Source organism: Saccoglossus kowalevskii, chromosome 17 (assembly GCF_978046115.1).
Source record: "Saccoglossus kowalevskii chromosome 17, keSacKowa6.1, whole genome shotgun sequence".
NCBI classification, from domain to species: domain Eukaryota; kingdom Metazoa; phylum Hemichordata; class Enteropneusta; family Harrimaniidae; genus Saccoglossus; species Saccoglossus kowalevskii.
This window is the reverse complement of record NC_140657.1, coordinates 20,159,338-20,274,479: the sequence shown is the minus strand read 5'-3', so window position 1 is coordinate 20,274,479 and position 115,142 is coordinate 20,159,338. Positions and strand designations below refer to the sequence as shown.

The 115,142-nt window shown below is 35.0% G+C and overlaps 4 protein-coding genes across 5 annotated transcripts; 2 read left to right on the top strand and 2 right to left on the bottom strand.

Moving 5' to 3' along the window:
* Nucleotides 1-6,407: 6,407 nt before the first annotated feature.
* Sardh (sarcosine dehydrogenase, mitochondrial) lies at nucleotides 6,408-39,722 on the top strand. The gene is given in 16 exon segments (NM_001184931.1): nucleotides 6,408-6,966; nucleotides 15,828-16,006; nucleotides 17,784-17,963; nucleotides 19,552-19,675; nucleotides 19,969-20,174; nucleotides 20,733-20,862; nucleotides 25,473-25,650; nucleotides 30,705-30,846; nucleotides 30,962-31,042; nucleotides 31,503-31,616; nucleotides 32,275-32,413; nucleotides 34,239-34,352; nucleotides 35,869-36,016; nucleotides 36,830-37,086; nucleotides 37,699-37,867; nucleotides 38,215-39,722. Coding segments are annotated over 16 exon segments (2,811 nt in total). The 5' UTR covers nucleotides 6,408-6,635; the 3' UTR covers nucleotides 38,534-39,722.
* Nucleotides 39,723-41,091: 1,369 nt separating this feature from the next.
* LOC100374462 (mitochondrial adenyl nucleotide antiporter SLC25A25-like) lies at nucleotides 41,092-82,968 on the bottom strand. Of its 2 annotated transcripts, XM_006814308.3 has the most exons (10): nucleotides 82,610-82,968; nucleotides 72,432-72,646; nucleotides 67,954-68,065; nucleotides 66,706-66,864; nucleotides 66,111-66,263; nucleotides 65,071-65,178; nucleotides 63,865-64,032; nucleotides 62,834-62,981; nucleotides 61,099-61,122; nucleotides 41,092-45,486 (listed from the first exon to the last, which is right to left on the bottom strand). In XM_006814308.3, the coding sequence occupies exons 1-10, from the start codon at nucleotides 82,784-82,786 to the stop codon at nucleotides 45,311-45,313; spliced, it is 1,440 nt and encodes a 479-aa protein (XP_006814371.1). In that variant the 5' UTR covers nucleotides 82,787-82,968; the 3' UTR covers nucleotides 41,092-45,310. The 2 variants fall into 2 exon arrangements, with proteins under 2 accessions (XP_006814371.1, XP_002733070.1); XM_002733024.4 differs by lacking the exon at nucleotides 61,099-61,122.
* A 4,617-nt stretch (nucleotides 82,969-87,585) lies between these two features.
* Nucleotides 87,586-93,930, top strand: LOC100374309 (mediator of RNA polymerase II transcription subunit 27-like). The gene is made up of 8 exons (XM_002733023.4): nucleotides 87,586-87,789; nucleotides 89,260-89,404; nucleotides 89,709-89,839; nucleotides 90,015-90,108; nucleotides 91,079-91,186; nucleotides 91,455-91,496; nucleotides 92,070-92,147; nucleotides 93,652-93,930. Exons 1-8 carry the CDS (start codon nucleotides 87,605-87,607, stop codon nucleotides 93,784-93,786), a joined length of 918 nt encoding a protein of 305 aa, XP_002733069.1. The 5' UTR covers nucleotides 87,586-87,604; the 3' UTR covers nucleotides 93,787-93,930.
* A 566-nt stretch (nucleotides 93,931-94,496) lies between these two features.
* LOC100378316 (procollagen galactosyltransferase 2-like) lies at nucleotides 94,497-112,457 on the bottom strand. The gene is made up of 10 exons (XM_085492439.1): nucleotides 112,195-112,457; nucleotides 110,687-110,915; nucleotides 109,717-109,851; nucleotides 108,737-108,938; nucleotides 104,349-104,468; nucleotides 102,881-103,064; nucleotides 102,092-102,224; nucleotides 100,788-100,915; nucleotides 96,714-96,917; nucleotides 94,497-95,217 (listed from the first exon to the last, which is right to left on the bottom strand). Exons 1-10 carry the CDS (start codon nucleotides 112,443-112,445, stop codon nucleotides 95,049-95,051), a joined length of 1,755 nt encoding a protein of 584 aa, XP_085348565.1. The 5' UTR covers nucleotides 112,446-112,457; the 3' UTR covers nucleotides 94,497-95,048.
* Between the last annotated feature and the right edge of the window lie 2,685 nt (nucleotides 112,458-115,142).

Here is a 115,142-nt window from a genome sequence, read left to right as displayed (position 1 = left end):
TAGGAAATAAAACTGTATTCTTAAACAAATGAGATAAATTGTGGAATATATTGAATAAATTTCATAAAATGTAAAAATTGGAAAATATTGATCTGGCTCATATGCCCTCTAGCAGTAGTGAAGAAGACTTTCACCCCTGTACATCTAATTTCTGGGATAAGTCACTAAATTTATGGTCCATGTACAGTTGTGTGACTAAATTTATGGTTGGGCTTTTATTAGGATTGTTATAGAAGCTATCATTTGGAAATTAGTCGTATTTGCTTCAGAGTGTAGTTTCTTGATTTGTATCTTTTTCCCCTGGGATTGGCCTGTTCATTTAATTGTTCAAAACTCTGAATAAATTGTGGCACCTTATTTTACTATTTTGCTTTTGTACATAAACTTGTTTTTTATTGCTTTCCTGGCAAGTAAGTACATGTATATAGTATTTCTTTATACTCTGGTCACTTGGGGGCCATACAATCGCCCACTACCAACTGAGGAAAAGTGACTTGTAGGTACCCCTAATGAAATTCTTTAGTCGTCTTTTTGCCAGGAGCCAAGCATCTATCTGTTTGCCACTTCACTGAACACCAAGAGTGTGGTGTATGTGACACCCATTCCATGTTGAACAGCTTGCGCATGTACCCCTGTGAGACTCAGCTACTCCATTTTGTGATGCAGCGCCCTTAGAAGGTCCACAAGTAGTGACACCAATATTGGGGTATAACCCTAACTCAGCCAGAACTGTCATTGTCATCATGCTGTTGGATGACAGTTCTCTGAGTGTGAGAATGTGTAAGTGTTGATGATGCTCCAAATGTTCAGGCTTTTCATCTCCATGCATTCATGCATATTCCCAAGTTAGGATTGTCACATGGGTTTTCCATCTGAGCTACAGAGACTTTATGCTCAAAAACTTTCTACCAAGCTCAGTTCAATTATATCAGAGCTCCTCCACTATGTGATTGGTATATGCAGAACCAAACATATTTTTCTATTCGTCTTTGCCACAGTTAGTAAATTATACAAAGAGAACGATGCCTTCAAGAGTCTCAAAACATCAAGGAAGCAATTAAGTTTTGTAGACCATTTGAGGTCAAACCTTTTCCAACAAAACAATGTGGACTTTCATGAAGGGGGTGGTACGATCGTTGGAGTCCTCAGAGCTGTTACATTGGATTTCAGGCACATATAATTTCATATGTCAAGATATTCATAACAATACAATACAATACAGCTGTAAATTCAGGAGTGTTTCAGAGATAACCCTACACTTAATAACAATTTTATTCACGGACTGGGATTCCCAATGCAAGTATAACTTCTAATTTTTAAAATTATTGAGCCTAAGTTGTAACAGGGATGCTGCAAATAAATATCACAGGGTCAAATAAAAACAAACAAAATTGTTTTAATCATAATGGGGTTCACTAACATCTGTACCCTTCCCCATCCTTGGGTTTTTAATTAAATATACCCCAGGTAGTTGACAATGCTTCGCTCTTTGTTCCCTTTTCTGAAACAACTTTAAATTTTAGTTATAAACCTCATGTCTACTTTATGACTAAAACAGAATTTTTCAGAAAATTGGCGCAGATACATCGCAAGCGCGATTTCAAATATGTTAAAGAAAAACAAATGTAGGAATATAACAGCCACTAGAGGGCAGTGCACGAAAAGCCAAATTTGTTTACTGCAGCGAAGAAAGACTTTCAGTGACTGATTAAAAAATACATATATGCCTGTTTTAATGACCTCCGAAAGTCAAGTTTGGCATGCTGGTGTACATCGAAAATTACTTGAGTTTGGTATTACCATGAAAAATGTGTAACATTATCAAAAATATGTCTAGTAAAGTCACGATATAAAAGTTAAATTAGGTTTAACAGAGCAGATTAATTTTATGTTATCCCGACTTTTTCTAAACAACTCGTAACTTTAGCTCAAGATTTGTGATTCTCCAGTTTTGAATAACTCGCCTGCCTACACTGACGGCATAGTGATACTTTCCAGAATTAAACAAGGTTTACAGAAATGACTAGAAATCATGTCAGTGTTTGTGAAAGCTTAAAAAAACTGTGGCCAGTGTTTTCAATAAATCTAATAGATGCTTAAATAATAACTGTTGAATACACGGTGCCCATTAGAAACTCTGGGAAGGCGATGGAGGAAAACGCGCAAAATATGTGTTTTCCTTCATTAAGTTTTGGGTTATTTTTTTGTTCCCATGATGAATTTGCTTTAATTTTTTTGTTACATTATGTGGAATAATTTTCTTCTAAGATTTATGTGAACAGATTCTTTTCTGTTATTGATCCCTGCAGAATTTTTTTCTGTCCTGTGCAAATATTTTTTTACAAATCTGTCATCTCCCCCTAATGGTCAACCCATAGACGTTTATTGTCAGTCCTACGTTCGGACTATCTAGTTTGTTGGCTTCCGGTCGTGCGTGTCTGCCCATCTCTCCAACATGCCAATGTGATTCAAAGTTGGTATGAGGTCATAAGCCCGTAAATTTGTTCGACTGTTGACCGACGAGTGCCCGTTGTTTCGTTATTACATTAAACCTTATCTTTGACCTACTAGCATTTGTTGATCTTGACATTTATGTACGTACAACAAATTACTTATGCGAAACATTAACAAAATATACTTTACTGGTAAAATATTGTTAAACTATGTAATGTCGTTATTTGAAGCAGATATTTATTTCTGGCTGCTTGTTAGGAAAGAACTGAATATAAACAGTGGCTATAATGTTTACCACTATTGTCAACTGTTAAGCCATATCTAGTTGATCCACATGATTTCAAATACAAGCCTGAATTATTGACGGGGATTATGTCATCTATGAATGACTTGAGCATATTTTCTTTAAAATGAACTTTTTTTTTCACTGGGGGGCTGGCGATCCCTCTATCAAGTGACTGTGCTGAATCACCGTCCCTCAACGGTGGCTGAAGCATAGACCCTCTGGAAGAGAGGTATGAAACTGCCGGCAAACATCAAAGGAATCCCGAGGAGGGGATGTACGATGTATCTTGGAATGGATAACTGTTTATTTACTTTTACATAGTTACTTATCGACTGTAGCACATCCGCGTGACGTCACACTGTCAACAAAGAAGCGCCACCACAGTGACGCTATCGACACTTTCACTTGGCAGCGTTATTCATGTTACCTCGAAACTCCGCTTGTACTAGTATTCAACAATTTTGCGTGAAATGCGTGAACCGTTAGATAAACAGGATTAAAATGATTACAACTCACATAGATCACAGGAAATACCGCAGTTTTCCATCCCTCTTTTAGGGACTGGTCATTTACTTTGGCCTGGGGTGCCGGGGAATCTGATTTCGGAAAAGTATGAAAAGACCCCCCCCCCCCCTCCTCAAACAAACAAAAACAAAACAGGGTGTCCCCCCTCACATCATCCGAAAATACAATGACACCCCAAGAACTTTTGACTTCTATATACAAAAAAAATTGGAATGATAATTGAGTATCGGCACATTTCTTACCAGTTGAATCTATGAGACATTCGGGGATTAAAAGTGAGGAAAGACGATGTAAAATCCATGATTGTAACAAGATCGGAGATGAAAACATTATCTACTTCATTGTCAATATAACATTATCAAAGAATGTAGACGGAAATCTCTCTCAGCTCTCTTTATTCATCAGCCACTTTTTAAAAAAAAATTAAGTATTGATGATCTATTCATTGAAATTGTTGTGACAAGTTTATCCTTTCCGATTTTGCATTGTTTGTTTTCTGTATTTTAGATCTGTTTTAGTCTTGTAGTAATGTATGTTGCTATTTTGGACATTACCTTACTTTTGTTTGTGTACATTCCAAATAAAATATCATATCATATCATATCATATCATATCATATCATATCATATCATATCATATCATATCATATCATATCATGTCATGTCATGTCATGTTATATCATATCATATCATATCATATCATATCATATCATATCGTATATCATATCATATATCATATCATATATCATATCATATATCATATCATATCATATATCATATCCTATCCTATCCTATCCTATCCTATCCTATCCTATCATATCATATCATATCATATCATATCATATCATATCATATCATATCATATCATATCATATCATATCATATCATAGATCATATCATATATCATATCATATCATATCATATCATATCATATCATATCATATCATATCATATCATATCATATCATATCATATCATATCATATCATATCATATCATATCATATCATATCATACCATATCATATCATATCGCTTTCGCAGTGATAGGACATTGTCACAGTAACTGGTCCTTTCATCGGAGTTGAGAATTAATGTCATTTATAGAATGGGCGTTACATCATGCATTCTTGTTATAGTGCTTTAATGACATACTGTATATATATATATATATATATATATATATATATATATATATATATATATATATATATATATATATATATATATATATTAATTATTACTAATGTATTGCAATACCACGAAATAAAATGACGACAAAGGTGAAAAACATTTTTATGCTAATTGCTATTTTACCATAGCATTATTGTGTGTGTTACAGTTAAGTTTCTTGAGAAACGTGTCCTAATATTTTTAGAACATGTACAATTCTATAAAACACAATGTTAAAAAAAATTGCATTTCTTGACACTTTTTAAAACCCAGATTTTTTTAAATAATTCAGAGCAACAAAAAGTACTTCTTCATTAACAATATATGATTTTTATCAGATTTTGTCACCAGGCTAGATTTTGAGATATTGCATAATTGAGATATTGCCATAGGAACCAATGGTAAAAGCATTATAATAGTGCCAAAATGGTGACTTTCCACTAAAATAAAACCAGCAATATCTCGAAAATAAGGCTGGTGACCCCCAAATTTTTTTAAGTGAATATCCTTATATTGCCTTGGAGTACAGTTTGTTGCAAAATGAATAAATTCTGTTTTTTTTCTTTTATGAGTAGACCCGGTGAGTAGGCTTCTGCTTTAAGGCAAATGAACACGTGAAACACACGAAACTGTTTCAACTCATAGTAGAAAACACGAATTAACCATTGTTTACCCTTACTCGCTTTTAAGGGTGTCATAATAAGCGAATGGTTATGTTATCAGAAATTGAAGACCTCAAATATACATTTGCACTAAGTAACTGTTTGATTGCTCAGCGCATTTGGGTCTATGTGCTGCAGGTTAGAGTGCATATACCTTTAAAGCGACCATCCGCCAGCAAATGACTTAGCCCAGGCATTTTCTGTGTTAAAATCACGAACTATCCATTTTTGCACAATCTGGGAAGTCCGAATTACTAAACGAAGTACAGCACCAACACATATAAACAATTATATCTCTAAAGTAAATATTCATAACTGGATCGGAAGTGAAAATTTGTTACTACTCTAAATATCCAGACATATTTTAGTATAAGGTGGTGATGCCGTCCATGACAGTTTTGGTGTTGTATATAATAGCGGTTATGATGCTGTCCATGACAGTGTTGTCAGTCATGGCAGAGGTGATTATGTGATCCATGTTGGTGTTGTCCATGACAGTGGTGATGATGGCATCCATGAAAGTGTTGTTGGTCACGGCAGCAGTGATGCTATTAAATAGCACATGTGATTTTGAAATAGTGATGGTGATATTGACATTTGAGAGTTACAAAAAGTTCATATACCAGGTTATGTTATATACTGTTTTGATATTTTGTATTAATGATAAATTGTATTTCAAATATATCATACTAATTTGTTGCTACCTTCTTTGGTATTCTGATGAGTTATTCAAAGAAGAAAACTATTTGAGTGTTTGCATTAGTTGTCTATTAACAATTAAAAAATACAATAAACTTTATATTACAAAAATAAAAGTTTGAATTTTGAAAGCGTTAAATGAAAGTTCATGAACTTGAATATTTTTGTGCAATAAATAATTTACAATAACATGTAAATATTGTGTCTGTTTAAACTATGTATTTTTTTCTGCACATGGCAAAATTGATAGGCCCACCTCCCAGGCAATGGGAAAAACGCATGCCCCCTTATCTGATTTTAAAATTGCTTGGCCCCCCTGTTTTTCCCCGGCACCCCATGCTGGAGAAAATGACCAGTCCCTTAGAGGGTATGGCTGAAGTCAATACATGGACGCCTATGGGGCGGAAATACGTCCCGGTACAGCCTCATCGTTGTTCAAAATGATAGATTTCAGCAACCAACCAGATCGCCAGGCCTTTTTTATTCTATTTATTTCAGTATTTACTTTGTTTACATTGTGTGGCTATTTATGATTGACGTGCCCCAGCTGCCTCAAGGTCACGTGTCACGTGGTTTACTGTTTTGATGTGTCTGCGTATAGGATGACCTCTAGGTTCTTGACAGTTCCTCGTCACATTTTCTGTCGGCGTGGTCGTCTAACGTATACTGCCTTATAGTCTGGGCGTATAATTCATATTTTCAGTAAAAACGCGATTACCGGGTTAACTGATGTGTTCGAGCTTGGAAATGGTGAGTGGTGCGGTTTAGTTTGCTGTTAGCTTATAACGTTTTTTCAGACGTCAATCAGGGTAAAACAATACAAGAGTGACAGCAAGACGACATGTCCTCATTACTAAAGTTACATACACGTTCATTTATTCCCCGACATTCACCAAGACTGTTTCGGAAACGCACAGTGCCTGTAACGTCCCGTCGGTACTCAACAACAGAGCAGGGCGACTCCACGTCGAGTGGTGTCCCATACGCACAGACATTGCAGAGCGAAGATAATGCCGCCCCTACCAACATCCCGGAGACTGCCGATGTTGTTGTCATCGGAGGCGGGAGTGTTGGATGTAACACGCTCTACCATCTAACTAAGCTTGGGGTGAAGAACGCAGTCTTGATTGAGAGAAATCAACTTACAGCTGGAACAACGTGGCACACCGCTGGTGAGTGTTTCGATTTCATTACTGGTATATAATAATAATTTATTGACACAACACCGATATAGTACAATACGGCAGTATGGCCACTGAATACAACTATTAACTACATTTAAAATAGAATTAACATATTTGGCGAAAGGTATCTTAATTAAGATGAGTATACAAAGCACTTAACAAATAAATGAATTTACATTCTTGATTTAGTTTTTCAAATTCTGGAAAGCTAATATCTCTATTTGATTTCATATATCCATGTTCTATAGTGCTTCCAATCACATAGAGATACCGTATATGCTTTATTAGATTTGCAGCGAAGCTAAAGCGTATGCGCTTATGTACTGATATGTCGCAGGTGTGTTTATGTGAGAAATATGATTTATTATTGAAAGGGTATTTGACTTAGAAAAAGATGTTTTCATATGCAGGATCTGCATGAGCCCTCAAACCTCTAGTATTTTCAGTTGGAAGGATACTAATCTCTAGCAACTTTTAGAAAAGGATGTCACAAAATATGCAAAATTTGGCTCTATCATTCTTACAGGTGCCATTTATAATAACATAGATCACCATTCATCAGAGCCAAATTATACATTCAAAAAAACAAAACTCAAGATCTAGCAGTAAAAAAAAATATGGTGATTTACTGCTAGACCTATGTATCTTTTCAGACATAGTAATTCTTAATGGTCGTTGTATGGGATACATTATAGGAAGGTATACATGCCATCAGAGTAGAGGCAGCAGCACAGTGGACTAGCAGGGGTTTTTCTAGAAAAAAACTGCAAGAGGGAGCACTGCTCTAATTCTAAGTTAAAATGGAGCATTCTATGTCTTCCTTGGGACCAAAATTACTATCAGACAGGTCACAGTTGAAGACTGTGGCCACATGTGATCCCCGGTCAATCAGAATTTTATCATGATGGTTGCCAGAGGATCTGCTCCCCAGGTTAAGAGGGCGCATGGCCATTTTTTTGTTTAAAAAAATCCCTGACTAGTACATTATTATTAGTTATGCTATTTTTAACAAAAAAAGCCAGTTTTGTATCCATTCTTTAAATCTGACCCTATCTGATCACTGTCAGATCTCTTTTAGACTGGATACTAATGCAATATCCAACATTATATTATACCAGTATATTGATGGTGTTAATCCATTGATTTGATTGGTCCAAACACAAAATTTGCATATGCAGTCCATGGTATATTGGCTGATAATGCACGGCTTAACCAAGTGGCCCTGGAACATGAATTGACTACAGGTTTAATACGGAAATACATAAAACCGGTATTATTTGATTTTTAGGGAAATATAGTGGTTGCATTTTGGAAGAATATTGAAAAAAATACTGAATTAAAAACATCTGAAAAGTTATTTAACTATAATATTGCTTTTTGTTATTGGTGGGATCCAAGTTGTGAGCGTCGGTCGTTGGGTGATTGTCGTTCGCCACACAAACCTAAACCACCGTTTCTCAACACCGTGAGGTGCCTACACGAACGTCAGAACGCTATGTTCTTAGAGATGGATTGCGAACTTCCAACAAAGAAAACATGATCTTTAAGTACAAGATATAATTGAGGGATTTAATGACATAAAAATGCAAAAAACTATGAGTCACACGCAAAAATGTATGCCACCAATAACAACCGGTGTCCGGTAGCGGCAGAGCACCCAGGCAATTGCCATCTGTTTCAAAAAATACGGGACAACGCAGGATTCGACGACGATATATGGTATTGTAATTCTCCACTATGGGTAAATAAATTACAGGAGATGATGAAGGTAATTTCGAAAGCTACAGATTTGTGCCGAGTGTACACCAACCACTGTATTAGAGCGACGGCGTGCAAAGTCTTTCGGCCGGAGTTGAGACAAGGCATATCATGTACGTGTCACAAAAACGATGCGAAAATCCGATCTTACACCATCAAACTTACCCCAGAACAACGACAAAACTTGTCAGTCATACTGTCACAAAACTTTGGTTATACTAAAGGTATCCAGGTCAGATGTTGGAACTGAGGTCGCTGTGCCGGTCGCCGTACATGATACACCGCGTCCCGCCGCGTCTCAAATTTCAGTCGAACCAAGTACCGCTGAACATCAAATATCCACAGTTACAAGTAGTATGATGAGTCACAAAACCGGTTTATTTCACAACTGTACTTTCAATGGGCAAATTACAGTCCAAATTGTACAAAAACCGGAATTAAAACGTGGAAAATCCGTTGTTTAAATGATCCAAACTGTACACGACCCTGTATTTCAAATCGTGTTGAGCGTCAGTAAAAGGTCAGAAAGGTCATCCTTTGTTATGCTAATTTGTGTGTTTACGCTGCTCTATTCAACGTGGATATGTTTCTTTTTCATGTGGAATAAAAATTAGTTTGTATTCAATTTGAACTGTGTTGCGCATGTAATTTTTGTATGCATTCAGCGTACAACTACATACTATTCTTATAAATATTCATGTTCAAGGGCCATAATCATGATCTTTTAGTAGATGAAAGTAAACTCTTTTTTTACTAGTTTTATCGAATTGTCAATATACTGGTATAATATAATAGCAATAACCCCCGCCGAAGTTGGGTATACCACTTGATATTGCACAATTCACTCCATATATGCACTCACCTGCGGCTCGTGCATATATGGCGTGAATTGTGCAATATCTCGTGGTATACCCGCCTTCGGCGGGGGTTATTGCTTAAACATAGTATCGCATTCTAATGACAAAATTTTTACTGACAACAGTCAGCAATGAAATATTTCTTATTTATGGGATGGGGACTCACACTATAACTTTTATAATGCTTTACAAAGTAAAGATTCATTATCACTGAGAAACAAATTTAAAAAAAAAATATTTAATCTTTCGTAGCAGTCAATTGACATTGCGGGTGCTATGTTGTCAAATATATATTTAGAGGCAGTCGGTAAAAGTCTAAAAAAGAAATGGAAAAATACAAAACAGAAACAAAAAAAATAAAAATTCCAAATGGTACACACGAGATCGTTTCACCATGAAAAATGATGTAAACAAAATGTCAAACAAAGTACCTAAGCCAAGAGCCATACAATAAACTACTGAGACTCGGATGCTATAGCCTGGAAAAAAGAATCAAAGAGTAATATATTAAGTAAACTTGAGAACTTGAACCCAAATGAGTATTGACGTCTCATGAAAGAACTAAAAAAATAACCAAGCCGACGACAAGTGTGAAAATGTTGAAAGTGCAAAAAATGTTCCAGCACTTTAAAAATCTGAATGAAATAGACCCAAATATCAAAAAAGACTTAGAAACATTTACAAATATTCTCAAATCAACTAATCTTGACCAACCAATATCACAGTTAGAAATACAAAAGGCAATAAGCAACCTAAAAAATGGAAAATCACCCGAAATAGATAAAATCACCAACGAAATGATAGAAGCATGTTTAACATACTGATAAATGAAATCCAGGGCGGTAGGTAGTCGTCGCGCCAAGCATGCACGAGATATATGGGTCTCATATAAACAAGATGGCGATGTTGACTGTTGCGCAAATCAATGAGTACAAACTGAGATGTTACAAAGCTTTAATTAGGTATTTTTAGGTGTTTGCAAGGTATCAAAGTCACCGACAGTAATTAGTGCAAGTCACGCCAAGGTAAAACCTCATACTCATAAATTATACCCAGTGAATATGTAAAATTGAGCATAGAACACATTATCTAAATGATAAAACCGTGAATTTAAAACCCACTGAATATGCCTGAAATGCTAAATCAGCAAAATTTAAACCCAGTGAAAATTAGTCTTTTTACAGTACTTGTGATTGCCATTAGAACTCATTGGATTGTGGGAAAATCAATGTTTATCAACACAAATGTTGCACATGTGTAGTGTGACAACTGCCACGCTTTAAAATGACAACAAATATTCACTGAAAATAGATACAGGTAGTTTTATTCCTACTACATATTATCGGCAGAAAACCTTAGATTGATCCCTGTATTAAAGCACAAGGGATTTAGGTTTTGTACAGTTGTTGTGAAATTGTATTCAACAGGAACCTTAAATCAAATTTAGAAGTGCCTCCTTAAATAAAGTACCGGGTAAGTCATAAAAAGTGGCCATTTCTCCAGCTGTTGGAATATGGGGATAATAACCCCAATCCATAAAAAAAATGGACAAAACAGACCACAACAACTACAGAGGCATAACCCTGTAGTACCATGAGTAAATTATTTACACTTGTTCTAAAACAGAGACTCCTTGATCGCATTGACAAGGACAAAATTACCTAAATTTAGTACAAGTATATATATTTGTTCTTAACCAGTTACTTACAAAATATTTATGCAAACAAAAATATATTTTTGCTTGTTTTGTTGACCAAGAGAAAGCTTTCGACTTCATATGGCATGAGGGTCTTAAGTTTAAACTTGTCCAAAATAGCATTACTGGGAAATTCTACAAAATCATTAGATCAATGTATTCAAACTCCACAGGATGTGTAAAAGTAAAAGAAGGCCTAACCAAACTATTTCCAATCCAGAAAGGTATTAGACAAGGTGATGGATTAAGTCTTTTGCTATTCAATATATACTTTATAACGACATTAAAAGACACATTGATCTATCACAAAATGACCCACCAACTCTACTGGACAGTCAGTTGTCATGTCTTTTATACGCAGATAATTTTCTTTTGCTGTCAAAGTCACACACTGGATTACAAAATGCATTAAACTCACTTGAGATTTATAGCAAAAAATGGCAACTAGAGTTAAACATCTCAAAATCAAAAACAATCATTTTCAATAAATCAGGGAAACGTCTAATGCACAATTCTCTCTTCGGGTCAACAAATCTGCCGGGGTCAATATTTTTATGGTCTACAACACATGTAATTTTGGATTTATATGCATTTCCATTGCAGATACACTTCTAATAAAACAAATACAGTAATAGTGGTAATCTAACCTATAATGGCATGAACACTATAAGATTAAGAATTTACTAAGGGACAACATCAAAAGTTCAATGTAGGATAAAAAACTTAATTCCTTTAGTTTTTTCCCAAACCCCCACCCCCACTGAAACTTAATTGATAAATATTGATCATGGCATCAGACTACATTCACCATTAAATACAAATTGATAATCGAACAGTAGCATTGCATAGCAGTCCGTTGTCGGGTGGGTGTAAAAATACTTTACAAATGCACCAATAACAAAGAAAAACAAGCCATGCATGGCACAATCCCCGTTAGTTATCAAATTTAAGATATATAGTTTTGTTTATAGTAATATAGCTGGAATATAATTTTTTAACATTAAAATGATTGACATTTGTATCTGATTGTCAAACAAGTACTTGTCCATATTGAGAGATATTGCTCTGGAACAGCATTCAAAATCAGCCATTTTGAATACATGTATATATATAACATGATGTATAACGAATATATAAAATTTGAATATAATCAGTCAAAGCATTTATGAGATATGGCTCTAGAACCCCAATCATTAAAGCAAAATTGCCGTCAGTCAGCCATTTTGAATCCAATCTGAAAAATAAAATGATGTGCATCAGGAACCCGTCTAATGTATGTACCAAGTTTGAACGAAATCCATCCATAAATACCAGAAATGCTTGATATATGATGACTTTTTAGCACAAAAATGACCATCAGTCGGGCAAGTTGAATAGGATCGTCAAACCAATATATCTGTCTATCTATGACATCATGTATAATGAATATTTCAAATTTGAATATAATTAGTCAAAACAAGTCGGAGATATGGATCTAGAAGCCCATTCATTAAAACAAAATGGCCGCCAGACAGCCATTTTGAATCCGATCTGAAAAATAAATGATGTGCATCAGGAACCTGTAATGTCTAATATATGTACCAAGTTTGAACAAAATCCATCCAGAAATGCTTGATATTTGATGATTTTTTTAGCACAAAAATGGCCACCATTTGGCCATTTTGAATAGGATCGTCAAACCAATATATCTGTCTATCTATGACATCATGTATAATGAATATTTCAAATTTGAATATAATCAGTGAAAGCAAGTCAGAGATATGACACAAGAGCCACATTCATTAAAACAAAATGGCCGCCAGTCGGCCATTTTGAATCTTAGCTGAAAAACAAAATGAAGTGCATCAAGGTCCTATAATGTCTAATGTATATACCAAGTTTAAACAAAATCCATCTGTAAATAGCCGAGAAATGCTTGATTTCGATGATTTTTAGCACAAAAATGGCCACCATTCGGCCATCATGAATCAGATCGTGAAACAAATTGATGTGCATATGTATAATATCATGTATGATGTATGTGTGAAGTTTGATTGTGATTGGTCCAGGCATTTCTAAGATACAGGTCCGGACGCACGCACAGACGCACGCACGGAGGTCAAAACATAAGTCCCCGTTTTCGGACTGCGTCCGAACGGGGACTAACAAGCTTTATTTGTACCTTGCTTTTAAGAAGTACATTTAATTTACAAAGGTACATAGGTAGTACAATGAAATTGTTTTTTTTCATGATTGGATAGAAAAAAGCGAACTACAAATACCGGTACTCCAAGATTTTTTTGACATCATTAAAAAATAAAATCGTTTTTGTAGGATGGAAACTTTTTTTAGGTCAACCCCACCCCCACCCCCAAACTAAAGCAAATAAGTTTGTTATCCGACATAAATCTTTTGACGTCTTCCCTAAACAATAAGAAATTATTGAAAAATACCGAATATAGTACAGTGGCCCCTCGCTAAGTCGTGGGTGTCGGGATCCAAGCAAAAACCGCGACTTATCGAGGGCCGCGACTTACCGAGGAACATCATGAAACCGTTCTTGAAGAAACGTAAACAGCTTTATGAATGTCACCATTGTCGGACAATTTCGCACGTTTTTCTATTCAGTACTTAATTCTCGCATATATCTCATTTTTAATTACATTGAATAAGAATATTATATCACAAAAGTATAATAATTATAATCTTCCAAAATGTTGGATGTACTGGATAATTTATCAGTTTTTAACTATTTTAAGACGAACTATTCCTTGAACTAAAAAAAGACAAATTAAAATAAAAAATTTACAAGATACATAATAATATTCTGATAGGAATGTGTCCTTTAACCATTTCTCAGACTTGTTTTGACCAGGTCTGTTGAAAGTAGTTACAAAGACAATACATGATGTATAATAAATCTAATTAAGTGTCTGGCCATCTCTTTTACCACCAAGAGAATTATTACCAGTCATGGGTATTTTATTGACGGGACCTTGCTTGCCATTTTAGAAAAAGGTTATTGATTTGGGTATCTTATTGACTTGTAATTTAAATGTCAATAAGGCATTTAGAATGCCTGGTTTTATAAAACGTGTTCTGCATATTAAAGGTGGTGGTCGTCGCACCGTGCATGTGCAACATTGTGTTGATAAACATTGATTTTTTCCACAATCAAATGCGCTCTTCTAACGAAATCACGATTATGAGTTTTGACCTGGGTGCGATTTGCACTAATTATTGTGAATGAATCCTTCAATACCTTCCAATCACAAAAAAAAAATACCTAATTAAAGCTTGGTAACTTCTCAGTTTGTACTCGTTTGTCTGTCCAACATTCAAACACGCCATCTTTGTTTATACATGGAGATGAGACCCATATCTTGTGTATGCCTGGCTTGACGGTCACCGCTCTTTAAGTTATTCGTCACACTTTACAATTCCTATGTCAAGACACTTCTAGAATACTGTTCAGTGGTTGTAGTTTCCTTGGCAGAAATCACGAATTGATTATTTTGAGCATGTGCCAATTTATAAATAGATTCTTCTATAAGTAGAAAAAGTATTCAGGGATTTTTTCAGTTCCTTTAATGTCGCGAGCATGTCTTTTTAGCGAATTTAGCGAGAGAACTGATTCGCTAATTCAAGATGTCGCTAATGACTTTATTATAAATTCAAAATGGGGCTTGGGGATCTGTATACAGCAATCCGGAACATAAAATTCTGGGGCGCTTCCTAATTACACTTGACAGTTTTTCTTTGTTTTTATCGAGGTGATAACTTCGCATTTGTTTTGGCACGAGACAGACAAGTATTGTGAAAACAGGAAATCAACACAATGACAAGAGAGATTCACTAAATCAACATTTCGCAATTACGTCATTTTACCACATTTCGCTTTTTCAACATGTTTTACAGTACTTTGATATTATACATATAGGTACTATAGGTGGATCTCCCTCGGTTTTGTTCATTCTATGATGATATCTTTAATTTTGATGAATATTTCTGTGGGATATGTCTTGTACATTGTCCTTGTATAAATTTTATTAATTATTCTTGTATTGTTTCAGAGTATTTATTGTATTTTAATTGGAGTCTGTAAAGCTATCATCGGCACATTACGTCTTTAAAATAAATAAATAATATATAATGGTATTTGATTTGTTTTATGTTTGAGGATTTTTGAATGGTGGCTATTTTTGTCCTCAAAATATTCATCAAAAATGTCATAAACCATTTCTCTGGCATGCCTTGGTCAATTTCATTCAAACATCACACATGATGAGTTACTAATGCGCATAATTTTATTTTAAATGTATTTTTAATTTGTTTTATTTGATTTCATTTTGTCGACAGAGGAGAGCTACTCACTCATATTACTGATTGTCTGTCGTTGTCAACGTTACATTCTTCAATTTTATAGAACTTTTATAGAAAGTGGCTTGCCTGTCATATTTTGAATTTGCTCTCCATATGATATTCGTGAAAATTTCCAATTATCGATGAAATAAACATTTTTTAAAAGTATTACCATATTTTGGTATACTTACTTGCAGGGTTGGTATGGCGACTGCGTCCCAATGACATTGATAATGAGATTCTCAACTACAGTCGAGTACTGTTCCGAGAAACGTTGGAGAAGGAAACTGGTATCAGTACGGGATGGATTGACAATGGTGGTTTATTTATCGCTTCAAATAAAGTTCGACTAGACGAGTACAAGCGACTACAAACAGTAAGTTTACAGAATAACACACATTTCCTCTTTGTATTATATGTAGAAGACTTTATAATACCATGAATTACTGTAATCATAATGAGAAATGATGAAATCAGTTGCTATGGCAACAAATATTGAAGCACTGAAAGCTAATGTGTACTTTTGGAAACAAAATCGTGTTCATGTCTAATCATGAACAAACCAAAAAAGCTTTTGGTTTTTTTTGTATATATACATTTCGATATTTGCAGGACTAACTTTATTTAAGGAGGCACTCCTAAATTTGATTTAAGCATCCTGTTGAATTTAATTTCACAGAAACTGTACAAAATCTAAATCCCTTGTGCTTTAATACAGGGGTCAATCTAAGGTTTTCTGTCGATAATATGTAGTAGGAATAAAACTACCTGTATCTATTTTCAGTGAATATTTTTGTTATTTTAATGACTATAATTTTGAGTAATGTAAAATAACAATATATCTCATTGTTTCTCTGACAAATTTGTGAATTTTAAAACCAGTAAAATTGCTCGAAGCATCAAAATGGGTAAATAAAATGCCAGTGAAAATAAATGGTTTTTACAGTACTGTAAAATGACTAATTTTTATTGGGTTTAAATTTCCCTGATTTACCATTAAAGGTTTCATTTACCATTCAGCTTTAAATTCATGGTTTTATCATTTAGATAATGTGTTCTATGCTAAATTTTACATATTCACTGGGTTTTAATTTAGCACATTTTCCAGTCATCGAAATAAGCAAAATTAAAACCCAGTGAATAATTAATCCTTTTACAGTATGTTATTTTTCACCTAAAAATCCTCAAGCATGTGTTTTTGACCACCTTCATATAAATACCACCCGGCCATATTGATTACTTTTTATGTTAAACTCCATAAAAGGAATATGAATGGGAAAATACATTTATATTGCCCTGAACATCCATAATTATTTAGAGTGGCATTAATTAATTTTTCCCATCTTTATCAATTATAAAATAATCAAATTTAGGTAGTCCCAATGCAATTTATATGTAATTTGACCTGTATTTGAAGACCATTTATACAATGTGACCAGTGACAGTTTTGGCAATGGTTTGGTCAAATAAACCTGTGCACAAAAACTAAAATGATGGAAGATGATCTCATACATAAACTTTTACACAAGTCTATTCACTGACGTTTTCAATTTACTTGAGACAAACAAACTTGTATATTTATTTGTTTTAAATCGGAAGGGTCGTCACCTGCGCACACAAGAGAATTGAGTCCCAAGCGACGATAACAACACACGCTAAAAACACAAAGGCTCATCATGGGTAGACGCTTGTTTGTAAACAATGACACGCTATGGCCATCTGACACATGCGCAGGTGACGACTCCCTCGCTTTAATCTTCAAATATTCGTTGACAAATTACCTCTTAACCTGAGAAATTATTGTTATATTTTAATTTTCAAAATAATTAATTAACCCCAATTTAAATTTAAAAACCACCTGTTCATAAACATTCTTTGAGTACCTTGTGTGCTAGCTTGGTTATTTCCTATTATTTTGTGGGTAGATGCCTTTAATTTTCTCATTGTAGCTTTGTGTTTGCCTTTCAAGTAGGTATACATGATAGATATTATGGCTAGCAATGGACTGACTAAATGGTGGACTTGATGACTTACCCAGACCCTGAAATCCACAAATAGTCTGTCTGTCATCAAAACGTTTGGTGTTCTGTTGAAGCATAATGATGTAAACCATCACAGTTTGTTTTCACTAGATGTGTATGTTCTTGTTTTAGCTAGGGAAACCATTTGGGATAGAATCACATGTGCTGACACCACAAGAGAGTCTGAAGGTGTATCCACTACTGAATATTGATGATCTCTATGGAACTCTGTACAGTCCAGGGGATGGCACGGTGGACCCGGCTGGATTGTGTACAGCACTCACTAAGGCGGCTACAACTGCTGGTGCCACGGTAAGTTTAATTTTCTCAATATATGCGTTTTTGGTTTTGATCTATTCTAGTGGATTGTTACAGTAATGTGTTGGATGGTTACAGTGCTGTAACAGATTGTTACATTGCTGTAATAGATTGTTACAGTGCTGTATTGGACTGTTACATTGTTGTAATGGATTGTTACAGTCTGTGCTGTAATGGATTGTTACATTGATGCACTGGACTGTTACATTGTTGTAATTCATTGTTACCATGCTGTAATACATTGTTACATTGATGTACTGGACTGTTACATTGTTGTAATGGATTGTTACAGTGCTGTAATGAATTGTTACATTGATGTAATGGTTTGTTACATTGTTGTAATGGATTGTTACAGTGCTGTAATGAATTGTTATATTGATGTAATGGTTTGTTACATTGTTGTAATGGATTGTTACAGTGCTGTAATGAATTGTTATATTGATGTAATGGTTTGTTACATTGTTGTAATGGATTGTTACAGTGCTGTAATGAATTGTTATGTTGATGTAATGGTTTGTTACATTGTTGTAATGGATTGTTACAGTGCTGTAATGAATTGTTACATTGATGTAATGGTTTGTTACATTGTTGTAATGGATTGTTACAGTGCTGTAATGAATTGTTACATTGATGTAATGGTTTGTTACATTGTTGTAATGGATTGTTACAGTGCTGTAATGAATTGTTATATTGATGTAATGGATTGTTACAGTGCTGTAATGAATTGTTATATTGATGTAATGGTTTGTTACATTGTTGTAATGGATTGTTACAGTGCTGTAATGAATTGTTACATTGATGTAATGGTTTGTTACATTGTTGTAATGGATTGTTACAGTGCTGTAATGAATTGTTACATTGATGTAATGGTTTGTTACATTGTTGTAATGAATTGTTATATTGATGTAATGGATTGTTACAGTGCTGTAATGAATTGTTATATTGATGTAATGGTTTGTTACATTGTTGTAATGGATTGTTACAGTGCTGTAATGAATTGTTACATTGATGTACTGGACTGTTACATTGTTGTAATGGATTGTTACAGTGCTGTAATGAATTGTTACATTGATGTAATGGTTTGTTACATTGTTGTAATGGATTGTTACAGTGCTGTAATGAATTGTTATATTGATGTAATGGTTTGTTACATTGTTGTAATGGATTGTTACAGTGCTGTAATGAATTGTTATATTGATGTAATGGTTTGTTACATTGTTGTAATGGATTGTTACAGTGCTGTAATGAATTGTTATATTGATGTAATTAATGGTTTGTTACATTGTTGTAATGGATTGTTACAGTGCTGTAATGAATTGTTATATTGATGTAATGGTTTGTTACATTGTTGTAATGGATTGTTACAGTGCTGTAATGAATTGTTACATTGATGTAATGGTTTGTTACACTACTGTAATGGATTACTTTCCATTCATGATTTACAAGAATACTAACTTGAATTTGAGTTCTGTAGGGAGTTGGAAATACATGTATACAAATTGATACAAATTTTCACGTCTTCATTTTACTTCTGCATATTACTGACATGTGAATTAACCAATCAAGAGTTGTTTGATTTCAGGTGTTAACAAACTGTCCTGTCACCGGTATTGATGTTAAGGAAGATGACCTTGGTGTGAAGCGAGTGAAGGGTGTTCATACTGTATCTGGTACTATACGAACACCCCTCGTGGTCAACTGTACAGGTACTATAACAAATTTCAATTGTTAGTCATCTTGTAATAAATAATTTTATAGCGTTATTTTTCTATTCCCCAGTATTTTGGTACAAGTTTTTCCATATTTTTTTCTGTGTGATACGTCTTTCTTGAACCTTACATACTGATGTTTTTTTTAGCTAAAATGTGAATAAAGAAATTGATTTACTTGTGAAACGATATAAAACAATGATGGTGGTTGTCTTTAAATGATGTATGCAAAAAACATTTAATTTAAAGAGTGTCAGTGCCATTCTTATTTTACTGTGTTTTAACTCTAGGTGTGTGGGCGCCGATCTTGGGTGCAATGGCAGGAGTTAAAGTTCCCCTCGTCGCTATGAAGCATGCCTATATTGTAACAGAAAGAATCGATGGTATTCGAAACATGCCCAACCTGAGAGACCATGATGCTTCAATTTACCTGAAAGTGCAAGGAGATAGTCTATCCATTGGTGGTTACGAACCTAATCCAGTGTTCTGGGATAAGGTATGTCAATAGTGCCCTCAAACGTTCATATTATTGAAACTTTTGTTTTTAAGTTGTATCAATAGCGCCATCTAGAGTTCATATTATTGAAACTTTTGTTTTTAAGTTGTGTCAGTAGCGCCATCTAGAGTTCATATTACCGAAACTTTTGTTTTTAAGTTGTATCAATAGCGCCATCTAGAGTTTCTTTGTTGAAACTTTGTTTAAAGAACATTATTAATAGCTGTCGCTGGGTTATTAGTCATTTCTCTTTACTTAAAGCTAGAGGGTCGTCACCTGCGCACGCGCGGGAATTGAGTCCCAAGCGACGATAACAACACACGCTAAAAATGCAAAGGCTCATCATGGGTAGACACTTGTTTGTAAACAATGACACGCTATGGCCATCTGACGGTTGCGCAGGTGACGACTCCCCCGCTTTAATATTGACTTGACTACAATTGCTGATTGTTTAATCCTTATAAGTAACAAATGTCTAGGATTTGATCGCTACATAAATCTTTATCAGTGGACTAAACCTAGTCTCTGTTCATACGTCTTAGTTATTGACTTTTACAGGTGGAGAACGAGTTTGCTTTCTCATTGTTCGACCTGGATTGGGATGTCTTTACACAGCATGTTGAGGGCGCTATGAACAGAGTGCCAGTTTTAGAGACCACTGGTATAAAGTCAACTGTATGTGGGCCAGGTAGGTCACGTAGCATGGCTTGTATCACTGCCTTAAAGCGAAAAACTAATGACAAACGAACACTGCTCTTTGAGAAATTAAAATCCTTCCTTCCTTTAATAAACCTTTTGAATGCTAGACTTTTGTCCCTATTTTGAAAAACAAATTGGATGAATGGTTGGTTTGGTTCAAAATCCAAAGTACAGAAAAGTGTACAAAATTTTGTACCAATCTTTGGTGGGAAAAATTGTAAAAGAAATGAGCAATGATGAAAAGTCAGTTTGCATTTTAGTTGAAATATGACAACCCCCCTGTTCAATGTCTATTTCTTACCATGTGAGATAACTTTTGTAGGCTTGTATTTAGTTATTGACATCACTGATACACATTAAATTGATAAACAAAATGTAATACAGATGAACCCAAAGTAATCTAATATTGATAAGAAACACAACTCATCTTCACAAATCTCAAAATAATTTGATGGCAGTTCCTTAATTAAATTTGGATGTCATATTCCCGCCAAAATATTGTTTTTTTTTTACTAAAGGAACATAATGCCTCATTGGCCGCAGGTCTTGATTAAATTTTTTTTTTTCAAAATATAGATTTTTTAGTCCCCGTTCAGGCGCAGCCTGAAAAGGGGACTTATAATTCAGGTTTTGTCCTTTTTCCGTCTCCAACATTTTCTCAGAAATTCTACAGCAGGTATCAGTGAAACTTGGCAGGTTGATGAACAAGTGTCTTCCGAGTATGCACGTAATTTTTTTTCCAGATCTGAAAATTCCAAGTGAGTCTTTTTCACGATTTTTATCAAAAATTACCTCTCCCAGCAACATTGACAGAACGTCTGCGCATGCTCAGAATAAATTAATTACTGTAAAATACTTTATTTTTGCTTGCAAAATTTTTTTGCTATTTTCGCTGAAGGAATGTTTCAGTTAAAATAAAATCCAGCGAATATTCCCTTTTTCCTATATTTTACAGTCAAACTTGTCAAAAATCAATGAAAATAAATTCAATACAAAAAACAGCCAGAAAAAGTCTTTTCAGCGAATGATAATTCCAGCTGAAATAAAATATTTTACAGTAGATTAGATCTGTGAGTAACGCTACAGCACGTGATTTCTCCATTGCGTGCAATTTATTATAGTACTGTTTATACATGTATTCTGTTCGGCTCAGTGGTCTCATTCACTAGTTACTAGAAGAACTAGTAACCTTATTTGATTTCAAGAACTTCAAGAAGGCGGCATAAGAGACGTGTTTGCAAAGGTAAGTTCTCCAGTTTCTACAAAATTGAATGTATTTTGGGGTACGATTGGTGTACATTCTGTGACGTACGTACGGACGTGAATATTATGATGATTGCCAGCTTTATATTCTTGTGAAAAGCCAAAAAAGCAAACAATTGTCTCCAATCTACGAAACTAGTTTGTAAATTGTATACCCTGTCAAATTATTGTACACGGACGATTAATTCATGGGGACATAGTTTCAAGTTAGTAAATCGTTATCCGGTCTTTTGCTTGTGTCGCGATTTCCGAAATATCCACAACTCGGGGGTGGGGGGTGGGGGGAGGAGAATGTCCCTGTGTCGATCAATTTATTCATTATATAATAGTAGGTTGCATATGATTATATTCGTATTTTTATGTTGTGAGTATTAAACTGTTAGTTGTAATGAAGATTTTGCCGATCTCGTACGATTCAACATGGCCGATGTGCAGTGACAACACGTGTATGGACGTTCGGTCGAGTAGTCTGCAACGGACCATGAAATCGCCCGGCGTTTTTTCGGCATTTTTTTTTAGTTTTTTTTTAAATATTTTAGGTATTTCATTCACTCCTGGCGCCTAAAAGAGTCTACTTTATATTTTACCGTAGTCATTGACACCTATTGTGAATAGCCCGAATGGGTAAGCTTCGTTTCGACAATGAGCTGTTATTTCTGCGAACAATGTTAAATTATTCTTTAAATGCTCAGTTTATATTTTGAAAACAACAAATTTTTTGATTAAAAAAAAAATCATGCCGTTTTCCCTGTCAAAATCAAAGCATAAACATGTAAAGATCTTGCCAGAACATCGGTAAATCTACTACCGCATTGCGTTCACCACTGAACCGTCATTAACATATTTAAATGAGCCACGTGTAAATGAGAACAAGGCGGATATCTATCGCTTCGCGCATTTACATTCGACCGAAATCATTCGTTTACGATGAAACTAAGTTGAATATTACTTCCAATTTATAAAAATTCAACGAATTAAATTTTTGTGCGTTATTATAATCATTACTGAATAATAATCAACAATTGCAATACTTCGAAAACAAGTAAGTTATTCACTTGCGAAACACAGAATGACCAGATTGTGCTACCGTGATCATTCGCTACCGGTACTAACCACTAAAGCAATGTATTCGTGTTTGTATTTATTCGAAACTTCTTTTAGAACATACTTTACTTTTTGTTATCAACAAGATTATAAAAAAAAATAATGGATGTTACAGTATGTGAATTTTTTGGGGGGATTCAATTCCAACATTTCGCGATGCCTATGAACCAAAGGCCTTTCACTCTTCTCTGAGTGTGACACCTAAACCAGAGGTTTTATGGTGTATAAATTGGCACTAAATGAAAAGGCCGTTGAACCTTATTCAAATTTATAAATACATGTTATTATGTATTTCATTATGAAAACTGACTAAATTAAATGTGATCTTATTTTTAATTATGATTATGATTTATATTGGTAATGACGTTTTCATCCAATATTATTTGTGCAATTGTTAAAATGCCTACCTACACATTTATTGTTTTTGTTTCTGTTGCCCTGAAATAGACATTTGTAAAAAAAAAAAAAAAAAAATTAAAAAAATCATGCTTGATTAAAATTCAAAAAAAAAAGATGTAGTCATGTAGCCCCTTCCTGTTACCTGTTTTCAACTTCTTCCAAAGTAAAACTGGCGAAGCCTTGTAATTGCCATACAATCATCAACTGTGGGAAAACTTGTATGTTATTGAAAATCTTTATTTTGTTGTCTGTGAATTAATATAATATTTGAAATGGCGTAATGGATCAAAATATTCTCAAACAATCAGTCTTCTGATGACACTACACTGCGCATTTATGCACAGTCAGTATCCCAATGCGCGATCACAGCTTACTAAGTGATGATTGTGGTTGAAATGGAAAACTGAATACAAAAATCCAGTAATATCTCAAACTAATTTCCGTCTGCTGTGAATGCATGTTTCGTTGCATCAAATAAATAACCCAATTTTATGATAGAAGCTTGCAATCTTGTGCCATACAGGGTCAAGTGATTGAGCAATAACAAATGTGATTTTATGTATTAGGTCATTGAATGTATCCAAAAACATGGTACCAATGATCTGAAATTTCAGGAGTGCTCGCGGAAGGTTTATCAATCCTGCGTATTGTCTTGTTCTTTTTCAATCCTGCATTTCAGTTACTAGAATTCATACTAAAAAAATAGTTTCTGTTTTTCTTCTAATAATTCGTCCACTTTCAAAAACAAATATTTTTCCATAGTCGAAATGCTAGAAGAATACAAAACTACTGTGATTTCATAGCGATACCTGTAGGGCCATTGTCAATTAGTTCGCCTGATCAACACAGCGTTATACATAGGACTAATATTGAATCACGGAGAGTAAAATCTTGTGATACTAATCTCTAGAACCACTCAGATTGGTTCATACGTCTTATGAACCCACATGTGTATATCTTGGACAATACTCATTTTAAACTTTTTTTTTTTTTTTTTTCTTTACAGTGGTGCTGTGAACTGCTTCAATTTCGCAAGGCAATTTTTTCTGGGTTCCTACAACATGGAGTGTCAGGGACTTTATTGAAATGTTGTACACAAATTTCATAAAATCCTGAATATATCTAGAAGTGAAAATTAAATGGTTTACAGTATTTTATACCCATTAATAATGATTGAAATGCAATAATATCACTGCACTAAAAAGACTTCAAACAATTATTTGTTTCTTCTCCATTGAAGGGAATGAGCAGACCAACCTTTATCGCAACTGGCTTTCTTAATTATTACATGTACTTGCTCTGAAAACATAGCTTTTACAATTGTTTAAATTAACAGATGTTGTTCTATGTACAATGAATACATTTTAAATAATAAACCTTACTGTGTTAATAACAAATTGTATTTGACAACATGAGAATGATTCTGATACCCAGTGGTGATGTTGAAACAAACCCAGGTCTTGGTAATATACTAAGACCTGATTAACAAAGAAGTCATGTACCGGTACATCAAGGTTCACTCAGATTTATGAATGCAGTTTCTTGAGCAAGTATACATGTATGACAAATAGTTTTGTTGCACTTGTGTACTCTGAGATTCTGAACATGGGTCAGTGGAAGTTTTTAGTTGTCAATACAAAACTAGATCATCGGAAATCACTTTATGATGAGTTGTAACCACAAAGAGTACATATTTATTCACCTGTTTGCAGATGTTCCTTGTACAACTTTATAATCAAATAACGGGGACTGTGACATTTCATGTCTTGTTCTTTGTGAACAAACGTAAAGTTGACAAAGGATTAACAATGTTTGTACGTATGTCTCTTGTAGAATCGTTTACACCGGATCACAAACCCTTGATGGGTGAATCTCCCGAAGTGCGTGGGTTCTATCTGGGTTGCGGATTCAACAGCAGTGGTATGATGTTAGCCGGTGGCTGCGGTAAAGAGTTAGCGCACTGGGTGGTCCACGGTAGACCTCAACTAGATATGTATGGGTACGATATAAGGTCAGTATTTCAATCATACGGAGATACAAATCGGTTATGACATAGCTAGGTTTCAGGGTCTTTGGTTGCTAGGTTACCATGTGCCTGATTGTCTCAATATAAAGTCTGCCACAAACAACCCTCAATAATGAGGATGTGACTGTCACATCGTAGATAGTGGTCTGTATGATACACAATGCATGGGTTTACCCACCATGTTAAAGTACTTTGGGTGGTCTTTGCTGCCAATCATGTTGTGTAGTGAGAGTACACCAATCAGAGAATGGGATCTAAAGCAATAAGTAGATGAATAGTTAACCAGTCTGCACACCTCCTGAGTTGCGATAATCGTACAATGATTGTGTCCCATCATGTTGCCATCATAGAAGGCGGTTTGCTGCAGGCTTTCTCCACTAGTTTTATGAATACCAATCAATGAGGCAACAATAATATGAATTTCAAACTTCCAGTGCTCACACACTTTTTTAGTCCCCGTTCAGGCGCAGCCTGAAAAGGGGACTTTATAATTCAGGTTTTGTCCTTTTTCCGTCTCCAACATTTTCTCAGAAATTCTACAGCAGGTATCAGTGAAACTTGGCAGGTTGATGAATAAGTGTCTTCCGAGTATGCACGTAATTTTTTTTTCCAGATCTGAAAATCCCAAGTGGGTCTTTTTCACGATTTTCATCAAAAATTACCTCTCCCGGCAACATTGACAGAACGTCTGCGCATGCTCAGAATAAATTAATTACTGTAAAATACTTTATTTTTGCTATTTTCGCTGAAGGAATGTTTCAGTTAAAAATAAAATCCAGCGAATATACCCTTTTCTTATATTTTACAGTCAACTTGTCAAAAATCAATGAAAATAAATTCAATACAAAACACCCAGAAAAAGTCTTTTCAGCGAATGATAATTCCAGCTGAAATAAAATATTTTACAGTAGATTAGATCTGTGAGTAACGCTGCTGTTATTACGGCACGTGATTTCTCCATTGCGTGCAATTTATTATAGTACTGTTTATACATGTATTCTGTTCGGCTCAGTGGTCTCATTCACTAGTTACTAGAAGAACTAGTAACTTTATTTGATTTCAAGAACTTCAAGAAGGCGGCATAAGAAACGTGTTTGCAAAGGTAAGTTCTCCAGTTTCAGCAAAATTGAATGTTTATTGGGGTACGATTGGTGTACATTCCGTGACGTACGGACGTCAATATTATGATGATTGCCAGCTTTATATTCTTGTGAAAAGCCAAAAACGCAAACAATTGTCTCCAATCTACGAAACTAGTTCGTAAACTGTCAAATTATTGTACATGGGGACGTAGCTTTCAACTAAATCGATATCCGGTCTTTTGCTTGTGTCGCGATTTCCGAAATATCCACAACTCGGGGGGGGGGGGTCCCTGTATCGATCAATTTATTCATTATATAATAGTAGGTTGCCTATGATTATATTCGTATTTTTTATGTTGTGAGCATTAAACTGTTAGTTGAAATGAAGATTTTGCCGATCTCCTACGATTCAACATGGCGGATGTACAGTGACAACACGTGTATGGACGGTCGGTCGAGTAGTCTGCAACGAACCATGACATCGCCCGGCGTTTTTTCGGCAGTTTTCTTTTTAATATTTTGGATATTTCATTCACTCCTGACGCCTAAAAGAGTCTAATTTATATTGTACCGTAGTCATCGACACCTATTCAAGAGTATGATGTTTATTGTGAATAGCCTGAATGAGTAAGCTTCGTTTCGACAATGAGCTGTGTTATTTCTGTGAACAATGTTTAATTATTCTTTGAATGCTCAGTGTTTTTTTTAAACAACTAATTTTTGGATTAAAAAAAAAATCATGACGTTTTCCCAGTCAAAATAGCATAAAGATCTTGCTACAACATCGGTGAATCTCTACAGTACCGCGTTGCGTTCACCACGAGGTCACTGAACCGTCATTAACATATTTAAATGAGCCACGTGTAAATGGAAACATGGCGGATATTGAATCGTATCGAGCATTTACATTCGACCGAAATCATTCGTTTACGATGAAACTAAGTTGAATATTACTTCAAATTCATAAAAATTCAACGAATTAATTTTTTGTGCGTTATTATAATCATTACTGAATAATAATCAACAATTGCAATACTTCGAAAACAAGTAATTTATTCACTTGCGAAACACAGAATGACCAGATTGTGCTACCGTGATCATTTGCTACCGGTACTAAACACTAAGCAATGTATTCGTGTTTGTATTTATTCGAAACTTCTTTTAGAACATACTTTACTTTTCGTTATCAACAAAATTATAAAAAAAATAATGCATATTACATTATGTGATTTTTTTTTGGGGGGGATTCAATTCCAACATTTCGCGGTGCCTATAAACCAAAGGCCTTTCACTCTTCTCTGAGTGTGACACCTAAACCAGAGGTTTTATGGTTTATAAACTGGCACTAAATGAAAAGGCCGTTGAACCTTATTAACCTTGATTAAAATTCAAAAAAAAAAGATGTAGCCATGTAGCCATTCTGTTATCTGTTTCCAACTTCTTCCAAAGAAAAGCTGGCAAAGGCATGTAATTGCCATACAATCATCATTTGTGGAAAAACTTGTATGTTATTGAAAATCTTTATTTTGTTGTCTGTGAATTAATATAATATTTGAAATGGCGTAATGGATCAAAATATTCTCAAACAATCGGTCTTCTGGTGACACTACACTGCGCATTTATGCACAGTCAGTATCCCAATGCGCGATCTCAGCTTACTAAGTGATGATGGTGGTTGAAATGGAAAACTGAATAAAAAAATCCAGGAACATCTCAAACGAATTTCCGTCTGCTGTGAATGCATGTTTCGTTGCATCAAATAAATAACCCAATTTTATGACAGAAGCTTGCGATCTTGTGCCATACAGGGTCAAGTGATTGAGCAATAAAAAATGTGGTTTTATGTATCAGGTTATTGAATGTATCCAAAAACATGGTACCAATGATCTGAAATTTCAGGAGTGCTCGCTGAAGGTTTATCAATCTTGCGTATTGTCTTGTTCTTTTTCAATCCTGCATTTCAGTTACTAGAATTTATACTTAAAAAAATAGTTCCTGTTTTTCTTCTAATAACTCGGCCACTCTCAAAAACAAATATTTTTCCATGGTCGAAATGCAAGAAGAATACAAAACTACTGTGATTGCATAGCGATACCTGTAGGGCCATTGTCAATTAGTTCGCCTGATCAACACAGCGTTATACATAGGGCTGATATTGAATCACGGAGAGTAAAATCTTGTGATACTAATCTCTAGAACCACTCAGATTGGTTCATACATCTTATGAACCCACATGTGTATATCTTGGACAATACTCATTTTAAACTTTTTTTTTTTTTTTTTACAGTGGTGCTGTGAACTGCTTCAATTTCGCAAGGCAATTTTTTCTGGGTTCCTACAACATGGAGTGTCAGGGACTTTATTGAAATGTTGTACACAAATTTCATAAAATCCTGAATATATCTAGAAGTGAAAATTAAATGGTTTACAGTATTTTATACCCATTAATAATGATTGAAATGCAATAATATCACTGCACTAAAAAGACTTCGAACAATTATTGTTACTTCTCCATTGAAGGTTATGAGCAGACCAACCTTTATCACTACTGGCTTTCTTAATTATTACATGTACTTGCTCTGAAAACATAGCTTTTACAATTGTTTAAATTAACAGATGTTGTTCTATGTACAATGAATACATTTTAAATAATAAACCTTACTGTGTTAACAAATTGTATTTGACAACATGAGAATGAATCTGATGCCCAGTGGTGATGTTGAAACAAACCCAGGTCCTGGTAATATACTAAGACCTGATTAACAAAGAAGTCATGTACATCAAGGTTCACTCAGATTTATGAATGCAGTTTCTTGAGCAAGTATACATGTATGACAAATAGTTTTGTTGCACTTGTGTACTCTGAGATTCTGAACATGGGTCAGTGGAAGTTTTTAGTTGTCAGTACAAAACTAGATTATGGGAAATCACTTGATGATGAGTTGTACCCACAAAGAGTACATATTTATTCACCTGTTTGCAGATGTTCCTTGTACTACCTGTATTTTATAATCAAATAACGGGGACTGTGACATTTCATGTCTTGTTTTAAAAATTTTACATTACTGAAAAAATACATATCTCTGACATTATACAGAGCTATAGTAACAGATTTTGATCTTCTACAATCCATGGTCAAAATCGGATTCTTTAGTGCTCACACACTTTGTCATGCATGTGTACTTACAAATTTGCTCAAATTTTTTGTGAATTTTTGGGTAAATTATTTTTTCTATTTTATCTATAGATGTGGAATACTGTGGAATACTTTATTTTCGCTGGAATTAATTTTTGCTGAAAAGGCTTTTTGGGCGTTTCGTATGGAATTTATTTTCACTGATTTTTGATGAGTTTAATGTGAAATATAGGGGAAAAAGTATATTCGCTGGGTTTTATTTTTACGGAATCATCCTTTCAGCGAAAATAGCGAAAATAAATTCCAAGCGAAAATAAAGTATTCTATAGTAGTTAGCAAACGATTGATATATGCAAATTAGATGGTATTGGTAGTCATTAGCCTTGTATCATATAGCTTTGGTATGGAGCATTTTTTAATTTGACATGTTTCATCTCTATTTATTGATTCTCTGGTGCCAAAAGTTAGGCCGCCAACTGAATTAAGTTTTACTCGTTATTAACAACAATGGGACCTTTATGGTCTCGTACATTGCAGGTCACTGTCTAAAGACCTATCTGGTGAAAATTCGCAAAAATAATTGCATTTTCAGCAAAAACATTACATCACATCTTGAGATTACATCATGAGCTTACTGTAGATTTTCAACTCATGTGAGTTGCGAAACATATCGTTTGTATTTAAGGTAAATCTCTGGATTCTAAGCTGTAAACACATGGCACAGAGGGAGCATGTCTATGGATCTGATGCTCCAAACTGAAGTCATAGAATCAAGGACTAGACTTTCTTCACATACATAATATTGTTTTATTTCCTTGTAGGCGTTTTCCAACTACCATTACCGATAACCAGCGATGGGTTCGCGAGAGAAGTCATGAAGCATATGCTAAAAATTACAGTATCGTATTCCCACATGATGAACCTTTAGCGGGCAGAAATATGCGATGTGATCCTTTTCACAAGGTAGAAAGCTGTCTTTGTATAACATTGTTCTGTAGTTTATGACAAAAGCACAAAAATGTTAAATAAAACCTTTAAAAAATGATTATCAATAATGTAGTTCTACATGTTGTTTTAGGATTTACAAGATGCTGGATGTATTTATCAGGAGAGACATGGTTGGGAACGACCAGGATGGTTCTCAGAAGATCCAGCACCAGTAAGAAATACCTCTATTCAAATATGCAAAACTATCACTCAATATGCAAAACAGTCACTTAATATGCAAACAGTCACTTAATATGCAAAACAGTCATTTGATATGCAAAACTATCACTTAATATGCCAGTCACTTAATATGCCAAACAGTCACTTAATATGCAAGACAGTCACTTAATATGCAAAACAGTCACTTAATATGCAAAACTATCAATTGATGTGCAAAACAGTTACTTAATATGCAAAACAGCCACATAAAGGCACACACATTCTTGACATTTTGCTGAGCAAAAGGTTGCATCAAATAACTGATGCAGAGCAAATAAAAATAAAGGCTACCTGAACTTGTTTCCATAGAAACAATGACCTTGCAATTTCCCCACAGCATGCCCTTGTTTGGTGGCCATGTTGGAATTAAAATTTGGTGCAAATGTAAAAAAAAAATGCTTTTTTCTTGACAGCTTTTGGATTATGATTACTATGGGTCTTATGACATCCGTAAGAACACAGATTATGAATATGAAAGAAGATTAACTGATGAGTATACATTTGATTGGCCACCCCATCATCATATTGTAAGTATCATGGTTCTGCCGCTAATATAGCTATACCGTATTTGCTCTATTAGAAGTGCACTTCCATAGAGACCCATAGAAAGCCAAAATCGCATTTGTTTTAAAATATTACTTATTTTGACCATAAAAACTCCTAAATTCTTAAATTTACATAAGTGTATGCACTACTAATTAAGCAAATACGATATGGTGAATATTTTTATTGTTTGATACTTAATCCCTTGAGTTCTATATTATTCCAACCCAATTTTGGTGTTACATTTTGCGCATTTTAATGTATGTTAAATTTCCTAAATTGGTAATTTTGGAACAAATGAACATAAATATTTCTCATTGATCAAAATTTTTGAAAAATTATGCAAATTATTGAAGTTTAGTTATTTGTAATTATGAAATATTCCTCTGATTATTAAATCCAGTGTTCTCCACCTGGGATTTTCAACCTGACAACCTGTCCATCATTGAGTGTTACGGTCGCCTAGTTACTGTCAATAACTGTTATTTTTTGCTGCAAAAATTGCAGCATTTAAGAACCTTTAACTTGGGGAAAATAAGACGAAATAAGAGCCTTCAGCTTACTGTCAGGTTCCCTAATATGGACAACATATTGCATACAACATGTTCCAGAGATTTTGGTTTCAACATTTTTTTTTTACAGATTGGAAAAGAGTGTAAAGCGTGCCGTGAAGCAGTTGCTGTATTCAACATGTCATATTTTGGTAAATTTCATCTGGTTGGTCCTGATGCTCAGAAAGCAGTTGATTGGATATTCACAAATGATATGTCTAAGCCGGAAGGTGTGTTCAGAGTTTAGACTACCCAGTGTGACAGCATTGTGGGCTCATATAATCAATCATTAACCTTTTTTATCACCATAAATAGTGACAAATTGCTCATGATTTAATAAATATTGTCTAAAGTAATCAGGCCTTTGACTAAAATGTCTGTTGCTAATGCTAATGCTAGCTGAGCAATGGCAAGTTTTGTACTTTTTTACAAAATAAAAATTTTGTTTTTAACCTTTTCACCACCATTTCCCTCTTTTTATCACAAATTCACAAAATATTTCTGTTTATAGTCTGCACTATTTTCAAAAGATTATGACTAAAATAGCCAAACAATTTTGAGTAAAAACTGAAAATTGACTCAAATTTTGTCTGTTGGCTCCAAATTTAGTGTTCATTTCCAGGAATATTGAAGAATATAAAAAAAAGTGCAGTAAAATTTGGACGAAAAAGTCTGGTGGTGAAAAGGTTAATAGTATTTGCTCTATTTGTAGAAGATAATTTGAAAGTGATGTGTCTGTGGATAAAATTTTAAAATAAGTCATATTTTTGTGATCCACTGTACAATGAATGCAATGAAACTTCACAAACGTGAATGCGACTCGTTAAATCCTAATGAAGTGTTATCTGCTACAAAGTTTTCAATTTTCTCTGGATCACAAACTATACCATATTCACAATGTATCACAATTTGAAAATAACATAAGTGTGAACGCTGATACATTAAACAACATTTGTGTTTAAAAGCAAGCACTTTGTACTGGGGATTAACGCTCATTTTCAGAGCCTAGACTTTAATTCAGGACTAAATACAGCAACACAGAGACAAACAATTGTATTCTGGGTCTAATGCTCATGATCTGAGACTAACACTTTTATTCATGACTAACGCTCAAAGTTAAAGATGAACACTATTATTCCGGGACTGATGTTCATACATGTATTTGAAAACTAACACTCATTTAAGGGAATGAATACCTACAAAATTGTGTCTGATTGGCTACCCAATTCTAACACATAACAGTCTGACCAATCAGAGAGCAGCTTGTTGACAGGTTTTTTCGACGTATCAAATTTTGCCTATTATATGTTTTGACTGATTTGTATCTTTGGGGATGAATGCTTGTTTTAACACATTAACAAGGGACAAACACTCATATTCAGTGATAGCCAGTTTTATTAGAGACATTAAGATGCGCGAACGGAACGAGAACGGATATGTCATTACTTTGTGCATGACCTCCGCGCGAACCAATGACGTCATCGGTTGCCATGTCGTACGGCAGTCGTTTTGAACGTGATCAGGACGAGTGACTCGTAGTTGATTTCCGAGAGCTTTTCTCGCTGTCAATTTTGATTATTTTTTACTGACATTAATAGGACGTATTATATTAGAGTGATTTTGTATATTTATGATGAAATAAGAAATATTGGATGCATTTTAGCTGATATTTACACCTACTGAAATTGTAAACAACTGGTCAGCTCGTTATGTAAACAAAGCAGACTACGGCGTTTATGTTCACTTGTCGAAAAGTGACGCATACTGATCAGTTTAAACGGAAAAATGTATTGTTCTTAAATCATGCCTGAATGGCCACTCCCGTGAAGAGACATGTATTTTGATGGATGGTATCGCATGAACGTAACGCAAACGAAATTAGAACAACACGTTACGTTCCCGCTACGTACGCAAATCTTAAACTCTCTATTTAGACAATAAATTTAAATAGGTGATATCAACTGAACATTGATCTGAAATTTGGTGATCTCTTACAAGATTTCTCTCCAAAATGTACACTCATGACAACTGACCGAATTAATTTTCTTTTGACAGGATCCACGTTGTACACATGCATGTGTAATAAATTTGGTGGCGTTGAAAGTGACCTGACAGTTAGTAAATTGGCGCCTGGTGATGGAAGCAGTGTTTTAACCCCTAAATCAGATGGTGAGTCTATTAGTGATTTCAACTCTGTCAGAGGAATTGTAATTTTCGGAATTACGCTTTGGAATCGCATGCTAATTTATGCTAATTTGACATGACGTCTAAGCTCTCCAGCGAATATGTAGTTGATCACTGATCAATGATTGTCAGAATATTTACTTTTCCAAGCGATATTTCAATTTTAGTTTAATTGTTTGGTCTGAAATTATATTGCAGTGATACCATGGTTACCATCACACATTTTGTTTAGAACTCACATAAAAAGATGATGTTCAACATAAATATTTGGACGTTTACCGTACCTTATTAGAAGTGATATTTCACATTAAACATTATAACTGTGAACAATATGTACCAAATCTGTTATATCAGAGGTACATTGCTTGGGGTTTGTTCCGAGTTGGAAACGCTTATGCGAGATTGAAACGGGATCTTGGTATCATGTCACGCTACTTGCAAACCCCAAGTAATGTGCGTCTGGTTATATATAATGTAATGCTGCAAATCTGTACATACTTCATTATGACATTTGGTTTTAAGGTGGGTATGCAAAACAGCCACATAAAGGCAAAACTATCACTTAATATGCAAAACAGTCATTTAATATGCAAAAAAGTCACTTAATATGTAAAATATGAGAAAAACAAGCAGTTTCTCGGATGAGATAGCTCCGCTGTTAGCAATGCACTGTACAATTAAAGAATTGAAGATATCACAAAATAAACAAATTTGAGAGAGGTCTACCTGTACTGGTAGTACCTATACGTATATTATTGGACTTGCTGTTATCAACAAGAAGTCGAAAATATCACTTTTTACAAAAAATAATCATCAAAATTAGATAATTGATGATATCACCACGAAATTAACAAATCTGAAAGAGGTCCACATGTAGTACCTATATATGTAATATAAAAGCAATCAGACTTGCGGTTTTCAACAAGAAGTCAAAAATATCACTTTTTACCAAAAATTAAAAAAATATTCACTAAAATTAGAGAATAAAAGATATCATCACAAAATGAACAAATCTGAGAGAGGACCACATGTAGTACCTATATATGTAATATCAAAGCAATTGGACTTGCGGTTTTTAACAAGAAGTCGAAAATATCACTTTTTACCAAAAATGACAAAAATATTCACCAAAATTAGAGAATTGAAGATATCATCATAAAATGAACAAATCTGAGAGAGGTCTACCCAAGGTACATATACACCAAGTATCAAAGCATTCAGGCTTGTAGTTTTCAAGAAGAAGTCGTCGAAAAAGTAAAACATTGACACGGATGACGACGACGACGACGACGGACAATCACTCATATGATAAGCTCCGCTCGACAAAGTCGACAGCGGAGCTAATAAAAAGTTGACGCGAACGGAACGGACAATCACTCATATGATAAGCTCCGCTCGACAAAGTTGACAGCGATGCTAACAAATTTGGAGATGATTACTTTGGTCAAGAAAAAATTTTCAACGTAAATTTGATTTGCACAAATTCTCTTATTACTCACAGGAATATCGTTCTACATCGCTGCTGGCGGTGGCAACTCACAACAAAGTCTTTCGCATATATTAACCGTAATTCAAGATATGAGCTTCGACTGTGAACTCCTAGAGAACTCGGAAGATATGGGAATGATCAGCATACAGGGTCCTAAAAGGTCAGACAATTTATTGTTTTTCAATATATCTCAATTCTCTGTTTTTGTGGATTAGATTTTTTCATATTGTGCATCTCAAAACTCAAATCCATATTCGTTGCCAGGCTTCTTGTTTAAAAAACTAATCTTAAATTTGAAACAATTTTAAATATTTCCTCTCTGCTGTATACATGTATGCCTCAGCACACAGAAATCTTTTTCTGAGTTTTCTTTAATTAATTTGTTGATCTCTATGGAAAGAACACTTTGGTTTGTTGCTCAATTTCTAAAGAAAACATTCACAGATTAAGCCCAGCATTACATGTACACACTTGTGTTTATATTGTTTTTACTTTGTGCGGTAAGGTCCCTCTGAAGGCAGCTCACTGACAAATTTGCTGTGAAAAAAATGAAAATTATTACTGCATAGTTATTTTGTGTAATAATGAAACTTTTGGTATAATTATTCAAATATAACCATAAAATCCATCAATAATAAAATATGGAATGCCAAAATGCATCTTGGCAGTTATGCAACAACTGCCAAGAAAACTTGATTTTAGAAGGGACTATTTTATCTCATTTGCTTATTAGTTGGAGACTGATACTAATGTTATTCTACAGCAAATGACCGTGTATTCTGCAGTACATACAATTTTGACATCATTCATATGGAAATCAGCCGCCATATTGGGACCTTTATTGGGAGTTGGTAAATAACTACATTTCATACAGAGAGATGGTAATATTATTTTCAAAAAAAGTTGAATAAAAACAAAAACAGTCCAATATTTCAGCTGTTGAGTAGTACCTATACTCTGTTTTTATCTTCAGTCGCCACGTCCTTCAGTCACTGACCACAACAGACCTTAGCAATGAGAATTTTCCTTTTTCGACTCACCAACTGATTAAAGTAGCTGGTCATTTGGTTCGTGCAATTCGTTTGACCTTTGTTGGTGAACTTGGATGGGAACTCCATATACCCAAGGATTACTGCGTTGAGGTGTACAACGCTGTGATGGCGGTTGGCAGTAAATACGGCATCGCTAATGCCGCATACCGGGCTATTGATTCACTGAGTGCTGAGAAAGGTAGGTAACATAATAGACGAGTGTTTGGGAGTTCTCTGGTTAGTCGATCTGTGTTGATTCATTTCTGGTTAGCTTCAGTTTTGAACTGAACGTTTAGTACTGTGGGCATCTATGTTACCTTTAAAAGTTTACAATATGTTTGTAAAATATGGGAATCTGTTTTTCATTCATACATACACAATGTGTATTGTTTATTTATATTGTGGTACCTGTACGCTACGCTACGCTACTCACAAGCAGAACATACCTGTAATACTAAACACACAACAAATTCTTTTTATTTGCTGTAACGAGGGCATCATAAATGCTTTGAAATAAAAAGAGTGGTTATCCATGATAGTTTCCATGGAAACAAAATGTACGTCACTTGGGTAGCTGTAATTAAGTCTTTATTAAAAAGATACAGATGAACTTAGTTGCATTGTACATATTATTACTCACAGACTTATATTTATAAAGTTTACATCCTGTTCAGATTTCATTGGTGAAATATACAGAAAATAAATTTGAATAAAACATTGTACCAAAATATTTAGGAAATACAAGCAGACTAAACTTATCGATGATTCTTTTAGTTGGTTTCTGATTACCATATAACTTTTTTTCGTCAAGGTTATCGTCATTGGCATGCCGATTTGAGGATGGACGACACACCGTTGGAAGCTAATCTTGGCTTTACGTGTAAACTCAAGAAACCAACTCCATTCCTGGGACGAGAAGCACTGGAAACACAAAAAAAGGAAGGGCTGAAGAGGAAACTGGCTTGCTTCACTGTTGATGGGTATGTTGTGGAGTTTCTTCCACCGAAACTTTTTGTAATTTTCATTTATAAATTCAACGTTTCAAAAGTGATTTTGAGTGTGAAGACGACTACATATCTTGATAAAAATATGAAAGAAATTATATAAATTTTATTTTGATGTCAACAGGGTTGAATTGCATTATTTTGTAAAACAACAAATCAACTGAATCATAGTGCAAAACCCTAAGATTGAAGTTATACTATAAATTCAATGGTCTTTTACAGATAGTGAGTCACAGTAATTTTTGTGAAATTGAGCCTTCTGGAAACAATATTTTTTTGGTAGAAATATTACCGATGTAATTTTCGTTTGATTTCCTTCACAGGTACACACCCTTGCATGGATTAGAAGGCATCTGGAGAAACGGAAAGTCGGTCGGATTTTTGCGCAATGCACAGTATGCATTTGCATTGGGGAAAACTATCTGTTATGGATATGTCACCGACCCAGAAGGTGCCGTCGTCAACAACGCTTATTTGAAAGCAGGTGAATATCAAATTGAGGGCATGGGAGTGAATTTTCCAGCAACGTTGCACGTGAAGTCACCATTTGATCCAAAGAATAATCGAATTAAAGGAATCTATGACGATGGAATTACAGTACATATACCGAAACCAAAGAAATCAGTGGATGTTGTACTTTAAATACCTGCTACCCCTATATTTTAATATTATTATCTATTTTAACTCTATGGTTGGGTGATACCATATTAAGAAAATAGGGGTTGATTTTACTCCTTACGTACATGGCTGGGTGGGTGGCTGAAAAAGACACTGAAGGCAGAAATAGAACAATTTTCTTATTTTTCAGCATCAGCTGAAACTTTAACTCTTCATTGTGAAACTTGCAGCTAATCAAATCAATTATTCAAGAAAAAAAAAATACAGCATACTGTTCTGGAAACATGCCAAAGAACCCACAAGCAAAGGAAAATTATGTAAATTAGGTCCAACATTAACATAAAATATGGGGGGAAGAAAATGTAAAAATCTGAAATATTGCCTTTACAGTCATGACTGTATGTAAAATCTACATCTTCCGTAAGCTGTTAGAAATTTTCTCACTCAAGCAGATGAGTTTGCATTCCAGAATGTTTTTTTCTTACTGCAGCTTTGGGAATTATTCGGACAGTCAGTCAGTTCAAATGGCTTGCAACTTTGCAAAACACTTGCCTATTGATTTGTAATAGATTTGACAGTGCTGTCTGGCTAATAGCTTGCTGTGTGATTCACTATTACATGGGTAGTGTTAACATAATGACTTTATACTAATCTAGTATACGTTTTCAATAACTATTCATTTCTTTAGTATTTTCATTGTATGTGACTCAAGAATGTTAAACCAAAATATTCATTATGATTGATCATTTCATGAAATAATGTTTCAACATGGATTTCAATGGAAATAGTTTTAAAAGAATGTAGATTTTTCCCTAAAAAAAAAAATATTTTATACTGGGGAAAAACACTGATTAATTGTGTTCAAATCAATAATCATTTAAAACTATTGAAAAATTGTAATAAATTTCTCCCTTCTATTAAATAGATGAAATGTCCACAGATAGTCTAGGGATATTTACAAGGTGATATTAAGACAGTGACAATGTGCTAATATACCGGTATAAACAACAGTTGTGTTTCTATGATCAAATAAGTATTAAATTAATGATTTAGTGTATGACAAATGTCATTTTTTGCTTATATGAACTTTTATGGGAGATTCGCATCAAATAGAGCAAATGCAGTTTTGTCAAAATTGTTGTCTTGTAACTTTTGACAACAATCACTTCAGTATCCAAAAATAATAAAGCTATAAAGCCTCTATTTCAAATCTACTTAGAGTCTCTCTAAAGTAGCAAGTTTTACATTAACTAAAAGTTCAGGATATTGTATTACAACGGAAGACGCAAACTTTGCACAAGGTCAGTCATTCTCTGAACTTTGAGTCTGCAGAGTGAGCATGTACTTATTTTTTCACCACAGCTTTCTTATTAACCAATTAGAGCGCATACATTTCTGTAAAGTGGTCTGATTGGTTCCTGTAAAATTTAAATGTGAAAGCAACTGTATACTCTACTTTCATTGGATTAGCAGGCGTTTCAATTCCTTGTATACAATGTGCAATCAATATCGAACACGTGGCACGAAGTCTACTGCTCTTGAATAAGAGCACCTGACCTGACCTGACCTGACCTCACCTCTATGATGACGGTGAAGTATCAAAAACAGACTAGCTAAACTTGGCAATCTGTGAGCCGAGCTGTTCTGTTTATTTTACCTTTGTTGCATATCGCCAATTAACCAAGTTTCTCCAGTCATAAGAATTGGTTAATTCAGGTAATTATATAAATTAGTAAAGACAATATTTAACCCTAAACTAAACATTTAAATGGCTTATCCCAGAGCACCTATCTGATTATTGGTTCTTGAAATATAAGCGGAAAAGCCAAAAATGTGGGAAATTATGCAAATAATATGCACTAGTCAGGTTTGTGCATTGTATCGCAGCATCTATGTACCAAGTTTCATTGTAATGCAATTTTTAACTTTTGGGAATGGCTAATTGTTATGCAAATTAGCTAATTAATATTCAGATTTTAACCAAAAACTAATCAGCTCTATGCATTGTCTCAGTACTACATGCATCATGTTGCATTGAAATGATAATTGGTTTTCAAGACATCAGTAGACCATACACACACACACACATTGGATTAACTTTTAATATAGTTGCGATATGAACTCTATTAAAACGCGTTCCTATATAGGGTTGAGTTTTAATTACTCAATTACAATGCAATGCAACGTAGAATGGAGTTAAATTAACATAGAAATGTTTGCGAAGCTTAGGTTTAGTAAATGGGGTAGGTATGGTACAATTATATCAAAGCAGGAGATTCGTCATCTGCGCGTGCGTAGGATGGCCATAGCGAGTCATGTTCACAAACAAACGTCTACCCATCAGCCTTTGCGTTTTTAATGCACGTTATCACTTGGGACTCAATTCTCACATGCGCAGGTAACAACCCTCTCGCTTTAATATTTAGCTACGCAAACTTGACTTAAATTTGATTAAATATAAATTCTGAAAATAGGGAGGTCGTTACAATGTAGGTCCTGTCACAAGGTTGGTACTACACACTCATACATTAATTGCAAAGATTCGCATTTTGCTTTGCACATGGGAGTGAAAAATATAAAAATGTGAAACAAATAGTATTTTATTTCATTGAAAAAGGTTAACATAACACCACTGAGCGGTGATTAAAGGTATATAATGTACTTGCACATTTGACAAGATATTGTACTGTCTCTATACCCTGGCCATTGTACGAGTAACTTACAGTAGTTGGAAAAGCTGACAATTTACATAATTGCATCTAAATAGCATTCTCTATAATATGATGTTCAGTCTGATGACAGCAGCAGCAACGTGTTCAAAGTTAGTTCATGAAGGGCACATGTCAACATCTTGAGCAAAGGAACTAAATAAATCATTAAGATACTATGCAGTGATGTGATAGGTTTTAAAGACTTTCAATGAAAATGAATGAGACAGCAAACTGTGTAATGTACTTATACACAAATTCTGAAACAAGCATGGCATACAAGTTGTCCATAACTCCTTATTTACAGAAAATGCTAGGTAAATTACAGCCCTGTAGTTTCACAATGAACATATACAACTAAATCAATAAAAAATAAGCTTATTCATACAAAACTTTCCCCAGTCCACAGGATGGGGATACATTTAAATATTTTTGAAGAAACAAAGTGTGTTCAAGGTAGAATTGGCTTAATGAACCCAATAAGCAGTTGCTTGGAATTATGAAACTTAATTTATTATGAAACACTCCCCCCGAGAACGCATGAATTACTCGTACATTAAAGACTTATCTTAACATTTTATACATAGAATAATGCTTCTAATGGTTGTGACAATTCGATCACTGATATGCAAATTATTCTTTAAAAATCTCTAGCAAAAATGTTGAACATGCATGTGTACTAAAACTACTGCATTATCTTCACATGCTCAACTCAACGAGAAGCTTATACATCAAATACTTTTAGAGTAATTCATAAAACAGATGTAGCAAATATGATAAAAGTTCACACTCAAGGTACTGTTCTGTTTGGGTCACAACATTTTGGCAGTGGTTTTTTTTTTTTACTTCTGATTCTTGAGAATGAATGAATCCTCAATTATTCAAACATATACTATCCAAACTACTGTTCATTACTCATGTAATAGTCAATTATCCAAATAAATATAGCTCAGTTCCAGAGTTTGGACAATCCAGGCTCCACTGTATTTTCAAATATTAAAGTTTATTATATATTCCTTAAATTTACCTCTAATTAACTTACAATTTACATTGATAAAGAGAAATCGTTCCAAAAGACAGGACTAGAATGCCAAAATGTAATATAATTAGTGATGGTGTGCACCATGGATTATTTCAGTACTGTGAAAAAACAATTCTACACTGACCACCAGGGAAACCAAATAGTTGTTTCTCTGATTACATCATCAAAGTTGGAAAACAATCAGAAGAAAAAAGTTTGACAGACAATGGATATACTTTTTTTTAATGAATGATACAGGCAAGGTAAGTGCCGAGTCCATATATACGGTTTACTGCACCTATCTTTGGAATGTATTAAAGCGTGCATTGTGCATCAAGTGGGACTATTATTGCTCAGACACATCTGTTCAAAAATATCTTTTTGAAGAAATACATTGATGTACATGTACAGAAGATTTTGTACTTGGATGCTTTGTCAATGAAACAAATTTGTCATTGATATGCCTTTTCAGCACCAGTTCCTTCTTCATCACAAATTTACAAAATATTCCTGTTTATAAGTCTGCACTTTCTTTCAGAAGATTGGGATAAATAAAATAGCCAAATTTTTTTAATAAAAACTGAAAATTGACTCAAATTTGTCTGTGAAAGTCTGCTGGGGAAAAGGATAGAGCAACAGGACATGCAGCAGGACATTTGGCATGACAGTCATTCTCCAACAGTTGGAATCCGGGCAGGATCGATTCTATGGAACGCTACCACCTCTAGGCAAATATTTTGCATGTAACTCGTTAGCATTTTAAAAATAGCAAAATGCTTTTTTTTTCCCAACGAGAAATAATTTCAGAGAGAAATATAATATTTTAGAATACATAAAACATGGTCTATGTACAAGTGAAAAGAAATCAGTTATTTGTAGCGTTCCAGAATATACATCAAGAAGGTTGTGGCATCTGTTGACTGAGGGCGACTGTAGTTTGGCACAAATTGTGAAGCAGGGAAAAATACATGGACTACGTAAGAGCTGTTCGCTCGCTGGCTGGCTGGATCAGTGTACAATACATTCGGTTTATATGAGCATCTGTTTAACATGATTCTAATAAAACAAATAGGGATTACCTTTTTACAGGACTTGAACTTCAGTATTCTAAGAGCACTTGATTTCAAGACCAAAAGACACTAAATATTGGACTAGAAAGGCATCTATGATCTATTTTAAAGCAATCTCTTCTATGAGCTTTGTTTTTATGCCAAGGTTTTCCCACTACAGGTATGTGGTATGTCTAATCAAAGTATGTTACGATATGGTAAGTTTATCCTCATCCGATTGAAGAGGAAGCTCAATTTTTACCTAAAATGAAAATTGCCAGAAATTTATCTCATTCAATTACCTACTTTAGACTGAATAAATTAGCAGTATAAGCCAGTTTTGGCAGATTTCACAACACTGATTTGTTTGGCAGTCAGTTCCGTTGGAAACAAGTGATATTTAGCTTTAAATTAATTTGGATGAGACCATCACAGATATATACATGTACCTCAACAGTGTGATTCTGTATAGATTACTTTTATCTTGAAATACTGTTATCAAACTCATCAGGAAACTATGGAAACAATAATGCAATTTCAGTACAATATACATAATCATGTAGCAGTGTTCTCACCAGATAATAAATATGGGAGGCAGAATTGCTCCAAAAAGAAAATTTCAGAATGTATGACACAATTGCCATCAATGAGACTTGAAGCAGAGAATTGAGGTATTTCCTTCTCTCAAATGCATAATTTCATGAAGAGCATGTTCAATGTGAAAACTTTCATGTATTTATATATTTGACTTGTATTTCCATTTTTTTTTGGTGAAACAATTTTTATCATAGTAAAAAAAAATTTTGAAAAAAAATTAAATTATGAGGCAAATGTTAGAGTACTGACACATACTATTCAAAACAACTAGTATCTATTGGAAGAATTCAAGAAATTTGTATAAAAATTAACCCAATGTCACTGGCTTTCATACAAAGCCATATTATATCATATCACATCGCTCAATGTAAAATAAAATAAATTTGAAATTCTAAGACATTTGGTGTTGTTACTATAAGAATGAAAGATATAACCTAATTTATTGCAAAAACATGTACCCCTGCAACATATTGTTTCTGCAGCAATTTAAAACAAACTTGGCCAACTTATGACAATTATATTGGTTTTTGACAACTAATTCGCAATCTTGGGTTTGATCAAAAGAACCATCATGTGTCTGTGTGTTCTATCTCATTGTATATACCATATTTGCTCTATTAGATGTACATCTCCAACAGAGCAGCATGTGGGATTCTTATATCCAACAAACCCACAGAACCATTTATGCTAATCTTATGCATTTGCTTTTCAAACATTAATTTTTGTCACCTTTTCTCCAGATTTTTTTCAACAGTTTTAATCACGCCTTTATGCAATACAACATTATGTCAATTTGTCAAAGCAAAATTGAAAAAAAATAAAAATGTGCACATTGTATTGTTTTCAAGATATACAGAGTAATGGGCAAACAATAGAATATACTAACACTATGTTTAACTTTTGACACAAGATGAGACACAGTTCACAAATCAAGACGTATTCATCTACACCAAAACATGGGCTTGTCAGGTGGGATAATAAATATAAGTTGTCTTAAATATACACAAGCATTTCGGAATCATGAAAGATAAAGGTGCAGCAAAGAATAGTTATTTTATTACATTTTTAAGTGAATTATTGCATAGGATAGAGAATCTTGGTCAATATACTCTGGCTTGAGTGATTACAGAATTGCAAAACAAAACACTTAAAATTCGATGGAATTTAGAATGAAAGCACAAGAAATTATCATAATGTTCAGCTCTGTATATGCAAAGATTAACTCCCTCCACCCAGAGTAAAAATGAAAATAATAATATTTCTAGACTGCAAGGAAGGTCTCTGTAGTGGAAATACCAGCAAATGAAGTAAATGTTTATAATCTTAATATATCATTTATATACAACGCGTACAATACCATTTGTTACACACTTTGCCCCAGTGTCCAAGCTTTCAAAAGTAGTGATGACCATATCTCAGTAACAGATTATTTGGTTCCCCAGTTGACGCCCAATGTCTTGCGCACATGTTCGTACACTACATAACTGATGCTAACTGCTGGTGCCACTTTCATGAAGTTTGGCATGATTCCTCTGTACAGACCCGTCACACCTTCTTCTTTGACAATAGTCTTGAAAAGTCCCACCATAGTTTGTTGAGATGCTGAAAAAAAGGAAATCAAAGAAAGTATGTCACTTTTTTCTCTAACACCTGTGGTTAAATTCCCAGATGCCAGCATGCCTCTCTGTGAATGAGAAGTTAATAGTGAGTTTACGTTCACGTGTATTGGAAAATGCAGTTTATATTTGTATTGAAACTGTCAGTCTTCCCAGGCAAGACTCTATAAATTTTCCAAATCACCTGCTGAAAACTTCTATGAACAACCAAAATAAAAAGAACAAGCCATGCATGGCACAGTTCCCGTTAGTTATCAAATTTGAGATATATAGTTATGTTTATAGTAATTTAGCTGGAATATAACCATGTCAGGAATATGATTTTTTTAACATTAAAATGATTGACATTTGTATCTGATCCTCAAACAAGTACTTGTCCATATTGAGAGATATTGCTCTGGAACAGCATTCAAAATCAGCCATTTTGAATACATGTGTATATATATATATATATATATATATATATATAACATGATGTATAACGAATATATAAAATTTGAATATAATCAGTCAAAGCATTTAAGAGATATGGCTCTAGAAGCCCAATCATTAAAACAAAATGGCCGCCAGTCAGCTATTTTGAATCCAATCTGAAAATAAAATGACATGCATCAGGAACCTGTAATGTCTAACGTGTGTTATAAGTTTGAACAAGAAATGCTTGATATTAGAGGATTTTTTTAGCACAAAAATAGCACACTTTGAAAAAGATCATCAAACCAATATATCCGTATATCTGTGACATGATGTATAATGAATATTAAAAATTTGAACATAATCAGACAAAACAAGTCAGACATATGGGTCTGGAAACCCATTCATTAAAACAAAATGGCCGCCAGACAGCCATTTTGAATCTGATCTAAAAAATAAAATGATGTGCATCAGGAACCCGTAATGTCTAATGTATGTACCAAGTTTGAACAAAATCCATCCATAAATGCCAGAAATGCTTGATATTTGATGATTTTTAGTACAAAAATGACAACCATTCGGCCATTTTGAATAGGATCGTCAAACTAATACATCTATGACATGATGTATAATGAATATTTATAATTTGAACATAATCAGTCAAAACAATATATTGGAGATATGGCACGAGAATCACATTGATTAATACTGGCGGCCATTTTGAATGTTATCTGAAAAACAAAATTATTTGCATCAAGATCCCATAATGTCTAATGTATATACCAAGTTTGAGCAAAATCCATCTGTAAACAGCCGAGAAATGGTTGCTTTTTATGATTTTTTAGCACAAAAATGGCCGCCATTTGGCCATCTTGAATCAGATCGTAAAACAAAATGATGTGCATCAAGGTCCTATAATGTCCAACGTATATACAAGGTTTGAACAAAATCCATCTGTAAACATCCGGGAAATGCTCGATTTTGATGATTTTTAGCACAAAAATGGCCGCCATTCGGCCATCTTGAATCAGATCATGAAACAAATTGATGTGCATATGTATGATATCATGTATGATGTATGTGTGAAGTTTGATTGTGATTGGTCCAGGCATTTCTAAGATACAGGTCCGGACGCACAGACGCACGCACGGAGGTCAAAACATAAGTCCCCGTTTTCGGACTGTGTCCGAACGGGGACTAAAAATTACTGTCAGCAGAAGGAGTGTTTCAAGAGACTCATACTTAAGATCCATGTTTCAAACTAAAATGAAGTGATTGATAACCACTTAAATTTCTATATTCAGGAAATTTCATGCAAATAGTCAGTTGATAAATTTGGTATTTCAGGGAAACTTCATGGAAGTCACCCCAATTAAAGGTTCAAAGCTGGAAAATGTTGTGATTTGTTGGGACTCGTAAAATATTAATCTTTGCCACAAATTTCAAGCAAAAGTATTTACAATAAAAGAAAAGCATTTATAATGCACCACATCAATTCTGAGCCAAGAATGAACAATCCATGATAGTGGACAATTCCATGGGAGTGGGAAAACCAGTCAACAATGTTTAAAATTTTTCCAAAAGATAAAGCTGAATTTGAGTGTGGTATGTTAAAAAAGAACCTGTAGACTATTTGAAAAGTTTGATACTTTTTACATTATCGCCTTGATATTGCAAACAGTTCTGCATTGAAAATGTATGTTGGATGCCTTGTAGTTGATATCTCTTAATGGCAAAATGGCCAATTTCTCCAAATGGCAAAATGACCAATATCTCCAAAAGGCAAAATGACCAATATCTCCAAAAGGCGAAAAGACCAATATCTTCAAATGGCAAAATGACCAATTTCTCCAAATGACAAAAATGACCAAATGACCAACCTATCCAAAAGGCAAAAGTACCAATATCCCCAAATGGCAAAATGACCAACATCTCCAACTGGCCAAAATGACCAGTTTCTCCAAATGACAAAATTACCAAAAACTCCAAAAGGCAAAATGACCAATATCTCCAAAAGGCAAAAAGACCAATATCTCCAAATGCCAAATGACCAAAATCTTGAATATGGCAAAATGACTAATATTTCCAAAAGGCAAAATGACCAATATCTCCAACTGGCAAAATGACCAATTTATCCAAATGGCAAAATGACCAATATCTTCAAATGGCAAAATGACCAATATACTCAGGTGGCATAATGACCAAGAATTCGAAATGGTTAAATGATCAATATATTCAGGTGGCATAATGACCAAGAATTCGAAATGGTTAAATGACCAATATCTTCAAATGGTTAAATGACCAATATCTTCAAATGGTAAATGACCAATATCTTCAAATGGTAAATGACCAATATCTTCAAATGGCAAAATGACCAATATCTTCAAATGGCCACATGACCAATATCTCCAACTGGCAAAATGACCAATATCTCCAAAAGGTAAAAAGACCATTATCTCCAAATTGTTAAATGACCAATATCTTCAAATGGCAAAATGACCAATATACTCAGGTGGCATAATGACCAATATACTCAGGTGGCATAATGACCAAGAATTCGAAATGGTTAAATGACCAATATCTTCAAATGGCAAAATGACCAATATACTCAGGTGGCATAATGACCAAGAATTCGAAATGGTTAAATGACCAATATCTTCAAATGGCAAAATGACCAATATTTTGAAAATGACAAAATGGCCAATATCTCCAACTGGCAAAATGACCAGTATCTCCAAATGGCAAGACATAAAGTATAAAAATTAACTGGACTTTAATGGGTCATGTGCAGTGAATAAATATTCAGAAGCAGGAAATGCAACAAACTTCATCTGCCAATTGTATTAGAGCCAACATTTCCCCCTAAAACCTCCCAAACATCAGAGCAATGATGTATGAATTTTTTTGGAACATACCCTTGAATTAAAGAAGTTAACAAATAAATTTATCTAGACATGTGATGTATTTTATATTGCGAATACAATAACATATTGCGAATTCCATCAATGCAAATAACTGCAGGGTGAAATGAATCCACAACATTTAGATGTTCTGAACCACTGTAATTTAAAATATTTACGATTAGATATGCTATAGGTGAATGATAAAATATCTCACATGTCATATGTCGTACACTAATATAATTTTTTAGAAGGCAACTTTACCATCCTTCTTAAATTACCGGTGGTGATGATTTGCAAACATTTACTGTGGAATACTTTTTTTTTTGCTTTGAATTAATTTTCGCTATTTACGCTGAAGGAATGATTCAGTGAAAATAAAATCCAGCGAATATACCTTTTTTCCTATCTTTTACATTCAACTCGCCAAAAATCAGTGAAAATAAATTCCATATAGCACACCAAAAAAGTCTTTTCAGCGAAAATAAATTCCAGTGAAAATAAAGTATTTTACATTACAGTATGCTCCAACTGGCAAAATGACCAGTATCTCCAAATGGCAAGACATAAAGTATAATCAAAGAAAGCTTAGAAAGAACTCCCATGTGCTGAGAGTATTGGAGACACATTAAATATAATTCGAAATTACTTAGCTGAAAACTAATTATGCAAATCAGAAAATTAATATGACCAGATTTGAGTGTAAAACTAATGAGGTCTGCGCAATGTAACAGAAAATCTATGTCTCCAAGTTTAATTGAAATGTGATTAGAACCAAAAAATTATGAATTATTATGCTTATTAGGGAATTAATATGAACAGATTTTTACCCCAAACTAATTAGGTTTGTACATTGTCCTAGAGCATCTTTGTACTAAGTTTCATTGAAATGGAATAATTAGCACCTTGAAAACTCCAAAATTTCGACCCCTCTAAAAATTTGACCGCCTATTTATTTGCCGGGTTTCGGTGTTTTATTTACCTCCAAATTTTCGACTCCAATAAAAATTGCCGACTCATTCTTATTCGAAAATTGCGACCAGTTTTAGTTTTCCCCCAAACGAAAAAAAAAACGATGTGAGCGTTCAAACGGGACCTTCCTCAAAGGCATGAATCCGGGTTTCTGATTGACTGAGAGATTTTTATTTTATTGGTAACGAAAATATATTCTAAATAAACGAAGTTTCAAATAAAAACGAACACAAAAATCTCGGCATGCTGCGTTTCTGAATTGTTGATTATTACTGTACTCAGTAGTGATTATAATAATGTACACAAAATAAATTTGTTGAATGGTTATGAAATACAAATAAAAGTCAACTTAGTTTCATCGTAAGCGAATGATTCCGGTCTCGTATAAACGTTTGATGCTGTAGGATATCCGCCATGTTCTCTTAGGTCAAATAGGTCAAATCGCTAATTAACCAATCAAAAAGCTGGATGATGCGAAAACGGCATGATTTTTTTTAAATAAAAAAATTAGTTGTTTTTAAAAAATAAACTGGTCATCTGAAGAATAATTTAACATTGTTCACAGTGATAACAGCTCATTCTCGAAAGGAAGCTTACCCGCTCACGCTAGTCACGATAAAAATCATACACGTGTACTCTTGAATAGACAGACGTCAATGACTACGGTAAAACTTAGACTATTTTAGCCGGCAGGATTGATTGAAATGTCCGAAAAATGACGCCAAAATACACCTTAAAAGTCCCATTTTATTTTCTTAAATCCCATTATATTTTTTAATCCAAGGGCGAATTTACGGCAGAATTTGGTCCCTCAAATCACCGGTACGGTGCTCAAATAAGGGACACGTGAGCTTTGATTCTAACCGGATACATTGCACTGGGTCGGGGAGATCGTTTGCTAAACTTCCATGTATCTTTTGTCCAATGGGTACCTGTACTTCGAACATTCGCAAGTTTTCCTAGGTAGTGCGAGACAGCTTTGTCTTTTGACCTATTAGTTTTGTGCTGACCTCTTCTCCGCGTCTTGATGTTTTGTTTTGCTTGTCATAATACTCACTGATTGATGACTTTGTTTAGATTTTGAGTTACAACTCGGCCACGACCTTTGCTTTTACCGTGAAACATGAGGAAGTTTACGTCAATTGACGGACATTGCATTTTTTAAAAACTAATGAAGCACACTGTCTATCATCCCCATTTTTTTTTGCTGATTTCTATTCTGAAAAATTCGACCGTCCGAAAATGCACCTTAATTTTGACTCTAAAAACACGTCACATTTCTAACACAAATTATTTAAAACCAGTCGAAATTTTGGAGTTTTTACGGTACTTTAGATATCAGTGTGAAAGATTAAAATTGGTTAATTATGCAAATTAGGTAATTAATATGTACAGATTTTAACCCACAATTATTCAGGTCTGTCTATTGTCCTACAGCATCCATGTACATTCATTGATATGTGATGTATAGTACCTGAGATATCAGTGTGAAAGTTGGTTAATTATGCAAATTAGGTGATTAATATGCACAAATATTTACCGGAAACTAATTGGGTCTGCATAATTCTAGATTCATTGAAATATGATGATTAGTACTTTAGATATCAGTAGAAAAGCTGAAAATTAATTATGCAAATTAGGTAATTAATATGCACAATTATTTACCCTAAAACTAATCAGGTCTCTGCATAGTCCTAAAGGATCTATGTACCAAGTTTCATTGAAATGCGATGATTAGTACTTGAGATACCCGTGGAAAAGCTGAAAATTAACTAATTATGCAAATTAGGTGATTAATATGCACAAATATTTATCGAAAACAATCAATCTCTGCATAGTCCTTGAGTATGTAAGTACCAAGTTTCATTGAAATGTAATGCTAACTACTTATATCAAATGCTGAAAATTAATTAATTATGCAAATTAGGTAATTAATATGTACTGATATTACCATAAAAACTATCAGGTCTGTGCAGTGTCGTATGACATCTATGTACCAAGTTTCATTGAAATGTGATGATTAGTACTTGAGATATCAGTGGAAAAACCGAAAATTGACTAATCATTATGCAAATTAGGTAATTAGTATCCACGGATTATTACCAAAAACTAATCAAAACCTAGCATTAGTTCAGAGCATCTATGTACCAAGTTTCATCAAAATCCAATGAGTGGTTGTTTAGATATCAGTGGAACAGTCATGGAACCACTAAAAAATAGCTAATTATCATGCAAATTAGGTAATTAATATGCACGGATTTTTACCAAAAATTAATCAAATCTGCGCATATGTTCAGAGCATCTATGTACCAAGTTTCATCAAAATCCAATGAGTGGTTCTTTAGATATCAGTGGAACAGTCATAGAACAGCTAAAAATTAGCTAATTATCATGCAAATTAGGTAATTAACGAGCATGGATTTTTACCAAAACCTAATCAAATCTGCGCATTGGTCCAGAGCATCTATGCACCAAGTTTCATCAAAAACCGATGTATGGTTCTTGAGATAGCAGTGGAACAGTCGGACACACATACACACATACACACATACACACATACAGACACACTAACTGCAAAGACTCCCATTTTGTGCTTCGCACATGGGAGTCAAAAATTAACTGGACTTTAATGGGTCATGTGCAGTGAATAAATATTCAGAAGCAGGAAATGCAACAAACTTCATCTGCCAATTGTATTAGAGCCAACATTTCCCCCTAAAACCTCCCAAACATCAGAGCAATGATGTATGAATTTTTTTGGAACATACCCTTGAATTAAAGAAGTTAACAAATAAATTTATCTAGACATGTGATGTATTTTATATTGCGAATACAATAACATATTGCGAATTCCATCAATGCAAATAACTGCAGGGTGAAATGAATCCACAACATTTAGATGTTCTGAACCACTGTAATTTAAAATATTTACGATTAGATATGCTATAGGTGAATGATAAAATATCTCACATGTCATATGTCGTACACTAATATAATTTTTTAGAAGGCAACTTTACCATCTTTCTTAAATTACCGGTGGTGATGATTTGCAAACATTTACTGTGGAATACTTTTTTTTTTGCTTTGAATTAATTTTCGCTATTTACGCTGAAGGAATGATTCAGTGAAAATAAAATCCAGCGAATATACCTTTTTTCCTATCTTTTACATTCAACTCGCCAAAAATCAGTGAAAATAAATTCCATATAGCACACCTAAGAAGTCTTTTCAGCGAAAATAAATTCCAGTGAAAATAAAGTATTTTACATTACAGTATGCTCCAACTGGCAAAATGACCAGTATCTCCAAATGGCAAGACATAAAGTATAAAAATTAACTGGACTTTAATGGGTCATGTGCAGTGAATAAATATTCAGAAGCAGGAAATGCAACAAACTTCATCTGCCAATTGTATTAGAGCCAACATTTTCCCCTAAAACCTACCAAACATCAGAGCAATAATGTATGAATTTTTTTGGAACATACCCTTGAATTAAAGAAGCTAACAAATAAATTTATCTAGACATGTGATGTATTTTATATTGCGAATACAATAACATATTGCGAATTCCATCAATGCAAATAACTGCAGGGTGAAATGAATCCACAACATTTAGATGTTCTGAACCACTGTAATTTAAATATTTACGATTAGATATGCTATAGGTGAATGATAAAATATCTCACATGTCATATGTCGTACACTAATATAATTTTTTAGAAGGCAACTTTACCATCTTTCTTAAATTACCGGTGGTGATGATTTGCAAACATTTACTGTGGAATACTTTATTTTTGCTTTGAATTAATTTTCACTATTTTCGCTGAAGGAATGATTCAGTGAAAATAAAATCCAGCGAATATACCTTTTTTCATATCTTTTACATTCAACTCGCCAAAAATCAGTGAAAATAAATTCCATATAGCACACCAAAAAAGTCTTTTCAACGAAAATAAATTCCAGTGAAAATATAAAAGTATTTTACATTACAGTATGCTGCAAGAGTATAGTGTCAAGGGTAGAAATACAAAGATATTGTAATGCACTTCAATTTCAAAACAAGTTTTCACACAATTTCAAGTCAAGGAACATTGGGAAAATTGCGGCAGTGATAATTTCACAGGGGTTCTTCAAATGTCGTGCCACAGCAACTATTGTGAAATTTTTAGCTGGTAAAATATTAGGGTTGTACAAACCTGATTGTTTACCTAATCATACCTACCAGAAAGTCCGTGGAAATAATAAATTCCATTTATTACTCGTAGGCTTAACTACAGATTACAGCCCCATTCGGAAACTATTAGGGAATATACCCTGTTCACAAAGAACACCTTAGGGTAGCATTCCCTATAGAAAAAAGGCCTCTCCTAAGGGGTCACCCTCAGGGTGCTCATGCTCGTGAGGCCCAATCCAATTAATCCCATTCTCACAAACGTTTCTGCTGCACCAACGGGCCGCCGGAAGCTTGTGGGGAGGTGGGCGGGTTTCCACAGACTTTCTGGTAGGTATGATTAGGTAAACGAACGGGTTTGTACAACCCTAATAGTTTACTACATCACCTACCAGAAAGTCTAGGAAATAATAAATTTCATTTATTACTCGTAGGCAGAGTAGCACGCTCACCGGAGGTGGGGAAGCTCCGACGGCTGAAATGTTTATTTTTCGACACAAAAAAGAGAGGTCAAAAAACTGAGAGAAATCTAAAACTACTCACTAACGAGAAGTCTTGGCCCAGGATAAAACCACTTAGGCGACTCTTCAGGGACCGGGTGCCTTGCAAGTAGACCCCTCAATATGGGGAGGCTTACCAAGCCTGTCGACTGAACAATAAAATAGGGCCCCAACAATTTTAATGCATCACCAGTGTATTGCTGGGGTTTGATAGCGCCAAACGAAACCAGCAGCGTCAAGCAAAGGAGGTTGGTTTCGACTGAAGACACTATCGCGCTACCGCTTTCGCGCATAGGGCCCCTAGGTGGTGCAGGCTGGGTCAACGAACACTGTCTGACCCGTCACTACTGGACCCGACCTGTAGAGACCCTCCTGCAGTGCTAGGAGGTCTCTCAGGTAATAATTATGAAGACATTCTGAGATCTCCAGAACCTTGCTCGAAGCACCTGCTCGAGTGAGGCCCCAGACATCAAAGCCAATGAGTTAGCTACCCTGCGTAGCTCGTGTGCCTTCACCTGGTGACGTTCCAAACGTATCGATGAAGAAGCAGTTAAATATACACTTCCATGACCGTATAAACAATCCACCGCGAAATGGTGATATTCGAAGCAGGGTGGCTCTGTTTGCCCCGCCCACAACAGAAAAACATGTGCTTCTCACTGCCCCTGGACAACTTGGTGCGGTCACAGTACCAGCTCAGAGCTCGGACCGGGCATAGAATCCGTCCCAGACGGTAAGTGAGGCGAGAGATGACTGTCGGCTCAGGGTCACGCTCTGGGATTTCTGGCAAGAAAGCCCAGCCCAGTCTTCAAAATAACTAGTGAGCTCATAAAGGAGGCACATCCGCCACTCAAGGACAGTGCCCCATAGCTCTGAGCGTCGCCTACCTGACGCTAAAGCCAAAAGAAAAACTGTTTACATAGTGACATACTTAGCGTCTGCCTTATACATAGTCAGGAGGATTAGCTAGCCCCTTGGCACGTGGCCCCTACGAGCGGAAAGACTAAAACAGTTGTAACATAATAGAACTCGAAACCAGTTTCAGTCCAGCAGATTCTGATAAAACTGGGAATAAATCGGCTACGTCGCTAATAGAGGGACTGAGATGATCTCTCTTCCGTCGCATCAATCAATGTACTTTCTCCATATGGATTCGTACAAACGTATGGTGCCGTCCGACTGTGCCAAAGTGAGGAACTTGGACAACTCTGCAGAAAAGCCTAGTGCTTGCATGAGTTTATTGATAGCCTTCACGCGTGAATATGGAATAGCGCAGGGCTCATCGGTAGAGTGCCGTCCAGCTGAGACAACAGATCCGGAAGATCCGGCAGCTCTACGGGAGGCTCGACTAGAAGTTCCAGCAACTTTGGGAGCCATACCTTCACAGGCCAATTGGGCGCCACCCAAGTCATATTGTCGATATAGATTTTCCATGATAAAAAGATATAGGAAACAATCGTACGTACATCGGGAGCTTGACATTCCAGTGATTGGCAAACAGAACTATCTAGGGCCAGCCCCAGAAACAAAACGGCCGGTCCGCCACCCATTGGGGGGGGGGGGGGTCTGCCACTCAGTGTTCTGGAACTGAATAAGTCTTGAGAGGGCGCCTGCCGCTGTTGCGGATCCCCGGAAGGTGGTAAGCCGATAGCTCAACCAAAGGAGAATCTCCTCCGCTAGTTTGGACAACATGGGGAAGGCGTCCCTCCCCTCTTTGATGTACAACACTACTGAGGTGTTGTCTGACCGAAGCAGGACTCCTGAAAAAATGTTGACTTCCTGAAAAAATTTCAGACAGTAGGACGGTCTGCAACTCCAAACAATAGATGTGGCAGTCCAATATGCGAACAGCCACGTCCCCTTGGACCTGAAGGTCCCTCAGATGACGACGCATCTGTAATCTGTGGTGTTCCCGTTTCCAAGTCCATTTACCATGAGTCCTTCCGCCAAGGGAGGGCCGCCATCGCTTGGTCCGATGATAGAACTCTAAACGTCAGGTTCCGCATGTGGATCCTGTAGTTCAGTGAGCACCTCTGAATCGGGGAGGGTGAGGAGTCAGAGGAGGAGGAGACCATAGAGAAATCTGATACTCATGTGACACTACTTCGAGCGTCCAGGGATCGGAAACCCTCCTGCGCCAAGCTGGTATGTGTTGCATAAGGCGCGATCCCACGGGAAGGAGCGGACGGGGTTTCAGAGCTAGTGCTTCCCCCTCCTCCCGAAAGGGACGAGGAGGAGGGGAGACTGAGCCCGAGGACTAGCTACCTTGGCCAACTAGGAAGATTGCTTCAATTAGATACCGCCAAACAGATACTGCATCCACTAACCGGCCACCAAATAGCCGGTCACGCCCCCAAGGCCTTCTCCACAGGAGATCAAACTAATATCCCGCTGGAGTAGGATAGGCGCACAGACCCAGAACTGCCTCACGCTCAGCCGAAACCACTCCTGCCAAGAGGACAGTATGGACAGTATCGCACATAGCGACTCTCTGCGCCGCCAGGGACTGGCCCATCTGCCCGAGGTTCGTTGCTGAGCACTCAGACGGTCAGAACTTAGTAAGGTGAGCCGACGCTCTAACGCTAAATAAACCCATTCTATAAAATTGATGGGTCTAAGTTCTGCCCGTAAAGCCCTATGCACACTAGTAGGCTCTGATGCTGGTCAAATGACCGCTCAACGTGGCCTTCCCGATCTGTACTACCCGCCTTAACAAAAGTATGGGTACCGGCATCAGGACGGAGAACCCGTGGAGAAGGCTGTGGTACCGCGTGAGTGTCCCACACCGGAGACCCATCGACAGTTCGCGTAGCCCCAATTGTATTGGGTATTGATTCACCCAACGGAAAGCACTGGACGTGACCGCTCCAAAACCAGGTTCAAGCTGTTTGTCCTTTTCTCCCAAAGAGTACCAAACCCCCACACATCGCCATAGGTCCAAAGGCGACTCCCCCATCATGGGGGTGGGGTGTCGGGTGGGGCCTTACCGCCGGTCCTGTACAAAACAGTCTTGCAGCCGTCACTGCCCGGTTCACAAGCTACGACCTTAACTGCATATTAGTAAGGGACAGCTGGGCTCCGGTTGGTTGGGTATCCTGTGACTGACCTGACGAGAAACAACAAAGCACTCGCCCCCCTCCTGTTTGGTAAGTGGTAGCTGCACCCCATAAGGGGTTGCATACCACCCTGTACAAGGGTACCAACACTGGAGTCCCCTCCCCTCGCAGAGTCATAAGTCGCTGCGCAGCTTGGAAATACGCACAAAACAATGCCTGGTCAGCCCGAGCCTGAGGGGGGTGTAGGGAATACGGCAGATGATGCGTAAGGCGATCCGTTCCAGGGAGAGGGCCCCCTCTATAAAAGAAGTGGGCGCTCCCTTCCCACTGATGTGAGTAGTCCCCCCACTCACCCTCTAAAGAAGAGATCACTGGGAGAATGGGACACACCTGACTCTTGCCCTGGTGGTGGAGGGACAGGCAGCATCTCACCCCCCTGACTGCTTCCCCCCCCCCCGAGTCCTACCCTGAGATTGCAGAAGGGAGTTGACTTTTGGAGCCAGATTACGCATCCAGGCTATCCTAGCCATCTCTTCACCCTGGGGGAGCTGCTTGCCACCTTGACTAGTACAGGTAAAGGAAGGCAACGGGGACTGTCCCTGTGATTGCGCAATCCACTCAGGCTGCGTCGGTACCGATAAAGTCTCGTCGGATTGAATTGGTTCAGTCTCTAAAGGCCGTGTCGATTCCACCTCGGACCTCGGTGTCGATGTCAGTGCCCCAGTGGAAACACGCTGTTTATCAACATCGGTCACTGTGGTGACTTAAAACTCTGATCTCCCAGCAAAAGCGGTTGAACGTGTTAGTTAGCCTCGGTAATATTCAGTGGGGAAACTAACTCCACTTTGAGAGAATTCAGATCCACCACCGGTGTTCCCGCACTATTGACCGACATTTCCGTTACCTCAACGGTAAATGGTTCTGAAGGTCTTGTCTCAATCATCGACCCCGCTACCTCGAGCCAGGAGTCAGATCGTGACAACTCTCCAACAATCTCAGCGATTACCAAGTGGAGGGAGAGATTTTTCACTCATTGTAACATTGCTAGCTTGTGGCTAGGGATTTCCCCTTTTATCCCGACTACCAGCTTTTAATCGCTTGCCTTCAGCTTTTCACTTCCCTCAATGCAACTACGTTTTAGGATCCCATCGATCGCAGAGACCCTCAGGGAATTGCCTTATTCCCTGACGCAATCAAGCGTGAAAGGCAATAGGCGGGACCCAAACAGGCATTTATTAAAGGCAGGATGTGCATGCCTTATGTCCCGACTGTTGCGTCGAGACATCTTTTTTTACGACTTGGGCATATTGCAGTCCAAAAAAAAACGAAAAATGAGATAGTGAAGAAAAGAGCAAATTCACCACATGAGAATTCGGAACCCGGGTGAATAAAAACTGAGCTGGCGATTCAACTAACACAGGTAAAAAATAAATTGTGGAAATATAGTAGTAAGGCCAAAAAATCAGATTGCTGTCAATCGGCCATCCTTGACCAGATTTTGAAACAAATTGTCATGGACATGCATCCTAACATGTATAAAGTACATGTATGTGCCAAATTTGAATGAAAACTGACAGAGCACTTCCAAGATACCGCATAAAAACAAAACAAGATGCCTGCCAGTCGACCATCTTTGATCCAATTGCGAAATAAATTGTCATGGACATGTAACCTTACATGTATAATCTATGTACCAAGTTTGAATGACAACTGACAAAGCATGTCCAAAATACAACATTTTCAAAAAACAAGATGGCTGCCAGTCGGCCATTTTGAATCGAATCGCTAAACCACTGCATGTGCATATGTCTAACATAAGGTACTAGGCACATGCAAAGAATGAACGGAATCGGTCCACAGGATTCTGAAATATTACTATTGACAGACTGACGCACGAACGGACGGACAGACGCAGGAACTCACAGACGGTCGGGGACATGTATCCTTACATGTATGATCGATGTACTAAATTTGAATGAAAACTGACAAAGCATGTCCAATATACAACATTTTCAAAGAACAAGATGGCTGCCAGTCGGCCATCTTTGATCCAATTGTGAAATAAATCGTCATGGACATGTATCCTAACATGTATAATCTATGTACCAAATTTGAATGAAAACTGACAAAGCATGTCCAAAATACAACATTTTCAAATAACAAGATGGCTGCCAGTCGGCCATTTTGAATCGAATCGCTAAACCACTGCATGTGCATATGTCCCAGATAAAGTACTAGGCACATGCAAAGAATGAACGAAATCGGTCCAAGGCATTCTGAGATATGACTCCGGACAGACGCACGGATGCACAGACGGAGACCAAATTTAATATATAAAGTCCCCGTTTTCGGACTTCGTCCGAACGGGGACTAAAAAGGAGGCCCCTAACAATGGAAAGCTTTTACCGTAAAGAGGTCAATCACCAATACTAGATTACTAGATTCTCAGTCATAAAACTGTAACCTGCACTTTTGTCCATGCGTTGCAAAGGAGCTGAAAAATATCTGTACTCATTGGTCGCGCAAACAAAAGAGAATGGGATTAATCGGATTGGGCCTCGAATTGAGCGTGAGCATTCTGAGGATGACCCCTTAGGAGAGGCCTTTTTTCTATAGGGAATGCTACCCTAAGGTCTTTTTTGTGAACAGGGTATATTCCATAATAGTTTCCGAATGGGGCTGTAATCTGTAGTTAAGCCTACGAGTAATAAATGAAATTTATTATTTCCACGAACTTTCTAGTAGGTGATGTAGTAAACTGTGATGGTTAACAGAATATAAATGATTCTCCAAGTGTTAACTCCAAGTGTGCCAATCAATCAATTCAATTCTCAAAACATGCACATCCGGCGAATAACATCTTCAGGGCTACATATAAAATAATATTTTGTTTGGAGATTTCTCCAAAATTACATTGATAATCACATCCACAAATATCTCGTCCTAGTATTCCATGAAAAAACACTACACTTCACTCCATTGAACTCAAGAGTAGGCCTACTTATCCCCAGTTATTTTTAACATTTGCTTTGTTTTTACGTCATCTCATTTTTTTATATAATCTTCTGCATGGTAAAAATATTAAACTATGAATACGGTATAGTGTTTTTGAAATTTACCACAAAAGGCAAATTCAGTCGATACTTGGAAATTGTACATTTCACCCATAGTATATTATAATGTGGGACAATTCCCATTGAACAACAGTACGAAAACCAACCCATTCACAATTCATGGCCATCACACATGACATATCAAACTCCGTGCATGAATGAAATACCAAAATCCTATTGGTTGGACCAGGTGATTTTTGCTACAGCAGTAATTTATTATTTTCCTCTAGCAATTGAACCATCTGACAGGAAACAGCCACGTTCAACTACTTAGTCTGCTAAGTAATTCAATCACTGACAAAGACATTAAAATAATTTAACCATTCCAAAATAAGTATTCATTCACAGTCCAATCAATAGAAGTACGGTAAGCATTTTACAGATGATAATAAGATTTTCTGCAGTCACAGAGAAAAATAGAATATACCATTATAATGAAGGGATAATAGCTATAGCTCATTTCTGACTAACCTGAAAGCCTGCATAGTGACCGATCTGTGAGGATAAATTTAACAGAAAAGCAATGCGTGTTAATGGTTGTAAGATGGTGATGGAGCTATCAGGCAGGGGGTACACATCCAAACAGACACACTCATTTTGGCACATATACCGTATATACGCATTGTACAACTTATTATAAGAGATAAGATAATTACGCAGTGTGTGTTGTGATTATCCTTTTAGCAGGCACAGGAACAATAAGAAACCAAGACAGAAATATTATTATTAGAATGATGATGAAAAAAAAGGAGTGAAATAAGTCTAAACCGAACCCAGGGTGAACAAAAGTCTTGTTTATGCTGTATATTTTTTCCAGTCCGTTCTTAATAGAATAACTTATAAATAACATCTATAAAGGTAGCGAAACTATTATTTGCATACTTGTTTTCATCTTCTAAATGACTACAAATAGACCCGGGAAAGTATACATTTTTAGAATCGCCAGACTTCAAGCTTTTCACAAGTGTATTTTGCATGCCCGTATCTGCATTCTACGACGCGTTACTCAATCAAAGGTGAAAAATTACTTTTTCTGTAAAAAAAATAATTACGCATTTACGCTGGCGATAAGAAGTATTTTTTTCACTTTTCCTAGTTGTTCAATAGTCTGGTAAATTGAATGTGTCTGGTCAGTTTTATTCAAGCAACGCGTTTTAAAAAATAGTGTGCTGAATTTCAATTACTGTTTTAGTCACATTGCCCCCAACTCAAACCACAACTCGTTGGTAAATAATCGATGAAATAGTTTGTCTGGACACATTCAAGTTCCTCTCATTGTCACCTTAAAGCTGTGAAAATTTGGTGTTAATCCGACGACAATAAGTATACGTTATTTTTTGTTAAAGACCTTGTATTTTGAAAAACATAAACTCCTAGAAAACGTCCATGAAGTAACAGCAAAGATTTTCAAGCTTGTTTATCGGCACAATCAATTTGTTTTCCCATCAAGGTCTGTTTTACCATGTGTAGGGGCATCCAAATGTGTAAGGCTATTAGAAACCAAAAAAAAATAGAGGAATGGGATAGCTATAATTGGATAAATTCGGCATATAAAAACACCAAAATCAATGATTTTTTTCAGTGGCTGTGTGACCTTGTGTCTGACACATTCATATGCAAATGACTAATCTGTGAAACAAACAGGGGCGGAGACAAACCACTCGAATGTTTGGAAACACTCATTGTGTGTCAGATAGCTACTGATAACACATGCTAACATTGCTTTGTCTTGAGTTTATCTTTGAAACTTATAGGCACACAGATTAAACCTGTATTGTTGATTTTGGAAAACACTACTGAGGCTGCCTTGCTTCCCTTCAGAAAATATACATTTTAACCAACTTACATGACATTCTATGTTATGTTGACTTTATCATATGAAAGTTTATAGTGCATTTCATCAATTAATAAATAAATGTGAAAATCGTAATTTTCAACACAAATAATAGTCTCGCTACCTTAACACAGACTTTTGTAAACACTTGGTCCGGTTGAGACAAATATAACTTTATTAGTACAAAACCATCTTTAAATATCCTCCTCCATTTTCCTAAAAAGTTGTGAGTTTTAACAATGGTACGGCAAAATCATAATAATAAAATTTAGCAGCAAATGCACTGGGTATAGACAATACTCCTAGTATAAGCTTTTACCCAGTGCATATGCCACATGCTGAAATTATAACAAAATTTTTAAATGGTTCTACCTTGTGCTTGTAGCCTTGTCCTGATCAGTGCTAGTGGATAACTGGCTAACTGTCCACATGTACTGGACGTTGTGCCACATAGTAGTAATACTAACACCCCTGGATCAGATTCATCTGGATGGTGTTCAATCCAAGAGTTCCTCAATGTCTGTAGATAAAAAAGAAAGTCAAATCAGAACTTCTCTAGAGGGGGGGGGGGGACAAGAAGGAATAGCTGGTATGGGTTACAGGAAATAAAAACGGCAATTTAGTTTTTACAGGAAATAAAATGAAAATTCCATTTACAGTAAAAAATAGGTTTTTACACTTTACAGATAAAGTAAATTCAAAATTGGAAATTGCTAGCGAATTACGACATTTAATTTGGAAAATGTTTTATATGCTTACAAGTATAATATCTTTGTACAAATTACGAACGAATAAAATATCTGATTACATTTTACACTTTGCCCATGTCTACGGATTTACGTTTTTTTATTTATTTAAATTACAATATTACGAAAATAAAAAACAATTTATTACAGCTTACAAAAATACCCCTTGCCGACCCTCTCTCTATGTAGAAAGACTTCCTTAAAGCCAATCCACCCTCTAATCTACAACCTAACACTGCAGCCCCCAATGTTAATTAATATGACCTTCTAGATAACTATACGTGTCCTGAGGAGCCTATACAATTAAAATAGCGAAAGGGCACTGGAGGGGCAGAGTACAGGTGAGGGCCTAAGAAAGTCTTACCCTCTATGTTCTAGGATTAGGTGTGCACCAATAACTTTGCACGCTGGTTTGATGGGCACAGAAATTAATGTATGCAAATGAGACAATGAATACAAATTAATATACACCAATGAATGCAAATGAACTAATGTTTACAAATGACAATAAGTGAAAATTAACATTAAACAAATGAGAATGCAAATGAATCTATGAACCCCAATGAACCATAGACCTTAGAAAATATGTTCTCTAAGGTCTATGAATGAACTAACGTAGATACAATTAATGCAAATAAACCAATGTATGCAACTTACTTCATAAACGGCTAAGTCTATACCAGCATATGGAATAATACCAAGCAGATTTGGTATATAACCTCTATAAAAACTTGTTAGTCCCTCAGCTCGAAATATTTTTCTTGCACAGTCACCAATTCCTTTGTACTGGCCAGTTTTCCGAAGTGCTAACCTTGTTTTTAACACCTAAAAAATACATAAAGTAAAAAGTTTATGGACTGAAAAATGAACGATCATATGTTGATAAGAGGCGTTGGTAAACATATAACAATGTATGTATTGTTATTGTGAGCTTTCAAAGAATTGACTACTTTCTCCAATTAGAAAACCAGATTAGCGACCCAGGCAGAAAAACTACTACCTAATTAGCATTGGAGAATCTGTAAAAACTCAGTATTGAGGATATGTCGGAATAAACACACCTCACCTCACAAAGAAGAATTTTTGAACTTTTGACAATGATGACAATTGTGTTACATCGTCACCAATGGTCTCACTGTGGCAAATTTTATATGCGATATACGTAAAAAATGCGTACGGCTGCTACTCTTGCAATGACACCCAACTGTTTGCTACACGTGTGCAAGTTCATTTTAATATATGAACATTGGTATTTTAGTTGAATTTTTAATTTGATAATCAAAATATACACTCGATTGGCTGCTGTTCATAGTACAAAAGATCATACAAATTCAAAGCTATATTGTGAGTGGAAGACCAATAAAATTGAATCAGTATACCATATTTTCTCTATTACAAGAGCATCTCAAATAGAAGTGCATATAAATCAAAAATCACATATGTTGTATCCATGAAAATATGACTGATTTTGACCATAGAAATACTTCTGTAGTTTACGTAAATGCATACACTACCAATAGAGCAACAGTAATAGTGGTGGCACACGGAGACAGTTATGTCGTATAATTACGACAGCACTGTAGTACATATTTCTTACAAGTATTAGCTTGTGATCTATTTCAATTTGATTTCAGTTACATGTATTCTCGGGGTGAAGCTAAGTCACACGTTCTATGTTGCTAAGACGCGCACCGCTATACCATGTATGTAAATGGTGTCTGTACGAGATGCTGTTGAACGCCAGTCGAATGGCATTCCCTTTCATTTTCCACAGATAGCCACAAATAACCAATATGAATGATATAACATCAGCAGCTGAAGTATTAACAAGAAGTCATCATAATTGACTTGACACACACTAACCTCCATTGGGTAGATTGTCGTCTGTGCAAACGCACCAGCTAATGAACCAGCTGTAAACCTTTCATAAGCTTTTAAGTCCGTTCCTGGCGTATGAAGTAATCTTTTAAACTGAAAATAAAATGCATATAGTTTCAACAGACATCACAACACATGTATAATAATGTTTTCCCAATTTGGCCAACATTCTGGATAACAGAGTGTGTGCCATTCCATGTTTGTAAATGAGTCTCTATGTGGTAGTTGAGCGCAGTAACTGAGCGTCTCAGTTTTCACGAAGATAAGAGTTGAGCGTATGCTCACTTTCAAAAGTAAGCGTGGGGACAAACCATGGAATGCTGGCAATGTAATGAGAGCTACGCTCTGTTTAACATGAAGTTGACACAAGTTCACATATTCACTTGAGAGGATGTTTGTTAAAACAAAGCAACCATGTTTAATTAAATATTCACGCAGTTTAACCCCAATGACCTTGTAAGAAAGACGCATCAAAAAGTAGTCTTCCTGTATTCATTGTTAATAGAGCGTCTCATCTTTCTGAAGATACAAGTTGAGCGTATGCTCAATGACCTTGTAAGAAAGACGCATCAAAAAGTAGTCTTCCTGTATTCATTGTTAATAGAGCGTCTCAGCTTTCTGAAGATACAAGTTGAGCGTATGCTCAATGACCTTGTAAGAAAGACGCATCAAAAAGTAGTCTTCCTGTATTCATTGTTAATAGAGCGTCTCAGCTTTCTGAAGATACAAGTTGAGCGTACACTCACTTTCAAAATTGGGCATGGAGCCAAACAATGGAATGCTTGAGATAGGTAGAGTTATCATAACCATACATCATTTTGTCTTATTTCATCGCTAGATGTTCTTGCACTGAAGTGTAGACACATTTTGTTTTTAGCTTCTCGGATATTTCTTATATTCCAATGTAATTCAGGCTTTTTAAATAGTCAGCATATGAGACTACCCGAGTAAATTACCACAGTTGTACCCCAATATTATGACAGCTGCTTCGTGCATGAATAGGATCAATAGCTTTTACAACCTACCTGTTCGTATGCCATAAATTTAAATGCAGTTTCTGGAGCTATTTTGATAACATTGATACCATTCCCTCGCCATAACGACTTCATTCCCCCTTCTTTTATCATGTGTCGAAGACCCGTAACAATACCTAAATCGTTTTTCTTGCTTGCATGTACCTGAGTGTACAATTATAATCAGTTTAATTATTGCACATCTATCACCACTAGAATTCACCATTATATAAAAAGCCATACACTGTATTTACATTCATTACAAACATGTCTGCAACTCGTTCGCAAGTTCAAATTTCCCTTATATAGGGTGAACTCAATCCCCAACATTGACACATTCAAGATTATTAACATCACATTCGAACACTTTCCTTTGGTCAGAAGCTCTATAGGACTACAAATCCTTCCGTCACTGACTGCAAAATGTTTTTCCTTTTTTCCTTGCAATTTCAGGCTGATAGCTCTTAAAAAATTAATATAACAAACAGGAAAAAGATGCACAATAATAATTATGTTATCATGAGAATACAACCAAGCATGTACTCAGGCAGTACGAAGTCGCTTTGACGTCCGTTCAGCGGCAGACGATATGAATGCTTAAGTTTACCTGTAAAAGAACTTTCAACCTATCCAGCGGCGCTGTACATGTCCTTGACACTGCACCTGCCGCGCCACCAGCAACTAATTGCCTCCACCACATCCCAGATGTGTACTCTTGCTCTGTGAAGTCATCGGGTACGATCACATCATCTCCTATATCTATAAACTGTAATGAGAATCAAATATCACATACATGTATTATCAATGTACAACAATGAAGAGTTGATGAATTTAGTCCCAGAAGGAAAACAATGTAACTCTTATCTCAGCCTGTCAAATTATCATCGCTCTGTAATTCTCTACCCTTTTTCTCTTAATTAAACCACACTTCACACTATTGTTCCTTGCGGTGTTGGCCCTGGAATAAGCACCAGACAATAATGATTGAACTTGGGAGAAACATCTATTCCAGGGAATCCAATAATGAAAGTTAGTGTGTCGCAACCTCCTCAGTTTTTTTCTAGTGCCAAGCCCGATTGAGTTGAACAGTGTCACATTAATTTTTCTTGAAATTTGTATGCTCTTCTGAGGGAATACTTTACAAATAACGATCAACATCAATAGAGCATGTTCCTGTCACAACACATGTGTTACAGTACAACAACCACATGCAGAAATATATTTCAGATTAACCCTTGCAATTTATTTTTTTGGACACAATATTAATGTTTCTACACAAATGAATCTGAACCAGGGGTATTAGAAATGGGTAATTTATTTGTTCATTAATTTGGTTGCTATTTATTTATTACATACATGTATATTCAAAGTTTCATATCAAACAGACATTTATTTTTTTTAATAATTTTTGTTGTTGAAAATCAATGACATGTGATTATACCAAAACAACAATGTTGCTGATTGATTTGCTAATAAAGTACATCTCAAGATTGCTACGAGATTAGAATTAATTTAGTCAAAACGAAACTCAACAGAAGACGTCATACTAACAGTGAAGGATTTGAACACGTTGAGTATAAATAAATAGAAGATCATGATGCAATTACCTTTTTATTTATTTCATCATATAAGTTGTTATATGATAAATAGAACAAAATGTATGTACTGACACAGTCTAGAAAAAGTGTGCATTAGTAAAACGATGCACCCTTAAAAGAATGCTTTGACCTAATCATATAACGATCTCAAGACGCACGTAGCAAACCAGTCAGCAGCTTAGCTGGCAATGTTGTTGTTTCGGTGTTCAGAACAATATGGTAGTGACAGTTAACAATGATTTTAATTGTCTACTTACTGTTGCATGCCTCCAGTACCTATAAATATCTTTCAACTCTGACCCAGGGTGAAAAAGTAAATATTCCCTCCATTCGTGCCAGTCAATTTTATATGTACCATCTTTATCCATACTAGGGAAAAAAGAAGAAACAAAACAGAAACAAGACATGAATTTCTAGTATATTACATAGCAGCAACAATTTATGGCCAGTGATAATTAATATATTTCATTTATTCATGTCAACCTGAGAAATGCCACACTTATAATAGGGGGAAATGACTAAAAACCTGAATATTAGTAAAATACAATCAACAAAGTGACTGATATGGTGCATACCTGATTGTGAATAATTGCGAATGAAATTTATCTCCACAACACATTTTTTAAAAATGAACAATACCAGTAATACTATTTTTTATTTGTTTTTATTGCTAATTTGTAATTATGAAGTTTGGAAACACATTGAGCTACTGTACATCATTCAGGATTTTATTTACATTTTGTAATCCAATTAATAATACTGAGCTGAAATTCCCTTTGCGGTACTAAATGAGTGAAAAACATAGTGATATGACTCAGAGTGTGGAATACATTTATATTAGAAGCATGCATACTTTATTTTCACATGTGCTTATGTATAAAACGAAAATATGTCTATGGTCAAAATAAGTCATATTTTATGACAAAGCACACAATTAATGCAATTATGATTTATGTGCATTTCCTACTGGCACTATTAATATAATAAATATGATATTAAGCTGGAAATGAATTTTAGTCCAATTTGAAAATTTATTTTCCAACTGCCTAGGCATAGTTAACCTATGCATAGCCTCAACATCTCATTTCACTTATGAATGCACATTTTTGCACTACAAATGTTATTTCAGTTCAGTATTACATGGATTAGAAAATACGAATAAATGACAAAAAGTGCAGCTCCTGTTCACAAAAAATCTTGATCTTGATGTTTAATCGGATTATGACACACACGGGTACACTAAACAAACTTGATTTGTAATGGCATTTGGGAGGAAAGATGGTCTTAGGAAAATTGTACAGGGAAAACTACATTGTTAGATTTGCATAGATTGAACGCGTGCTACTACCGTATGAGAGATCACAGATTTTATCCAAAGGGTCTTCTGGACACAGTGCTTAATTTTATCAATCAGATTTATATTACCATAGATACATAGAATGAAAACTGTGACATACCAAACATATGCAGATTAGTCACAATGCTTGGACATAAAGCATTGAAACATGATTTTGGTAAGCATGTAATTGGGAGAGACAGATAAATTTAAGTTTTGGTGGCAATACAGGGAGTGGATCAAGTTTGATAGGTATATTGTAATTGTACTGTGACTAGATGAAAGAAACAAAGAAAATATCAGGAGAATGATATCAGAGAGAGAGAGCAAAATTAAAGAATTAAATCACACAGATTTACTTGTTGCATAGTGTCATGTTGCCATGCTTCAACCAGCCACTCTGGATAATTCAGCAGGAATTCTCTCCTCTCATGACATGAGTATGGATGGATATCATACGTCATTTGTCGTGGAGGAAAACTGTGGAATTCCATGCTGTAAAATGGGAATAAAAGACAAAACTTTCATGTGCAAGGCAAAGATTGGTTCGTCCACTACTGAATTTACTTACTTTTCATGAATCAGCTTGTGAAAACATTCATCACAAATATTAAAAGTACCTTCAGCAACAAGTCAGGCAAGAATGTCAAACCATGAGAAATCCCCATCTTTCAAATGACACTCTGTCAAATGACACTCTTCCCTGGCCAACCTCAAACATGGTTGGGGAACAGCGCCCTCTTGTGGTTGGATTAAATACTAGCAGTTACGACAAATTGCAAATGTAAACGTTTTCTACCAAAATGAGGAAATATATTTATTTATTTCTCTACATTTTTTCTATAATGTTGTTGACTTTAGAATTTCTCTAGGTTTTCAAAGTGCCATAGTCATCTGTAGTGGTCCGATGGAATTTCATGTAAACAAACAAACTATGTATTTGCCATGTGTTGTATCATTCTTAACATTGCACAGGACTACTGTACTTTATTTCAGCTAGAATTAATTTCAGTTGAAATGACATTTTACTCATAATGTGGTGCATCCATGCTGCACCCGCAGGATATACTGAAACACTCGTGAAAATAACTTCCATACTCCACAAACATAAGATTCTATCATATCCCTGTAAACGGCTGAAGTGGAATTTCAAAGCAAGAATTGTTCAGAGAAAATCATTCAAAAACATGTCATCACTCACATGAGGTGAGTTAAACATCAGAACAGCATGTTGCCTACAGTATTAAACATGTCTGTTATGTAACATATTTCACCAAATGATTTTGAAGGCTTTCAGCAGGAGATGTATTAATTTGCTACCTTTTATCAATTTCTTAATGTTATATGCTCCACATTTGCAATTAAAGTGACTAGGCAGATTGGTATTTAGCAAAAAAAAATACTAACTAGACATCGTGACTAAAACCTATTTTACCCTGTAGCAAAAACAGAGATATCAAATACTGTTCACGAGTAATTGAGAGCCAAGTCACCCCTAACCTACATGCACATGTATGTGGCAGTGTGTTATATTGCCACAGACAATTTTTTTCTGTCTAGCTATCATCAAATATTTCACCAAAGCATAACTAACATTTTTTTTTTACTTTTAATTCAAACAAAATATTTCATTAATGAGATTCATGCATTAGGTAAATTGAAATTCAGTGCCACCAATTTGATGAATTAAATTTAATTACGTTGGGAAATTGAAAACCGCACTAGATATAAATCCAGTAGCGACTCTTTATAAAGTAAACAAAAGATAAATGATGATTATTATTTATGTAGTACAGCTTGAAAGCCTCCTACCGGTAAAAGCTGCAATCATCATTTTTTTTTTTATCCAGAATATTACTCACTGCCACTTAATCCATAATAGTGGTACTTTACAGTTTAGTAAAACCAGTTGTTGTGACGTGGCATTTACTAAAAATGTATTTGGGTGTTTCTCCATAATGAGCATGGAGCCCAGAAGTCATTAATCACTCTGAATAATTAAATTGTAATCAATTCTATAATATCATAAATCAGTAACTTGATAAATAGGCAGTCAGTGTGGTTTAGAAACATTTAGCATGGAAACACCCAGTCACCAAAACAGGTATACAGTTACAGAAATTAAACAGAAATTAAAAGGTATACCACTGACAAATAAATAAATAGACCAAAGTAAAGTAAAAGCCAATATTTCTTTTTTTTAAATTTGACATTGAATACAATGTATAATCATAGACCCTCTGTTAGAGGGTCTATGGTATAATACAATAAAATAACCAATCATCCAGTAAATCATGCAATATGTTTCACCAACATGAGTTCAATAGTGAAGTTTCTTTTAAAAAAATGAGATGCAAACTGATTTGAATCACTCTGATGCACATGTCACTGGATAATAATGAAACAAAAATAAATCTTTGCACAGTCGTGTTCCACTTTGAGTAATTCACAAATGACAAATTTGGTACTTGTAGCAAAAAACATAAATAAAAAGTAAAAACAATATAATGTACTACCCTCCTGGGTACATGTATAACAAAAACAAATTGTGAAAGCTGATACGGATAAAGACGGATAAATATACATTATATAACAGGTAATCGTAGTCTTTGGTAATTATTCACAAAAACCAGACATTCTTGACAATGTACCAGTAATATCTGAATAGAATGTATAAGTAATATCTGAAAACAGTTCAGGTTCTTCAGAAGATAAAAATATTTTCGCATTCAGTGCATTCAGATTTTCTGGTTATATCGAGTAATCACCAAAGACTATGATTACCTACATATACTGGTACTATCATTCTATTTTTGCTGCGGGAAATTTTACTAATTTTCAAGATTTTATGGCATTCATGAAAACAAAATTTCAAGCAATTTTCACAACTACACAATTTCATGATTTTTGCGGACTCTTAAAATGTTGTCACTTGCAAAATCAGAGCAGTTTTAATACAGTACATGTATATAGTATAATAATAAGTTTTGTATAACTATAACCATTGTTAAAAAAGTTTCATGGAACTCGGAATAAAATTTTTGAGACTAACTATTTTTTATTTCTTTTTTCAATACTAACATTAGATAAAACTTGACATTAAGTAATGCCAGGGGTTTCGATAAGAGCCGGTCGTCGGCCATATGGCCTGCTATAATCCCAAATTGGCCGTCTACTCTCTGCCTTTTCGATTGCCTATGCCGGTCTCGCTGCAGCACTTTGCACTGTTGAGAGCCTTTTTATTTTATTTCTGGCCAGTGGTTACAGAATGATGGCATGGTATTTGCATGCATTTGTGAAACCCCTAAACGCCATATATTTTATGCAGCTCTTATTTATCCAAATGTAACACAAATTCAAAAGGGTTGTTACAAATATATAAATTAATGTATACTATACCTTTGAATAATTTTATGTACTTGACTATCTGTAACAGTTATTCCTAATTCCTCTAATGCACTCATCACTTCTCTTTTATCAATATGTCCGTCCTGATCTTTGTCAACATTTCGGAATTGTAATTTTAAGTTTTTTTCATGTTCAGCAAGATATTGCACAAATTCAGAAAGGTCCATGTGTCCATCTTTATTTTTATCTGCTTTGGTTATTATTCTCTGAAAAGGAAAAAAAAAAGTTTGTGATATTATTTATTTGAGCTGTATGACCTAAGGAGTTTAGCCATATACTAATAATGTGATGATCCTACCATAATTTGTGACAAGATTTCCAAATAAGGAATGTGCTCTGTTAATTTGAATGGAAAATACAGACAAACAGCACAATGTTCCAGATAAAAGAGCTCCACAAATTTAGGAGAATGCAATTTTTTTATATCACTTTTCATTCTCTGGATATTCAACTTTTTGACAGTATTAAGTAGCCCACCATCTTGATTCTCCAGCAAAGAATTACGGGTATGACATTATGGCCAACCATAACAAATTCTGGTGTGAGGAGTAATTTTTACACAAGATGTGATCATTTTTTTCATTAAATTTTAAACAACTGATTACTTTACTTGCTCTATATTAAGTAGTTGTGAATGATTTTGCCTGTTACGTACATGTACAAGGGAGGCTTGGATTCAAGAAATCACAAGACCCTTTGCTCATCACTGATGTATAACAAACCAAAGGTATGAGAAAAATAAATAATTTGAAGAAACATTAATAAATAGTACAATTGGCAACAGTTCAAACAAGCATTACTGCACAGCAAAGTACCCTGTATGCTTTTTATTACGAACCATGTAACTACTGAGTCAGAGTCCTCGACTCAAACCAATTAATATAGCTTTTAGTTGCATTTAGTTTGACGTACAGTACTTTAAAATGACTATTTTTCACTGGGTTTAAATTTCGCTGATTTAGCATTTTAGGGATAATAAGTGGGTTGTAAATTCACGGTTTTATCATTTAGATAATGTGTTCTATGCTCAATTTTACATATTCACTAGGTTTTAATTTAGCGCATTTTCCAGTCAGCGAAATAAGCAAATTTAAAGTCTGATTACCTGGGGAGAAAGATTTACCAAAATTTAATTACAGTAGTTGTTAATATTAACCATCAAAAATGCTCCTAATTACCAGGGTAGATAATATAATAGTGTATGTGGAGAATGAAAAATTTTATTTTCTTCACAAAAAACCTCTTGCGAGATAAAATTGATTTAGAGTACTATAGTGGGCTATTCATGAGTGAGCTTCATCATGTATGGTTAAAATCATATTAACCTTAATGCATAGTGGAGGGGAGTGTCACCCTGTATACATTTTGCGGTAATCATGTATTCTATTGAGAGAAAACAGAACAAAATTCTAAATAAATTTTACACAACTACATGTAGCGCCACAAATGCATGGTTTGTGATTAGCGATGCGATTCAATTTCTGTTTAATATGCACATTGTTGACAAGTTTAATGAAAACAAGAAAACAAACATTAAATAAATATGACACACTTTTTATGTGACAGAACAAGTGCAAATGTAAATTTTAACAGAATGTCCCAAAAAACTATTTAGTGCAACATATACATGTATAATAATATCTAACATTATGAAACTGACAAATTTCACTAGCTGCAGCTCTATACATGTAGATGCACTCAAATCTGAACAAAAATGTTATTGCTAATATCACATGAGTTGAAATATGTATATACAATTATGTGAACCTTAGTGGAGCATATTCCTGCAATGTATACATGTCCTTGTGCATAGTTTACAATATAACCTGCAATAACGTTACAAATAATGAACTGCAAGCTATGAGTGTCAGTAGGTCAATTAGACCTATAATCTTATTCAGTCTATCATATTTAATTTATTCATGCTTGTCTGTAGATAATTTAGACATAATCATCCCACTGATCAGAAGCTCTGCCAATAGTTTTTATTACTTGCATTGCCAGCATTGACAAATTGACATTGATGACTTTGAAACAAGCACCTAGACTCAGAATGATGTCATAATAATTATACATTTTATTTAACTGATAGCACTGAAACTTCCCAGTAGACTGGCAAAGTCTGGGCTTCTTTTTTGTTTTACAAGAAATCTTTCGCGGTCACGCTAGTTTTCGCGATCACGCTAAAAAGGCCAAATAAACAATTATATTTATTATTGTAAAACAAAAATGTCCAACTTCCCAGCAGTAAATTATTTTACAATAATAACAAACGAGGGCACCCACAAAAATTAGGTCACATTACAATAACCTAAAACTAGGACACAAAGCACAGGTAGTATCGTATAAGCTAATTCTCCTATCTGGACAATAGAGACCATCACTGGAGTCTATCTACAATTACACAATGACAGGACACCCTACAGGACACAAATTACCAATGAAATGTTATAATATTACAACAATTAAATAGAATATTTTAATTGCATGTATCTGTATACAGTTGGCATGAATAAACTAAACTGTAAACAAGTCATGAACAATGTACATACGGGTACAAATGATGAATAGTACACAGTATACACATACATGTACTCCAATTCTGCCAAGTATAGGACAATACCTTTGACCACTTAATCAATAAAACTTGACATTTTTACTTGAGCTTTATGATATCATGTGCCACGTTTACATGGCAGCATTCTATCGAAGCCGAACAACTGCACCTCCTACCGATTAACAGGAGATTATCTCCAATGTGTTTACACGGGTGGATCGATTTCGATCGATTTCAAGGCGACTGTTTCATCAGGACAATTCTAGTTCTTTTGTAGTTACGTGATGAAAAAAAATATATAATAAATTGTACTTGTTTAATTATTTTAGCCCTCAAATTCAATGAGTTCAATGACAAACACTGGTACCAACGCCATCCTAAACTCAGTATCGAGAAACCAACGGCGGTCAATATTCCAAACAAATTATTACCGGGACACAGTCGATAGGCATTAAAACAATTGAAATTAATATTGAAATACAAGATTTTTCTAGACATTTGTATACTGTTTGTATTATCCAGTCGAATTGAACAAGCTCAAAGAGGATGAGCAAGGATACAGCGAATGATTATTGCCGAACTTCCTCGTTGAATAGCTCTTATTCTTGAAATCATGGGTTTTACTATTCATTCATCTACAGTTGTCCGCTTAGTGCAGCAACATACGTGTAGTAATCATTGGTGCGATTTCAAACCCGATTGTTGGGTCCCAATGCGTTTACACATTTGGGTCCCAATCCTATCAGAGTTCATCCACGAGGGTTTATTGGAGCCAAACTTGGCTCGAGCCAAAAAGTGTATAACCGGCCATTTTTGCTGGCTCGAACAATAGGGCTTTGATAAAATGCTGTTGTATAAACGCACCAAACAAGGTTTATTTGGATTTACATGTAACAATTGTATTAGTTTATCACATGCATAAAGTGTGTATATCCATAATTGCTATGTTCACACGGCAGCATTCTATCGGAGTCAAATTACTGCTCCTCCCACGGATTAACAGGAGATTATCTCCAATGCGTTCATACGACGGTCGGGAGCCGAACGAGAGCCGAGATCTGCCAGATTTCAATTCAGTTCGATCAGAGCCGAACGGAACAGTGCCCTTGAATAATTAGTGACTGAAAACGATTTTAGTGTCGTGCTTGTGTTTTTTTCTTTACATGGCACGATGCTGTTGAGCTTGGAGAAAAAAAAGCCTGAGCATGGAGGTAGAAAAGACAATGACTGGTATTATGGTTTAGGTACTAGTATTTCGAATAAACAGGAAACACGGCAGTTAAAATATGTTTAATACAGCCTATTCGTTCAAGTTATTGTCATGCAAAATTACCATTTTGTAACTATTCAACTATAGTGATATCTAAACTACTAGGAAGAATCTCAGATTCTCTCTAATCTAAAGAATCTAAACCTACCAGGAACACGTCACCGTACCGCAATCGCTTCTACGATTGTTATCTTTAGTGTCTTTAAAAAGTTTCCATTCAGTCGTTCTTTCAAGTTTTTGTCGCATAATTTCGTACGCCATTTTTTCCCACTGAGCTATCAATCTATCGCAATAATTCGTTACAATTTATTAGGACGCGTACCTCTTCGTTAAGCCGGAAATTGCGTAAAATTACGAAAGATGTTGTCTCTGCCATAATTAAAATGAGAGGTTACTCGTAGAAGACGATTGAGGGCGTGATTTCGGCTCCGATAGTTGGGCCCGATGCATTTACACAATCGGAGCAATATCTGGACTCAACCCTATCGGAGTGGAGCCGAACTTGGCTCGAGGCGGCTCAAGCCGAACGCGTTTACACAGCCATTTTTGATGGCTCGAGCCGCTTCGAGCTGTTGGGCTCCGATACTGTCGTGTGAACGTAGCAAATATGACCATTTGACAGAATACGGAACAGATCGAAAATGTGTAGTTTGAGTCAAAATACAGAAGAATTTTTTTCCCATCGTACAAGCCACCAGAAAGTTGATCGCCAGGCGACCAGACCTTTCGGGTTTATATACGATCCAATAATGGCTCATGTTGGCAAATTCGTGTTTATTTGTTACAAAATTATTCCCTTGCTCAAAAAAATCGATGGGGAAAAAAGAACAAGAAAAAGCAAATAATGAGAAGAATTTCTGTCTTAGTAGCATCAATCCGCCCAGATTATTACAAATATGCCATACTAAGCACCCATTATAAAGTATTATAACAAGGCAACTATTGGTAAATTATTAGTCTACTCTTGTTCCTAATTCAAACACATGTAAACCACACTCAGTTGTAAATACTATCGAAGAAGTAGATACATGTATACAGTACATCATTGTAAACCCTAAACCTAATGTCAAAACACTTATTTCTCTAAAACTGACTTTATTATCAATTCATTTACCTATTTCTAACTCCTTAGTTAGCTCCATGATTATTGAAATATTGCTTTATTATGAGAGAAACACAAACCGTGAGTAACAAATGTCAATTTAGTGGTGACCTGAAAATAATGGACTGTACAATACTTTGTTTTCACTTGGATTCTGCTAAAATAATGTAACACACAGTAACCATATATCATGTCAACAATAGTGTGTACCTGTATTAAACAAGCAGCCTCTCGGCTGAGATAGCTCCGCTGTTAGCATTGCACATTTCAATTAAAGAACAGAAGATATGATTAAAAAATGAACAATATGCATAGTATCAATGCAATGGGACTTGCTGTTTTCAACAAGAATTCAAAAATATCATTTTTCACCATAAATGATTGTGGTTTTTAACAAGAAGAAAATATCACTTTTTACCAAAAATGACAAACATATTCACCCAAATTAGAGAATTGAAGATATCATTACAAAATGAACAAATCTGAGAGAGGTCCACATGTAGTACCTATATATGTAATATCAAAGCAATTGGACTTGTGGTTTTTAACAAGAAGTTGAAAATATCACTTTTTACCAAAAACGACAAAAATATTCACCAAAATTAGAGAATTGAAGATATCATTACAAAATGAACAAATCTGAGAGAGGTCGACATGTAGTACCTATATATGTAAATATCAAAGCAATTGGACTTGCGGTTTTCAACAAGAAGTCGAAAATATCACTTTTTACCAAAAATGACAAAAATATTCACCAAAATTAGAGAATTAAAGATATCATTACAAAATGAACAAATCTGAGAGAGGTCCACACGTAGTACCTAAATATGTAATATCAAAGCAATTGGACTTGCGGTTTTTAACAAGAAGTCGAAAATATCACTTTTACCAAAAACGACAAAAATATTCACCAAAATTAGAGAAGTGAAGATATGATCATGAAATGAACAAATCTGAGAGAGGTCTACCCAAGGTACATATACACCAAGTATCAAAGCATTCAGGCTTGTAGTTTTTAAGAAGAAGTCGAAAAAGTAAAACATTGACACGGACGACGACGGACAATCACTCATATGATAAGCTCCGCTCGGCAAAGTCGACAGCGGAGGTAAAAAAAACAATGTAAACCTGTTGAGACGACATAAAGTACCTTAAATATAGGAGATTTTAACCCACCTTGGAAGGGGCAGCACCAGCTACAATTTACGAGTGTTGTAAGTGTAGTGACGTACTGAACTAAATATCAGTATCACTGTCAAAATGTATTTATGTTATTGCAAAGTAGGTACTCGCAATAGGTGTCAAATTTTCAGGCAGTTTAATTTGATATATTGAAATGTAAAGGTTGTTAAACTCAAAGTTTGATTCTTGGTTTCAACAAGTTTATATGTTTGTATTACAGTATATTATTACATGTATACATCTGTCATCGTAACGCCATAAGTTACAGCAGGCCATAATTTTAAGGTATTTTACAGGGTATTTTAATCCTACTATATAAGGAAATGTGAATTCCAAATATGAAATGATGATGCGCATAAGCGTCTTATAATAAAAACAAACATGGCTACTATCAGAATTTGACCAGACTCCACACAAAGAAGGTTGCCGATTCTGTTCTAAACTTTTTGGATTTCGGCATTCCCATGATGTATCCTTGGAAGGAAAAGATGTACAATAATAAGGTTATTACGAGAATACCTCAGACAGTACAGTACGCCTCCGCTGCACATCGGTCGATACTCCAGCTGTCTTCGTGCATACTTTGAGGTATTCTTGTAATAACCTCATATTATGAGAATTTCACGGCGCAGAAATGTTATTGCTCAATGTGCACAGCAGACAGAAATGTATGGTCAACCAAAACATAGACTGCCAGAAAGCGCCATTGTACACATTATCCAGTGACCTTTATACATGTATTCACGCCTTGTTAGAGCAAGGTTCTCATTTACAGGGCACTTACCTATTGCAATAGTAATTATCATATACTACTTGAGAAGAACTTAATACAAAGATAGATTAGGACAAGTAGCTGGGACTATTAAATAATAGGAAATGTACTACATGTACTGGCACAAGCATCAAAGGCACCTTTGTGTGCTGGCTTACAATAAATGACAAAAATAAATAAATAAATGAATGAATGTAGTGAAACCAAGCATGTACAGTCGCATGCAGGCAATTCTCAGACTCATTTTTTTGCATTTAGTATTAAATTAACTATTCATTATTATATAATTAAGTCAACAATGATAACCATAATAATGCACTTGGAAACACATGTGTACATGTACTTGCTTATGTAAGTATTAACAACAAATATGCACCCAAAACAGGTGTAACATCTGCGGACACTGTTGTTTTTCATTTACTTTGGTATCCCTTGAGGCTCTCAGCAAGTAATGCGTTAAAAACTTTAAATAACAGCATAAAAATCATCATATTGGACTTTTCTTTCAACCCTTATCTAGTCAAGTCAATGTAAAAGTACATGAATCTGGCAGAATTAGGGTTAAGGTTCAGTTATATTGGTATTACATCATTACTGCATGTACTGATATGGTAATTGGTGTACGGTACTATTTTTAAAAGTACCGTAGATTGATATATTAATCAGCTGTTACATAATTCCACAAGTAATGTTGACACTTACATACACATACCACAGAAAGTTTATATTGGGGATGAACGTGTAAGTTACAGAACTTGTCAACTATGTGGTAGTCTTCCTTTAACCTTTTCACCACCAGATTTTCTCACCTAAATTATTCGGCACTTTTTTTTTAATAATTCTTCAATATTTCTGGAAATGAGCCCTAATTTTGGTACCAACAAACAAAATTTGAGTCAATTTTCAGTTTTTACTCAAAACATTTGGCTATTTTTGTCCTAATCTTCGAAAGGAAAATGCAGGCTGTAAACAATACGATTTTGTGAATTTGTGATGAAAAGAGGGAAATGTTGGTCATTGGCTACTGAAAGCCTCCACAAATATACCACCAAAATTAGTGGAGAAAAAAAAAAGAAGGCAAAGTGTTAAGCAGACCATACACCATCAACAGAATCCTACACAATGTAGCCAGCAAGCAAAATGACAAATAAACTCTATAAAGAGTAGTAACAGCTGATAGAGGAACTAAAATAAGAAATATGTAACATATATTTCCCAATTAGTAACAGAACCATACACAAAAATTTACTAAATCCACATCATTACACAGATTACTGCGTTTCCTAGAAGATTAATGTTTCTGACATACTACCTAATAACCAGAGGGCTTCATACAAGAAAATGCATAATTTGACAGCCACACACATTTTTCTCCATACCTGCGTATTCTTTAACAGGATTGATTTTTTTGAAGTCATGAATCAATATGAAATCCCATAATTTAAATTGGGTCAGCTTGTTGACTGCTGAGGAGCGAAGTCTCATAACTGTACATTGAACGTATACAAGGCTGTAGGTGACTTCTAAAGGCACACACACTAAAATGATGTGGCCCCAGATTTCTTTCAAATTTACATTTATTTTGTTTATAAAATGTAAATTTTATTTCACCAAATTACAAATTCCCTAACAAAAACAAGATGTTTTTCAAGCTATATGTGTTGATGTATGTTTGTTGTTACAGCAATGACGCACAGAGACTAGGCAGAACTAGTTACATCAGTGACACATCATACTAGCTTAGAGGGCGCACTGATAGCGACCATTCATCAGCTGTCAATGTGTTAAAGGGATCCTGTATTAGCATTAAGTTTTGTAAATCTGGGGTGAATACATATGAATGTTTGCTATATAATAAATAATTAGCCACATAATTATAATGCTATATTTGCTTTACAACCAACAGGCAGCACTAACGCAGGCCAGAAATCAAGGCGGATTATACAGAAAAGTTGAAGCTGTTGATAAAAAAAATGAAAAGAGGATTTCTTTCAAATCAATCAGTATCAACTACTGGAGTTAATCAGGTATCAGTTGACCTTAAATTTTAGATTCAATAACATATTAATTAATAATTAATTTAATAATTTTCTAGGAATGTTTTTTTTTTGTTAGTGGAACTATAGGTACTTCATTCTAAGTTCCACAATTTGCTAATACCAAATCAAAACTTATGAACACAGTCAGACAAATAAATATATAAACATCAGCAGACAGGGTAAGATTAGATAGCAATTGCCTGTACATCATGTACCTAGCACAGTGTGCACTCCACCTATGACCTGAAACAAACCCAATCCATCAACGAAAATATTATTGCATCATTATTATTGTTGATGTCGCCATAGGTATTGATTACGAATTACTGTAAAATTTTGCAAATGAGTTGCGAATTATTGTAGCAGTGAAAATACAACTGGTGTTCATTTTGACATGGAGTCGCGATGACATAACTAGTTGTCAGACTATCAATAAATTGCTCACAGGTCAATGAACTGAAGATTGTAAATGAGTTTTACATTACCTTGAAATAAATTTGTAGACCAACACTGGTCATCATAATTGAAATAATAATGTCAAAATTTATGCTATTTGTTATATTCATATGCAAAATAGGGTGTTTGAGGTTACCTTTTGGAAAACTGAGTTGGACAACCTGTGGGTTAGTAAGTCAACTTGGTTTTGAACAGTCGTCTGCTGATAAACTTAGTACCATTTAAATTTCAACAAAATCTAACTTTAGTAATAAAATCACGTCTGTGTTAGTTTAAGTTTCTGGTGAATAGAACACAAAAAGACGAGATTATGATGACAATGTTTACAATGTCTTTTCAACTATTTTGGGAACAAATTCACTCAATGAACTAGCGTTTGAACTAGTACCACACAAACATAGAAGTCCCCGTCAGTTTGTGACGCAGTCTGTTTACGACAACTTAGTGAACTCCCTTACCGGAAATGACACGAATCACGGACGATGTCAAAACCAGGAAGAGTCGGTCGTAATAATGTAATGAAACTAGAAATGGCGAATTTTAATCAAATATCCTGGAGAAATTACAAAACAATAATTTTCACGTGAAAGTGATACACTTGTCCTCAGACTAATAATGCTAGTCTGAGATCTGTCAAAACTAAGGCAGGTGAAGATGCGAGCGGGACAGAAAAAAAGGGCTCATTGTCATTGACATAATTTTTAAAAAAATCGAAATATATGAACGATGTACGCTGTACTTGTGGTTTCAAAGTACTTGTTGGTTTATCGTAGATATGAAAACAAATTTACCTGTGCCTGACCTGGAGTCTGATGGACCCCAAGTTTTTTGAGGCCCTTCGTCAAATCGTGAACGTCGATCTTCCCATCTCCGTCCACGTCAAGCTGCTGAAACAGACCGTTTAGTCGTTCCTCGTCATCTGTGGAAAGTTCGTGGACATAATGTCCCGAGGGCTTCACTGATACCATCCCCAACAGTTGAAATTAGAAGAATTAACAATCGCGGGCTGAATATCCACAAATATGTATCAAGTATTCCCATAAAATTATCGACGATTTTCGTCAAATAATTTGCCGGTCTCGTTTTTCGAAATCACCGAATGTACGCATGCGCCATTAAGGGAGGATGGTAAATGAAAACGAGGTTACGGGTCGCAACGTGACAAAGGGTGGATTTGATTGGTTCACATTTTGACTGTTGTCAAAGTTCATGACACAAGTGAAACACCCGACACAGCTGCCGTGCAACATGCGTTTGCTTTGTTAGGGGGGGGGGGGGCATCGCAGTTACATCATAGACAATAGAGTTGCAATCGAGTTTATGATACCAGTAGTTTTTCATCTTAAACAAGTAAAATATATCACATGTTTCAAAAACATAAAAAGCTAGGACTTGCTAATTAGTCCCATTGTATTTTTTTAAATACTATTTTTGCGACCACTCCTCATTTTGAGAAAACTGGCCAACTATTATTCAAAGATTGCTACTTTAAAAATAAAACCATGAAAAATGATGGAATACAACTTAATTGTAAGGTAAAAGAACCATTTTTTTCACTTTCAAAAACCCCAGATTTTGAAATAATTTCAAAATGGTTATTTATTTCCCATAAAACATGACTGAAGAGTATATTAAGTTGCATTCCCACTTCCTATCATATACAGAACACATCCCACTGATTGTTAGGGGTCACCATGAAAAATGAGAAAATTAGTTGGTATGGCAACTAAGCTCGTGGAGTCTAAATAGTAATCACCAAACCGACCATAATCCCTATTGCTGTAATCATTCAAGGCACGGTTACTAACCGTACTCAAGGTTCTTCTAAATTGATTTTAGGATTATGTTAGTCCCGGATATGGAAATGTACACAATCCAAATTCTTTATGATAACAGTGATCTGTAAGAGGTTTTCTACAGATCATACAACTTGGGAATTCAACTTTAAATTTGAAAGTTATTCTCCGAGAAAAGCTATCTACAATAAAAGTTTACCGGCAACTTTCGCTGTTTTTGCTGATAAGTAAAATCCGCTAAATTAAATCTACATGAACATGTAAGCACAGTCTCTCAGCAGAGGTACTGTGATGTAATAATAACTCGTCGTTTCCTTGACAAATTCGTGAAAATGCTCAAAACATCAAAATAGTGAAATTAAATGTCAGTGAAAATAAATGGTTTTACATTGTCACTGAAACCAGTTCTTTCAAGTTATTGTCCTCATATCGTGTTTCTCGGACGAGATAAAAAACACAAAGTAAAATTAATTAATGTTATTTGATGTTTATTCTTTGGTAGTAATTTTTGTCTTCAGCAATATTTGCAGGTAGATACCGTGACGTAACCGATGGATTACGTAATGGGTAAATGTGCTCACGGGTCACAGTCACTCCGCAAACCACAGCCGCTATGGTGACATGTTTATAATAACGTTGGAAGGACTTGTAATAACTGATAATTTATAACAAACTAACTAAGATTATCATAAAACAACTTTTGCAAGTACTAGTTGACAATCCAACTAATGGTGAATGCAGAATATAGATTGATCACAAATTGTAACCTAATACACTGATTGTTGCTGTTTTGTTCCATAGCTGTTTTTTTAAGAAGACAGCTAAGGCTGGTGCTAGAGTATGGTTTCCCATAATCAATATGAATTTATTCTGACTGTTTTCTTTATCAAAATTTGGAACTTTATTTCGTGCATTCAGAATGGGGCTCAGATTTATTTTTCAGATCGCGTCTTTGTTTTTGTTTTTCACAAACTTCATAAAATGCAGTTTTCTAAAACAACACTACACTCGAGTTCACTATTTGCAAAACGTGTCATTAGTTTAAAAAAAACAAACATCGAAATGTAATGTCGAAAATGTAACATCGTAATGTCACTACTTCTACACCAGGCAACACCTCTGAAAACCAGCATCGGGAGCATAATTACCACTATAAAGAGAAGAATGGAAGAAACAATAGCTGGCGGCCACCTCCTCGCTCCAAACCATCTCGTCCAACGACAGAGCGCCCTCACCGCCCAAAAGACACAATTCATAGCCTTGCTAAACAACAGTGGCCTAACACTCTCCGTAGCAAGGTACCTAAAGAAGTGTTTTGAGATAAGACAGCAACCCCAGTGACAACCTTCTTTCACTATTTGAGTTTTGCATTTTGTTTTCTATCTATCGTAGTATCATAATTTTATACTTGCTATTATCTGTAATGTATTAGCTTAGATTGTTTTTGTTTTTTTTGTTTGTTTTTTCATCTATTTACTGTTTTGTAACCTTTTATTCCTTCTTAAACTTTTGTAATCATTGCCAATCCCTCCGGGGAATGTGTAAGTGTTAATAAAATTATTATTATTATTAGTTTAAAATAGTGATTTTTTTTCAATATCTAACAATTGTCTGGCTTTCAAAGCTGTAAGTTAATGATATTTATGTTTTTTTTTTCTTTTGGCAAGCGCTGATATATGTATTTCTAAAGCTATTTTGAGAGACCAAGTGACAGAAAGAAAAAAACTACAGAAATAACCATGTTTAAATTGTATGTACCTTGAGTAGACCTATATCCGATTTGTTCATTTCGGGTTCCTATCATGAATTCTTCGTTTTTAGCACCGTCCAAAATTTGTTGGGAAAAAAAAAAAACGATATTTCCTTGAAAGCTACCAGCCCGATGGTTTTGGTATGCTTCATGTAGGTACAGTGTTATAAAATCCCACAAATAATGTGCACGAGTGTTATTTATATGACAAATGGTGGTCCATTTTTACTTCTTTATCGCGTACGTGAATTGAACCGGAAACCAGCTATTGTCAATGTTGTCGCGTGTGTATTAGAATAGTTATTAATTTCACGTGAGTTTAAAAAACTGAAACGCGTGCGAACTCTTACAGTTTTTTTTTCATGCATACTAAAAGACAATCATTCTCACGTACGTAGAAATAATGCGATGTTACGTGAGAATACGCTTTTAATTTTTGGATTAATTTTTTCATTGTTAAAATTTACGTAAGAACATAGTCGAAAAAATCATTCTCACGTACGTAGAAATGATGTGGTGTTTAGTCGTTTAACTTCTCGTGAGAACATGCTAAAATCAGCGAGAATATATATATATATAACAAGCATTTTCACGTATGTCGAAAGGATGTGATGTTACGTGAGAACACGGTTTTAGTAACCGTGGTGAGAACGTGCTTGAAAACGAACACTCTTACACGTGCGTGTGAGCCACGTGCCACGTGAGCATGGCCATTATTTGGCATTTCAAATACCAGGGTCCTGATTAAAAAAAGAAGTTGATAGACTAGCTTGCCAGGGCTGTTAAACAATATAAGCAATAGATGCAAGACACTTACACTGTGAATAATGCTGTGTTTCATTGTCACTGGTATATGTGATATAAAATACAGATAGTAATACGGTAACTATGGAACTACAAACAGCATAGATTGCACACGTAGTGTTTTATATTATTACTATTACGTCATAAGCGTATGGATGGCACATAGAAACTGTTTTTTAGAAACGAAACAACAGGCGACAAACATTTGTTTATAACGGAAAATACAAAGAAAGGTTAAGAAGCAAATATCAGCTGACGCTCATCATATAACCCACGGTTCAAAAATGTGGGCTGACAACTGGGATTACAATTTTAAAACGTTCTACTCAAATACTATCCGTTGGGGGTAATATTAAGCCAACCGATGACAAAAATAGGCCGAATTCGTCGTTTTTGTTTTGTACGGATCGTATTTCTGTGAAAGATTGGCATTTTTGTCTTGATTTGTAGAAATCTGAAAACGCAATTCACAGCTTGTCTTTTATTTAGTTTTATGATACATTCAAGATGGCGGCCTCTATATGGTAAATATCGCATTTATTTTATTATCATTTGTGCGCCAGCTGACTGTGTCTGAAAGCAACATGTTTACAGCAACCCCAGAACCGCTATTATTACAGCGCCCACGTTAAATTGACGTTTTGGGTTCTATTACAGTATTGCTTTAAACATTGATGAGAACATTTATTGAAAATATAAAATTCATCTGTTTCCATGGTAACCTGTGTTTGAGTATCGAGGTTTATTTCTGATAAAACTATATTCACAAATTCATTCTTGTATGCAATTTGGTCTTAATTGCTGTGATATTAACCACACATTGAAAGCGTTTATTTGTACAAATTATTTGTATAATGATAGTTATATAGGGTCTATGTTTAAATAGTGCAGCAAGTTTGTTAAAAATTGGCAAAAATCAAGATGGTCGTGAGGTCTGTAATGGTAGGATCAAATGTTTGCAGAATGATTTTATCTTGCACTTATTGTTTTCCAATATTTGTGAGCTTATGCCCTAATTACAAGTGGATTACGTCATTCTAATTCATTGGCGAAGTCACTGGGAAAAAATGTCATTCTATTTCATTGGTGAAAACATCTGGAACACAATTTCAGTATATTGGTAAAATTACCTTAATAGTTTGCTAGCGGTGCTATGGTTAGAAGGGGTTTAAAAAATAGTTGTATCCGTAGATTAAGCACGGCACATATTATTTACTAGTACATCTGTACTTCTCTATTTTGTGGGTGTGTCCTTAGAGGACACGTAATTTATTATGAAATAAAAGAAAAATGAACTCGTCATAGCAATGACGAATGGATAAAAACAATGAAAAGAGCATATGACCACAAGAGGGCGCTGACAAGAGTATTTAGCTTCGTCAAAAAGAAACCCTCAACTTCGCAAAAGTTTATGAAGATAGGGGTTCAATTCAAAGATGGCGGAAAATTTAGAAACAGTGAATTCAGCTCTTGCAGCGACACAAAAATTGCGATGCAGCGTCACTCGAGTATTCACCCATTTGAGGGAAGGAGTGAAAAGTACAAAGGGAGAAGTCAGTAAAGAAAGTATGTTCATTAGGCAACTTCAGGAAGCCCTCACAGCTGTTACCTCCGACTTCAGGTATTTCCGGATCATTTGTCTATTTGTCTATTGTTGTTTAAAAGTTGGATTTCCACTTTGTAAATGTGTTAAATATCTCTGAAATATATATATATATAAAAATATTTTTCATTCACCTTTCCACACATTTCATTTTGAGAGTATTGGAGAGTTTATATTCCCAATTAGACTGTCAACAGTTAATTTATTTCTAAGTTTACTCAGGCTGAAATACCTCAAATTAGTGAGGGGATGGTATCTCACAGATTTTCATAGTGGGAATATAACTTCAATTTCAAAAGCAAACGACCAAAGCTGATAAAAATAACATAACTAATTACAAATATTCACTACCAGTAACAAATATGTTTTATCCTAAAGTTTCATCACTTTGTCCTGCCAGAGTCATTTTTCATAAGAGTGCCTCTGATTGGTTGAAAAAATGTTTTTGTTTTTAAATCTTGATGTTTTTTAGAGCTGGTTTCAAAACTTTCAACTAATCCTATGCACCGCTGAACTGTAATATTAAGTATGAGCCACGAGTACAGTGCTGTTTTGGCAAAGTGGCTATAACACAGTACTGTACACATACCATCTATCAACCTGTGGTTTTGTGGCTCCAGTTTCATATTTTGATCACTGTCAAAAAAATTGTAAAAACTGGCAGGAGTACATTTCAAACAAACTGTCCAAGTTTTGAAGAACAAAAAATGCCCAAGGTTAGAAAACAAAAATACTATACTATATATTTAAAGCAAGTACCTTTAATGTCAAACTACATCCTAATTATAATAAGAATTTTGACTCAATATTTCTCTTTTATTAAGTCAGACTTTTTTTATTCCTTGTTTCTCGAGTTTTTATAAGGCAGGGAGGACGGGGAAAAAATAAAATTAATTCTTTTTTTCCATTAGATTTGTGTGATTCTCAAAGAATTGTAAGTGAGATCATTGATCGGAGAAAAGAAATGAAATAAAATTTTATTCCATGTATAACCTTCTTTCTCATCTGCGTGAGACTTCGGTACTTTGATCATGATACTGCCATGAAAATGCAACTTGGATTTGTTATGCGGCTGGCGGTAAAAAACTGAAGATAAAAATAAGCAATTTTCTGTGCTTACAAGTCGGTGGGCGCGAGAAATTACGCTGAAATAACATTTTATTTTTATTTCATTTTCAGCTCTTGTTCATTTGGCGGGTTCGCGAAACAAGGGATAATAAAAGTCTGGCCTTTATAGTTGTTTTTTTTCCCATTTTTTGAAAATATTTCATCATTTGTAAAATCACCATGTTATATATATTGAAAAACATATAATTATTAGTCTAAAACACTTAAGCTTTTTGTTTATAATGATTAAATGCAATTAGGACATTATAAAAAAATACCAGCAAGTTGCTGATGTCCAACGGGCATCTGAATCACTGTCTCTTAGCTTCTGTCCAGTAAAAATCAAACAATAGATTCATTCATGTTTTTACTTTATTTCAGTGAATTAGAGAAGCTGAGCTCGTCCCTTCATAAATTCACTGATGGAATTCCCATGGGCAATAGTGGTTTACTCAGCTTAGATCCAGTACAAGACAAAACACCCATGTACACACAGCTTCTGCAATCTTATAAGTGGTCCACCAAGGTACTGTACGATCATTTTGTGATCTCATTGTTTTTCACCAGACTAATCAACATCAAATTGTCATGCATGAATTACACTGACCAGAAATGTGTAGCTTTCACCAATGGTAATTACCCGTAACAATTTATTACCCAACCACCAAGCTACGATTTCGCAACGCACAATGTTTGCTTTTTTACGTAATAGTCTACTATATCGTTGATTTAATCTAATCTTCAGTAACTTTGGTGTTGTTGAGTTTTGAATCAAATCAAGGCATATAACGCACAGCCTAATTTGCCCATTTCCACGTTCTTTCCCAAAGTTACAAAGCCATGCTAGCCTCGCAGGCGCCATGTTAACACAGAATTCCTTGAAGAGGACATCCGTACCATCAGGAGGGTTATCTGCAAAAAGGAGGAAAACTCAGCCGACATGTCATGCTACACCAGCACAGTAAGGACTCTGACTAGCTCATTATAAGTATTTTCTGTGTAATAACCTAGTCTTTATCATAAACAGAACCAACCATATTGAGGATCTTTCTCTCATACTGCTGGTCGAAAATATACAATTTGAGGTTAACACAGTCCATTTTACACTGATATTGATGTTCACTTCTTTTTTTCAGTCTTGTAGACAATGTAGTCACCACTGTAGACAGATCATTTAACGATCTATCACTTACAGTCAACAGGCCACAAGGAACAGGAGCCGTACTCCAGGTATATGACAATACTGTCAATCAATATAGTTTTCTTCCTACTGTAAAATACTTTATTTTCCCTGGGAATTTACTTTCGCTGTTTTCGCTGAAGGAATGATTCAGTGAAAATAAAACCTAGTGAATATACTGTTGTTCCTATATTTTGAATTCAACTCATCAAAAGTCAGTGAAAATAAATTCCATTCAAAACACCCAAAAAGACTTTTCGGCGAAAATTAATTCCAGCTAAAATAAAGTATTTCACATTACATTTCCCCATCGTCAATGGAATCTTCAACTTCAACTTCTGACCTTACATGACCTGTTTTGTCTTTAGCTCTGTTCATTTGAATATAATGTATGTTGCATGTGTAATAAGTCTACTACATCATGCATCTGTATGTCTGGTTTTGATTGGTTTTTCTAGTTGTTGACTCGTCTATAATTTATTTCTTCTATTAACACATCACCCATTGACATCATTTTTTTAAAATTTATTTTGGCTAACCATGGATGCTTTCAGCAGGTGGTGTGTTATTTAAAGCGAGAGTATCGTCACCTGCGTACGTGCGGGAATTGAGTCCCAAGCGACGATAACAACACGCGCTAAAAACGCAAGGCTCTTGGGTAGACGCTTGTTTGTAAACAATGACACGCTATGGCCATCTGACGCTTGCACAAGTGACGACTCCCCCCGCTTTAACAATACAAACATACCAATACAATACAATGAAACTTCACACATACATCATGTTGAACATATATGCTTTCAAACTTGATTCATGCATAGAACATCATCATGTGCACAGCATTTTGTTTCACAAGTCAAATTTCAAATGGCTAACTGGCAGCCATTTTGTTTTAAAATATTGGACATTTTGTGCAAAAGTACTCCTATGTACAAGTACCGTTACAGCATTTGTAACATGTCATGACTTGTTTCTTAAATTAGGCAACATAATTGACCGTTCTATGTTACTTACTTGTAGGCTACTGTTGGTAGGACGTTGAGCGCCATCGTCATTCTTCGAGGGCTTCTAATAGAAAGAGTGATAGTACGTGGTTATCATGAAAACTTGCACAAAGACAATGGCACGGTGAGTGAGTGTTAAAACTTATTTGCCTTATATGAGTACTTTGCATATAGTTTGCATATGATGTAACTTGTTTTGCCTTATATGAAAAGTAATTTGCATATGATTCAAATTTGTGTGTGGTGAGAAATGGTAAATTCAGATAATTGTCAAACAATCAAAGAGTACAAGAATTCATACATTTTCTAAACTTTTTCTAATTATTACATTAATTTTTCAACCAACCAGACATTATTTGATATTAACATAGAATTGTGTTCAATAATTCTAGCTGGACCTGTGGACACCTTCAAAGTATCGAGTATTTCAAAAGGTACGTGCTCACAAATCAATGTCCGCATTTTCATTCTCCGCCATGTTCCTCTCGTTTTGGTAGAAGATTTTGTTTTACCTGAGATCAGAGCCAATTGTCCAGAACAGTATATTAACATTCTCAATCATTTAAAGTGCGCATGAGTCAGATGGCCATAAAATGTCATTGTTTACAAACAAGCATCTACCCTTGAGCCTTTGCGTTTTTAGCGTGTGTTGTTATCATCGCTTGGGACTCAATTACCGAGTGATGACCCTCTCGCTTCAAGATTGAATAAATTTATTTCAGTGCAAAATCTAGGATGATGATCGTTTTTTGATTTACAACGAATGTTGTCAAATTGAGTTCAATATGAAAATAATATATTTGCTGTATTTTATTGCATCTTTAATCTACAGTTGCATTTATTGTATATTAGATTATCAATATGTCTTGTTTTAACCACAAACACACATGTCATAGCACATGCACTACTGATAGAGCAATATGGTACTCTAATGTGACCTCTAAGGAACAGACGTCATGACATTCTGTAATATGTGCGGTAAATAATTTGTATTAATTTTTTTGCAGTTAACAGATCATGCCATGGCTGCAATGCTGCACTACCACTTACCACACTTACCAGAAATAGGAATCAGGTCGTTTATGGTAATTTCCATTTACTCATTTGTTTCAAATGACGTTACTATCAGTGTCATGTAATGAATTATACATGAGGACGTTGATTCAGCAAAATAGCAACATACTGTAAAATACTTTATTTTAGCTGGAATAAATTTTTGCTGAAAAGATGTTCTGGGTGTTTTGTATGAAAAAAGGTATTTTCGCTAGATTTTATTTTCACTGAATCATTCCTTCAGCACAAATAAATTCCAAGCGAAAATAAAGTATTTTACAGTACGTAGTTATAACTGTTGGGGCATTGAAATAATTTCTCAAGTACCTTGTTCAAGCTATAAACTCTCTTTGGATTCACAAATTATCACCGAAAATCACAGCCATGTAATCTAATTGGGGCTAAAAATGTTGGTATTGTCTGCACATGTTCTCATTTGATTTGTTTCACCACGTTCTATGGTTACATCAGTGTTATTACTGGTATTAGTAAGATCTCATACTGATGACAAACTGTTTATGTATATTTTCATAAACAAATTTTAGCAATTCCGAAATACACTCTATGGTGCATTTATGTCAATATTCAAATGAAATATTTTGGCAGGGAAAATTTAGCTGTGAATTGTCCCACTGATATAACTCTTTGAAGCCAAAGTAAACTTTCAATTCCATTTCATAAAATAAACTTTTTCAAGATTTTTTCAAAAGTCCAAATTATTGTAAAATACTAGAAAATGTTTCACTAAAAGTGTGACGAGAAAAAATTCAGCATTCAAAAAGTTAAAATTAAAAGTGCAAGCAACTCAGACGCAGCTATCCAATTCAATGGTTCAAGCCAAACTTTGTCGAGCGGAGCTTATCATATGAGTGATTGTCCGTCGGCGTCCGTCGTCCGTGTCACTGTTTTATTTTTTCAACTTCTTCTTGAAAACTACAAGCCTGAATGCTTTGATACTTGTTGTGTATGTACCTGGGGTAGATATCTTCAATTCTCTAATTGAAGTGATATTTTCGACTTCTTGTTAAAAACAGCAAGTCCCATTGCTTTGATATTACATATATAGGTACTACATGTGGACCTCTCTCAGTTTCGTTCATTTCATGATGATATCTTCAATGCTCTAATTTTAATATTTTGGTAATTTTTGGTAAAAAGTGATATTTTCGACTTCTTGTTGAAAACCGCAAGTCCGATTGTTTTTATATTACATATATAGGTACTACATGTGGACCTCTTTCAGACTTGGTAATTTCGTGGTGATTTCTTCAATTTTCAATATTTTCTGGAAATGAACCCTAATTTTAGAGCCAACATACAAAATTTGAGTCAATTTTTAGTTTTTGGCTATTTTCGTCCCAATCTTTTGAAGGACTATAAACAGGGCTATTTTGTGATGAAAAGAGGGAACTGGTGGTGAAAATGTAAACAATGTATTTTATTCGCATAAGACCTACATCAAATAAATAAAAAATAAATAAACCGATAAATAATATAATAAATAATACATTTTTTTTTTTTATCGTTTCTTTTTAGACTTGGTTGCATAGTTATACAACATTGTTCTCAACGGCTTGTCATCGTTGCGGTAAATATTTGAATGGTAATATTCCGCCAACATGGCGGGACTTTAGAACTCTGGAAGTGTGCCACGAAAACTGCAGACAATAAAAATGCTGTGTTGTTAGACTGAAGTCACCTAAAATAAAAATGTACTCTGAAGGACATTCCTAAAACTGTGAATCTTACCAGACTATCCTTTTTATATTATCTTTTTTTATTTTCTGATGGAATAAACTTTTGCTTTAACATTCAGTTGTTGTTCAGCATGACCAAACGTTGACGATTGATTCTGACATGTATGCATCCACATTAAATGTTGAGTGATCATTAAATTAGGTCATCAAAACAATTTCTCATGAACTGTACACAATAAATAAAACTTATTGTTGATTCAGTCGTGAATATGCTAAGCTTAGTTTGTTCAAAAACAATGTTCATTGATTTGTTGCATATTCTGAGTTGTCGCCATTTTGACTTGTATATACCTTATAAATTCTAGAACTCCATAAGCCAAATCAAGACAGTCATAGCACAATTACTGTAAAAGACTTTATTTTCACTTGGAATTTTCGCTGAAGGAGTGATCCAGCAAATATACCTTTCTTCTATATTTTACAATCAACCTAATCTTCTCGACTATTAAAATGATTGTGATCATCAGTAGAAGTGTTTATTTTCCCAGGCATGTTAGAAAAATGAATCACGCAAACAACTTTAGATTTCATATAAAAAGATAAACATTTAATTTTAGCACCATAGGAAGAGGGTAAATGCAGGTTTAATATAAAACTTAAAAGAAAAAATATTCTACAAAAAAGTTCTGTAAGTTGATCATACATTATTTCTTTTATTATAAGCACCATGCTAGAAAGCTAACAATCTGTACAAAACACTTGGACCATAAAAATGTGACTTTAAAAAACGGAATTACATGACCACCAGAGGTGATATAGAATCTTCGAGGAGTATTCGTCCTGTCAAAATAGCAGTTTAAAAAGGGTATTCTAGATTGACTTTGTAAGTCTGTTAAATATTCTGTAGTGCCCAGTTTGGGCTGCTGTTCCGAGTGTTTTCCCATCATCTTTACATACCAGTTTCAGCTCTTAAAAGGGCAACATATTTTTGAACTGGGGTAAAGATCGCATAATGCCCAAGAGTTTTAATCAATATCTATCGATTCGGTGTGTTGGGTAAGGAAGTAAGTATATGTGCTACTAATAGAACAAATACAGAGGTTAAAAAAATCTGCGTAGCAGTTAAAATTTCTTTACACAGAAAATCAAGGTACTTTTGTGAAAGTTGTGCAATGTACAACCAACAGCAAGACATGATATAGTGACTGAGCCACAAAATAAAACAAGAAAACGGGATCAGAGTTCTTCATGTGAGGATTCCGATTTTTCTTCAAGCCATAATGTTGATGCTTCAGTGTCGCTGAAATAATTGGGTTCTCCTGTGTAGTGTGTCGGTTCTATAAGTAGCGGCTCAGCGGACAGAGCCACCACATTACGTGGAGAGAAATTCTTCGCCCATTCATCTCTGAAAAGGATTATAAAGTTGTGTTTTATTGTCATGACAATATTTAAAAATTACTGTGGTATCAAAATCACTGCCTTATGTTGAGTCATAAAAGTTACATTTAGGCTACTGTATAAAATGAACCACAAGTCATAGAAACAATTTATCAATTTAAATTAATAGACAAATAACTAATTCCTACAATGTTTATTTCAATATTGTTTCGCATTACACGATGTGATTAATTATTCAGAATGACTTTTGATTCACAAAAACAAATGAGTAAAGAAAAACAAAAATAGCGACAGACATATTTATAATTGGTGCATCATGGAAATAATTTCTCGGAGAATAAACTTTCTTGGAATTCACAACAAATAACTAATATTTCTCAAGAATGTTCACTAAACCTGCAGCCAACATGAATTTGTGTTCATTTGATTGAACAAAAAATTATAGAAAAATGCATAAAAATTATGACATGGTGTAACTTATGAAACTAAATTGACAGTGAACAAGCCATGCATGGCACAGTCCCCGTTAGTTATCAAATTTAAGATAAATAGTTTTGTTTATAGTAATATAGCTGGAATATAACCATGTCAGGAATATGATTTTTTAACATTAAATTGATTGACATTTGTATCTGATCATCAAACAAGTACTTGTCCATATTGAGAGATATTGCTCTGGAACAGCATTCAAAATCAGCCATTTTGAATACATGTATATATATAACATGATGTATAACAAATATATAAAATTTGAATAACATCAGTCAAAGCATTTAAGAGATATGGCTCCAGAAGCCCAATCATTAAAACAAAATGGCCACCAGTCAGCCATTTTGAATCCGATCTGAAAAATAAATGATGTGCATCAGGAACCTGTAATGTCTAATATATGTACCAAGTTTATACGCAATCCATCCAGAAATGCCAGAAATGCTTGATATTTGATGATTTTTTAGCACAAAAATGGCCACCATTTGGCCATTTTGAATAGGATCGTCAAATCAATATATCTGTCTATCTATGACATGATGTATAATGAATATTTAAAATTTGAACATAATCAGTGAAAGCAAGTCAGAGAGAACCACATTCATTAAAACAAAATGGCCGCCAGTTGGCCATTTTTAATCTTATCTGAAAAACAAAATGATGTGCATCAATGTCTAATGTATATACCAATTTTGAACAAATCCATCTGTAAACAGCCGAAAAATGTTTGATTTTGATAATTTTCAGCACAAAAATGGCCGCTATTCGGCCATCTTGAATCAGATCGGAAACAAATTGACGTGCATATGTATAATATGATGTATGTGTGAAGTTTGATCGTGATTGGTCCAGGCATTTCTAAGATACAAGTCTGAACGCACGCACATATGCACACACGCATGGAGGTCAAAACATAAGTCCCCATTTTCGGACTGCGTCCGAACGGGGACTAATAAACAAGTCTGTTAACAACAAGGGCTGGGAAAGACTGACGCAATACTGCAGGAGACTTACTCAGGATGCTTGTTAAACATTATCGGCAGATACTCATCTACTGGAACCATTTTCGGTAGCGGATTGGCGTCTAGTAGTTTTCTGGCTCCTTGCTGGTTGATGATGTAGCCGAGGGTCCAATACGTATAATACGGCCACACCAGATAGTGTGAACCACGTACCCAGGATTCCTTTGAACTGTCCATAATCTTTCTACCAATGTAACTATAATTAAGAAAGAAAATAAAACTGCATTTTCAAAGTAAACAAACCCCAATTAAAATACTGCTCTATTCTCAGGGACGGACATACGGTTATTTTCACCGCCTGGCGACCATCACGGTGAAAAGGCTGATAACTCTCAGAAACTGTACTTTGGGATAGTTGTTGTTGAGACTTCCCTGAAGAAGATAACCCCTACATATGCAACATATATAAATTTGTTTTCACTACTTTAGCTCTTTTCACCAGCTCTTCAACCGGCAATCCACAGCAGCTTGCAAAAAGTCCATAGAAATACATGGTGCGTGTCTCAGCAACGTAGAATGTTCGGTGATATAGCTCCGCCCCCCAAGGATACTTACTATTGATATTCAGTGCAACATTTGATAGAAGATTTTATATTTGTATGGGTATCAATTGTTTTGACCCCCTCCCATGCAGCTAGTGCGGCCAACTCACTTCAGGCACGTTCATGGAATAGACAGTAAAAGTAAGTTTTCAAAAACAAACACACATCGCTATTTTCTATTTTGTTGGTTACGTTGCAAGGGAAAGTCAATGCCTAACTTGCAGCAGTAGTATTCTACCCTCGACAAATACAAACTGATTATCAGTTTTAGTGGAAAAACAGTTCTGAATCTGAAGAGTGCAAGGAAAATTATAGTTTGTGTACATTTTCATAAAATACTACCTCGGTACCCCCCTCACCTTCCAAGTTCAAATAATGAATGAACAAGTCATTGTCAATGACACGTCCCCGTTCCGTTCATATTTGAGTGACATATACATTCAAAGCAGATCATGACCGAAATGCACCTGCATATGTACAACACATTGTGCTAAATCTGAACAAAATCCATCCATGCATGACTGAGATCCGGTTCTGGAATTGTGAAAATACGTGATTTTGATGCATTTTCGGCCTTAAAATGGCCATCATTCCGCTATTGTTAAGCAGATCATGAAACAAATGCACATATCTATTTGTGACATGATGTACCATGTGTGTGTGAAGTTTGAATCCAGACATGTCTTGGATACGGATCCAGAACTGAATTCTTTAACAAAATGGCCGCCAGTCGGCCATTTCGAACTTGATCCGAAAAAAAAAAGACGTGCATCAAGGTCCTATTATGTTTAATGTATGTACCAAATTTGAACAAAATCCATCCATGCATAACTGAGATACGGGTCCGGAATGGTGAAAATGTGCGATTTCAATGCATTTTCGGCCTTAAAGCGGCCCCCATTTGGCTATCGTTAATGAGATCATGAAACAAATGCACATACATATTTGTGACATGATGTACCTTGTGTGTGTGAAGTTTGAACTCGATCAAACCAAGCATGTCTCAGATACGGATCCAGAACTGAATTCTTTAAAACAAAATGGCCGCCAGTCGGCCATTTCGAACCCGATCCCAAAAAAAAAATGACGTGCATCAAGGTCCTATTATGTTTAATGTATGTACCAAATTTGAACAAAATCCGTCCATGCATAACTGAGATCCGGGTCCGGAATGGTGAAAATGTGCGATTTTGATGCATTTTCGGCCTTAAAATGGCCGCTATTCGGCTATCGTTAATCAGATCATGAAAAAAATGCATGTGCATATGTCCCATATAATGTGTGATGTATGAGTGAAGTTTGAACTTAATCCATGCATGTTCGAGATACAGGTGATCACGGACGGACGCACGGACGGACGGACGCACACAGGGCAAAACATAAGTCCCCGTTTTCGGACTGCGTCCGAACGGGGACTAATGAATGAATGAAATTTATTTCACCAAAAAAAAACAAAAAAAAACAACGGTAAAGGTAGAAGTTGCACAGGTAGTAAATACATATAAATAAATAAATAAATAAATAAATAAATAAATAATTAAATAAATAAATAAACAAATAAACAAATAAATAAATAAATAAATAAATAACGAATTCTACTTAGATAACTTTTCTTTTTTTTTGGTGGGGATTACAGATATAGTTCATCAGAACTAGTCGAGTCCGTAACCCCTGTATATATAATTTCATAGTTTAATCACACAAATCTCCAAATAAAGAAAGAAAGAGAAAAAATATAACAAATCAAATTTTTAAGAGATAGTTTTTTAATTTTGCTTTAAATATACGTCTCTTAGTGATGGTTTTAAATGCATCAGGCAAAGAGTTCCAATGTTTTGTTGCAGAATATTTAAAACTGTATTGGTTGAGTGTAAGATTCAGTTTTGGAGTATAGTAGTTCAAGCTACATGCTAAACGGGTTTGATAATTATGGGACAAAGGATCCAAATAGTTGTAAATATCATGTACAAAATATTTATTGCTGAGATCAAAGACAAATAAACTGGTTTGTAACTTGCAGAGTGAAAAACTGTCTAGTATTCTTAGTTTTTTGAAAAGAGGAGCAGCATGGGAATACGAATCAGAGAAAGTGATGAGGCGTACTATTTTTTTCTGTAAGAGATATATTGGTTGCAGTAGAGTAGCATATGTATTACCCCAGATTTCCAGGCAATATGTAATGTGTGGTAGAATTAAGGAATTGTATAAGAGAATTAGGATATTCCTAGGTACAAAATGACGTAGTTGTGAAATTAATCCAATTTTTGGTGCGATAACTTTGCAAATTTTATCAATGTGGGCTTTCCATGACATATTCTGGTCAATGGAGACGCCAAGGTAATTGACAACATATACGCCCTGTATCGGTGACCCGTTAATTTCCAGGCTGCCCTCAGTAGTGACCGATCGTTGTGGTGTTTTAATTATCATGTAATTTGTTTTTTCAGAATTAATAGGAAGTTTGTTAGCACTGCACCAGTCACGAACCCTTCGAAAATCATTATCAATTTCTGAGAGATTGATTTTATTGTTTTGAATAAATTTAAATAGGTTAGTATCATCTGCAAAGAGTCGAAAATGAAAGGAATTGGTAGAGTTGGCTATATCATTAATATAAATAAGATTGGGCCTAGTATCAACCCTTGCGGAACCCCGCAGGTAATAGGTTGTGGCAAAGATGAAGTGTTTTCAATACATACAAATTGTTGGCGATTACAAAAGTAGTTTTTAAACCATGATAGAGAAAGACCTCTAATACCATAGTGTTCTAGTTTGCAGCACAGTATTTCATGATTAATGGTGTCAAAGGCTTTTTTGAGACCGATAAAAATACCAAAGGTGATATGGCCGAGGTCCAGTTTGTCAGCTATGTCGGACACCAAGTCAGCCAAGGCAAGTTTTGTACTGTGTTTTTTATGGAAGCCAAATTGAGTATCAATGAGTATGGATTTTTTCTCAAGATATGTAATTAATTGCTTATTAACGATTGATTCGCATACTTTGCTAAATATAGGTAGAATGGATATTGGGCGGTAGTTGTTGACATCATTTGCGGAACCTTTTTTATAAATGGGAATGACCTTCGCTATTTTAAGAGCATTAGGAAATATACCTTGGCGAATTGAACAATTGATAATGTGGGCAAGGGGGTGAGAAATGATATGGCTAGCATGCTTGACAATTTTAGGGGGGACACCATCATGTCCTACTGATTTTCCAGGATCTAGGGCAGTGATTTCATTGAATATATCGCTCTCATTCACAGGACGAAAATAAAAAGAGTCACGATAATTGCCAGTTAAATATTCAGTAAAGTCACCCGGGGCAGTAATGCATCCTCTATTCTCTAACTACCCCCTTCATCTTCCATTCATCCAATTCTGACATATCAGACAAAATATTATTGAAAATTATTAACTGCTGGCTGCTGAAAAGGATGCTGTGTTGATTCAATTCTAATCTAATTATTTTATCAAGACATTTTTGTAACATGCCAGTCGTCATTTCAGTTACAGAATACTTACACAATGTCCCAGTTTATGTGTAGTTCTTTCAGTTCTGCCATCATTGCGTTCAGTCTCTCCAGAAATTTGAACTTGAATCTAACATCATCCTCTAGCACCATAACTTTACTGTAGTTTTTACTCACAACCTTAGGGGAATCAAAGAATCGAATGAAAACAGGAAATAATATGATAGCGCCCTCATGTGGTGTTACAGCACTTATAAAGCCTTTGAAAGCAGAGAAATGAAAACGGGGAATAATGGTGTAGCGCCCTCGCTTAGTGGTATAGCAACCCATTCTACAGCCTTATGGGAAGCAGAGAAATGAAAACAGGAAATAATAGTGTAGCGCCCTCGTTTGGTGCTATAGCATTCAATTTTACAACCTTTTTGGAAGCAGAGAAATGAAAACAGGAAATAATAGTGTAGCGCCCTCGTTTGGTGCTATAGCATTCCATTTTACAACCTTTTTGGAAGTAGAGAAATGAAAACAGGAAATAATGGGATAGCGCCCTCGTTTGGTGCTATAGCTTTCCATTTTACAACTTTTTGGAAGTAGAGAAATGAAAACAGGAAATAATGGGATAGCGCCCTCGTTTGGTGCTATAGCTTTCCATTTTACAACCTTTTTGGAAGTAGAGAAATGAAAACAGGAAACAGTGTAGCGCCCTCGTTTGGTGCTATAGCATTCCATTTTACAACCTTTTTGGAGGCAGAGAAATGAAAACAGGAAATAATAGTGTAGCGCCCTCAATTGGTGCTATAGCTTTCCATTTTACAACCTTTTTGGAAGCAGAGAAATGAAAACAGGAAATAATGGGATAGCGCCCTCGTTTGGTGCTATAGCTTTCCATTTTACAACCATTTTGGAAGCGGAGAAATGAAAACAGGAAATAATAGTGTAGCGCCCTCGTTTGATGCTATAGCATTCCATTTTACAACCTTTTTGGAAGCAGAGAAATGAAAACAGGAAATAATAGTGTAGCGCCCTCGTTTGGTGCTATAGCTTTCCATTTTACAACCTTTTTGGAAGCAGAGAAATGAAAACAGGAAATAATAGTGTAGCGCCCTCGTTTGGTGCTATAGCTTTCCATTTTACAACCTTTTTGGAAGCAGAGAAATGAAAACAGGTGTAGTGCCCTCATTTTGAACAACCTTTTTTGATCTCCCACAGACTAGTTCCTTTTCATGATTTATAATTTCATGAGATTTCTAGATAGGATGAAATTACAATTGATTGCAGTAGACATATTAATATTCAAAATACAATGTACAAAAACAATGTGAAAATATGGTATGTAAATTAGGAGAGAAATGTATGTACCTCCTGCCATATATTGTAATGGCTGAGAAAACATCCAATCTCTCCTTTAGTGAGTTCTCTGCCGTGGTAAGGGTCGGCAAATCCCGGCAACATCTTTATACCAAGCTCCAACACTTTCTCATCTGTAAGCTCCCTTGTTAACGAACAAAGACATATTTTTTAATAGACATTAATATTTGTAAATATGCCACGTCTTTTTTTCTTAGTAAACAAGTTCATACTTGAACAGACGGTGAATGGCTTATTTCTCACAGAGTGAATGTCTCAAGCAATACTGTAGAATACTTTATTTACGCTTGGAATTAATTTTCGCTGAAGGAATGATTCAGTGAAAATAAAATCCAGCGTAAATACCTTTTTTCCTATATTTTACATTCAACTCGTCAAAAATCAGTGAAAATAAATTCCATACAAAACACCCAAAATGTCTTTCCAGCGGAAAATTAATTCCAGCTAAAATAAAGTATTTTACAGTACGTCAACTTTCTATCTAAAATCGTCAATTTTTCACACATTACTAAATCTTGCCTATTACATGTACACTATGGAAGGACTAGTTGTAATTTTATCATTGAGGTGTCTGGCAAATACAATACAATGCAATGGTCAAAAACACTCAGCCTCAAAGTTGGGTTTTTGTTGTTTTCTTGACTTTAGCTGTTTTCACCGGCTTTTTGCTCTGCGTTCTACAGCAGCCCGCACAGAGCCGATAAAAATACATGGTACAGTGGTGCATGTCCTAGCAACATAAGAGGTTATACCCCAAGAATTAGAAATAACGGTACGTACTGCCCATCTACAGCATCCACCAGGGTGGCATCAATTCCGAGTAAATCAAATGCGGCCACCATTCTCTCTCTCCTGTCAGGTCTTCGTAACAAATTAATCATGTAAATTTCATCAAATCCCAATCTCTCCGTGTGTCTTACTGGTACGGTGACGTGTTCCGATGTCAGTAGTGGTGGGCGATCAACTAGGGAAGGAAGAATATTGTCACATGTATACCACGAAGGTTATTTTAATATGCCTCCCTGAAGATTGCTAAATATACATCTACATATTAATATAGAAATGTGATTATTGGCTTGGGGGGCAACTTTTTTTTCTTCTTTAATATTTTCAGTATTTTGACAAAAAACAGGAAACATGTCATAAGCAGCCCCATTTGAACTGATGTGCATGTTGACCAGAAATAATTTTGCGTACCCTATTTAATATAATATGAATATGGTGATAATTATTATTAAAATTATGTGTTCATATTACATTGTTATGAATAGTTAGCACATCAGTTTGTATTACATACAACAATTTAACATTATAATGGGTAATACTTTCTGTTATTGGTGTTTGAGGGTGTCTATATCTGCCTGTTACAATTCCGAGATCAAGGTGGCTAGTCCTGAATTTTGTTTCACATTATTTATTGAAATGTCTTTTTTCAAAGGATATACATATATGTATTTGTTATCAATTTTTTTCATATTTTTTTTATCCATAATACTAAGTCAAATTTACCCTTGTGATACCACATGAGCAAACACATGGTCACATGACATAAGTTTATGATAATAGTATGCAAAGATCTGGAATGTTATTTTTTGTGGTTGTCTAAAAATTCATCAGATGTGTAAGTATTGTTTGCATGGCATGAACATAGCATTTTTATTTGAGTTTGTCTTTTACCGTGTAATTTATTGCTATATTTGGAGATACCAATAAAATTCCAAGGATGAAATAAACAAAATAAATGCAAAATTACCCAAATAATAGCAATATGTATATTTAGTCAACCAAAATGTGTGGCTGAACATTGCACATACTATCCAGTGGTAGCTATATTAAACAGGACACAACCTTTGCTACATCAGTAAAAGTACTACGTTGCCAGGTTACTCATTACGGAGATTTTCTAGTGGCCCAAGAAAATGTTACCATTCACAAAATAAAGTAACCTAAATAATTTTTTCCTCATTTAAAAAAAAAATTACTGAAAATTTGTAGCAAATGAAAAATTATATCCATTTTGTCCAAAACTATTAGATACTATGAGAAGAATAATTAAAAATATGAAAAATGTTGAACCAAAATGTTGGGGGAAAAAATAAGGGAGGAATTTTATGAGATCCTAAAAATTTTTATGACTGGATACAATTATCACCAGCATAATATTTCTGATGAGAAAACACCGCATACATCAATAGAATTTGATGTGCAAATAACCATGCAGAGAAAGGTGCTATGTATATATACTCACTCATGCTTTCCAATGCACAGTGAACCATCTGTTCAATACTGGTGTGTAAAGTGTCATCATTTTGTAAAGGACTTAACAACATTCCAAAATACCATGTGTTTAATACATACATCTGGATCTCTATAATAGAAAGTATAATATTATCACAGGCACAATGGTTTCAGAGAAGAAGTTGCAGGTAGATTCATTAGAGGTCATAACTGAAAGTAAATTATATAACTTCTAATAGCTTATTTGCTCTATTAGTAGTGCATATACTTACGTACATGTAAATGACAATGATGTGTCTATGGTCAAAATAGATAATATATTTAAATGATTAAAATTAATTTTTTTCATCTGTGTTTTTATTAAAGATGTGCTTTTAATAGGGCAAATATCGTAGTAAGTTAAAACAAATACAAAAAATAAAATGTTCTTTCTTTTAAAACTGATGCAGCAATTTTTATTTTTTTTATTTTTATGTTTTTGTGAAAATGATTTGAATTTGAATTTATCATGAATCTTAAATACTGTGCAACCAGAATGTCCTTTTATCTGATAGATCAAGATTTCCATTAATTAATTATGTAATACACTGTTTAATATTGACAATGAATGAATATTGTAGGAAGTGATTTTCACAACCAATCATTCCAAGAGTGCCTTTTTTGCAATTGATTTTTGTAGGAAGTTTTAACAGCTTTAGACCAGACTTTTTTTATTCCTTGTTTCTCGAGTTTTTATAAGACAATTTTTTTGAGAAGGGCGAAAAAAAAATAGAATTAATTCTTTTTTTCCATTAGATTTGTGTGATTCTCAAAGAATTGTAAGTGAGATCATTGATCGGAGAGAAGAAATGAAATAAAATTTTATTCCATGTATAACCTTGTTTCTCATCTGCGCGAGACTTCGGTACTTTGATCATGATACTCCCACGAAAATGCAACTTGGGTTTGTTATGCGGCGAGCCAAAAAAAAATGAAAATAATAAGTTTTTTTAGTAATTTTTCGCACTTACAAGTAGCGAGAAATTACGCTGAAATAAAATTTTATTTCTATTTCATTTTCGGCTCCTGTTCATTCGACGGGTTTGCGAAACAAGGGATAATAAAAGTCTGGCCTTATTGACGATAACGAGGATAAATGTTAAAATGTAATTTTCATTTTGCCTGACAAACCATGACAAGTTTGGATTTTGATATTAATTCTAGCAACAAATCAAACACTTTGTGCAAGATTTGAACATAATTTCTAAAACATAATAAAATTCTAAAACAGGGTTTCGATGAAAGACATTTTAACATTGTTTAAGATCAATTAAAAACGGTTAACCAATTTGAGTCCTAAAAATTACAATGTACTATTTTCAGTAAAAAAACTAATCAAAGAAAGCTTAGAAAGAACTCCCGTGTGCTGAGAGTATTGGAGACACATTAAAAATTAATTCAAAATTACTTGAACTTGAGATATTGATGGAAATGCAGAAAACTAATTATGCAAATAAGGTAACTAATATGAACACATTTAAGTGTAAAAGTAATAAGGTCTGCGCAATGTAAAAGTAATAAGATCTGCGTAATGTAATATCGATGTACCAAGTTTCATTGAAATGTGATTAGAACCAAAAAATTATTAATTATTGTGCTAATTAAGAGAATTAATATGAACAGATTTTAACCCAAAATTAATCAGACTGTCTATTGTCCTAGAGCATTTATGTACCAAGTTTTATTCAAATGTGATGATCAATACTTGAGATATCAGTATTAATTAATTAATTAATTAATTATGTTAATTAGGTGATTAAGAAGCATAAATATTTACCAAAACTAATATGGTGTATAGTCCTACACATGTAGGTTCATTGAAATGTGATGAGTACTCTTTAAAAGTTTCATTAAAATTCAATGAGTGGTTCTTAGGACAAATTAACTAATTAAGCAAATTAGTAGTTAATATGCACAATAATTTATCCTAAAATTAATCAGGTCTCTGCATAGTCCTAGAAGATCTATGTCGCAAGTCTCATTGAAATGTGATGATTAGTACTTGAGATATCAGACGAAGGGCTGAAAATTAACTAATTATGCTAATAAGGTGATTAATATGCACAAATATTTCTCCAAAAACTAATAAACTAATAAACTTGAAATATCAATAGCTGAAAATTAATTAATTATGCAAATTTGGTAATTAATATGTACTGATATTACCCTAAAAACTATCAAGTCTGTGCAGTCTCATATGACATCTATGTACCAAGTTTTATTGAAATGTTATGATTAGTACTTGAGATATCAGTGGAAAAGCCGAAAATTGATTAATCATTATGCAAATTAGGTAATTAATATAAACAGATTTTTACCCAAAACTAATGAAATCTGCGCATTAGATCAGAGCATCCATGTGCCAAGTTTCATCAAAATCCAATGAGTGGTTCTTCAAATATCAGTGGAACAGTCATGGAACAGCTTAAAATCAGTTAATTATCATGCAAATTAGGTATTTAATATGCATAGATTTTTACCCAAAACAAATCAAATCTGCGCATTAGTTCAGAGCAGTGTTCTCCCCAGGCCTTTCAAGCACTGCGGGCCCGCGTCGCTTAGACAAACAGCCGCGTCGCTTTTGTTTCGCCCGCGATCCTTGAAATCCTGCCCGCGATGCTTATTCACGTTGTATTGTTTACAAGTGTCAGCCTCGTCTAGCACATCTTTAAAACAATAACATGCATATGTATTGATCGAAAAGTAATCCCGCCTTTGTACATAGTTAGCCTTACAAAAACAGTGATAAAAACGGAAGTCTACAAGAAGTTACCAAGTCTATCAAGGGTGCGGAGCTGGCAAACCAAAAATACTAGGGTAGTAATAATTTGCCCATTGCGTCGGGATGGTCTATCCCGAGTTGCTGCACTGCGATTAATTGCGTTTTTACTACTTCATCGCCAGTGACACTAATTACCAAGAATTAAAAAAACACGTGAAATTATGTCGCATCGAAAAAAAAAACTGTAAATAAATCGAAGTAAAAATTATTCAACTGCAGACGAGACGGACGAGGAAAAAACGAACCCTGACCTCTAGAAATACCTCATTCATAGTGCGTCATTACCGAGGAACGCCACCCTAAGGCGACGTAACGCATGTAGTGACATCACAACCGATGCATGCTGGGTTACAACGGAGATTTTGATTGAGGTAACAGAGATGGCGGCGCAGAGTGCATGTTTTTCCGCGATGTTTAAAAACAACATTTCGTTGGCGATTTTGATGCAATTTCTAAGTTAATCATCAATGAATCGTTTTAATTAAGCAAACATTCTAAGTTTGTGTATTTTTAAACAAAAAAGTCAGGGACCGATGATCGCAACAGCAGCGGTGAATACCCGTTCAACGCAATGCCGTCAGCTGACAATGTTACGGTGATCGTAGCGTTACACAAATAATAGATAGATCAATGAAAAATCGCTGACTTTAGTTTTGAAATGCCGTTGTAGAAAAAAATGTCATTATTGATTTATTAATTTCTTCATACAGATTTTACAAATTTAACAAACAAATCCCCCCCCCCCCATCGTATGAACTGACAGTAACATTGGCACTAAAACTGACTGTACTTGTACACAAAATAATGATGAACCAGTTACCTCCACGGATAAACAATATATTTTCTGACTGGCTATAAGTATTTCCATTTCTTTCCTGTTCTATTTCAAACTGTATTTGACTAAATGCACACATAAAACACAATGAATGTAAATGATAAAAAATATATGAGATATGTATCTCTTCTTTATTTCAGTTATAATGTTTGTTGGGGAAACTAATTATTATGCAAACAAAATTATGCAAATAAGATGTATTGTTATGTAAATTAGCCGCGATGCTTGGCTTAGGGTCTGGGGAGAACACTGGTTCAGAGCATCCATGTGCCAAGTTTCATCAAAATCCAATGAGTGGTTCTTCATATATCAGTGGAACAGTCATGGAACAGCTAAAAATCAGCTAATTATCATGCAAATTAGGTAATTAATATTCATAGATTTTTACCAAAACCTAATCAACTCTGCGCATTATCCCAGAGCATCTATGTACCAAGTTTCACCAAAATTTGATTAGTGGTTCTTGAGATAACGGTGGAACAAAAAAAGTGACATATATACATACAGACATACAGACATACAGACAGGGTAACTGCAAAGACTCCTTTTTGTGCTTCGCACACGGGAGTCAAAAATTTATGTGCTACAATATCTCCCAATTTAAACACCTTTTAAATGCAATTATTCAAACCTGGTTGGCAGTTTAAAGTTGTAGTGTTCATCACCTTGTTAGAGAAGGAGCAAATATGGCTCCCTCGGGAGTGTAGAAAAATTCAATATGGCTGCATGAAATCTGACTTGCCTGCAATTTTGGCTGAGTAAGCGAATATCAAAATATCGTCATAGTCACCACGATACGAATTGAGAGGGTTAAATTGCAGCTTCAAAGACGATGATCTACGTAAATCGATAAGGAATGTTGAATGCACCATGGGTACGGGGAAACAACCTTTCCTTTCTCTCCGTAATGTTGGCAGGTATTCCGGTGTTCTTATGTAATAACCCTAATAACAGGGAAATAAATTATTATCAATATTATATATGAGCATGTGTTTCTATTGTTTTAGCAACAGTACTATTCAGGAGTATTTGATCAAATCCAAGTACATGTACCATGGCTTCAAATTGAATACAGTCCCTCTATCTCTGATCTGGAAATACTTATGTTTAAGGTGTCAGCTGGATTTGTGGGACATTGCTCGTAATGGCAAGCCGCCAAGCCTGGTGACTTTGTGGGTTATATGGCCACAGTGGTTTGGTCGAGATTTCAATGTTTTTGGCATAAATGAAACCCATTTTACGAAAGTATCAATTATTTCACATTTTGACAGTACATACCCTCGGTATACTGTAAAATACTTTATTTTAGCTGGATTTAATTTTCGCTGAAAAGATTTTTTAGTGTTTTGTATGGAATTTATTTTCACTGATTTTTGACAAGTTGAATGTGTAAAATATAGGAAAAAAGGTATATTTGCTGTATTTTATTTCCACTGAATCTTTCCTTCAGCGAAAATAGTGAAAATTAAGTATTTTACAGTATTGTTATTCTGCACAATGTTTCTCCCTATGGAACAATGAGCTAATTCGTTCAAAGATGTTGCGACACCAACAAGTGAATATACTCAATTTTTCTGTCCCTGTTATTCTTTGTGAAACAACGGCAAATGTTTCATTTTGTAAAGTTCAAAGTGCGTTCAAAATGGTCGGCTGGTTGAATGCACCAAAAACATAACCTCCTTGGTTGAGCTAAATATATATTATAAACATGCATTTACTTACCTGGTCATCGACCCCACACCAAAAATTAGCATATGCTGAGTCAGATTCCATCATTGGGGCTATAATTGTTTTTTTCTCTGCTATTAACAGATTCAGAGTCTGGGGCTCTTCAATAAAATTATCGCAGTCAACAAACTGAAATCAAAAGAATCAATATTCACATTTAAGGAAATAGAAATTTTGACTGAGAAATTCATCTTTCGTTTTTTCATTGAGCAGTGATAAGAATGGAAAAATTACTGGTACAGTTCAGAAGACAAATATTTAAGTTAACTAAAATAAAAATAATTGTACTGGTACTTTGTGTACATGTGTTTTTTTTAAAGGAATAAACCATTTCTATTACACAATGTTTTCCATCGAAATTTGTGAATTTCCATAGTACATAGACTTAGGATAGTTTTGATATATAAACTTATTCAGCGAAGCTTTAAGCTTTATTTCAGGAACTACTGTTAAATACTTTATTTTAGCTGGAATTCATTTTTCGCTGAAAAGACTTTTTAGGCATTTTGTATGGAATTTATTTTTACTGATTTTTGGCGAATTGAATGTATATTCACTGGATTTTATTTTCACTGAATCACTCCATTTAGCGAAAATTTATTCCAAGCAAAAATAAAGTATTTTACAGTACATGTGCATACAATTTCAAAACATTCAAAATACTAAATGGTATACAAACTTGGTAGAAATACAGAACAGATTATATTCATCACTTTTTCCTCCATCCTTATATTAAACCCATGTTCATTTGGTCCAAAAATAACAAGGAATTTACAGGAAAATACAAAAAATTTCACAAAATGTTTTATGTTTATGTGGGTTTAATAATACTGTAATAACAATAGAACTCATTATTTCATTGCCAAGTTTGTGAATTTAAAGCCCAACGAAATAGCTCAAAGCATCAAAATAGATAAATAAAATACTAGTTAAAATAAATGGTTTTACAGTATGATTAACTTACAAATATAAAATCAGCCCACTGTCTCCGTGCTTCATCAAGTGCCTCCTGTCGTAGCTTAATCATATGACTGAATCTCTCTTCAGGCCAGTCAAGTGGACCGACTTCGGTACTGTATTTATCTGGTTCATCTGCGTAACTCTCATCTATACTGCGGTATGTATGTTTCACGTTGGATACCCATTCCTTCAGAATTGATGTCGTGTTATCGATATTATGGTCGCTTTGTATCCTATAGTAAAAAAAAAAAAGGTCATGTGACATACTTGCGGAGAAAAACAAAAAACTAATATGTACACTGACACAGAATTGGTTTTTGATATCTTGGAGAGAAAATTTTGAAGTTTGTTTTTTGAAGTTTGAAGTTTGTTTTATTACACCAGCAACTTGTAGGCTCATTCGAAACTCATACTTAGACAGACAAAAACATATTTATTTGGACTATTTTAGCGATTCCAACATGATATGAACAAGGATGAACAAAATGGCTGCTTTGATGACTTACACTGACAACAACACAGAATGACAAAAATGGTGAATTAGATGATGTATTAGGACAGAAATACCACATAACTGATTTAAGTATTTTACCAGATGTGCACTAGTTTGAAATGGAAAGCCACCTAATCTGCCAAAAAGTGCAATCAAATTGTGGAAACCAAGCAGAAAATCCCCCCAAAAATGTGCACAATGGTTTGTCATGATATGTAAATTAAATGTTTGCAGAGTCTTTTTTTTTTCACAATGAAAGTGATTTGAAAATCTGTGAACTTCAAGTGGAAACAATTTTCATTCTTTTTATTTTGTATTTTTTAATTTAAATATTTTATTGTTTTGCTTCATTTACTTTAAGGTTCATTATATTCTAAATACAAATTATATTACAACATATAAATGTTTATTGGTCTATATCACTTTATTATATTAAAAATAATGTCTCAACAATATGAAGTTCATTCATCAAAGGTCAATAGTTATCTCAATTTTATTTTATTTCATTTAATCTGATTTATATATCAGATTTTGGCATCGTTACTGTAGAAATAATTATTCATGAATTGTTTGTAGTTATCATTTCTGTCAACTAGAGAGACAGTTAAATTTCGGATGGTGATTTAAAAAGTGACAGGATACACACAGGCACTTCACTGCTTGACAATCTAAACACAGGAAACTTCGGAGACGTTCATCGCAAGGTTTTATGCACCGAAGTTTCTGAAAGTTTCTGTTTAATAACAGGTGAGTCAAAATGAAAACGGTTGGAAAGAATTCGACCCAGACTAAGCAGCCACGTTGTAATACGTACCATTTATGCCACGTCTCGGGGACACTCAGAGTATGAGCGGTGTCGCCTTTCAAGGGCGCAGACAAGCCGAAGACGGGGTCGAAGCAAACGTTTCAACAAATCAACACGTTTCGCTGTACAACTTATTAATCACTTATGCTTCAAGTTTTTTTGTCTTATACTGCACTGGTTAATAAAACTAAACAAACAACGAAAGCGTACTCACCAAATTCGCATTCTGGATTTCGGATAATCCAATCTGTCAATATAGGCCAAGAAAACTGGCAGCGTGTGAGCTTTGTTGCGAGCTAAAATTGGTAGAAAAATTGTCGGATTTTGAAACTCGGACTCTGCGTGTACGTTCTCGACTACGTTATCCGTGTTATTGTTCTGTGATAGTGTGATCTGAACGCCAGAAAGAACCAAGATCGATAAAATAACAGACACCGTCCTTCCATTCCACCCGCTAGCTGCCATGTTCAAAACCCAGTATCGGATAACAATACCTGGAGTATATATGTGCACCACCAAGCGTTCGTTATAAGCAGTTTCTTTGTTTTTATTTTGACTCCGTGAAGGAATTTGCAGTATTTGGAGCACGTCCCTCAGCACCGGACGGTGATTGGAGCAAGCATTTTCTATCATGTTTATCGACATAAAAAAAAAACGAAAACGGGCATAATTAAATGTATTCAACGAATAAATACTTCGCGTGTTGTAATAATGTGACGTCACAAATGACGTAGATGGATGAAAGTAATGTCCGTGTCGTTCATGACAACTGGTTGTGCGTGCAGTCGTTCGTCACAAACTTCACATCCCATATTCTAAGTACAATTTAAAAAGGTTTGTACCCGGAGGGGGGGCACTTAATGCAAATCGTATTATAGGGACGTGCCGCCCTTTGGGGTCTTAATTTTTTGCTGTTTGGGTCTAGAAATGGGGTATAGATTTGCTTGCCTTTTGGTCTAATATCAGTTTGCCGGTCTAGAATGGGGTCTGTTATTTTTTCGTGCTCACGCTAAAAGGACTAAAACAACAATTAATTATTTCTTTTTGTAAAACAAAAAAAGAAGTCCCGACTTTGCTAGTCTACCCTGAAAGATTCCCCTGAAGTTGCGACATGTGTGGTGTTGCGCCCTCTATCAAAAACTTGCGTGAAATCGGAAATAAGTCGAAATGCATGTTCTTTACATGACCCTTATCTCCCAGTTTACTTGTTGCATCGTAGGATGGAAGTTGTCAAAATATTCAACTATCTTCAAGTTGGAAACCGGCCACCAGAGGAGCATGTTCTGTAATTTGTAGATTTGAAAATTTTTGTAAATTTATAAATTTATTTTTTATTACACGTTATTGGAACATATGATACAAAAAATAAGCATGTTAAGTTATGAACTTTATGACCAAGAAGGTAGTTCAGCGGAGCTAGTCAAGTCTCTGACCTCATTGAGGAAATATGAAAAATAATTGAATCTTATGTAAAAAAAAAAGTTAATTGATAAATAAATATGTTCATAATATTAACTATGGACCACAGAGTTTGTCATAACTGCAGTGCTAGAGACTTACATGTTTGCTTCCAACTAAGTCGAAGCACAGCTCTACTCATATACCTTAAAAGACAGATCTATGCTCTACTCTACTCTTCGTGCCAACAACATTTTAAAAACATCCTGAAAAAAAAATAAGAAAAGTCCAAAATTTCCCAGAGAAATGGTCGAAAATTACACAAGCAGAGATATTGTCCCAACAGTTGTCTCAATCTTGATCTGTACTGTGATGCGAGACGAGGCTACCCCTCTTGCAGCCTTTGTTGAGTTCTTGTTGAGTTCACCATAATTAGTGTATGTATTATTTTATTCACAACTCCTTGTGTTTGTTCTTCTCGTGTTGTCTGCCAATAAAAGTCGTATATATCACTCTGATTCATAACCCAACACGTTTAAAGGACGGTGGTCGTCGCGCTGCACGTGTGCGACATTTGTGTCGATAAACATTGATTTTCCCACAATCCAATGCGCTCTTCTATTGAAAATCACAAATGCGAGTTTTGACCTGGGTGCAACTTGCACTAATTATCCCCGGTGACTCCTTCGTTATCTTCCATTCACCTAAAACATATCTAATTAAATGCAAAGCTTGGTAACATCTCAGGTTGTACTTGTTGATTGTTTGTGATGCGTTGTAGTTTACAGACTATATTTGAAATAAATCATAATAGTAATCATGATTGTTATACACGTGACTATCTGTAACTTGTCAGGATATCTACTCGGGATTTATAATTGGATATAAATATCAGGAAATAAAAAACGCATTTTACAAGAAATAAAATGAAAGTTCCATTTACAGTAAAAAATATGTTTTTACACTTTACAGATAAAGCGAATTCCTAATTATATTTCACATTACATCACGATATTTAATGTGGAAATTGCTTACAAAAAATAAAATCTTTGTACAAATTACTGATTAAATTTTACACCCACGCCCATGTCTACGAATTTACGTTTTTTATTTATTAAAATTTCATTATTACGAAAACAATTGATTACAGCTTACGAAAATATCCCTTGCCGACCCTCATAATTTGGTTGATGATCGAAAATGAAATGTAGCTTATTTGAACTACATATTATGTTGAAAAAAGGCATTGTTGCCACAATGCTTACAAAAAGTTGTTTACTAAGGTAAGAATGTGAACGGGGGGGGGGGCAGTATCCCGCAGGTGTTCCTGAGTGCTCAAAATTGTGACCATTTTCATACTTGGATAGCGGCAAAATCTATACCCATATTTATACCAAAGTACCATTTCTGTCATCACTGTTTATTCCAAATAAAACAGTTACCGTATTTGCTCTATTAGAAGAGCATCTCCAATAGAAGCAACAACATAGTAAGCCAACAGTTGCATTGTATATTGATTTATTAAAATATGTATTTTGACCATAGAAATACCTCTGTCACTTGCATATTATTTACACAAATATCGGTTGATTGTCTTGTTTAATTTCCGGGTTGATGTATATATGGATCTGAGGCCGGGATATGAGGTGGAGATATTTGCTCATATACGGACCCATAAGTATACCAAATCGGAAAAATATTACCGATATTTATACCTATCTTGACCAGAAATAAGAAATAAGACCGAATACTTATACCTAAAAT

Bases quoted from the DNA above. Each gene is read 5' to 3' on its own strand.
- LOC100378316 (XM_085492439.1), bottom strand. From the start codon at position 112,445: ATGGCAGCTAGCGGGTGGAATGGAAGGACGGTGTCTGTTATTTTATCG. The intron at 109,852-110,686 runs GTAAGTTAATCA...TTTTGATTTCAG, and splicing joins AGTGGGCTGATTTTATATTT to TTTGTTGACTGCGATAATTT. The intron at 102,225-102,880 runs GTACGTACCGTT...TTCGTTAACAAG, and splicing joins GTGGATGCTGTAGATGGGCA to GGAGCTTACAGATGAGAAAG.
- LOC100374309 (XM_002733023.4), top strand. From the start codon at position 87,605: ATGGCGGAAAATTTAGAAACAGTGAATTCAGCTCTTGCAGCGACACAA. The intron at 87,790-89,259 runs GTATTTCCGGAT...ACTTTATTTCAG, and splicing joins GCTGTTACCTCCGACTTCAG to TGAATTAGAGAAGCTGAGCT. The intron at 89,840-90,014 runs GTAAGGACTCTG...TCTTTTTTTCAG, and splicing joins TGTCATGCTACACCAGCACA to TCTTGTAGACAATGTAGTCA.
- LOC100374462 (XM_006814308.3), bottom strand. From the start codon at position 82,786: ATGGTATCAGTGAAGCCCTCGGGACATTATGTCCACGAACTTTCCACA. The intron at 64,033-65,070 runs GTTAGTGTGTGT...TGTATTTTTTAG, and splicing joins CGACAATCTACCCAATGGAG to GTGTTAAAAACAAGGTTAGC. The intron at 61,123-62,833 runs GTAGAACCATTT...TTATCCTCACAG, and splicing joins GACAAGGCTACAAGCACAAG to ATCGGTCACTATGCAGGCTT.